Source organism: Biomphalaria glabrata, chromosome 1 (genome assembly GCF_947242115.1).
Source record: "Biomphalaria glabrata chromosome 1, xgBioGlab47.1, whole genome shotgun sequence".
Taxonomy (NCBI): domain Eukaryota; kingdom Metazoa; phylum Mollusca; class Gastropoda; family Planorbidae; genus Biomphalaria; species Biomphalaria glabrata.
In genome coordinates, this window is record NC_074711.1 from 29,587,425 (window position 1) to 29,717,077 (window position 129,653).

The 129,653-nt window shown below is 34.0% G+C and overlaps 7 protein-coding genes and 1 long non-coding RNA gene across 34 annotated transcripts in view; 4 read left to right on the plus strand and 4 right to left on the minus strand.

The window, feature by feature from the left end:
• The window catches only part of LOC106060776 (uncharacterized), a 23,188-nt gene extending 4,150 nt beyond the window's left edge, over window positions 1-19,038 (plus strand). For 2 of the 8 annotated variants that reach the window (XM_056031432.1, XM_056031427.1), the window contains 3 exons: window positions 426-633; window positions 9,702-9,905; window positions 13,831-19,038. In XM_056031432.1, coding sequence (XP_055887407.1) covers window positions 498-633; window positions 9,702-9,905; window positions 13,831-14,393 — 903 coding nt within the window. In that variant the 5' untranslated portion in view covers window positions 426-497 and the 3' untranslated portion in view covers window positions 14,394-19,038. The remainder of the gene's footprint in view (window positions 1-425; window positions 634-9,701; window positions 9,906-13,830) is intronic. The other 6 variants (XR_008778279.1, XR_008778281.1, XR_008778280.1 and 3 more) reach the window with 6 other exon arrangements.
• A 4,504-nt stretch (window positions 19,039-23,542) lies between these two features.
• LOC106060757 (tetraspanin-36-like) lies at window positions 23,543-37,969 on the minus strand. 6 transcript variants are annotated; one of them, XM_056031531.1, is made up of 9 exons: window positions 37,794-37,966; window positions 37,590-37,664; window positions 33,966-34,053; window positions 31,644-31,835; window positions 31,402-31,476; window positions 30,629-30,721; window positions 27,999-28,154; window positions 27,251-27,334; window positions 23,543-27,024 (listed from the first exon to the last, which is right to left on the minus strand). In XM_056031531.1, the coding sequence occupies exons 3-9, from the start codon at window positions 34,035-34,037 to the stop codon at window positions 26,923-26,925; spliced, it is 774 nt and encodes a 257-aa protein (XP_055887506.1). In that variant the 5' UTR covers window positions 34,038-34,053; window positions 37,590-37,664; window positions 37,794-37,966; the 3' UTR covers window positions 23,543-26,922. The 6 variants fall into 6 exon arrangements, with proteins under 6 accessions (XP_055887506.1, XP_055887518.1, XP_055887528.1 ...); XM_056031543.1 differs by having other exon boundaries at window positions 37,573-37,664; XM_056031553.1 differs by having other exon boundaries at window positions 37,809-37,961.
• On the plus strand, window positions 36,854-62,847 carry LOC106062648 (3-keto-steroid reductase/17-beta-hydroxysteroid dehydrogenase 7-like). 8 transcript variants are annotated; one of them, XM_056031481.1, is made up of 11 exons: window positions 36,854-36,878; window positions 49,568-49,658; window positions 51,562-51,765; window positions 52,061-52,153; window positions 55,126-55,240; window positions 56,800-56,930; window positions 57,962-58,037; window positions 58,206-58,310; window positions 58,551-58,607; window positions 59,559-59,657; window positions 61,708-62,847. In XM_056031481.1, exons 1-11 carry the CDS (start codon window positions 36,875-36,877, stop codon window positions 61,804-61,806), a joined length of 1,074 nt encoding a protein of 357 aa, XP_055887456.1. In that variant the 5' UTR covers window positions 36,854-36,874; the 3' UTR covers window positions 61,807-62,847. The 8 variants fall into 8 exon arrangements, with proteins under 8 accessions (XP_055887456.1, XP_055887448.1, XP_055887478.1 ...); XM_056031473.1 differs by lacking the exon at window positions 36,854-36,878 and adding an exon at window positions 36,945-37,115; XM_056031503.1 differs by lacking the exon at window positions 36,854-36,878 and adding an exon at window positions 38,028-38,062.
• Window positions 62,728-87,491, minus strand: LOC106062645 (E3 ubiquitin-protein ligase HACE1-like). Of its 4 annotated transcripts, none has more exons than XM_013220944.2 (4): window positions 87,344-87,491; window positions 66,209-66,524; window positions 65,213-65,415; window positions 62,728-64,582 (listed from the first exon to the last, which is right to left on the minus strand). In XM_013220944.2, the coding sequence occupies exons 2-4, from the start codon at window positions 66,478-66,480 to the stop codon at window positions 63,657-63,659; spliced, it is 1,401 nt and encodes a 466-aa protein (XP_013076398.2). In that variant the 5' UTR covers window positions 66,481-66,524; window positions 87,344-87,491; the 3' UTR covers window positions 62,728-63,656. The 4 variants fall into 4 exon arrangements, with proteins under 4 accessions (XP_013076398.2, XP_013076397.2, XP_013076400.2 ...); XM_013220943.2 differs by lacking the exon at window positions 87,344-87,491 and adding an exon at window positions 76,297-76,345; XM_013220946.2 differs by lacking the exon at window positions 87,344-87,491 and adding an exon at window positions 75,268-75,387.
• On the plus strand, window positions 80,193-87,349 carry LOC129926608 (uncharacterized). Its single transcript, XR_008778313.1, has 3 exons — window positions 80,193-80,944; window positions 84,328-84,451; window positions 87,024-87,349. It is a non-coding gene; the product is annotated as an uncharacterized LOC129926608 (long non-coding RNA).
• A 4,566-nt stretch (window positions 87,492-92,057) lies between the features above and the next one.
• Window positions 92,058-111,161, plus strand: LOC106062646 (beta-galactosidase-like). The gene is made up of 17 exons (XM_056031580.1): window positions 92,058-92,193; window positions 95,452-95,621; window positions 96,808-96,958; window positions 97,095-97,158; window positions 98,288-98,382; window positions 98,893-99,076; window positions 99,768-99,823; window positions 100,821-100,942; window positions 101,697-101,737; window positions 101,873-101,988; window positions 102,115-102,189; window positions 102,396-102,485; window positions 102,668-102,775; window positions 104,566-104,700; window positions 105,005-105,114; window positions 108,790-108,916; window positions 109,024-111,161. Exons 1-17 carry the CDS (start codon window positions 92,131-92,133, stop codon window positions 109,303-109,305), a joined length of 1,989 nt encoding a protein of 662 aa, XP_055887555.1. The 5' UTR covers window positions 92,058-92,130; the 3' UTR covers window positions 109,306-111,161.
• Window positions 111,162-111,605: 444 nt separating this feature from the next.
• LOC106062644 (neugrin-like) lies at window positions 111,606-114,669 on the minus strand. Of its 2 annotated transcripts, XM_013220942.2 has the most exons (3): window positions 114,561-114,669; window positions 113,899-114,045; window positions 111,606-112,445 (listed from the first exon to the last, which is right to left on the minus strand). In XM_013220942.2, the coding sequence occupies exons 2-3, from the start codon at window positions 113,982-113,984 to the stop codon at window positions 111,626-111,628; spliced, it is 906 nt and encodes a 301-aa protein (XP_013076396.2). In that variant the 5' UTR covers window positions 113,985-114,045; window positions 114,561-114,669; the 3' UTR covers window positions 111,606-111,625. The 2 variants fall into 2 exon arrangements, with proteins under 2 accessions (XP_013076396.2, XP_013076393.2); XM_013220939.2 differs by lacking the exon at window positions 114,561-114,669 and having other exon boundaries at window positions 113,899-114,513.
• Window positions 114,670-119,062: 4,393 nt separating this feature from the next.
• Window positions 119,063-127,630, minus strand: LOC106062643 (DNA cross-link repair 1A protein-like). 4 transcript variants are annotated; one of them, XM_013220937.2, is made up of 10 exons: window positions 127,587-127,630; window positions 124,844-125,020; window positions 123,341-124,597; window positions 122,653-122,786; window positions 122,372-122,490; window positions 121,958-122,101; window positions 121,729-121,874; window positions 121,492-121,646; window positions 121,214-121,355; window positions 119,063-120,253 (listed from the first exon to the last, which is right to left on the minus strand). In XM_013220937.2, exons 2-10 carry the CDS (start codon window positions 125,007-125,009, stop codon window positions 120,102-120,104), a joined length of 2,415 nt encoding a protein of 804 aa, XP_013076391.2. In that variant the 5' UTR covers window positions 125,010-125,020; window positions 127,587-127,630; the 3' UTR covers window positions 119,063-120,101. The 4 variants fall into 4 exon arrangements, with proteins under 4 accessions (XP_013076391.2, XP_055887603.1, XP_055887598.1 ...); XM_056031628.1 differs by lacking the exon at window positions 127,587-127,630 and adding an exon at window positions 127,303-127,323; XM_056031623.1 differs by lacking the exon at window positions 127,587-127,630 and adding an exon at window positions 126,861-127,074.
• Window positions 127,631-129,653: the final 2,023 nt, after the last annotated feature.

Genomic DNA, 129,653 nt, shown 5'->3' on the forward strand with positions numbered 1-129,653 from the left:
AACTGTCGTTTCGATGATCCCTGGTTCAAACCTTGTCTGCCAGTTTGGGCTGGGATGTCATTATTTTTAATTCTGAATGGACATCCGAAAACAAAAAAACAATTATGTAATTCTAGCCTCAATGTTAGTAGAAAAATAAAACGACCAGCTAGCGGGGAAGGTGATCAGAGGGCGTTTGTGCGTCGACGAAAATGAGTGTGTTTTTTTTTATCCTACTAGACTCTTCAGGGTCTGGTGGACAACACAGAATGTCTAAATACAGTTGTGGGTGGTTTGGGTGGGGGGAGGGCTAAATGAGAGAGAGAGAGAGAGAGAGAAAATGGATGTTATGAGTCTAACTAAACTGTTATTATACTGCCATGTTGATATACAGGACAGTTTGATCAATGCCTACATGGTGGATGTTTTATTTCTGTGACCGACAGGCCATCAACATGCCGGAATAATGTGACCACTCAGGTGGTGCAGCCTGCAGCAATGACCACATCAGTTAGAGCATGTATATCTTGAGGCTGGTCGTGCTGTCCTTACTTATAATTCTGGAGGGCAGAGGAAACAGTTCAAACCCTTGTGTGTGTATCAACTCAAAAGAAAAACAATCTTTTCTCAAACGTATCCGACGATTGGAAGAAGGTAAGAATAGACGTTTTTCATTTACAAAAACATTCTGTTTGCGAGATTTGCGACATACATTAAATAGTCTGTAATTACGTTACGTCAATAATTGTATTTGGCCAGTATATTATCTCCTCAATAATTGTATGCGGTCATTAATATCTTCTTGCCTATAATTTTATGTGGCCAGTATATCATCTCGTCAATAATTATATGTGGCCAGTATATCATCTCGTCAATAGGCCTAATTGTATGCGATCATTAATATCTTCTTGCCTATAATTGTATGTGGTCATTTTTATCGTCTTGTCTGTGCAGTTCTGTGATTATTAATATTCTATTTTGCATATTGTCTTATGGAAAATAATATCATCACTAAAATAATGCCTTTAAGTTTTTACTATAGTTAATAGTGCCATGTTAAAAGTAATAATATGTCTCTGTCTTGTGAAAGGATCAAAATTTTAGTTTTTAATTCCATATAAATGAGCACATCACTACACTTTAGTTCTTGTCACCGTGCAAGTGTTTCTCATCAAAATAAAACATCAAACAAATCTAGTCAAGAAAAAAGTCAACATTACTGTGGCTCACAATTTTCGATGCTTAATTCAGACCGCAAGTCTCAATCTAGATAAGTCCTTGACTAGTCGTGGCTTAGGCAAAAAGTTCGGAAAACCAATAAAAAGATTCTACGCGATAGATGTCTGGGAAAAGCTTAGCATAACAAAAGATTGCAATGTGTGTTATCAAAAGCACTCCCTTGAGTCTCGGAATATCAAACTTATTTTTTTTTTAATTGGCCTGTTCGAATTATTTTCTGAAGTTAAAATATAGACTTTCAACTTCAACAAGGATTCAATTTTTTTGTATTCCTGCGTTTGCCAAGTGTTCTCGACCAATTCTTTGTCTTGCTCAGCAATGTGAATCCAACGAATTAGACACACTAGGGTGTGATCTATCGTCTGCAACCTTCACCCACGGTTGATTAAATAGAACAACTGACCTTGAAAAGAAATGTATAGATAGATGACCTTAAAAACTAGAATGGATTTATGTGAAACGAAATATAGATGCAAGTCAAAACTGTTTCCAACTGCCAGTGGTACAGATCTAATTGTTGGGGATGTAATCAAATGTCTACCAGTTAAAGAAACGTGCCTGGTTGAAATCAATGAAAGAAACTGCTGGTTAAAAACGCGTCACATCTCGTAGTTTGCAGAAAATCACATCTCGTGGTTTGCAGAAAATCACATCTCTTGGTTTACTGGGCATCACATCTCGTGGTTGGCTGGACACCACATCTCGTGGTTGGCTGGACACCAGATCTCTTGGTTTGCTGAATATCACATCTCGTGGTTTGTTGAAAGATAATTATAAATGAAATGTATTCAAGAAATTTGTCTACAGTCTTCAGAGTTACAAAACGTTACTTAATTCGCGACCAGTGCTGTCAAAATAAATAGCATACATCAGGGCCGGACTCAGGAGTGCACAAAGTATGCACAATGCTGCGAGGCTGAAGGGAGTCTAGCTTTTTGTTTTCATTTTAGACAAGAGTTACATCCTTGCGGCTATACCCAAACGCGGGAAAGGCTTCGGGAGACAACCCTGAGTTAAAATCAGGAGCTGGTGACTCTTAGGCAGATTATGGCACACCGTGCTACAGCCTGGCAGAGCCTGGGCGCTACTGATCCCAAACTGTATCGGATATTCCGTTCCTTTGGTCACATCAGCTTCGCAGAGAGGGGGGAACTGCTGTGTGGGCGACATCGTTCCGACTATAAACAATGCCTAGGCTTTCAAATCGCTTTTTCAAAGCCCTAACCCCAAAAACTGGAAACGACACTCCAGCTTTGGCGTCGGCCAAACACGGGAAGTGGCAGTCACCGGTTATAAGCTCAAATGCTCAATTGACGTAGAGCAGGGCGCCAGGGGCCACTTTCGTCGGTGGGAGGGATCCTAGGATTCCAATGGACAGCTACCGCCCGCCTCAAGCTGTCCCGTCATGTCTGTCTTCCTCGTTTGGGTACACGAGGATAGGACAAAATCTGAAAAGCAGGCACAAAGCCAATGTACCAGTCGACATGTATTTGTGGACGGGAGTGTCTCTTCAAAATAGGGCTCCACAGCCACACGAGGAAGTGTGCGAGATAGTCGTTCTACGGCTGAAGGAGGTCAACCAACATCCTTGAACTACTAAAACAATGCAAGTTTGAAGAGTAGAGGCCAGTAGAGCTCAGTTTGCAGAAATCGGAAATAAACAACCTCATTCATAATTAATGTTTACAACAAATTTGTCTAATTCAATGTTGGTAAACATTGTTACTTCTCTTTAGAGCTTTCTTTTCTTTTCGGAAATATAGAGATAGCTTATTGTGTTTGCATTACTGCGCATGTTGACTGTCTGTTTAGAATATTAGGGGATGTCTATTAGAAGCAGAGATTATAAAAATAAATATATACTTAATTTTGTATTTACATTACAATTTTTTAAAAAAAAGGCATTAGTTTATTATGTAGTACATTGTACGTGTCTTGTTGATTCAGTTTTCAGTTACACCTATAACATTTCCAATGTCGTCTTATTGACTTCACGAGTTAAGTCTAGATGTTTTTTTACGGATCCATCTACACTGCATTTAAAACACAGACATTGGATTAGCTACCAATCAATATATATGTGTGCGTGTGTGGGTGAATGTGTGGGTGAATGTGTGGGTGTAGGTCTGTGTACATTCTTGGCACCGCCACTATCATGTCCCCCTCACACCGCACACACACAAACACACACACCAACAGACTGTCCTTTAGATGAACGAGACCAGGTATATAAGATCTGGTTCTAGGTGCGGCATAACACATGTAACAGTTACCACACTTCAGGTGTTTATAGGAGGGAGAGGGGAAAGGGACTGTATGTCTAGACTTGCGTACAATGTTTGGTAGCTTATGTGTCAGTTATCTATCTAGAACTATGTGCAGTCAGGTCTAGATGTCAGTTGGCATTCTATCAAGTCCTTCTATTTAAAGTGACTTTTTATGAAGTGCATCAAAATGTGACTGCTTTAAAATATGAGAGTCCTTTAAGTCCATGTTATAACTAAGTTCTGTCTTAGCAGCAGTTAAATCCTGTGTTTGGGTATCTGACCCTTGTCTGAAGTGAGCACAACAACTGCAAGTTGTGATCACATAAGTGCTTGCACCTGATTCGTCAAATGTCTGCACCATTTCGTGTTCTCTTGCCGCCACTAGTAGGAAGACAGTTCAACTCATCATCGCTAGCAACACGAAAGCTAGGCCAATAGAGTCATGCACATCTTGAAGGAAAGTAAAGCATTGCCTAAGTATAGAATACACAGTTACCATTCATGTACAACTACAAAAAAAGGTAATAAAAAATAACTAAATAAAGTACTCGGAAAGACACAAAAGGACATTTCCATATGCTAGGAAAAAAAATTGTGTACACCATCAGAGCATGAAACGGGTTGCCTGTATCAGCCAGGATCAGATTCTTATGTACGACTAAGGAGCACGACACGAAGAGCGCCTCACAGTCTTCTTCTTTGAAGGACCTTCTGTAATAGATCATTAAGATGTTAGTTTACTAAAGTTTGTATTTGAATAATTTATAACTTACTATACAACAAAAATAATTAAGGAACATTTCCTTAACGAGAAGTCCTTACTAAAGAAATATTAATAGAGATTTATTCAGGGACTTTTGTTGATTAGCCATCTTCGATTAGGTCTCATCCACAGATATAATAAAATATATATGTAGGTCTGGGGTCTCATCAGAAACATTGATTCACATTCTTGAGCATTGGTATTTTCATCTCGTCTTTTTTTTTTTACTATAAACTTTTTTTTTTAAAGTTTCATTTCTTAGCCAAATAGTTTCCAATGAAGGCAATAGCTTGAGATTCTTTATGAAAGTTATATTCACACACATTTACACACGACTCGTTGTAAAGCTTCTGTACATACCAAGTAACTAGTGAAAGAGCTGAAGGGGCCCATAAACTACAGGCAGTAATTCAACACATATACATTTTCGAAGTCATTATTGTAAACTTTAATGCAGGCATGTCAAACACAGCGCGCCACTACTTTGCAAGTGGCACGCTTGGCCACCTCTAGAAATATCAAAATAATGTTAACTTATTAAGCGTTTAACAGTCACCACTAATTTTCAGGTAAAATATTTACTGCAAAAAAAACAAAACAAAACTATAAAAAAAAAACTAAACCGTAACAATCAACTTCATTGAAGTTATTAAGCATCCTATAATGATTAGATGTTCGGAAACAAAAATTTTGGAGAATTTATTTTAATCAAATCATAAATAAGCCATTATGTTAGAGTTAGAATTACAGAAAAAATATCAGTGATTAATATTGTAATTTTATTTTATTTTAGTGACTACTAGGCCCCCTGTATATTCAGTCTATTCAGTACTGTCTGCGGTCACAAGACAATGTTACACTAGTTTACTGACAATTTCATTTCCCAGAATAATGGATTTAAATACTGATAAAGAATCAGTACCTACAGCAACAACTGCTACTAAAAGAAAAATTAAGAACGAAATTAGATCGTTTCAAGAAAGATGGGCGTTCAATTATTTTTTGCACATCGGTATTCACTGTCAAATATGTAATTACTGCATTAGAGTGCCCAAAAAGTACAATGTCAAACGCCATTACGGTAATCACAACAAGGCGTTTGATGCTTACACTTGACAAATGATGGATGACAAGGTACATGAATTGAAAAATATTTAAAAAATCAACAAATAGTATTTGTTAAACTGAAAAACGAGAGTGAGTCTGCAGCGAAAGGCAGCTACATTTGGTGAAACTCAATAGCAAGCCATAGTAAATCATTTAGTGAAGGGTATTTTATTAAGGAGTGTGTCGTTAAAGTTGAGGAAGTAATTTATCCAGATAAGGTGAAAACATTAAAAGAATTTAAGAAATAACATTAACTAAGAACACTGTGGCAGATAGAATAAATAAATGTCGGCCAGCTTGAGTTAACTATTAAAGAACAAATTAGCTGATTTTAAATTATTTTCATTGGCTCTCGATGAGTCCACTGATATAACGGGTGTAAACACAGTTGGCTATATTCATAAGGGCCTGTGACAGAAATTTTAAGATACATGAGGAATTACTTGAGCTCTGTTCTATGCATAACACCACAACAAGCGAGGACGTTGTTGAGAAAGTATAGTAGGTATTATTGCAGTACAATTTACCTTTGCTAAAGCTAGCTAGTCTAGCAACGGAAGGCGCAACAACCATACATTAATAAACTTGTATCCCAGAAAAGATGTCAAGCATGAGGACAAAGAAAATAATGCGTAATCATAGTAATCTATATTATAAAGTAGAATGTGTGGTGTATGTATGTATGTATGTTACTTATAGACATCAAAACCGCTTGACCAATCTTGATAAAACTAGGCAGGAATGTTCCTTGGGTACCAACTTAGACCGTAGTGTATGTATTGTAGCCCTAAAACAAACTTAAGACCCTAAAAAAAAATAAAGTTGTCCGACTCTATTACAGCTATAGTATTTTATGGATCTAGGCCATGTCTACAATGTTGACATGAGAAAAGATAGAAAGGATTTAGACCTAGATCTAATTTTAAGAAATACACTTTGCGCAGATAGTTTTTTAATTTGACACATGAAAATACAAAAGAAGATCCATTGATTTCATTATATACTAAAATTAACCTTCAATTTTGTGTTTCAAAAGCATTTTTTACATAAATTAGTTCCTTATATCTGTGACTACAGATTTCCTGACGAACATTCTTTCATTAGACAATAACGTAATGAATCGCGTACTAAATATTAATTCGTTTAATTGTTTACTTTATAATCCCATCCCTAGATCTAAAACTCTAATTCAACTCTAAGATGATAAAACTTCTCTTCGCACGGATAGTTTTATACTTTAACACATAAACATATTAATTAAAGTCCATTCATTTCATATTTTGATCAAATAAACATTCAAATTTGGTTTTCTAAAGCTACATTCGCGTACTAAAAATTATTTCGTTTAATTGTTACTTTATAATCCCATCCCTAGATCTAAAACTCTAATTCAACACTAAGATGATAAAACTTCTCTTCGCACAGATAGTTTTATACTTTAGCACATAAACATATTAATTAAAGTTCATTCACTTTTTATTTTGATCAAATAAACATTCAAATTTGGTTTTCTAAAGCTACATACATTTACGAAAGCCACGAAGCCGAGTTGAGATAGGCCTAGATCTATATTCATTCATGAATCACGTACTAAAAATTATTTCGTTTAATTGTTCACTTTATAATCCCATTCATTTAACAAAGCTATCGCTCTTTTCGTTTTTAATAGATAAGAATGTATCGACCTCGGGTAAACCCATTTTCGCAAAACTAATTTTATTTTCGTAACGAAAGAGAAATTACGTGAAAGGATTATTAGCTAAGTTTAACATACATCTAAATCCAATCCACTAGATTATTCAAAAGCATTTTTTACATAAATTAGTTCCTGATATCTGTGACTACAGATTTCCTGACGAACATTATTTCATTAGACATTACCAATGGTTACACATTAACACATCTCTCTACTGAGTCTATTCCTAGGCCTAGGTCTAAAACTCTTATTGAACTCTAAGATGATAAAACTTCTTTTCGCAAAGATAGTTTTATGCTTTAACACATAAACATACTAATTATTGTCCATTCATTTCATATTTTAATAAAATTAACATTCATATTTGTTTTTCTAAAGCATTTTTAATACATTCGTTCGCTGTTCGCTAAAGCTGCGTAGCCGTGTTGAGATAGGCCTATATTCATTCATGAAAAAAAGTTCACACATGCGCAGCACAGAATGAACTCTATAAAAGCCAATTTTTAACTCTAGATTAGTCTAGATTTAGATCTATGTCTACCTCAAGATCTACTTTATACTTTATACACATGAACATACAAAATTTAGTCCATTCATCTCAAATTTTAATCAAATATATGTAGGCCTACAAGCAAATGTTTTAATTTGAAAAAAAAATGGATTTAAGCCTATTAGCTATTTTGATTTGATAGCTTCATTCACACTATTTTTACATTGACACATTCGCTTTACTTATTGCATTATTATTTCGTTTAATTGTTTACAAAACACTCGCAGTGACTATATCGACAGTAATGCGCAAATAAAGACCCGCGGGTCGCAGGTAACATATGTCTATCTTCTTCTATACTATAAAGTAGAATGTGAGGTGTATGTATGTATGTTACTTATAGACATCAAAACCGCTTGACCAATCTTGATAAAACTTGGCAGGAATGTTTCTTAGGTACCAACTTAGACCTTAGTGTATGTATTGTAGCCCTAAAACAAGCCTGACATTACCCGCGGCCTGCGGGTCTAAGTTTGTGTTTACTAATGTAGTAATTCAACTCTAAGATGATAAAACTTCTCTTAGCACAGATAGTTTTATACTATACTACTAATTATAGTCCATTCATTTCATATTTTGATCAAATAAACATTCAAATTTGGTTTTCTAAAGCATTTTTAATAGACTGCATTCGTTTACGAAAGCTGCGAAGCCGGGTTGAGATAGGCCTTAGATCTATATTCATTCATGAATCGCGTACTAAAAATTATTTCGTTTAATTGTTCACTGTATAATCCCAATCCCAATCATTTAACAAAGCTATCGCTCTTTTCGTTTTTAATAGATATGAATGTATCGGCTTCGGGTAAACCCATTTTCGCAAAACTAATTTTATTTTCGTAGCGAAAGAGAAATAACGTGAAATGATCGTTAGCTAAGTTTAACATACATCTAAATCCAATCCACTACATTAGTAAACACAAACTTAGACCCGCAGGCCGCGGGTAATGTCAGGCTAGTTTTTAATAAATGAAATAGTACTACAAATTTAACTAACTAAGGGACAGGTATTCCATTCATTATTGTATTATATTGTATTGTTTCTAATTTACATAAAACTAGAAGCCAATTTTTTTCAAACTGATTTTTGGCTACGGCCCTTCAGGTCATAGTAAGGTTTTATGTGGCTCATACACCTTCATGAGTTTGACATGCCTGCTTTAATGAGTCACATGACTCACCTTACATTCAGACGCTTTTTTATAAACGAACGTATTTATTATCAAAATGAACCTTCAATATTAAACAAGCGCTAATTCATTGCGTTACACATTGTCTTTGAAGCACGAGATTGTTCTAGACTAGTCTAGCAAGACCTAACTTTATGTTTTAGACTAGTCTAGCAAGACCTAACTTTATGTTCTAGACTAGTCTAGCAAGACCTAACTTTATGTTCTAGACTAGTCTAGCAAGACCAAATTTTATGTTTTAGACTAGTCTAGCAAGACCTAACTTTATGTTCTAGACTAGTCTAGCAAGACCAAATTTTATGTTTTAGACTAGTCTAGCAAGACCTAACTTTATGTTCTAGACTAGTCTAGCAAGACCTAACTTTATGTTTTAGACTAGTCTAGCAAGACCTAACTTTATGTTTTAGACTAGTCTAGCAAGACCTAACTTTATGTTTTAGACTAGTCTAGCAAGACCAAATTTTATGTTTTAGACTAGTCTAGCAAGACATAAATTTATGTTCTAGACGAGTCTAGAAAGACCTAACTTTATGTTCTAGATTATAGTCTAGCAAGACCTAACTTTATGTTCTAGACTAGTCTAGCAAGACCTAACTTTATGTTCTATACTTTAGTCTAGCAAGACCTAACTTTATGTTCTAGACTAGTCTAGCAAGACCTAACTTTATGTTCTAGACTAGTCTAGCAAGACCTAACTTTATGTTCTATACTTTAGTCTAGCAAGACATAACTTTATGTTCTAGACGAGTCTAGAAAGACCTAACTTTATGTTCTAGACTAGTCTAGCAAGACCTAACTTTATGTTCTAGACTAGTCTAGCAAGACCTAACTTTATGTTCTATACTTTAGTCTAGCAAGACCTAACTTTATGTTCTAGACTAGTCTAGCAAGACCTAACTTTATGTTTCAGCTGCAAGAAGAGGGAACTGCCCATCTGGTTTCATACGCTATAGTCGCTACTGTTACCTGTTTGTGATGGCAGAGAGATCCAGGTCACACTGGGGAGGTGCCAAGGAGTACTGCCGGGAGAAAGGTGCCAACTTAGTCACTCTTGATGGATCCAATCAAGAGCGTTTCATCACCAACTATTTTAAGACCAATTTTAAAAACAAAGGCAAGTCTTGTTCAATAATGTTCTATTATGTCTTAAGTCGACCCCTAAGTTTTAGTTGTCGGTTGTTTCTTTAAGGTAATAATGCTGCAAACATAAAAAAAATTATCCACAAATAAAATATAGTAACATAACAAGCAAAGTACAAAAAAAATATACTCAGACGAAATTCTATAAAGGGGATTAATTCAGCTTATACCACCACTTCAATCAAGTACTATTTCTTTCCCTTGTTTGAGATACCAAACAAAGTAATTACTTACCAATAGTCAACTAAATAATTGTTTGTTTTGTTTATATATATATATATATATATATATATATATATATATATATATATATATATATCATGGGCGTAGCCAGGGGGGGTTCTTGGGGTTCAACCCCCCCCCCCGAAATGAAATCCTCCCCCCCCCAGCAGGGGGGGGGGAATCAGAATCTAGTGACTGATTTTTTGCTTTGATTTAGTTTATTTTAGGTGAGATTTTAATACTAAACCATCACTTGCCCCAGCACAGCCAAGGGAGATTTCAGTTTAAAACTACTAGGGGGTTTTGAGTTTAAAACCCCCTACCAGGGGGGGGTGAGTTTAAAAACCCCTACCAGGGGGGTTCGTGTTAAAAAAAACCTACCAGCGGGGGTTTGAGTTTAAAACCCCCTACCAGGGGTTATTGCAGTTAAATCAGCATCTTCTATAAGACAAAACAAAAAAATGCAAACGACAATCCCCAAATTCCAAGAGCACAGTTAAGAAAGATTTGGATTTTAAAACCCCCTCCAAAATTACGATAAACCCCCTCTGCAGTATAAAAAAAAGCAAATTACACACTCGAAATTCTATGAGCGTAGCCAAAGAGGTTTTGAGTTTACCCCTCCCTCCTTTTAAGTAGGGTTTAAAGCTAAAAAATACCTCTTCAATACGCGGTATAAAAAAAAGCTAATTACGCACTCAAAATGTTATGAGTGTAGCTAAATGGGTTTTGACTCAGTTTTGAGTTTAAACACCAATTCAGCGGGGTTTGAAGGTAAAAAATACCTCTTTAATATTAAAAACAAAGCAAATTAAACACTCAAAATGTTGTGAGTGTAGTCAAAGGGGTTTTGAGTTTAAACTCCCCGCAAGCGGGGTTTGAAGCTAAAAAATTCATCTTCAATGTAAGAAAAATGCAAATTACACACTCAAAATGCTATGAGCGTTGTCAAAAAGGTTTTGAGTTTAAACTCCCCTTCAGATGGGTTTGATGCTAAAAAATACTTCTTCAATATAAAAAAAAAGCAAATTACACACTATAATTATTTGAGCGTAGCCAAGCCAATTGGGGGTTTTGAGTTTAAATCCCTCTCCTACTGATGGCTTTTTTTTTTAAGTTTAAAACCCCTCCAGATGGTTTTGAGTTTAAAATCCCCCTACAGAGCGTTTTGAGGTGGAAAACCTCTATCTTCAATATTATTCTAAAGCAAACTACAGTTACTAAATTCTATGACCGTAGCTAAATGGGGTTTTGAATTGAAAAATAAAACTCCTGAAATTTTTTAGTTTAAAACCCCCAACAGATGATTTTAACGATAAAACTTCCACTTTCGATATAAATATCTAAAGCAAACTACAGTCACTTGAATCCCAGACCGTATTCAAGAGAGGTTACACATTTCATCAGTGGCGGGGCTCCATTAATAAAGTGCAGTGAATAGTCATCTGCCAAAATTGAAAAACACTAAATGTGGCTCAACAAAGATGGCTAAGACAGCTCTTAGGAGTCATTTATAGAGATCGGGTCTAAATGAAGGAAATCCTATGCCGAACTGAAAGTTGACACCTTAGTAAGATTGTGACAGAGCGTCGCATGAGGTTTGCGGGACATGTTCTCCGACAAAATGAATTACGCATAAGAAGAGTTGCGATGATATCCTAGTACAACTTGACGCCACACATTCATGGAGGTCCTCATGGCAGGTGGGAAGAGGCTTCAGAAATTACCAGTGACAGATTTTTGTGTAAACAGCTTGACGGCAAATGTTCCGAACGGCGCGGGAGGGTCTAAGTCAGTAAGAATAGCAGATTAGGTTTTTGAAATAAAACTTTTTAATAGCAGGAAAATGCACTGTAGATACCTCAGAATATGCATTGTCCATTTATGTATTTTAATAATCCGATTGTGATTACATTTCCTCTTAGCTACATCATGAAGTCCGAATATTTATAAGTGGAAGAATTAATTCAAATAGCTTGTAATTTTGTTAATGAATCATGTTACATGAAATTGAAAACCTCATTCGAGGCAAGACATCAACTCACAAACTTGGTGACATCAGTCAAAATTGAACGATGCACTCAAAGGTCCTGAGACACATTATTTTACAAAAGGGCAGATGATTGTAATCTTAATTTATTTTGAAATGCCCTCTACTTGTGTGTGTGTGTGTGTGTGTGTGTGTGTGTATTGACGTCTGGTATGTGACTGCCATCAGATACCATCGCCCTTATGGTTGGACATTAAAAATGTGTATCAGGACAGTATCAAACGAGACATCGGCGCTATTTAGGTGTCTCATAACTTGTAGGTGTCTCACGACTTGTTGGTGTCTTAAGTGTGTGTGTCTGTCATATGTGTATATGTGCCTTGTTTCTAGGTGTGTCAACCTGTGTTGGGGATGTATGTGCGTCTGTATGCGTAGCATCGAGGTCCTATTGGAGATACATGGCGGAAAAACTCTAAATAGCCAGCTTGTTGGTGTCTCCAGTGTAGAGAAGAAAGCCAGTGTTGTTAAGCTAGGTCATTTAACAGATAGACTTTTTAGCAATGCAGAAAGTTTCTAAGCTCTCCTGTTTATAGAACTAAATACTTTCAATAGGAAGGATATATCAGACTTTCATTTAGTGACTTGCAACTTGTTGAAAACAACAACAAATGGTCTATTAACTAATGAAGGAGATCTGATACGAAGATTAACTGCCATGCATTGGGATAGTGTTAAAGCTTTAGCCCAATTCTTTTGATTTAGTTGACAATTGTGAAGTTCAATTCAGGATCCTTGACAATCATAAGCTGATCGTAAAAAAACTCCACTAAAGTCCAAATGATTTAACTGACACTGTCACTTGAAAAGAAACAAATTTACCGAGATGTTTTTAAAATTCTTAATTATTACGTGTACAATGCTTCACTAATGGAGATTCATTAAAGGGTGATAATTATGTTGCCCTAAAAATAAATAGAAAATCAAGAGTAATCCATTAAACGTACATAGTTGTAGGTGAAATCAGATTTTCAAATGCACTTTGATTTTTGCACAGACTGACAAACAGTATTAAAAATTAAGACAAACATTATTTTATTAAGTTAAAAATGTGGAAAGATACTTTGTAAAGCAGCATTTTGTTTTTTGTATTTAAAAAAATGTACTTGCCTAAGGCTAAAAAATTCCTAGATCGTAGTTATATATTTTTGTCTGATAACCATCGTTTGATTCATTACAATTGATCTTTATTGAACATTAATAACACCGCCATACGTGAATGTAAAAGTAAGGGAGGGGGGGGCTAGATAAAAGGAAAGTACTCATTGTTTTCTTAGACCAAGGGATGCCCTTCCATTCACCGCAGTTTCATCACAAGAAGCTTTTTTTCATTCCTAAGATTCTCTTGACGTCAAACAGCAGTTCCAAGTTGTTACCTCATCCACACCTCACCTACCCCTTTAGTCTGTTGGAATGTTGGGGAACCACACAAGATCTGTTGACCGCCTTCTCCATTCCTCTCTTTTGCATTCTTTATGTTGATCGATTTCTCTGTCTGCCTCTTCTTTTTATCCTTGGTACTGTTCCCTGAAGGAAGGTCCTTTAACTAACATTTACCTGAGTCTGATAATTGTTTTATGATTTCAAAAGTTGAGTTCAGAGTTCACTATTATATTTGTTTCCTTTTCAGAAGAAGAATACAAACTGTTCACTGGACTTATCTTCACTGACCAGAAAGCTTTGTTTCCCTTTGATCCATTGCAAGGACACCAAGACAATCGTGGTACAAGTTTAGAAGGAGACTCGCTAAGATGGTCGTCTACTCAAGCAGCTGTTAACAATACTAATGTCCACAGCGTGTCATTGACTAAAGGCCCAGTGGCCAAATGGTCCCCGCCAAAGATTCAAGGCCACATCATTATTGGTCCTGAATATTTGTCTTGTGTCGTTCTCAAATGGAACGTGGATCATTTTGATTGGCGGTTCAACAGCTGTTGGGAGGAAAAACTTCAGTTCATCTGTGAAGCGAGACTTGGAAAACACAAGAAACGGAAGTCTAAGAAGCGACCAAAGAGAGACGCAGACGACAAGTCGTCGCCATTTGGAAACACGGATGACGACATTAGTGAACATTTACTTGATTCTGACACGTACGAAGCTGATGAAGATTTTGTTTGGATGGATGATATCGATGATATCCTCGATGAAGACGCAGACATGGAAATAAGTGACTTGGAAGACGATACTGACTGACGTCTGTTGGACGAGTTTATTTTCTTGACCAATCCTATTGGTTCCACACATTCTTCTATCGAGTTTTTTGTCCATGAAGTGTCTTGCTTGAAAGTACAACACTCTAAACGCAATAACTGCACGTTAATGTTTTGACCAGTTTAAGTTACATAATAATGACAATCATTATGAAGATAAAAATTTCTTTCAACTGTAACATCAAATCAGATATATTTTTTTTTCTTTTTTTGGAATCTGATTCAATGAACCCTCAGCTACAACAAAATAAACTTCACACGCGAGACGATACATAGATATACTAACTACAGAAGTGCAGAGACAACTACCAATGTTTATGTCGAAGCGATCAGATAGTATGCGGTTGCAACTATTCTTCGTATTTTAAAATGTGTATGCACTCTTTGACTTACATAGGCTAATGTGCCTATACAGTACACACACACAAAAAAAAAGAATAAACTAAAAAAAGCATATATACATAAAAGTACTACATATTTATCCATGTCCAGTGGGCCATTAAATGGTCTTTATGGAATTATCCGTCCATGGAAAGAAGAAGAAAAAATAGTGGCGTCACGTGCCGTGATGACTTGGGAGTGCAAGGGTCAAAACCATAAAGACTTCTATTCTAAAGGAGAAAAGTTGCAAAATATTTTGTGTTGCTAATTACAATTTCAGTGAGAGAGAGAATTTTGCTTTAACAGCATAGGAGGAAGCGATTGTAGCTCTAGTAGACCTAGACCAAAGAATATTTTGCTTAGATCTGGATCTAGCGGGCCTAGACAAAAATACTTAAGTGCTAGCTCTAGTAGACCTAGACCAAAGAATATTTTGCTTAGATCTGGATCTAGCGGGCCTAGACAAAAATACTTAAGTGCTAGTTCTAGTGGACCTAGACCAAAGAATATTTTGCTTAGATCTGGATCTAGCGGGCCTAGACAAAAATACTTAAGTGCTAGTTCTAGTGGACCTAGATAGGTTCTAGTTCTAGTGGATGTTCGTGTAAGATTATTTTGTTGAAAGAGAGTGAAACATTTGCAGAACTAAATCGTGAAACTAGAACAATGTGTTGTGGTGGATTATAATCTCATTGAATTATTGAATTCGTTTTCTTAGTCTTGTTTCTATTCTTAGGGCCTATTCTTTATCTTATTCTTTGCTTTATTATTATTGTTGTTGTTTTTGGTTAAAGCCATTGAACTGGTACTGTTTTTGTAGATCAAGATGTGAATAAATGTCCCTTATAAGTCTAATATGTTAGATATCAATGATTTGAGTGCCACAGATCTGACAGGCAATGACATTATTGGCTCTAAACTAAATTGTCCAAAAACAAACATTTCAACTAGTTACTTTTATCATACCTATCAAAATAGTTTTGTTTTGCTCTGTCAGTATGTGTGCGTTAATCGATGTAGATGAGTCAGATTTCAAACAAAAATAACTATAAATATTTATTGCAATTGATAGAGTAATGCAATGCCAGCTTTGTACAAAATTTATTTCGGATTGGGTGAAACAATAAAAACTATCCTAAAATGATGAAAGCAATTACAAACATCGTGTAACTACCGAATAGTAATGTTTTTAATATGCAGAAGGGGAAGACTGGTGTAAAAATGTTATGTCATTGCAAAGTAAACTTGAAACATTGCATCTGAGTAGCCCATACAAATAATGATAAATCCCAAACGCAAATAAGATTTTGGACCAACATTAACAAGGTGCCTTAGTCTTCTTGGTTGTCTCAAGAGTGAAGTCTAAGACTCTTGGAACTCTAGGCCCACAGAAGCTCGCTCCATCTACGTGTCTGAACAAACACCCCAATTTCTCTGTATCACATCAGCCGTGTAGGTCTCCGCCATAAAAACACCCCAATTTCTCTGTATCACATCAGCCGTGTAGGTCTCCGCCATAAAAATGTCCCCCAGTGTAACAGTGTGTGGATGGTGACGTTTTTTTGGGGTCTTTCTTCTATTCCCCCCCCCCCCAGTGCAATGAACTCGGTCCTTAGACACCCCAACGGCAAACAGGGTTCTGTTTGACTATCCTATTGGTCTAATCGTCTCCTTAAACGACCGTTCCCATCCGAGCGCCACGTTGCTCAAGAGTTGCCTTATTCACCGTTTTGCACAACATTCGTTATGTACAGCATGGTCCGATAACTCAATGTGTTTTGTCAGAGAGTTGGCTTTCCTTGAAACCTTTCATTATCTGCAACATGGTCCAAATACTGTCTTGTCAAAGAGTTTGTTCCCCTTGCAACATTTTGTATTGTACAACAGGTCCAAATACTGGGTATTGTGTTAGACTCTCACGCAAGGAAATATATATTAAACATATCCAAACATTTTATGATGGCCTACATAAATTTTCAAGGCCTTATTGTATATTTTGTAAATTTTTTTTTTTGATATTGCTGTAACAAAAAAGTTTTTTATATATAATGTTTTTAGGTCCATAATATAGATATTGATGTTAAAGCAAAGGAAAAAAATATTCTGGAATTTTAGGCTAGTTATAATTATTATTATTATTAATTATTCAATATAAGATTTTTGTTTCGGTTTGTTCCATGTTATAATATAAAATTGTCATTATTTCGCCGTAAGTCTTAAGAGGACATTAAACTGTTTTGTTTCTTTCCTCACACTTACTTCATAATCTCATTGATAGATAGTAAAACTGTACTAACTACAGAACTTACAGATACACGTGGAATGTTTGAGACATTTTTTTTGGTTATGTAGATAAGAGGTGGTAATAAACGTATTATTATCTCAGTTATTCTAGGCCTTGTTGTATCTTTGTTTTGTTTGAATAGGCCTTTTGTTATGTGATTTCTTTATGGTGATATTTGTTTTTATTTGCCATCGTTATTTTTATAACAATGAGTTCTGTTTTAAGGTTTGTGTTATAGTAAGGTTTGTGTTATAGTAAGGTTTGTGTTATAGTAAGGTTTATGTTAAAGTAAGGTTTATGTTAAAGTAAGGTTTATGTTATAGTAAGGTTTGTGTTATAGTAAGGTTTATGTTAAAGTAAGGTTTGTGTTATAGTAAGGTTTATGTTAAAGTAAGGTTTATGTTATAGTAAGGTTTATGTTAAAGTAAGGTTTGTGTTATAGTAAGGTTTATGTTATAGTAAGGTTTATGTTATAGTAAGGTTTATGTTAAAGTAAGGTTTATGTTAAAGTAAGGTTTATGTTATAGTAAGGTTTGTGTTATAGTAAGGTTTATGTTATAGTAAGGTTTGTGTTAGAGTAAGGTTTATGTTATAGTAAGGTTTGTGTTATAGTAAGGTTTATGTTAAAGTAAGGTTTATGTTATAGTAAGGTTTGTGTTATAGTAAGGTTTATGTTAAAGTAAGGTTTGTGTTATAGTAAGGTTTATGTTATTGTAAGGTTTATGTTATAGTAAGGTTTATGTTATAGTAAGGTTTGTGTTAGAGTAAGGTTTATGTTATAGTAAGGTTTGTGTTATAGTAAGGTTTATGTTATAGTAAGGTTTGTGTTATAGTAAGGTTTGTGTTATAGTAAGGTTTGTGTTATAGTAAGGTTTGTGTTATAGTAAGGTTTGTGTTATAGTAAGGTTTATGTTATAGTAAGGTTTGTGTTATAGTAAGGTTTGTGTTATAGTAAGGTTTATTTTATAGTAAGGTTTGTGTTAGAGACTTGCAACTGTGTTGTGATATTGACATTTATATAGATAGGCCTACACATAAGTCTTGTGAATAAGTCTTTTTCTAGTTTTTAGGCCAAGAATAAACTCGAAAGAACATTCATTTCAGCTCTTTATTGATCTTATTAGAAGCATGTTTTAACGCATGCAGAAGATAAACATAGCTAAATAGTAGATCTTATCTAAATGACTATCAGTTTCAATTTGTCTATTTATGCAAATAGTTCAACATTAAGTTAGTGACTTAGAGAGTACATTTTAAAAATCGCTGGCCTAATGGTTCGTAAGCTCTATAATCAGATGAACTCTTCCAATATAAAGATTTAAATCCTGAAATACACAGTTGCCGTTCTCTTAAATTTCAACTATTTTATTGTTGAAAAGTTATAAACGAAACAATCTTCTGTAATAAAGAATCAGGCGTAGAAAATCAGAGTGGTCAATTCAACTGCCACACTCGCGAAGCAGTTTGTTGTCATACATTCTCCAAGAAGTATTCCTTATGAAACATTGTATTGAAAGAACACTGACGAACAAGCAGACGAGATGACAGGATGAAATGATGAAACTAGGCAGATGTGTTTAGAACACAGTAGAAGTGTCCTATATTCAAACAACTAGAACAGTCTACAACCACAGGTGCCAAGACTTGGAGGGAAAGAGGACGACAAAGGAAAGAGTGCATTAACGTAGTGAAACAACTCAACGTCAGGTACTTCCCATTACGCCTGCTACATTTCCTTGCCAGTAGCAGAAAGTTGAATCAAACTAAGTAGTCTTTTGTTACATATAATTATCTTGAAATATTTAAATTAAAAGTATTGATATTAACACTAAAATATGTAATGTATATTTGTGAACGTATGTTCCATTCTTCATTAATGTATATGTATAGAATATATATCTGTATAATTTGTATAATTCGTTTGGTTATATGAATTTGACTAATTATAAATCTACTTCGTGTTCATTACGTGTTCTTAGTTCATTTTAAATGTTTGACAGTTCTGTTTTAGTTAGTGTTTTGTTTTTTCATTCATTTCTTTCTATGCTGAGTCAAACAATGTCTTGGAGTCATTTTTTAGCGGCCCCCGAAAGGGGAAAAGACGCTATTTGTGCGAAATATCTGTCCGTCTGACCGTCTGTCGTCCGTCCCGTTTAGATCTCGTAAACTAGAAAAGATATTGAAAATCCGACATCACAATATTTTAGACCATTCAAAGTTCTGATGCAACAGCTACTTTTTTTTCTGAAAGCGAAAAATCTAATTTTTAAAATTAGTTATGCAAGCAGTTTTTTAAAGAGAAAAAGCTAATTAGTATACATTATAAGTTAGACCTAAATTAAAACGAATAGTAATCTTGTAAACTTCATTTTCGTAGACTTTTTCTTTATTGCGAAATTGTACCTTTTCAAAACAATTACACCAATTATAAGACTTCAGTTAGGCCAGGAGAGGCGCGGTAGCTGAGCGGTAAAGCGCTTGGCTTCTGAACCGGGGTCCCCGGGTTCGAATCCTGGTGAAGACTGGGATTTTCAACTTCGGAATCCTTAGGCGCATCTGAGTCCACCCAGCTCCAATGGGTACCTGATATTAGTTGGGGAAAAGTAAAGGCGGTTGGTGGTTGTGCTGGCTACATGACACCCTCGTTAGACCACAAAAACAGATTAACTTTACTTCATCTGCCCTATAGACCACAAGGTCTGAAAGGGGAACTAGTTATGCCAGGTTCACGTCTAACTTTGCATTCACTTGCACCTATCCTTTGATCTGCTGTACCGTTGGGGCACTACACAAGATCTGTCAACCTTCTTTCTCCATTCTTATCTCTCATTTGTCTATGATATAATTTCATTTGGATGTTCTTTCTGAAAATATTGAAGCCTGCCTGGGTGGATCACTTCGGGTGCCGATTTTGAGTTTGTGTTTCCACACAAACTGTCTTTGTAATCTTGTTTTATCTTGACACTGATATGTGAAGGTGCTATTTTATTTTCTTACAAATATACATGGAATCATTCTATGAGAACACAGATATTCAAATTGTATGCTTTTTAGAGTGTCAGCAATGCTAAAGATCTTTCCAAACAAACTCTAATTGCACCTCGTATTTAAAAAAGATTTCATTGCCATAAACCTCTAATACATTTTAACATAGAAGTGAAAGACATGCCCGTTATATATGATCTCACCCCCCAGCTCTTCCGCATTGTTTATTTACTTCTTCGGATAAGTCACATTAGATTGAAATCATATTTCAACAATCATATCACTAGATCTAAACCTCCATTTCAAAACAAAGAATATATATATATATTGTATCAGTTTCTACTTTATGAAGCTGATGGTGGTCTTTCATTTCTCATTCTAGTTAGTTGTTGTAATACTTCATTAGTGCAAGAAGTCTTTCCAGTTACCCGACAAAATAGCGCTGACAAAATAGATGTTATAAGTCCTTCATGTCTACATGTGCACAAAATGTTCAGTGCCATCTATTTAACTCTTTCTTTCCGTAATTATTTTCTACGTTCGTTGGAATTATTCATTTTTGCTCGTTTGTGTTTCACTACTTTGTAATGATTAAACTTACTTTTTTGTATGTAATCGAGAAATGTTAGATTAGGTATATAATTATAGAAGAATGTATGCTCTTTTTATATAACACAATTTAAAGTTTATAAAAATCAATAATTAATTTAATTTAAAGGGTTAAATCAACGTTGGTATCGTCAGTTAGGAGAGAAAAAGTTAACTCTTTACTGAATACAAAGAAACATTTGAGACGTGTGCGGTAATTCCCGCTGAAGCCGTATTTAAAAAAAGATCTTAGCCAAGTTTATTTTTAAGATGATTATATCATTTGAAAAATGGTCAAACCAGAGTTTTCACCGTGTAACCAATCGGGTAGTTTTTTTGTTTCTTTTTTTTTTCTTAAACTGCCCAATTTCTAGGAAAATCGAGTTGTTTTCGAAATACCCATCCACCCAGTTTTCAATTTATTATTTTGAACCTATGAAAAGAATGCAAGCTATTAGCCGATTAGGAATCGTAAAACGCTAAAATATGTTTATTTATTGGAATTTTGTTTCTATATAAAAATTCTTTACACTTCCTTTAGCTACCAATTCATATTTAATGCAATTACTGTTTTCTTTTAAAGATGACGATAAGTAGTACTTATCAGGTTAAGTTGACTTATTTCAAGCAACAAGAAGTGAAAAGTTCACAATTTTTAAGTAAAGTAAAGTTCCTCTTTCAGACCTAGTGACCTATAGGCAAATGATGAAAAGGTCATCTGTTTTTGTGGCCTACGGTCAACGAGGGTGTCATGTGGACAGCACAACGACCAACTGCCTTTACTTTTTTCCCAACCAATGTCAGGTACCCATTAGAGCTGGGTGGACTCAGAATCGCCCAAAGATCCCAAAATTAATCTTTAAGTGCTATTTAATATTTACTTAAAACTCTGTCGGTAAAATAATAATACAAAAAATACGTAGATCCCATTTTCATGTGAGAAGCATAAAATACCGTATAGAAATGTTTGGAAGAAAAACATGCTTGGTACAAGTCTAATGATGAAACAGACCGGAACCGGACGTAGTGGCGTAAAGCCAAACCAACCTCGACTTCCACCTTACTCTTCTTGATTGACAGAGTAGAGGAAGTTCAGAATGATGGTTTACTAGAAATGCACACACACTTTTGTTTTGTTTAGAAAGAAATAGTTTACCTCGTTTTAAATGCGGGGCCGCTCAGCACAGTACAAATCAAACTATAATGACTGCTTGGTTAAAAAAACGTATTTATAATTTGCAAATTAATTAATTGTTCACAAATCAATTTATATCTACATAGACGTCTATATCTAATTGCGTAAGGTTTTCGACCAAAAATACACCCTGCCTTCTCAGCCTGGTTTTTCTGTTTGATGTGGGCACATCGCCATTTTGATCACGCGTTGAGACGTTTACTCAAAATACCCCCCCTTTCCCCCCCCCCCCCCAAAAAAAAAAAGAACAAACTATATTGAGTTGTATACTCTAATTTGTAACGCTGAGGACCCCAACATGTTGTTGGCCCACTTAGTCTAGCAGCCTGTCAGTTTGGTTGAAATGGCACCAATGTTTATCTCCTAGTTGCCCTTTAAAACCCCGACAGCGTGCCATGATTTTTTTTTTCCATTTTAATGTTTTACTTTGCTTCAGATAGGTTTAAATAACACGTCAGCAGCACGTGGGGCTAATCAAAAACAAAACCATCCCATTCATTAGTTCAAAAGGTCAGTAGGTGACATAACGTTAAGTCTAACATGCTGTTCACTTCTGCTGCAGACCTTTACTGTCTAGGTCAAAACTTTGGAAGCTAGACTTTACCACCTCAATGCGGCATCTGCTTTTTTTTTTTAATCTTGAGTTTGCAATAATTGTAACAAAAATAGGTTAAAATTAGATTAATGTAAGTGTAATCTATAATATGTTAATTGTAAGGAAATGAGGATATCGGAGATTGCCAATACTATTATATACCAAAGCATATTAATCAGTGATTTTAACTATGCTAATCGTGGGTTTACCTGGCTGATTCATGCAACCCATTCCATAATCTGATGACAATAGAGAAGAAAAACTAGTTACTAGAGGAAGTATTGATCATAGACATATGTATATGTTTTTTTTTCTCTATTGCCATCAGATTATGGAATGGGTTGCATGAATCAGCCAGGAAAACCAACGATTAGCATAGTTAAAGTCACTGATTAATATGCAAGACTGGATTTATAGACAGTACTAGGGGTGACTGACTCAACGTTTTCTTTATAGACAGTACTAGGGGTGACTGACTCAACGTTTTCTTTATAGACAGTACTAGAGGTGATTGACTCAACATTTTCTTTATAGACAGTACTAGGGGTGACTGACTCAACATTTTCTTTATAGACAGTACTAGAGGTGATTGACTCAACATTTTCTTTATAGACAGTACTAGAGGTGATTGACTCAACATTTTCTTTATAGACAGTACTAGGCGTGACTGACTCAACATTTTCTTCAGGGACATTACTAGCTAGAGGTGACTGTCAACATTTCAGTCATAAGCAGCTCTCTAACCAAGTTTACAACATTAAAAATATTTTTTTAAAGGATTAAGTGTCTGAGAATACCATGTCTCACTAATGAAGTGTCTGAGAATACCATGTCTCACTGATGAAGTGTCTGAGAATACCATGTCTCACTGATGAAGTGTCTGAGAATACCATGTCTCACTGATGAAGTGTCTGAGAATACCATGTCTCACTGATGAAGTGTCTGAGAATACCATGTCTCACTGATGAAGTGTCTGAGAATACCATGTCTCACTGATGAAGTGTCTGAGAATACCATGTCTCACTGACGAAGTGTCTGGGAATATTTTGTTTTCAAGATTAACTGTCTGTTGAAAACATGATTTGTTACAACAAAATAACTTGATTCAAGTCTAGTAACACTTTATTGACTCACTGTCAAGTGACAGACACAAAGTAATATTACAAGGAGAAATAAATGGTCTAACAAAATCAAAAACTTTATTTCTGAATGTCATTAAAGTACCTTTTGTTTCATTAAAAAATAAATATATTCAACCCTAAAGTATCAACTAAACTTCCTTTTTAGTAAAATTGAGAAAAAAACAACAAGTTTCTGTGCTTTTACCAGGGAAGTGCTTGTTCAATTCATAAGTGTGCAATACAATTCCAACACAATAGTAAAAAAAAATCACCATCACTAAAAAGGAAACAATTATTTGCTAGAAAACTATGAAATACTTGTTAATGTAGCTAGATAGAGTCAACATACTGACCTCTATATGCTCAATGTTTTGTTTTTATGCCCTATTCATCCTAATCGTCAGTAATTGCAATTAGGTTTGAAATGATGCAATTTTGTCACAAAAATTTTTTAAACTCTCACATTAATTATTAAAAGTTATGTTCATTAGTCAATATTTGTCACTGAACTATTCTCAGTGTAATTCCAAAGTCTTTACACAGCAGAACACAATTTATTAAACCGTATCAATGTTTACACATTATGACCTCTAACAAAAATCACACAATGTCGAACTTGTCATATAAACATCCCTTGCTATTTTTTTAAATAAATGTAACAGAAACAAATGAATTGCTTCATCAATGCTATTACGCCAGAAAGACAAAATTCAATGTTCACTTACAATTTTTTTCTTATAAGCTTTTTGGTAACTTACACAAACAAAACAACAGCTCACAACTTAAGTACTCTGCCCTTCACTTAGACTTATGTATGTCAAACACATCATCTATGACTTAGACTTATGACTATGTCTAACACATCATCTAAAACTTAGACTTATAAATTAGCATATAACTTTAAAGTCAAAGATATGCTTCTAAAAATGCTTCTAAACATGTTAATGCCCTAAGCTCCAAAAAAAGAGCAAGGCCACACCAAACAGTGCAAATCTGCCTAACACAAGCCAGAAGTAAAACAGTCTACAGTGAATTTACCATTTCCTATTATTAAAATCTATTACAAGATAAAGGATGGAGAATTAACTCCCTGGAATGAACATCCTGTGATCTGATTTCACTGAGATAAGGTTGAAAATGTATTCAGAAAGATATTTAAAAAAAAAATTGTAGTTAGTACGTTGTCCTATAGGAGGCGTGGTGGCTGAGTGGTAAAGCACTTGGCTTTTGAACTGGGGTTCGAATCTTGGTGAAGACTAGAATTTTTAATTTCGGGATCTTCGGGCACCTCTGAGTACACCCAGCTCTAATAGGTACCTGACATTAGTTTGGGAAAAGTAAAGGGGGTTGGTCGTTGTGCTGGCCACATGACACCCTTATTAACTGTAGGCCACGAAATAGATGACCTTTACATCATCTGCCCTATAGACTACAAGGTCTGAAAGGGGAACTTTACTTTTACTTTTTTTTACATTGTCCTATAACCAGCAACAATCATAATTGAATTGTCCACTTAAAGCTACCCTTAACAACTAATCACAGGAGTATTTGTTAGCCTTGCTCATTACTAATTTGAAAAGGTGTATAATGTTCAGTTTGGGGTACTGTGAGATGACTATTCTATGAAGTGAAACTTTTAAAAACTGTTCCATCAATAGATCAGTGAATGGAACATTTCTTACAGAACAAAATTTAGTAAATTTACTCTAAATACAATTCTTAACATTAATAGCTACTCAATATGTACACAGTATTTCCATAAATGTAGATGCAAAAAATATGCATAGAAATCCATATATATATATATATATATATATGAATTGTGTCAGTCAGTGATATATATATATATATACTGATACAATTTATTCCCAAATCCAAGTAAAGGATTTCATATGTTTTTTCAATCCCTATGTGCTAGACAGTGAGACAATGCATTCAAATATTTCAACACTAGAACAAAACAAGTAATAATTAGAATTCACATATATTGCAACTAAATAAATGTACAGACAAAGTAGTACAATAAAAAAAAAAAGTGAATAGAACAAAGTGACCAAAACTGATTTCAGTTCTAAATGTTTTCCAAACTAAAAAAACATTTGTATTAATCTCAATGAAATGTCTGTCAGACAAAGCACAATAAGGATCCTGTTCTCAAATTATAAAATTTCTTGCTGAACAATTGCATTTCAAACATCAAACATAACATGAATACATTATGTTAATATCATCAGAATAAATTAGTAATATGACAAGAATTGTACAAAATTACAAACTTTTTTCTTCTATTCTACTGATTTTAATGTCAAAGAAAGAAAACTCTGCATGATTCCAAAAGAATTAAAAAAACAATTGTATGTGTAATTTTAAAACACAAAACTTCAAAATATCATTGTAACAAATGTGGAGAAAAATAGAGTACAATGAACAGTTGTATACGACTAGGACACATCCTACTTTCAGCACAAACAAATTTATGTAAGAAATTTATAAACCTTTTTTTTTTTAATTGGGGAGAAAATATATTTTATTAACTGATAAAAATTGCTGGATGAGTTGCAATCAGTGTTTATAACTATACATAATAATCATTACAGTTTATAACTATACACAATAAAGATTACAGACATTTAAGAAAGAATATTTGTGTTTTACTTTTGTGTATAGCCTTTCCTTTGCTAATTTAAAGAGCAACACTTGCTTGAAAAGAAAGCATTAATCTGATTATTCATTTAGTTAAAAAAAAATGTAATGATAAGAGCCAAAGTGATAAAAAAACAGTATCGAATACTACAATTTATTTTATTTCAATATTAAACTAGTTACTAATTTATATAATGCATATGTATTAATATGTATTATTATTTGCAAACATATAATCTTTAAATTAAAAATTGTAACACTTCATCTGTCGTATATATATATATACATACATTTCAACCTTTCAATAAAACAAAATAACAACCTAAAGCAGAAAGAACAATTTTAAAGCAAAATATTTGTCACTAAGACTTTTAATATTGAAAAAAAAAAAAAAAAAAAAACATCACAAATTTTTCTGTATAAAATGTTTGTATAATCATTTAAAAAAAACAACTCTATATTTATATTTTTAAAATGTTTATCTAAAAATGATGTAAAAAAAAAATGTTGGAAAAATTGAAAAAGATTTTAATTTCATTTATTACCATTCCCTTAATTTCTGTGACATCCTCATTTATGTTAAGTAAAAAACAATTTTATAGTGCTTACATGACAAACAAATTACAGGATAGTGACAGAAGACCAATGACATTACATTACAGTAACACAAGACCATGGACAAAGAAGAATGTTTTAAAAGTACATCACACTGGTATCTCACTAAACCCTGAGGCCACCACCAATAACTTCAGTCAGTGTTTGGTATTCTTGTTCATCCCTTGTTCTGCACACCAAAATGCAAGCACTGATCAGGGCTAAAAACTTGAAGAGAGAAATACCAATTTGTTTTGATGAAATAAATTGTATTTTCTTAAACAAACTCCCCCCCCCCCCCTTTTACCATCCAAAGTATAAATAAAAATTATATCAAAGCAAAATAGAAGAAAGAAATAGATTTAATACAAACATTTGTGTCTATTAAATCATACTAAACTAGAACATAGCATTTCTTATGAAATAAGTTTTATTGTTGTTGTTGAAAGCTTACTTGTATAACGGCAAGAAACACGGCAGTGGTGGCAATATAAACCAAGTTGTTATTAAACTCACTGTTCAATTCAGTTAGACAACCCTGTTCAACAAAACATTTTATTGGGTTAGATGATAGAGTTATTTTGATATAATTTAAAAAATAAAACTAAGATAATTTAAACATGAACTATCGATGTAAATAATTGTTATCTGAAAACCCTGACAACAGAACTTAACAGAAGTTCTAGTTGTGCATATTTTTAAAAATCTTAGTCAATTAAAAACAATTTTCTTAGGAATGAATCACATTATAAAATAAAAATCAAATTTAAAGTAAACATGGTTTTGACATTCATAATTTTAACACAATAACCATTTCAAATTTTAAAAACTCATGTCGAAACTCCCAAGCAAAGAAAAGTAACTCTAAAACAGTTTCTCTTCTTGAACTGATAGTAACTGGCATTAATTTAAAACAAAAAACTGAAGGTAACTTCCTATCCCATCCTACATTAGTAGTTAACCATACAAAAAATTGTATTCTATCTTAATAGAAGTCATTAAATTAAACTTAATAAAGAAAAAAAATTATCAAATGTTTTAACTTCAAATGGATTTTTTTTTCCTTTCTGTTAATATGTTGTTGTTTTTTTAATATGGGGTATTTTAAATATTTTTTTTTTTACTGAATTATTATCAAAACTTTTGAAACTACAAACTAATACAAAGGTAAATATTTTGATTCTACTCTAATAGTTTTTTACCTGGTTAAAAATTGTATCTGATCCCAAAGTTGGATTGCAAGTCAAGTTACCATGCAATAGTTTACAGCAGGAGGTAGGAACAGTATTGGTATGGTTGATTTTCCAAAATGTAGATGCTTCCCAATCAGAAGCATTACGCACTCCACAGCACTCAAACTATTTTTTTTTAAAAATTGAAATAGTTAATAGTGATCTTCTGAAAAGTGAACTCTTTTTAGTTTTTAAAATTGTATTTGCAAACATTTTTTTTATTTTTTTTTTAGTAAGGGAGATGACTATTTGTCATTTTTTAAGACATTTATGCAAAAGGTTTTAGAATTTTGATCAAAAAATATTTTTTTTTTACAATTGTATTGCTAAGTTATGTAAGTTCTGTCATACTAAATACTACATTTACAAAAAAAAATTTAACTTTTTTTTTCAAGAGAAAAGATCTATTTACTATGCAAATAAGTAGGATATAATTTAAAACAACAATTAATAAGTAGTTTTTTCATATTATTGCGTGAACTGTAGTAGACTACTCCACACACACATAACTAAAAGAATTTTTTTTTAATTTTTTTTTTACAGAAATGTTTTTTTCTTGAGGCTTTAAATAAGAGATTGACCCTTTACAAAACAATTAGGTCAATTAGATACTCATTATACGACAAGAGTTAGGCAAGGTTCACATCTAACTGACCAACTTCAAATTCACTTTCACCTATCCCTTGGTCTGCTGGACTTTGGGGCACCAAACAGGATCTGTCAACCTTCTTTCTCCATTCTTCTCTGTCATTTGCCTTTGATAGAATTTCATTATGATATTCTTTCTGAAAATATTGAAATCCTGCCTTTTTGCCTACCTGGGTGGACCACTTCTGATAGAATTTAATACTGATATTCTTCTGAAAATATTGAAACCTGCCTTTTTCCTGCCAGGGTGGACCACTTCAGGGGCCGATTTTGAGTTTGTGTTTCCACACAAACTGTCTTTTTAACCTTGTTTTCATATAGAAACATTATTTTAAAAACAAAATTTATAAGTCTAGTAAATATACTAATTATAGAGTTTCAAGGTTATATTTGAAAACCTGTGACATAACCCTTCCGCAAAAGTTGGACCCATGAAAGTCAAGTGACCTCTGTAGCCACATGTGTTGTGTTGGCTGTCTACAAAAGCTAACAATCAAGTTGTCTTTACTAAACATGCAGTGAATGAAGCTAATGCTCATACTATACTGTAGCATAACAATGACTGAAACAATGCTACTTAACTTCAGGTTATCCAGAAGAAATGAAGAAACTAATAGTGAATAAAATAAATGAGAAATGGACAAGCTCTCATCCCAATCACAAGAAAGATGACACCTATTATAAGCTATTCCGACAAGATCAACCTCTAATCTTTCAATTCAGAACCGGACACAACAGAATGATGCAACATATGTTCCAGAAGCTCAAAATTGGAACCAGTGAAATCTGTCCATCTGGAGTGTCACCAGAGAATGCTGACCATGTCCTTCAAAACTGCATTCTTTACCAAGAGGCCCGAACAAGACACTGGCTCCAAAACACCCCAATAGAAAGAAAACTATATGGAGAGTTCCCTGATTTGGAAACCACTGCGCAGTTCATCTCATATATTGGTCTAGTTATCTGAATGCTCCAACATAAAAATGAGAATGAGGAAGTTGAACTTCAGGTTGATTGCTTATAGCATTAATGAACAAGAAAAACAACAAATAATTTAAAAAAAACAAAGCTAATATTAAGTGTAATTGTATCAATTAGTTTGGATCAGTCATGTAACTATATTTATATGTATTATTGAGCTAGACATATAAATCTGTGTGATTGAAATATTTTTACCGATTGATTTTGTATACTATTTAGCTTTCTCAATGCACTATGATCCTATCACTTGACTATCCTATCACTTGACTGGACCAGTTGTGAAAGGGAGAGGGAAGAAGGGGGTATCTTGGTGAATGTTTACAAGATCATTTTTTAAATGCATAAAAAAAAATGTTCGCTCATGGCTCCAGATTCCTCAAGGGGACTAATTCAACTCAATTAATTTTTAAAATTGATTCTTGTGTTGTCATGTAAAAGAAATAAATGTGCAAAATTTCAGCTTAATCTGAGATTGAGTGTGGGAGAAATAACTTCTACAAACTTTTACCAGACAGAGTGAGTTGATAAAAGCTTTGTAAAAGGATTACTACTGCTGTGGTGGAAACCTTGTTTTAGATCTTATAAAACTCTCCACAAGGAATTTTGACTTTTGTGCAAGCAGATTTTCAAGAAAGGCACTATCCATTAAACAAGATCAGCAAAGTCAATACCAAATGTTTTCATGGAAAATTGTGTGCAAGATATTGACAGATCAAAGTCTTCTAAGGAGATACAATAATGATTCAGAAAAAGCATTGGTTAATAGAATGGAATAATTTGTTTTAAATCTTTAGATCCTAAACAACAAAAACATAACCCTAAACAACAGACACACAAAAACATAAGTCATTCATTTTAGGGCCATTTTTCAATGTTAATGTTATCCAAATAAAATTTTGTAGCACCAAAACGATTCATACATCCAAAATTCAGATCTTTTTTTTTTTTTAAAGTGTTTTATTAAAACTAACCTCATGCTGCATATAATCTATTTGTTCTCTATACACAGTCACATTATAATTGTTGACTGCATCCAGAAGGTCATCTTCCAAGACACTCTCAACCTAAACAAACAAATAGTTCATTTTAGATCAAACACAAAATAAAAAAATATCAAGTATAATATAATATAAGAAAGGAGTTTTCTTTTTAAAAAATTCATAGAATTTTGGCTTCCTAAACATAATTTACAGTTGAAACATGGACCACTTTTCCTGACTTTAAATAGATATTTAGTAATTAATTAACATTTTAGACATTGTCTCCTAATTAAAATTTAATACAAACTGTAATATTAGAAAAGTAATACTTCATAAGAACATTATCAAAAAGTATTGTTCTCTATTTAATTAAGTTTTTTTTTCAAAGCAATAGTATTTGTTTCATCATGTAGCCAGCTGATTTAAAAACAAAAACAGGCTCAAGAGGTTCCTGAGCAATGTTATTGACTCAGAACATAAGAGAATACAGTAACATAACAGACATGGTTCAATGGTTTTAAGGTTGTGAAGATAAGTCTGTAATTTAGAATTCCTCTAATAGATGAAACATAGCATAAACAAATTAATATCTAAAGATTTTTTATACTATTTTTTTTTAATAAACTTGCATTGATTATGACAAATGTAACCAACTATTCCTTAAAGCTTTCAGATCAAAATAAAATTGTGTACAGAAAAAATATGTTGGTCAAATTTATATTTGTATTTATAAACATTTATACAGATAAAAATGAATAACATACTTTCTTTCTATAGACATAGCCCAAGGTAGCTGCCAGTATTTCTCCAACAAACACAATCAATATCAAGCAAAAAAACTGAAAATACAAATTATTTTTGTTTTAGTTCAATTTCCTTTTTTTTTTTAAACAGCTCATATTACTATATTTAACAATGTGCAGTTATGTATATAATACAAAACACTGCAGTGACATATTCATAATTATCAATTTATTATTAGGTATTAGCATTTCCTGATACTAACCACAGAAAGTAAGATCTTATTGTTCTTAAAAGCAGCAATACAAGCCAGTATTCCAATAACACACATAAAGACACTGATGCCTAAAATGATGCTTGCTGGAAGAAGAGTAAGTGAAGCATCCGCTATCTCATCAAAATGGTCATATGTGCTGAAAACCCAGATGCCAATATACGTCAGGCCGCCAGCAGAAATCTAAGAAATGGATTTTTGTTTGTTAAATTTACTAAAAAAAAAAATAACTATTAATATCATTTATATATTTAGCAACAAGCAAAATATAAAAATAATTAAAAAAAAACAAAAAAACAAGCTTGTATTGAGTGAAGGGAGACCACCGTTTCATTGTTACTATATCTTTCAATATTGCAAAATTTATCTCCTAGTTTTCTATATAAACCAATATAATTTAATTACCAGTAATTGATTAAAATTGGTAAAAAAAAAATTTATTGATTCACATGTTGTCATTGACAATGATTTACTGCTAAATTTCAGCTAAATCCAAGAATGAGAAGTGGGTGAAAAAAAAGTAAAAGAAACCACATAGGTAGACAGAAGGCGCAGTGGTTGAGTGGTAAAGTGCTAGGCTTCTGAACTGGGGGTCCCAGGTTTGAATCCTGGTGAAGACTGGAAATTTTATTTTAATTAGGATATCTTTGCATGCCTCTAAGTCCAGCCAGCTGTAATGGGTACCTGACATTAGTTAGGGAAAAGTAAAGGAGGTTGGTAATTGTGCTGGCCACATGACATCCTCGTTAACTGTGGGCCACAGAAACAGATGACCTTTAATCATCTGCACAATAGATTACAAGGTCTGAAAGGGGAACTTTTTTTTTACTTTAAATAGACAGACTGACAGAGTGAATTAATATTTAAGCTTTGTAATAAAAAACACTTCTATTGCAAATTAACAAAAAGTTTTCAGTTGAACAATGAGGAATTAATAGAACTTGTTCTTCTTCTTCTTTTTGCTGCTGAGCTGTCAGCGCTCTTTTGCAGACTATGCCAAGGAAAAAAGTGTGCAGTTTTCTTCAGTTGTTCAGCACTGCCATACAGGGTGTTGGTTATGTTGGGCTGGAGTGGTAGTAGGGTCTGCCTAAGGTGGATTAGGAAGGGGCATTCAAAAAGGATATGGTTTACAGTTTCATAAGGGTGGGCACAGTGTCTACAAAGGGGGAGTTTTGTGGGATTTATTTTATTGAGATGGTAATTTAACAGAGGTGTGTGTCCTGTCCTTAGTTGGAAGAGTGTAGCGGGGGAGGAAGTTAATACTGTCCAGTTTGTTAGGCATGTTCATTTCTTTGTACATGGCTGTGCCAGTGTTTCCTGTTGCCCATTGGTTAAGCCACTCCTCTTTGTGGTGGTTGATTAACATTGACCTTAGGGTGAGGAAGTTAACCGGTCTATCTGGTTGTTCCATAGATGATCCTGCCTTTGAAAGCTTATCTGCCCTTTCATTTCCCATGACGCCAATCTGTCCAGGGATCCACTGTAATGTAATGTTGATGTCTAATTTTGTCATCATCTGGTGTATTTTCACTATTAGTGTTGTCAACTCTCTTGGGCTTTTTGAGGCGCTGCTGTTAAGTGCTTGAAGAGTGGATTGGGAGTCTGTATAGACAATATCTGATGGTAGTTGTATCCCTTCATATAATTTGTTTTTGACTGCCTGCAAAGCTATGGTAATTGCCTCAATTTCGGCTTGGAAGTTTGAGCAGTAGTCACCACAGGGTGCACTTATTTCAAAGTGTTTATTTTTGGGAAAGACCCAAGACCAGCATTGATGGTGGCTTTGAAGGCTGATCCATCGGTGTATACATGGATGGCTGTTTTTGGATAGCTTTCAACTGTTTCAAGAGTATTATTAGAACTGTGAACATGATCATAATTGTAACCCAAAAACATTATTTAACTCTCTCTCTAACCCTAAAACAAATATGGAAAAGCTCCAGACCTTTGTTAACAGATGCCTACACCGGATATTAGGAATTTGGTGGTCAGAAAAGATAACTACTGTCAATTTGTGGGAGAGAACTAGACAAAAGCCCATAGCCCAAGGCATCACAAAGCAAAAGTGGAGCTGGATAGAACACACCCTGCGAAAACCAGCTACTAATGTTGCAAGGCAGGCACTTGATTGGAATCCGCAAGGAAAGAGGAAAGTGGGCAGAACCAAGCAAACATGGAAGAGGTCAGTCATCAATGAAGATGAGGGTACTGGAATAACATACCATTTCTAGCTAAATATTCAAACCCCCCCCCTCCCAACCAAGGTTATTTAAAATTAGGGATTTGATTAAAATAAATTATCATGTTACTTACCAAATAACATAAACCAGTAAACATCAACATTCCTTTTGCCATATTCTGGCAAGTAGAGCCTTCTCTAGACATTGTAGGTACCTTTGTTCTTAGATCAGGACAGGTTAATAAGATAGTAATAAAAAATACAAACAAAAAATATATATATGTTTTTAAAAAACAAAGCTTAATTAATGTGTATCAATTAGCTGGGATCAGTCAGATAATTAAATTTGTAATAGATCTAGACTAATAATAATAAATCTGTGCTATTAAAAATATTTTTACACTATTGTTTTTGTTTAGAGCAAATTTCATGCTTTTCACATTCTCAATACGCTATGATCCTATCACTTGTCTGGACCAGTTTGAAAGAGGGAGAAAGAACGGGGTATCTGGATGATCCCTTTTTAAATGTATTTTTTTTTTAAAAAGGCACTACCTTAATTCGAACATATGGGCTAAAGCCTTCTCAGGCTTCTCAAGCCAACGCAGTAACCACTCTTCCAGCAAAGAGTCTATTAGCATGGAAGATTGTATAGTTATCTATTGTTTCTATTTCATAGTTTATGTTCACTAAGCCTTAGACGGCAGCCCTATATAAAGTGGATTAATTCAGCTTATACCACCACTTCAGTCAAGAATTATTTCTTTCCCATGTTTGGAATACCAAACAAAGTAATTTATTATCAATAGTTAATTAACTAATTGGTTAAATTTTTTAATTGATTTTTTGTTGTTGTCAGGTAATAGAAATAATTGTGCTTCTTGAGCTGAAGTAGGTGAAGTGTTGTTTTTTTTTTGGAAAACGTTTAGAGATTATTTATTTAATAGTAATAAAGTTTGTCAAGTTTGTAAATCTGTAGAGGTCATAATTTATAGAAGTTGTTGGTTTTCAATCATACCCATAGAAGAGCCAGAAGAAGAACCTGACAGCGAACTGTCATAGCATCCCTACAATGAAAGTCAAGGGACAGATGAGATGAGAGAGAGAAGAGTTACTAAGACATCTAAGAGTAAGAGTATAGTATAGATCGTCGCGTAGTTTAGACAAGTATCTTTTGCTTTGTCCCAACTCTATTTTTTTTTTTCCTCTACTCGTATTACTTGTACGGGGCAAGAGTGCCTTGTATTTTTGTTTTGAATTGTTTTTGCTACGTCACAAAGTCTGGTGACATTTATTGGTCAATCGTTGTCCTGAGGCAGTTCACCCTCTGAATTTGGTTGAAACGGACGATGTGTTAGTCCGTAAAAGATTATTAGTCTGTACTAGTTTCTTGGACTTATATATATTATTCATTAGGATTTTTGGACACCTGTTTTAGGGTGAGTTACTTCGTTGTGATATCTCTTATTGTATGTTATATAAGGTTATCGCTCTTTCTAGTTTCGGAATAGAGGTTGAATTTTATGTTATTTCATTTATAGGGTGCCATTGTTGGAGTTGTATAAACTGAGCTTGATTCTTTGCCAGTGTGGGCGTCGCTTGTTGTCTCAGAAATATATTGTACAGTCTTGAGTGTCATTGTCAGATGGGCGATCGTCAACGGCGTTGAGTGTCAGGGCCGTTACACATCAGTTGGTATCAGCTGAGGTCTAACTTTATTATTGCCGATTTTGGCAATATTGTGACGTCAGTGGGTCAGCATATGGTTGAGTACGAAATCATGGTGACAAGTGGTAGCAGTAGCAAGGTGCTTATGTGAATAATATCTATCTATATATGTTATATATATATTATTTATTCATCATTCTCATTGTAAATATACATACATCAGTATCACACAATTAAATTCATTTTTGTTTTTGTTATTTAAACCATCCACATAGTTGGTTACTGTATGACTGTGTGTGAATGATGTTCTTATCAGGTTTAACCTTGGGACCTTTATTGTGTACAGCTATTGAACAACACAAATAATTCCTAAACCTGACATAGACTACTAAATTAATCATCTATTTAAAGTATTGTATTAAAGACTATAAAGTCTATAAATACAGTTAACAGAGAATTTATTCTATATATATATCTATATAATTATATTTTATATAGTCAGTCTAGATAGATTCTAGATCTAATCTAGAACTAGTTAAATCTAGTGTAGAAGTAGTAGACTAGTTACTAGTAGAGTACTAGACTAGAGTCTAGTAGTTGCCTAACTAACTAACGAAAAGTAGGACGCCCGTATATAAACTAGGGTACTCAGTCTAGAGTGTTTAGATCTAAATCTAGATTATTAGAGTCAGAAGGAGTGTAAACTTCAATAGACTGAGTAGAGTTGAGTCTTGAGAACAGCCTCTTAAAAGTCTCTTCTTATTAAATCCTAGTCTATATAAACTTAAATTAAGTTGGTCTTAAAACCAGTATAACTTACACACTTTACCCAGTATCAGTATGACTAGTATGAGTATAAGTCGAAGATCTATACTATAGTATAAGACTAGATCTAATATTTCTATATTAGAAGTCACATAGACATAGAAATGATAGAATTCATAATAATATCAATCTTTGAATCTAAATCTATCTAATACTTAGTAATAGATTCTAATTTAGATATTAGAGAGTTGGTATAGTCAATCTAGTTCACCAGTTGAGTCTACTCTATACATATCAATTTTATTAAATAATAATATATAAATATTAAAAATCTACATCTAGATTAACTATATATAATATAGAGTAAAGTGCGAAGTTTGATCAGCCCCGATTTGTCGAAAGGTTCGAACAGTTCACTTTTTCTTGCTAAAACTTATTTATTTGAATGTTTACTAAGTTACTACTATATAGATATTGCTACTGCGCATGCACCTTTTTTCTTCACTTCCGACACATACTATTTCCTTTTCCTTGTAAAGGCTAAGTTCATGGTGAAGTCAAACTCAGGAGGTGTGGAATCATTCTTTTTTACTACCCAGTAGTGAAGGAAATGGGTAATGAGCTTAAGGCTATTTTTAAGTCTGATGGCTCATCAGCTTAAAGAGACTATTTGAAGTTTTGGAGGGTGGGAAATGGTGCAATGGATGGTGTTCTTGCGCTGGAGTAAAAAGAAAATGACTTTTTAGTGAAAATTAAATATTAAAACATGTTTTTAGATATATTTTCTTTGATCTGTTCGAACCTTCCATCAACCCATTCGAGCTTACTAACTGGGGAAAAATCAGATCGTGGTAAAGTACGCTTAGCGCTACCTACCCTACACCTCTTTGACCTCATATTTAATTTTAACTAAGCCTAGTGATACATTAAATCCAATCTATTTAATAGAAAAAAAGGATGGCGAATTCAGAGATACCATCAGTTTTTTCATAGGTCAGACCATTACGGTGCTATAAAAATCCAAACTTGAAAATTGCTGCCAGCAGGCTTAATACTTTCGAACTTCGCACTTTACTGTATATATTTAATATATATTATAGATCTAGATTAAATCTATGATCTATGATCTATCAGTGTATCACTTCTAGATAGTAGCTCTAGATCTATTACTCACAATAAATTAATTTTTTTTATAATTATAAATAATAATATTAATAATAATAGTATTATTATTATTATAATTAAAATTACGACACCGTCATTCAACAGTCACTTGAGTCACATCTTAGTTAAAACTTAAAGTCTTACTTTAGTTTTTAACTTACTCAGTGAGTAATTACTCAGTACAGGCACAGGGAAATATACTATATTAGTATATATAGTCAGTGTGTCAGTGTTACCTATAAGTATTATAATAGACTATAGATATATAGAATAGACTGTAGTCTTTCTTAGACTTTCTAACTCTAGATTCTAGATAGTAACAATATATTATAATTTTATATAGATCTATTAATTAATCTAGTCACCTAGTCTATTTATACTTTTATAGCCAATAGAGGTCTAAATAAAGATTAAGAGACCAGCAGATTAGTTTTTTGAGACTAGTGTAGGTGACTAAGTCTCTAGTGCTAGACTAGACGATGACTCTTTGGTCCAGGGGAAAAATTCACTTCCGTAGAAACAGAGAACTGCTGGTGGTACAAAACAAAACATGAAAAACACATATCACATGATCGTATAGCACTGACCTGTATCAAGCTTGAAACTAATGCTTAGATTATCTTGATTAGTCTGGGTACATATTAAATAATAAATCTTGTTCTAGTCTAGATCTATCAGCAACATTCATAAAGATCATTTGGATATCTGACAATGGTGATAGAGTAAAAAAAAAAACCTTTATAATCTAGATTTATCTCTAAAGATTAAATTCCAGGGCTAGGGAGTCCAGATTAACTCATAGACAAAAGTTGGTAATCATGTAGATTTAGAGACTAGATTGTCACTAGATCTAGATCTACCAAATTTTGTTGAAATTTCAAATACTGTGATATACTTGATTTTGATTATTGGTACATAGTAGTTTTTTTTTAGTAGTTTATTTATTTCGGACATTACATGAATTCGGACATTCGCTGTTTTTTGTGGTCATTAAATAATTATTTTAATATGTATTATAAAACAAGCGCGCTGTATAATCATCATCATGTGCTCGTCCATTTTCCAATGATTCTAACCCAATTTCCTTCCATTTAGCTGTCTTTTTATGTAAGAAAATCGAATTTCAAATATTTGTTAGTCAGGTTGTTGTTTTTTCCTATGTTACCCGGATGACTTTACCTCTTCCTAGATTTAAGACTATATTTTTTGATTGGCTAAGTCTATACGAATGAGCCCGGCAATATTTATTCTGTTTTTGGAGCTAATTTATTTGATTCATAAGCCAAGTTTTCTAATTCCATACCAAAAAAAATTAATACAGTGTCCGAATTAAATTACGATTTTCTTACCAAAATTTATTTCGGACAGCCAGTTTTGGACATCAATAAAAATGATCTTATATTATAATTGTTCGTTTGTTGTTGTTTTTTTAAATAGAGAATAAATGGGCAAATGTTTGGAGTGAGCTTGGTACATTGAATGAAGTTAAATGCTTAGATCTAGACCTACTAGATAGATCTAGATTTATATAGAGAGAATATAGAGGATTCAGTTAGGCAAGAATGGCTATCGTAACCTGTAGGGGCCTACTATACTACAAAAGATCATCTGTATTAGAAATTTATTAAATTAATAAACAAAAAAAAACACAGACATTCAACACACATCTAATCATGCAAACCCCAAACATTCAACACACATAAAATAAACATAAAATAAGTCTAAAAGTCGGTGCAGAAATCACTATTCCAGTGACCTAATTTTGGTAGAATAAGTGTGTTCATATTTTTATTTTTTGTGTTCGTATTTATGCATAGTTTGAAAACATCCTAATGATTTCATGTGAGGGGCTATGCCTGGGGATCTTAAAATTTAATGTTAATATAGAATTAAAATCTGAGTTTATTGATGCCTAAATATAGAGACTGTCTGAAATAAATTATAGTGTCCGGAATCAAATAATGTGGGTCAAATGTGTCCGAATTAAATGAAAACACACCGCCTCTTTGACCTTAAATAAAATAACAAATATACGTTTGGGGAACAAATATAAGTAGTCATCCTTATTCTCCTTTCACTATAGAAGATTTTGATACGTCATTTTCTTTTCTATGTCAAACCATTGTCAAATAATGCGCTTTCAAAGTCAAACTTTCAAATTTGGGCCTATAGGTGTCCGAATAGCATAAACTACTCTATATAGATCTAGTATATAGATTCTAGAGTAGTTTATGCTATTCGGACACCTATAAGTTACTATAACTATAAGGCTAGATCTATATAACTATATAGTATATAGGCCCAAATTTGAAAGTTTGACTTTGACAGCGCATTATTTGACAATGGTTTGACATAGAAAAGAAAATGATGTATCAAAATCTTCTTTAGTTTAAGGAGAATAAGGATGACTACTTATATTTGTTCCCCTAACCTATATTTGTTATTATATATATATGGCTCCTTTTGTCTCGAAAGGCAATGGATGCGCCCAAATGAGTCACTGGTTTTGGCTTAATCTTGAGACGGGGCAGAATCTGGTGTGGCTAATCAAGCCAATTCTAGAACGGCAGACTTTGCCACAATTCGTACATGTGTATGCCTCTGATTTAGGGCTAGCAGACAGGGCAGCTTTCTTTTTATCCCTCTTGATTAAAGCCGCTTCAATTCTTTTGTTCTCAGCAAGGGTTGTCCCAGCACGCGCGGTCTGTCTCCATGCACTTCGGTCTTTGGCTATGTTTTCCCACATACTTTCGCTGATGCCTGAGGCTCTCATGTCTCGCTTGCAGACATCTCTATATGTTAGTCTTGGGCAGCCCTTGGGTCTGACTCCTTCCACAAGCTCAGCATATAAGATATCTTTCGGGATTCTACCATCTGGCATGCGGGTGACATGTCCGAGCCAGCGTAATCTTCTTTGTGTCAGGAGAGCATACATGCTGTTCATATTGGCCAATCTTAAAACTTCCTAATTGGAGACATGGTCCCTCCAAGAGATGCCCATTATGCGTCTCAGGCAGCGCAAGTGGAAACTATTCAAACTGAGCTCTTGGTACATGTATGTTGACCAGCTTTGACTGCCATAAAGGAGAGTGCTCACAACACAGGCGTTGTAGACTAGGATTTTGGTCGCTGTGGTCAATTTACCATTTTCCCAGACGCGCTTGGAGAGTTTTGCCAATGCTGTGGTAGCTTTTCCTATCCTTTTTGTCAGCTCGATGTCTAAGTCTAGGTTACTGACAATTGTTGAACCCAAGTAGGTAAATTCCTGCACCACTGAAAGGGTGTGGTTCCCAATTTGTATTATAGGTATTTCTGCGACGTCTTGTGCCAGGATTTCGGTCTTGGAGAGACTTATAGTAAGGCTAAACTCTTGACAAGCAGCTGCTAAGGCGTTCACTAGCTTCTGTAGGCCTCCTTGTGAGTGAGATACGAGTGCCGCATCATCGGCAAACAGCAGCTCCCTTATCAAGATACGACGCCTTTTCGGTTTGGCTTTAAGACGTGCCAGGTTAAAGAGCCTTCCATCTGATCTGCTATGGATGTATATTCCGTCTTCCAGGGATTTAAAAGCACTGGATAGTACGACTGAGAAGAAGATGCCAAATAGTGTAGGGGCCAGTACACATCCTTGTTTTACACCGCTCTTAATGGAGAATGGCCTGGAGGAAGAACTTTCAAACTGAACGGTGCCCTGCATATTTTCGTGAAAAGCTGACACTAGTTTTCTTAACTGTTTGCTGTACTAGAGAGAATCGGCTGCCCAAATAAGTTAAGAAATTTGTTATTATATTTAAGGTCAAAGAGGCCGTGTGTTTTCATTTAATTCGGACACATTTGACCCACATTATTTGATTCCGGACACCATAATTTATTTCAGACAGTCTCTATATTTAGGCATCAATAAACTCAGATTTTAATTCTATATTAACATTAACTAAATTTTAAGATCCCCAGGCCAGGCATAACCCCTCACATGAAATCATTACGATGTTTTCAAACTATGCATAAATACGAACACAAAAAATAAAAATATGAACACACTTATTCTTCCAAAATTAGGTCACTGGAATAGTGATTTCTGCACCGACTTTTAGACTTATTTTATGTTTGTTTATTTTATGTGTGTTGAATGTTTGGGGTTTGCATGATTAGATGTGTGTTGAAAGTTTGTGTTTTTTTTGTGTTTATTAATTTAATAAATTTCTAATACAGATGATCTTTTGTAGTATAGTAGGCCCCTACAGGTTACGATAGCCATTCTTGCCTAACTGAATCCTCTATATTCTCTCTATATAAATCTAGATCTATCTAGTAGGTCTAGATCTAAGCATTTAACTTCATTCAATGTACCAAGCTCACTCCAAACATTTGCCCATTTATTCTCTATTTTAAAAAAAAAACAACAACAAACGAACAATTATAATATAAGATCATTTTTATTGATGTCCAAAACTGGCTGTCCGAAATAAATTTTTGTAAGAAAATCGTAATTTAATTCGGACACCGTATTAAATTTTTTTTGGTATGGAATTAGAAAACTTGGCTTATGAATCAAATAAATTAGCTCCAAAAACAGAATAAATATTGCCGGGCTCATTAGTATAGACTTAGCCAGCCAAAATATATAGTCTTAACTCTAGGAAGAGGTAAAGTCATCCGGGTAACATAGGAAAAAAAAAAACCTGACTAACAAATATTTGAAATTCGATTTTCTTACATAAAAAGACAGCTAAATGGAAGGAAATTGGGTCAGAATCATTGGAAAATGTACAAGCACATTATACAGCGCGCTTGTTTTATAATACATATTAAAATAATTATTTAATGACCACAAAAAACAGCGAATGTCCGAATTCATGTAATGTCTGAAATAAATAAACTACTATCGGCTACATCGATCGCTATTCTTTCGAATGGATTACCGACGTTGTATTGCTGCATACGTCCCCTCGTTCTCCTGTGCGGGCCCTTCGCTGCTGCACACGTGTCGCACCTTCGGCACCATTCTTCTACATCATCCCGGTAGCCGAACCAGTAAAACCGCTGGCGCACTTTTTCAAAGGTCTTGTTGACACCTAAATGTGACCCACTAGAATTATTATGGATTTCTTGCAACACCTCGGCAACTCTTACTTTAGGCAGCAACAGCTGCAAGCGATTGCTTTCTCCATCTGCGGTCTCCCAGACCCTCTTGAGAACTCTGTTGTCAATTGTCAGTGAGTCCCCTTGTGCCCAATATGCCTTGGTAGCAGCTCCTTTATCAGAAAGGTGATGCCATTCCGGTCTTTGTCCGTCTTCCTTCATAAGCAGAATGGGAGCCAGATCTTCATCTTTTAACTGGTCTTCTCGGATTCTTTCGTCGGACCATGATCCACAAGCTTGTACTCCAAGACGTTGGCAATCAATGATACCACCCTTTTCTTCAACCTTGCTGCAGTGTTTACATTCCATTCTGCAAGGCCGTCGAGACAGCGCGTCAGCATTCTTGTGAGTTTGGCCTTTTCGGTGCTGTGTCTCGAAGTCATAGGTTTGCAAACGTTCAATCCACCTGGCGACTTGTCCTTCAGGATTTTTAAATGACAACAGCCATTGAAGAGCAGCGTGATCTGTCCTAAGGATGAATTTTTGCCCATATAAGTATTTGTGGAAATGTTGTATGGCATCCACGACTGCCAGTAGCTCACGTCTTGTGACACAGTAGTTTCTCTCGGCTTTGGACAATCTCCGACTAAAGTAAGCTATGACTCTCTCAGTTCCATCTATCTTTTGGGATAAGACAGCGCCTATTCCAGTATTGCTCGCATCGGTGTCAAGTATGAACGTCTCGCCTGGTATCGGGTAGGCCAGAATGGGTGATGAAACAAGAGCCTTTTTAAGTCGCTCAAAGGCCTCCTGGCATTCCGTTGTCCAAATAAACGGCCGCTTCGGTTCTGTCAATTGATGAAGGGCGCTACAGAGGCTAGAGAAGTTTGGTACGAAACGTCTGTAGTACGTGCAGAGTCCAAGAAAGCTTCTTAACTCCTGGATATTAGCGGGGATCGGCCATTCATTTACGGCTTCAACTTTATCAGGGTCTGTGCTGACTCCTTCCTTCGACACGATATGCCCAAGGTACTTGACGCTCCTTCTGAACAAGGAGCACTTCTTTGGATTCAATTTCATGCCAGCGTTTCTGATTCGTTCGAATACTTCCTTCAGGTTTGCGATATGTTCCTCGAAGGTTCTGCCTATGACGATAATGTCATCTAAGTAGACAAGACACGTGGTCCAGTTGAGTCCTCTTAACACATGCTCCATTAGTCTTTCAAAGGTGGCTGGGGCGTTGCAGAGTCCAAAAGGCATCACGGTAAATTGCCAGAGACCATTACCAGCAGAGAAGGCCGTTTTATCTCTGTCCTCGGGGTGTAGTCCTACTTGCCAGTAACCGCTCTTCAGGTCAAGGGTGGAAAAGATCTGTGACCCAGCAAGTGTGTCCAATGTGTCGTCAATCCTAGGAAGCGGGTAGCTGTCCTTGTGTGTGGCGTCATTTAATAATCTATAGTCGACACAAAATCTCGTGGATCCATCTTTCTTCTTTACCAAGACGATGGGTGAACACCATGGACTGTTGGATGGTTCAACAACCCCTTGCTGCCTCATCCGTTCTATGATGTCCATAGCTTCTTGGTGTTTTGCTAGCGGCAGGCGACGTGGTTGCTGTCGTATAGGCCTAGTGCTTCCTGTGTCTATTCGATGCTGGATTAGATTTGTCCGCCCAAAGTCCATTTCATCAGATGGCAATATGTCAGAAAACTCTCTGAGGAATTGTTCTGCTTTGGTGTACTGTTCTTTCGACAATATCGTTTTGACTTCTGTCAGAAATTTAGTAACCTGCGGTTCACTGGACTCGAGTCTTTCGACCGGGTTTTCACTGCTACAGTTTCTTATCATCTCAAGAGCATGGCAACCAGCGATGGTGCTACCTTTCCGAAAGTGTTTCTCTACTGTACCGAGGTTCATAATTCTTACGGGTACCATTAGGTCTTTCCCAATCGTGACTAGTGCCTTTCCTACTGCTATTCCGTTGTGGTTGGTGTCCAAGCTTTCTACCAGCGCTGTTCCTGTCGTGGGATAGCCGTCCTCAATTTTCCCCCAAATGATCATTTCAGACTTCGCAGGCAAGGTTGTATTTTCCACCAACTCAATCCTTCTGACTCGGCCATCTTCTTCATTCTCGTCGCCAAGCAAGGGTACTTCGAGGTCTCCACATTGTAAAGTGCCTCCGCCGATATTTAAGGAAAAGCCATATTTCAGCATAAAGTCGAGCCCTATTATGCAGTCATCTGTGACGTCAGCAATCAGGAATTCGTGTTCGAATGACTGATTCCCGATCTCGACTGTTATGTCGATCAGGCCTTTTATGGGCATCAGTTCTCCACTGGCTGTTTTCAACGAGTAGGCTCTAACTGGCGTTTTCTTGCTACTGTCCACTTTATCCGTCCGGATGACTGATCGTGAGGCACCAGTATCTAGGAGGAAGTGATAATTTTGACATCCAATTTTTCCGATGATTTTCAGACTCTTACTCTGTCCTAGCACGGCGACCGGGATGATGGTTGTAGGGGCTCTCATTCTCTGTGTCGCCGGGTTCTGCCCCTTGAAGCCGGCGCGTGCTAGTTTCCCTGGTAGCCCCGAGAATTTGGTCGTGCATACCTTTCTGATCTGTAATGGGTTCCAGTTTGTGCAAATCTTCTAGTGCAGCTTCTTTGTATATGACCGAGTTCACCACAATTCCAGCATCGTACAGGAGCCCTAGGTTGATTTTCTGGTATCTGGTTTGTTCGTCGTTCGTCTAGTGCCTCTGTCACCCTTCTCACAAGTTGTTCAAATTCTTCCTCTTTGACTTCCAGCTTTCGGCCTTGATGAGTGCTCCCTGATGCGTCTTTGGCGGCTTCATATGAGAGAGCGTATACGAGGGCTTCACTGGCCTTACGTCTACCACTAACTCTGGTGGCTTTCTTTAACTCGGGGTCTCGAAGCGCATCAATGAAGGCGTCTGTGATAATGACCTCCAGAAAATCTTGTGCGGCTGTTGGGTAGGCCAGATGTGTGAGGCGTTCGATGTCTGTCTCTAGCTCCTGTAGTGTTTCATCGGGGCGCTGTTGTCTGGTCTTTAGTTGCACACGATATACTTCTTGCAGATGTTCATCCCCGTATCGGAGTTCCATAGCCTGGACAAGGGCGGCGAAGTCTTGCTGGTTCGGTAGAGACTGTAGCAATTCGGAGGCTTTTCCTCTTAGGGATAACACAAGGGCTGTTGCTTTCTCCTCCTCACTGTTCCATTTGTTAACTTTGGCTGCTGCGTCAAATTGTTTCTTGTATACTGACCAGGACACGGAACCATCAAATACGGGGTGCTTCATTTTCCCGGAGACTTCAGGTACAAATGACGTCATATCTGCTTCTGGTACATTTGTGTGCTTGCGTTGGACTTGTATCTTCATTTCGTCGATGGCCTTCTCTACTGCGTCGACCCTCTGATTCATCTGCTCGTCAATGTTGGTGATTCTCTCCTCCACAGCATGTATGCGTTGGTTCATTGCCAATAACTCCGTTTTGATTCCAGAGTCCATGGCGTCTATCTTGTAATTGGTGTTTCTTAGCTCCTCACGAACCGCTGCCATCTGCTCCTGTTTGCTACTGGCGATCTGTCCCTGCATAGCTGCCATCTGTCCCTGCATAGCTGCCATCTGTTCTAGCAAGTCCGGTTCAACTTCAAAAAGATACGTGTCCGGATCTTCTTTTTCGTTCACCAGTTCTTCCCGAAGGCGTGCTTGTAAGGTTTCTTTGTTTCCGCTCGTCTTCAGATCTCGATTATGGAGTTCTTGCCTCAGTTCCTTCACAAGGAGTTGGTCTAGCGTTTTCGTAGTAGCCATTGCAGATCCCACTTCTGACACCAGTTGTTACGAATCTCACTATTCAGGCTCTCTGCAAATTGCACCAAACGTCACCACCAACTTAAAGAACTTGACAACTCTGGGCTTGAAAATAACGTAATAGTTTAATGTCAATAAATAACAGCCAATACTGTACAATTGGCAGCACGTAACACAAGACTGTACAAATATCTCTCCGCCGTATCAACTCTTGCACTGGTCTCTCTGTCTCGTCTTGGACTTGTACTGAGCCGTTGTAACGAACTGTAGATCGGGAAGTTGTGACTCCTGGTCTCTGATACCTTCGCTCTTTATATAGGGTCCCTGCTGGCCTTCTCGAACCGGACAGAACGCCGCTCGACGTTTCTGGGTGGTCAGATGACTACAACTCTCGTGACGCTCCTGAGCTCTGTTCACGTCGGCGATCCTTCCCGAACTGTCCTGTTGACACTCGACTCGGCTGACAGTCGTAACTCGTCACGGTTGACCGCTCATCTAGCGCTGGCCTGGGGCGATTTGCGTCGGCTGACTACACACACACCACTACCCCCATCTGTGCCACCACCAGGTTTATAACAATATAATATATAATTATAATATTATTGATTAATATAGATTTAAGATTATAGAGTATAGAGTAGTTTATGCTATTCGGACACCTATCCCTATTTATAGTACTAGTAGTATATAGTATAGACTAGTATAGCCCCATAGTGGCCATAGGCTATACTGCCTATACTCTATACTATAGCCCAAATTTGAAAGTTTGACTTTGACAGCGCATTATTTTACAATCATTGGTTCAACATAGAAAAGAAAATGAAGTATCAAAATCTTCTTTAGTTAAAGGAGAATAAGGATGACTACTTATATTTGTACCCCTAACCTATATTTGTTATATATGAGGCTGTGTGTGTTTTCATTTAATTCGGACAAATTATTAATTATTGTCCATTAGTTGAAGAATAAGAATCTGCTTTCAGTTTTTTTGTAAGTTAAACCTTCACCAAATAAAAAAATAAAATAAAAATTTGACCTAGTTCCTGAAAGTCAGTGTTCAGATATAAAAATCTTACTGTATATATAATAGAATATATATATATAGAATAATAGATAGATCTAGGTCTAGATCTATATTTAATTATTTATTTACTTAGACTAACTTAGAGTCTTAGTCTTTAGTCTTAGAATAAGTTAGAATTAATAGCATCTAGACATATAATAATCTAGTATCAGGTGACCAAGCCTCGCTCGGTTGAATAATTTGTTAAGGAAGGATGTATACCCAACAAAGTCATTTTGGGAATATTTTTGTAATTACGAAAAGTCCTCCTCCTGCAGTCTAGACAAACCACAACTCACGTTGTGTCGTTTTACAATGCATCTTTTGTGTAAAACTATTGGGCTATTATTGGCTTGGAAGAAAGTCTTTGCAGTCTTAACTTCTAAAATGATTATGTTCTGACATTTAATGTTGCAATTAGTATATTCATTATGGGTTTAGTTGGAAGCATCAAGTGATGCAAAATCTCTACGTTATAGGGTAAAACGTGCACCTTGTTACAAAGTAAAATAGCACATTTTTTCCTTAGAGACTTAAAAACATTGCGTTAGTATTCCAAAGAAGCATTATTGTGGGGCATCTCTGTTGTGCCGTCCACCTTTCAGCTCACTAAAAAAAAGTGCCCTGCCCAGCGCAAACTGTTAGACCATAAGACGTTCATACCATTTCGCAAGAATATCGCTGTTTGTAGTGCACCGTATGTCCATGATTGTGTGCAAAATCTTTGGTAAAAGTGTTCAAGAAGTGTTCTAAAGTTGCTTTCTATAAAATACTCATGTCTCAGATCCACAAAGAGGGGTTGAGAGAACCACTGCTTGGTAGACACTAATTTTTGTAGAGAGGCGGAGCGATTTATTTCACCACACTCTTGCTTGGAGGCTTCCAAAAGCACGACTATCCCTGATCACATATCAACCTCCCTTAAAAGCAGTGCGTCATTTGAATCCTCAATAACACTTAACAATACTTGTTTAATTACTCAAATAAGAACAGTTACCACTAGATAGCCTACACAACTCCAACTCCAAATCTCCAAGAATATATCAATATTTTAATATCCAATATTGCTCAAGTAAATATTAATAAACACAACACCAGTCCATCAACTTATAAATATATAAATGCATAAATACCAGTCCAGGAAGTAAACGTCCAACCTTCCTGGACCGGGAGCAAGACCTTACTGACTTAACACATACTCTCGCACATTCAACGAAGACTTAATCACTCAGTTCACAACACGTGCAACACTTCGCATTCATAACAAGGGGATATAACAATCATACCAAAATATCAAACTAACATTCATTCTTGCCATACCTCTCCCTGACACTATGCTTCCCAGATATGTCAAGTTATCTACCACGTTAAGGGATGTCTATGCGCAATGATGCATGGAATACCAAAGGCAGTCTGGTTCATTGCTCTTCTCATTATGTAGTTGATGGCTAGGAGGAAAAGGAAGGGAGATAAGATGCACCCCTGTCTCACATCTGTCACGATGGTAAAAACTGTTGTTCCCTCTTCTGTTTTAATGCAGCAACTAGACTGGCTGTAAATGTGTCATAGGATCTGGACGAATTTTTCTGGGATGCAGTATTCTCTAACTATTTTCCATAGTGATTCTTGGTTAACACTATCAAATGTTTTTTTGAAGTCCACGAAACTGATCATTAGCCGTTGTTGGTACTCAAGACTTTGTTCTATAGATGATATTTCGTAGAACGAAAATGTGCTCTGTACATGATCTGCCTCTTCGGAAACCTGCTTGTTCTTCTCTGAGCCTTTCATCTCATTTACATGTTTTAGTGTACACTAATTTTATTTTACTAATGTAAAAAAAACAGCCTTTATTGATAAAAAGTCATCTTGACCTTAGTGAAACTTTAATACATGAAAAAAGTGTGCTAAGTTTTTAACGGTCGTTGACTGTTTGATCATAATAAATTTGGTATCGTTGGAAAGCTGAATGAATTTTCTAAGTGTATCCCATGGTTGAAAAATGTATATATATGTATGAAGACCTATTTTTTTTCCTTGTTAGAAAATTTCTAATTTTTCTGATTAAGATATTTTGGAAATAGTAAGAGACAAAAATTTAGAGGAACCTCTTTTCTTTAGTAAACTCAAGAAAATGTCATAAAAACTGTTTCTTTTTCAGATTTAAAATCTAGTTCTGTTAATGAGATGGAATCAATTCAATCATCAATTTTACAAAAATCTAAAGTAGCTGTGATAACAGGAGCAAATGCGTAAGTTAAAAGTTTCAAATTGTCACAAACATTCATCATTCAAGTCTGTTATTGATATAGATCTACTTAAAAAATTTAAGGTCTAGATTTAGATTAGCTCTAGATTTAGATCTCTATTTATATTATTTATCAAAACATGTAATTCTTTTCTAGTAGATTATATTCTACTTCTAGAGACATTTGCTAAATTATGGCAATTTTATATATATATTAGTTCTAATATTGATCTAATAGTCTGGTAGATTTGTCTAGAATCTTTTGAGCAGAACAGTGTTCTGTATGGCCTTAATGAACTTTGAACTTATGTAGCTGCTTGCTTCCCACTTGGTGAAACATAGGCTGGCAGATCAAGAATACACTCAAAATTGAGCTAACATTTTGATTACATTGTGGTTCTGTAAAAAAAAAATGAAAACAAAATTAAATGTTGGAGTGTACCCAATGTGTAACTATTAGATTAAAGTAGTGCTTGTAAGATAACAATACCCAGCATTTTTAACTGTATTAATATCAAATAGATCAATATGAAAGATTAGTTTGAATAGTACACTTTAAAGTTAACATACAATTTTCAATTAATGGACTCCTTAACTATTAGCTCACTAGTGACATTTTTCATGACTTAAAATAATTCCAAGGTTAAGTTGTTTTGTTTCCATTTTCTACAATCTGTTTGTGAAGTGGAACTTTGTGATAATGTTTAACTGCTGATAGAGTCTCAGCGCCATACCGAATTCAATGTAACTATACTCTTCCTCATATTAAGAGTGTTGTTTAAAGAAACAAAATCATCACAGATATTAAATCTTTTTTTTTTTTTTCATATTTTTATACTTGAAAATAATTGCTAAACAAAAAATGTATTTTTAATTTTCATTTAAAATGTGTAAATTATTAATCACAGAACCTAAAAATAATAAAGCAGGTGTCACAAAAATTTTCTTTAAGTGTTCCATTGTAGATAGAGTAAATGAAAACATTGGTCTAGAGGAATCTAGGACTTATAATTTATTCTTAGTAATCTACACAATAACAATACCCTGAAAATGCATGGAATTTGATTTTAGCCAAAAATAATGCTGGAAAACCTTGGAAGAACAGCATTTTTCTTTGGAAAAAAATTAAAACTTGGAATTTTTCTATTATGACTTTAAAAAAAAAAAACAACAACCAAAATAATTGAAAAAAAAAGGCAATTTTCCCCGCACATATTATTTCATTGGATAATCTCTGCTTAGTGCCATTAAATGACTTGTAGTTGACAGCAGTAAAATGCTCTTATCAAATGTTAATTTATATTTTTTTAATGTTCAAGATTTTCTTAAATATTAGGATCAGCTATTGGTAATGTCTAAAACTTTAATTTCAGAAAAAAAACATCTATTTCAAATATTCCTTTCTTAAGGAGTATTCTGACTACAATTTTATTCCTAGTTTGTTTTTAGTGAGATTAATTTTGAATTAATATTTCAGTAAACTTCCCCTTTCAGACCTTGCGATCCAGAGGGCAGATAATGTAAAGATTATCTGTTTCTGTGGCTTATGGCTAACAAGGGTGTCATGTGACAGCACATTGACCTGCTGCCTTAACTTTTCCCCAACTAATGTCAGGTACCTATTAGAACTGGGTCCCGATATTAAAAATCTCAGTCTTGAACCTGGGACTCCCAGTTTGGAAGCCAAGCGCTTTACTGCTCGACCACTGCACCTCTTAATATTTCAGTAAATTTGATTAAAGATCTTTGTTATTTGAGATGTATAGTATGAAAGAGTAAAGCTAGAAAACATCTCTGACAATTGGTCTTCTTTTTTTTTTTCCTTTGCTTTTATAATTATTAAAAAATAGAAAATTTAAGAGTTTTTTTTTTGTTTCTGATGACTGACACTATATTGATATTTTCAGAGGTCTTGGCTTCACCTTGGCAGACCGTCTTCTATCCTTCTATCCAGATATTCAAATTTGCTTAGCCTGTAGGAATAAAGAGAGAGGGCTAACAGCAGCTGCGGCTTTGACTGAAAAACATCCAAAAGCCAATGTTCATGTAGAGATTCTAGACACATCAAGTGTAGCTTCAGTTTTAAGTGGCACTGAAGCCATTAGAAAAAGGTAAGTCCAAGTCTTTGCTTTAGCTAGAATATACCAGGGACTTCATATCTTACAACCATTACTCTATAGAATTTTTGAAAAAAAATAAATTAAAATCATTATGCCAATTAAAATAAAATTAGACCTTCAGCTGCTATCATGTTTTGTACAAAACTGTCAGTGTACTTCATTTTGTATCTCTATATGCATTTAGTATAGTAATAATATTAAGTTCATTCATTACACTTGGGGAACAAAATTATATTGTTTACATTTGATAATGAGTTGTTACCAACTTTGAGCTTACTCTCTGCAGGTATGATCACATTGATTATCTCTATTTAAATGCTGGCATTATGAAAGTGACTGGTGTTGACTGGAATTATTTCTGGAAAGGATTGTTATCAAGGTAATAAGTCACAATTTATCTTTGTTGGTAGGTGTTTAAGTTGAAGCTACTGTCAGTTCATGACCAATATGGGTTGTTGTTTTTCTGTTAAGCCACACATGACATAATGATATAGTTAGATGCATTTTGTGATAGCTCAGCTTATGTCTCTTTTGACTTAAAAGTTTATAATTTTCATTTCCCACTCCAATGTGAAAGTGATTGTGCTGATGTTGAACACAAGCATTTGTGCAACCAAAGTCCCACTACCTTTATGACATTCTTTAGTTGACACATTATCATGGGAGTAGCTGGGGGGGTTCAAACACACCCACCCTTCGAAATGAAAATCCCCCCCCCCCCCCCCCAGGTGGCGGGGTCAGAATTTAGTGACTGATTTTTGCTTTGATTTTGTTTATTTTAGGTGAGATTTTAATACTAAACCATCACTTGCCCCAGCACAACCAATGTGGTTTTGAGTTTAAAATGCCCTACCCTGGGGGTTTTGAGTTTAAACCCCCCTACCAGGGGTGGTCGAGTTTAAAACCCCCTACCAGGGGGGTTCAAGTTTAAAAACCCCTACCAGGCGGGTTCAAGTTTAAAAACCCCTACCAGGGTTTTTTGCAGTTAAATCCCCCTCTTAAAAATAATTTTTTTTTAAATTCCAAGATCACCGTTAAGGAAGATTTTGATTTTAAACACCCCCTCCAAAATTTATGATAAACCCCCTCTTCAAAATAAAAAAAAAAAAATTACACACTCAAAATTCTATGAGCTTAGCCAAAGGGGTTTTGAGTTTAAACCCCCCGCCAGCGGGGTTTGAAGCTAACAAACACATCTTCAGTGTAAGAAAAAAAGCAAATTACGCACTCAAAATGCTATGAGCATTGTAAAAAGGGGTTTTGAGTTTATACCCCCCTTCAGAGGGGTTTGATGTTAAAAAATACCTCTTCAATATAAAAAATACCTCTTCAACATAAAAAAGCAAATTACACACTAAAATTATTTGAGCGTAGCCAATCCTATTGGGGTTTTTAGGTTTAAACCCCTTTCCTACAGATGGCTTTTTTTTTAAAGTTTAAAACCCCTCCAGATGGTTTTGAGTTTAAAATTCCCCTACAGAGTGTTTTGAGGTGGAAAACGTCTATCTTCAATATTATTCTAATGCAAACTACAGTTACTAAATTTTATTACTGTAACTAAATGGGGTTTTGAATTTAAAAAAAAAAGCTCCAGAGATTTTTTAGTTTAAAACCCCCAACAGATGATTTTGACAATAAAACTTCCTTTTTCGATATAAAATCTAAAGCAAACTACAGTCACTTAATTCCAAAAGCGTATTCAAGATAGGTTACACATTTCTACCAGTGGCGGGTCTCCATTAATAAAGTGCAATGAAATTGAAAAACACTAAATGTGGATCAACAAAGATGGCTAAGACATACTTTAGGAGTCAGTTATAGAGATCGGGTCTAAATCATGGAAATCCTATGCCGAAGTGGGAGTCGACCCCTGAGTAAGATTGTGATAGAGCGTCGCATGAGGTTTGCGGGGAATGTTCTCCGACAAAATGAATTACGCATAAGAAGAGTTGCGATGACATCCTAGTACAACTTGGCGCCACACATTCATGGAGGTCCTCAGAGCAGGTGGGAAGAGGCTTCAGACATTACCAGTGACAGATTTTTATGGAAACAGCTTGACGGCAAATGCGTCGAACGGCGCGGGAGGGTCTAAGTCAGTAAGAATAGCAGATTAGGTTTTTGAAATACATTTTTTTAAAAGCAGGAAAATGCACTGTAGATACCTCAAAATATACATTTTGTTGGCTTTCAATTGGCGGCGGGGCTACGCCCCACGATGGGGGAGCTCCTAGCACTCCCCCAGACCCCCTTGCCGGCAATGGCAGGGAATCTACAATTTTTCCACTAACTTCAGGAAGAACCTATTCTAGGGCACAATAAACGTCTTCCGAAAGAATGGTCAGAATCTAGTAAAGATTATGTACACACACACATAAATAAAAAAAATTTCGCCGGGGTGGGGGGGGATTCAAAACCACCACACACACACATGCGCGCGCGAAAAAAAATCATGGCTACGCCCATGCACATTATATTGATCATATTTTATAAGTGTTTCTTTAATATTAAATGACTTTTTCAAGTATTAAAACTTTTTTTTAATAAATATTATCAAAAGAATTACTTGATGAATTAAAAAATACATTGAAAAAAATATAAATTTGTGATTGAACGAACTGAATTCAAATAATATTTTTTAAAATACTTGCACTGTGATCAGTTGCTAGAATTTGTGTTCTTAAAAGATTTTTGTCCCCAATAACAAAACCTGCTATAGTGTTTGTGTTTTAATTTGTTCAGATCTAAAAAATAAAGCCTTCATGTTCAAAAATAAGTTTTCAGATTGTTTTTAAAATATGTATGCCTATATATGACACATATGTAAAAAGGTGAAAAGCAAACTGCCCTATTTCTATAATTTTAATGATCTTTATCATGCTGAAAATAGGTGTAAGAGTTACCCATTATGAAATGGTGTCAAGAGAAAAGATTCACAGATAACTAGTTGAATCATCAATTGTTCCCAACTAATAGTTTACTATATCAAATGTTTCATAAACGCTTGATTCATGAAAAATGGTTCATTGGGTTGCAGAAGAGCTTTTTTATTGCATTGATCTCTTATTAAAGTCAGCTGCAGTGAAAGTAACATATATTGTTCATCACTTAGTCACTTGTTAAATTTGCACAGAACATAATTATGGAACAAATTTTTGTTAAACTATTAGTCATTGAACTTTATAAAACAAGGTGAAATTATAAATAATAATAAAAAAATAATAATTAAATGTGTCTGGGTCTTGCCTGTAACTAAAAAAGATAATTTAAGATACATCATACATTATAGCATTTATTTTCTAACCAAATTTTAAAATAAATTTAATAGTATTTTCTATAATACTTTTCCAGTCGAGTATTTTATATGTTTGCTACTGGTGAGGGGCTTTTGTGTCAAGAGGATGGTGTGACAGAGGATGGGCTCCAGTGTGTCTTTCAGACTAATGTATTTGGTCATTATGTCATGGTAAGAATAAATAAAGGATTATAATGTACATAAAAAGAAAAATGAATTAAAATTAATGTTCTAATATTTTTTGGCACATTTCATTATACCAACCAATGTTGTTTGCGTATTGGATATGAGTTGACTAGGGGACATCCTAAAATCTCAAAAATATGAGTATTTATTTGGTATTGAACATGAAACTTTAATTTTTAAAACCACTGACATTTTAAATTGTGCCATTCAATCTCATTTAGAACTAATGCTAAAATATATAAATATCTCTGCAAAGAGTTTATTTATAGTTGTGGTGTTAACGCATGGAGAAGGACCTTGCTTTTTTATACAATTTCTCTTTCATGTCACTCAAAATAAAGGAACAATATTCTCGTTTAACAAAAAAAAAAAGACAATTTAGTACAATTTAATACAATTTATATTCATTAATATACTTAAAAAAAAATTTTCTGAGTAAATGATACAACATTTATCAGATAAGTAATTTTTGTTACCATTTATGTTACTCTTAACAGTTGGCACTTTTTTTGTGGATAGGCATGCTCTTGTTGGATTTCCATTGTTTATATGCCTTTAAAATAAGGTTGCAAGATAAGATAACCAATGAGGAAGTGTTACAAAGAGCAGGGTGCCAGGACATCCGCTCTGTTATCAGCAAGAACGCCTTGGCTGGCTTGGCCACGTTCGTAGAATGCCAGTAGGTCGGCTTCCACAGGACATCCTGTATGGCAATCTAATAGAAGGCAGGAGAGCTGCTGGTCGCCCACTTTTACGTTATACATATGTATGCAAAAGTAATATTTCAGTATACTGTATAGCCATCTGTCAATTGATGCAATTAGACTGGTCCTTTAGGAACAAAACTTTTCACTGAAAGACACAAGTTTACAGTTATTTGTCTTGATTTAGAATAGTTTAAAATTACAGTTGATAACATTTTCTGACACTTCATAGAATGGTATCTTGAGCTCATTATTATCTCAGCTTTTCGAAAATTCATTGTATAAAGTCATGTTATGAATTAGAGAATGATGTTTATTTAGCTGATTTATCTATGTTGCTACACTTTACATCTATTCTAGTGATGCTAGTGCATAAAATTACAGTTTCATAAATTCTGATTTTTTTTTTTCAAGAATGTATAATGTTTGCTCCCTTCCTGTCAGTCCTTGGTTAATCTTATTTTATTATGTTCAGCTTGAACAAGTTTTTCCCATACTGGTGATAGTTCTTTATTTAATTCTTTTTGTAATACAGCTCTTTAAACTCTTTTAGTAATACAGTTGAGATGCCATCTAAGGCAAATGTTTGTTTTTTCTTTTGGTTTTGCCTGTCAACAATTCACTAAATATTAGACTTACAAAGATATAGGCACCCTTGTTTAAACTAACTGGTCTCTACAACTAATCTACATAGCATGTAAAATACAATTAACCAGCCCAATGTTACTTAAGTGAAATGCCTTTCAAGAAAGCTGGGCTCAATTTTGTTTTTATACTTCTGGTCAAGAAGCTTTTTATAAAAATAAAAAAATTGATTGCAGTTTAACTTTTTATTTCAAGGTAAAAGAACTAGAAGACAGACTTGGTAATGTTTCAAGTACTGAGCAAAAACCTTCACAGATTATTTGGACATCTTCATCAGCTTCTCAAGCAAAGAACTTCAAGATAGAAGATTTTCAACATAAAAATGGGTTGATTATTTTATAAATATTCAAAATGTGATAATAGAAAAAGATACAGAAATTTTTTTGTGACAGTATGCACCAGTACAGTGTACCAGTACCTTTTCAATGTGTGGAAAAATTATTACTTTTCTTGTATTTTAATGATTATTATTAATTTATTAGTAGCCCTACTTAAAAGTTTAGCAATCCATCACTGAGTACTGGCACCTACTTTTTGTTACAAAAAAAGCTCAGGAACGATATATTAACAAAATAAAAAGTATAAAGTTGATATAAAATGAAAGAATGTAAGAACTTGTGCAGAAATTTAATCAAGTGTACGAGTCTCATCCAAATTGCCAATTCAGGCTTTAGAATACCTTTATTTTTAAATATAATCTAAATGTCACTCTCATGATTATATGTCATGCAAGTTCGGCTGTTATATGTTAAATAAGACATTTATTTATCCTTTGCCCCAGCATTAAATACAAACTCCAGTTATGTTTAATTAGTTAAATCACTTTTCAGTCATTTAGGGAAAAAAATCCCTGATGCTTATTGATGATGTCTAAATAAATTGTATCACTAGAAAGGTTGTTTTTTTTCTTTAAACTAAACAGAAACTTTGCTTTTTTTAAAATCAACTTTGTATCATGTATTTCAAAATAGTGTAGAGTTTTTCCTTTGCAAATCAAGCATTTTGAAAACAAGAAAAAGCATTTAACTCAAAAGAAGCAGTTTTAAATGCACAAATGGCCACTCACTGTATTGATGAGTAAGCTATCTAGTAATTAACTAATAGACTTTAAAAGTGAACAACTCACAAATAACTGTCTACATGGAACTAACATTCAGATAAATGTTTTGTATTCACAATGAAATAATTTTGAATTATAGTGTCAATAAAACAAGTTTATTTTGAAGCTTTTTATTAGTCTCAATGTACTCAAAAGTTTTGGGTGTCATCAATGTTTAATATCAAATGAGACAATTATTATGTTAACATTCACATTTTTTTGTTTTTTAAAATATCTCAAAACATTTATTTTTTTCAGGAAAGATCCTTACAGTTCTTCCAAATTTGCAATTGATATTCTTAGTGTAGCTTTAAATGAAAAAATGAATAAACAGGTACAAGAATAAGTATTAAAACAATTTGTAGATGTAAATTGGAGAATAATTGATTTTGTTTTATAGAAATATAAAGAATCTATTTAATATTCAATTTGGTTAGAAACCTTTGATGCTTTATTAAATAATTGATAACATTTAGCCTGTTAATATCATTTTTTTTTTCAGAATGTATTTTCACATTCTGTTTGTCCAGGATTAGTTATGACCAACATGACCTATGGTATACTACCTCAGTGGTTTTGGACATTGATGATACCTCTTTTGTGGTTGGTAAGTTCTTCTCTACACGAATAATCTGATTTTCATGTCATTGGTTACTTTAATAAAACTTCTTCAAACTAATGTAGTCTTAGTCTTTGTGTTTACTACAAAATGACTGAAAAATTAAATTATAAAAATAAGGTTATTTGTTCCACATTATTTGGTCATCATTATTTTGTTGGGTCATTGATAAAGATATATGTCAATACTAATTCTATTGTTCATGTATTGCTACCATTTCTATTTTAGCTACATTTTTTTGTTCCAAGTATGACAAATAATACTGAAAATGGTACAGAGGCTTTGGTAAGTTTCTATATTAATAATTCTATTGGATGATTGATTTAAGCATATTCACTATTTGGTTTCTATGAGAATGGTTGAATGTTCACTTAATATTCAGATTTTGTATTTTAACAACAGTATTTTGATTTTATAAAGAACTAAATTAGTGTTCTCAATTACCCTTTTGACATTGTCAGAAATTGCCAGACAAAAATGTATTTATTATAGTTTTATTTTGGATCTATATAATATAATATAATATTTCTTCTACAACCATGTCTATACTAGGATGTACCAAGTATACTTTATCACCATTTCATTGTGAATTCAGTCATGTGTTCCAAATAACTTCCTTGTTGAGGCTAGATTGTAAGCCATGTGGAAAATAAGGAAGTCTCCTATTTCTTACACTCAAACCCTCTGACTGATAGTGGGAACTGTTTTGTTTAGATAACAAAAGCATTTTTTTAATTGAACACAAAATGTATTAGTATTTATTGTTTTATTTTTAAGGTTCAAACAAAAATTGTTTCAAGGATTTTTTTTTCATGGTCCCAAAAATGTCTTTCTTTTTGTTGTTGGGTTTTTTTTTTAATAAAAATAATTCTTAGGTAGTTCTTAGTTGATCAGAATTTATTTTGTCCACAAATTGCACTATACCAGAGGCAGGAAAAAATTATTCTACTTGAAAACTAATCCTTCCGTTCTTTTTTTTTGACTGAATATAATTGTAGTAAATTATAATAAAAATGTATGTTAAAAAAGTTGTGGTTGAGGCTATTTATTTAAATTAAGATCTAAAAAAATTACTATTTCTTGATTATAGAGAGTAACCTAAATTATAAAGCAGGAAAAAAAAACATATTGTAAGAAATAAATTCTTTCCATTTTAATTTTATTTATGTTTGAGAGAGACGTTGAATAATCTTTTAAAGTAATAACAAAAAAATCTTTTGTTTTCTATTTTCAAAGATCTGGTTATCTGCTCAAGATCCAATGACACTGGATCCTCAAACCAAATATATGAGCCATGTTAATGTATTTAATAAATCTTATGTGGCCAAATCAAAAGTAGGTATTTCAGATTTTCATTTCAAGTTGTTTTGTTATTGTTATGTTATTGTTTCCATATTCTTGTTGCTCTACTTGTGGGACTTCATTTTCATTGGTTTTTATCTCTTCATGGTCTTTGTACTGCTTGAGGCAGACTTCAGAGTTTGGTTTCTCCATTTTAGGGTATTATAGTGTTTTGATGAATAATATTCTTTTGTAATACCAAGGCTTAAAAAACAAGCCTAACAATTTTCATTACTTTTCTGTCTTCAATGTCTTCATCTTTAGTCCAGTTCAAGAATCACTGAACTTGTCATCTCATAGTGTAATTCTCCTTGTGCAAACAAATTTGTGAGAGAAGGAAGTTAAACTTTATCAAGTTGAACAACTTCTTTTCATCCTATGTCACCTACCCCCAAAAATACAATTCTTTCTGGCCCAATTTAAAACTGCTAAGATGAAAATGATTTATGTCTCTTCTTGGTTGTATTATTCTTTTCAAATGATGTAACCCTATCCTTCTAGACAAGAATTGGCTCTTATTACTATGTTGAACTTTTTTTTTTAAAGGCGTCATCATTTACAAGTCTGAAGCAGTTTAAAACTTTAATTATTCAGTACAGTATAAGATATCTCAGTGGCTCTCAAACTGTGGTCCGTGGACCCCTAGGGGTCCATCAGATGACCTTAGGGGGTCCGCAGAAAGAGGAAAATTACATACAATTAAAATAACTTCTTTGCTAAAAGCCAGTTTATCTAATCTTATAATTCTAATAATAATAATCAACTCTTCTCTCCCTACTGTTTAATGTCTGTTATATTACATACTGTTTAATGTTAACCTAAACCAAAGACATTATTTACTTCGATCTTCCTGTTTGATTGTTGAGCTCTTTGTGTGTGGGCAAAAATGTTAAACACAGATGAATCCATGCTAATTCAAAAGTGAGCAGCTTATTGATATCCTGAATTGAGTAACAAAAACCAATGTTCATACAAGGATAATATAAATGCTGGTTTAAAAAATACAGAGGCCAATTTTATTTCTGCATTGTGGGTCATATTACAAAAATTGTTGATGGCTTTCTTGTCTTCTTATTTTGTACAACAGGGATTCAGTGCTATTACCAGACTCAAAACAAATAAAAGACTGACTAGAAATTTGTACTCGTTTAGATTTGCTTTTTCTTCTTACAAACATCAAGCTAGACATAAATACACTCATAAAATCTCATCAACCAAGTCATTAATTCTTTTTAATAAAATTTTAAATAAAAGTAATAATTATAATAAACACTACTTCAACAGTGTTTTTGTTTTTTTTTACATTTGTAATTTATATGTATGTGGGCAACAATTGACTATACAAACGGTCCCCGGGTTCAAAAGTTTGAGAACCTCTGAGATATCTGACTTGTTGGAACTATGTCAGTGTTGCAGGCCAAACATTATGTTCCTTTTATTATATATATAAATTATGTTCTGCTAAGAATCTGTTCATTCAAGAAGTATATTTTGAAACACTACCTGAACACTGGAGGCTGGTTTGAAAAAATCTTTATTTGTAATGAATATTTATATTGCTTCCTATTGTCAATCCATGGCTTTTAAATTAACAATAGCAATTTATATACATTTTATTATAGTTGAATTTTTGATTAAAATTAACCTTATATTGTACCATTGGAATCCCTATTTCTTGAAGTTAATTTACTCCAATGTAAGTCTAGAGAAATATTGTAGTCACATATTTTAACGAAATGTAAGTCGTACACATTCCTTATGAAAAAATGTCTCAGTTTAAAAAATAATTCATTTAATGATCCCCTTTTACACTAAAAGGTGTACTGGTTTTGCTGTAATAGTATAAGTGACTTCATCTAATTTTATTTTCATATATATATATATGTGTGTGTGTATATTGTGTTGCATTCAGGTGGTTGAATATTACATTGTGTTAAATTGAATTGTTCTATGCATCTTTGTTTTATGTTTCAAAGAAAAATATGTTAGAATTATTTTGGATAAACAAGTTAATTATTATCTGATCAATATTTTGTTTCCTCAGATGAATATAAATCCTGAGTTGGCAGAAAAGTTTATACAAGAATTAGATCAATTGAATAACAGCTTTCAATTGAAATTGAAAAGTAAAGTAAAGAATTAGAGAAAATGTTTTTATAGGAGCTATACATTGTAAAGTATAATTTTAAGTGACTTACATAAAAGATAGATATGTAATAAGTGCTAAATACATTTGACATGTTAGGTTTATTTTACTTTGGGACTAGCTTCATTGTCATTTTTTGCCATAGAAAATTATTGTTGCTTTTTTAACTATCAATATTTTGTATAGTTTTTTTAAGCACTCAGAATATGTGAAAAGATATTAGTAGCATTTTAGTACATATTATTTTTTTGTCTTATCATTCATCAGTCACTTGTCTATTGAATTAGTTGAACATTTTCTAGTGTTAGAAATAATGAATTTGTTGTATTTTATTTTTTTACAAATAAATTTCTTACCTGTAATTTGCTTTGTCCTTGTTATAAAAAAGTGGTCTATATAAACATTTACTTTTGTAAGTGTATTGTATGTTATAAACTTTTCTCTATTTGATTTCTACCATTCTCTTTATAGATGTAGATGTCTAATAATTTTGGGTTATTTTTTTCTTCTCAAATCAATGCTGAATACATTGTGTCTTATCATTTGTACCTTTAGAAAGAAAATATTTTGTTTTACAATTTAGATTAAAGCTGATGAAGGGTGAGTTTCATGTTCAAATCCATGTTCATTTGTAGTAGATGTCTTTCAAGTCCACCCAGCTCAGTATTTGTTAGTGAACGAAAAGGCAGTAGGTCATTGTGCTGGCCACAAGAAGACTACTGAAAAAAGTTTTTAACTTACCTGCAATATAAACCAACAGGTCTTTAATATCATAATTTTAGACAAGTTTATATTTTATTTATCTCTATGTATTATTGTATGGTATTTGAATTGCAAGATAAGAAAAAATTTGTAATTAAATAGACTCGTGTGCTATTGCAATATATTAACTACCAGTATTTCATTTTTAAAAATATATTCACATACTTTTATCTTTTATTCTCTTAAAAAGGGAATACTTATTTTTTTACATTCTCATAAAATTCAGCTAAAACTGGAGCAATAATTCCTGCAATAAATCCAACAATTTATCTTCAATTTTTGTTTCTTTTTTTGGAAATAAGGTTAAATTGTATTATAACCAAATAGCTTTGAATATGTTGATGATCTAGTCATTTGTTAATTAGAGTGTAGTAGTCACAGCATTTTTGTAGCCCTAAAACATTGCACACAATATAGGATGAAAAACAAAATATAGGATGAACCACTGAAAAGAAAAAGTATATATGTATGTATGAAACTTGAAAAGTGAGCTCAGTAAATTTGTATTGCAAGTAATTAACATTACTATAATTTATTTTACAATGGCAACACACAATAAATTCTTTTAGAAAGTCACAATTAATGCTTAATTGAATGATGATGTATACAATCTAATCACAGGTATAGTATGGAATAGATTTCAAGGATGACAGTCACACAATATTACCCGTAATGTAGTAAAATGTGCAAGAATAATTCTAAACCAGAAGAACTCTATTGTATACATGAACTAAATAATACTGAGAAACTCTACTCAAGGTTTTCTTATATAAACAAAGATTGCACTAGAAGCACATGGTGTTTCTATTTATGAAATTGTTTTTGTTTTTTTTTCTGTCAGCACTGTGATAGGAATTGTAACATTCCTTTTACTTATAAATAATTGTGTTTTTTTCTTTTTGTATATTTAACTAATAAATAACAAAACTAGTTCTTAACCATAAATCATTCATACTCTTGTTGCATTGAGCATTCACTCTAGCAGAAGTATACCATGTAAATGCTGAGTATTTTCTTGTTTTCAACACTATTTCTTTGTTAAAGAACATTAAGTAAGTGCAGCAGAACAAATTAGTAGTGGTTAACTAAGCTAATTCATTGCTCTCTACTGGCTCACGACTTCCTAGACTACCATATATTGAGTTGTATTCTATAGAATTTAAACGATTGAGTTTATCATGAGTTTGAGTCATCCAATAGGATCCAGAGTGCATCCCTTCATCAATGTCTGAAAAACATTGGTAGTGAGGATTGCATTGGGTTGGCTGTGCCATGAACTGCTGCCTTTTGAGTTGTTCGTTCTCAGTTTTAAGCGATTTGTTCTCTTCTGTTAAGTGTTCCACTTGAGTTCTAAGATGATTATTGCTGGTTTCATATCTGGCAAGTTGTTCTTGCATGGCCAGCATTCTCTCTTGCAACTGTTCAATGAACTGATGCACCTCCAGTCCTACCAATGTCTTAGTGTTGTTCTCTCTGCCAGTAGTGTAAGACAGCACATTCCTACATGATGATATCCTGGGTACAAGTTCAGGCTTGCAAAGCCAGGATGGCCTTGGGGGCAGTTCAGGAGGGACTGCACTTTCTGGCAATGTATGTCCCAATCTCTCTGAATGTCTTTCAACCATAGAGCTTCTGACAGGGCTTCCAACCTGAGAGGCTACTACTACAGCTTTGTTGAGCAGGGAGTCAAAAGTAGAGATGTAACCAACTGATGGCATAGTCATCTCGTTGAAAGGTGTCACATCTCTATCAGATGTATAGGATGAATAATCAGAATCTATAGACAATACACTGCTAGGACAAGAAGGTAGGTCATGTTTGCTAAGTTTTTCACTTAAATATCCAGAACTATTGGTGACATTTTTTTTGTTTAATGGAGAATTGTCTATCACATTGTTTACTGGTTTATAATAAGTACTTTCTGGTTGAATATTGAAACTTGATGTTTGTTCTTCATTTTGTCTGTTCTTGTATTTTTGGCTTTCTTTTTCTTCTGAAGACAATAAATTATCTATTTCAAAGAAGGAAAAAAAATGTGTGTTTAATAGCAGTAATGGTAATACATCACAAATAAAAGAGAATTTTTTAAATGTTAATTTGTTGAAATAATAAGGCTACTTGCATTTTTTTAAGATAGGCTAGACCTTCCACTTGTAGAAAATTGTGTAGCACATTATAATCATACATAATATTAACACATCTATTTTATCAATTTCTTTAAAACATTTAGGATTTTGAAAATGTATATAATTATTCATGCATGTTCTCTTAGCAAAAAAAAACTTTTTAATACTTTCAAATGAATCACTTTAATTCTAAATTAATGTACCCTTCTTCATATTTACTAACATTATCAAATACTAGAACTGGCCTACATAATTTCCCATAAACCACCATAGTAAAGACCAAGACCCTTATCTCAAAGAGTTATCACTGCCATTATAAATAAAACTTGAATTGTCAAACATGGCAGAAATTATTAAAGTTATACTGTACTGCTAAATCACTTTGTTTTTATCGAGATTTTGTATAAATTATTGTGATTACTTTTCCTTTAAAGTTAATCTGGTTTGACAATGCTACTCTAGGTCTAACACCCCACCAGGCCAATAACTATCAATCTATTTTAGTCTCAGCTTACTTGTATAAGGTAGAAGAAACTGTACACAAGTGTCAAAACTTTTAGCAGAAGCCTCTGCCAGAGGGGTCATTCCATGTTTGTTTGAGACCATAGGATTGGCCCCTGCTTGAACCAGCAACTTAATAATGTCTAGATGCCCTCTGTGCGCCGCTGCATGTAGAGGTGTATCACATCGGTCATTGGGGGTGTCCAGCTCTGCACCTCTGAGTTAAAAGGAAGACATTGCTGTCATTATTATTAACTAAATAGACTTTCAAGTGTATCAGTGTATTAGAAAAAGGATTTTTTAAATATATATTGTAGAATTGGTAAATGGAATTGGGAGAAAATGTTTCATTTGCTCCAACGGAATATGGAAGCTATTTATAGAGGCCTAGTACCAATGTGTACTAATATTAGTTTCAGAATTTTGGCCACTTTAAATTTTTTTTTATTCATAAACTAAAAAACTATGGTACCTAGAAATTAAACCAACAGAAGTACCACTAATTTTGATTTTTATAGATTTAGATTATTAAATAAAAAAATAGAAGTGTTCAAAAAACAGTTTTCTGTGGAAAAAGTTAGACTTAGATCTATTCTATATAGAATAATATAGATCGAGATATCTAGACGACAATATTAAAACTAGATGGAATGGGTTGCCTGAATTAGCCAGGAAAATCAGTGACTTGGCGGAGTTGAGGTCATTGGTTAATATGCATGACGCGTAGGACGTAATCATCTTCTTTTTTGAAGTAACGTCTGTATCATATAAGATAAGATAGATATAGGCTACTGTGCGGTGACAAATACTTAACACACACAACGCAAATATTAAATTACAACCCATGACTATTACGAACTAGATCCTTGATCTACTAGGAAGTGTATTTTTTTAGCTTTACGTCTATCAAGAAAAGTTACTCCAACATTGCCTTGAAACAAAACAAACTTTTAAGCCAAATAATAATTAAGCAGTTAAGTTTTAGTTTGCTTTTTCAGTTGTATGCCTACCTTTTGATCAAGACCCTGGCACATCCAATACAGCCATGATCGGCTGCAACATGCAGTGCCGTGCTTCCATTTTGTATTTTTGCCTTCACATTGCATCCAACTTCCAAAAGATAGTCACAGAGTCTCTCATCGTCTTTACTGCAGGACCAGTGCAGAGCTGTGGCCCCTTTCTCGTCTGTTACGTTCACTGAATGACCTTGAGCTATCAAGGACTTCACCTTTGGCAGATCACCCTTGATCACTGCATAAATTATTGGGGGTGGTTGACACATCCCCTTAGTCTTTAGTCCCTGCTCAGTCTGATCTTCGTAACATCCTAAGAGTAGAGTTTGCATCATCGCAATAAAGTATTGAATGCTTATATTTGTATGAAATATGGGTTTATATAGGGCCTACTGTTTGAGTAAGCAACATTTGCTTGAACAAATGTAGGACCCACGTAATTATACGTAATTCTACCAGTTATTGTATAGCATTAGTTTATAGGCTACTCTTGCATGGATATGTAGCCAAGTAGGCCTCTAGTCTGTAACCAATGATTACATTATTTCTACTAGCCAATAAACAAGTTACAAAAAAAAAACTGTTTGAAAAGAGAGTAAACTATAAAACACTTTCCTGTTTGTTAGTTGTTGGGTTTGTTTTGTTTTTTTTTTAAATTACCGGTATCATTAATAGGCCTATATAGCCTACACTCTAAATTTAATGAAGTTTTTTTGTTTTTTTTTTTGTCGGTATTTTTTTTTTCGATAATACATTTTCTGAAGTGTCTACAACGCAATATTCTGCTTTGTTCTAATAGAGTGCGTCAAATCTGATCATCAATGCACTTTATTCCTGGACTCCCAGCCACTGGCAGGAGAACAGATCAATGTGGGAATTTGTTTGGGAGGTGGGGGGATTAGGGATTAACTCCAAAACCTACGCCCATAGAATTAGGGGACAGGTATTCGTTTTTCATGGGAATTTTCGAATTCTCAAGGATTTCATTTATTAATGGATCCTACCAGTACATTTTTTTTTTCAAGTAATGTCTGTATTATATAAGATAACGATAAGAAGAAAACAGGTCAATGTGTGGAGTATTTTATTGGGGGGGGGGGGGCAGGGCTGTTAAACCCCATGACAGTATAAATCTAAACCTAATTATGCTTATAAATTACATTGTGATCATAATAGGCCTACATGTAAATGTAGAATCTGGAAATTAGAACTAATGATTATAATTGATTAGATTTTTCAGGGCGCAAATAATTATTTTAAATCAAATGGAAAAAAAAAGATGTAAACAATTTACAAACATTCCATTTCACTCCTGATATATATAGGTCTAATATACACTCATAAGTAGATTGGTGACTTTCATGCTAATTAAAAATCTAATTCGTTACGGAGATTACATTTCATTCAGATGAGTCTATTTGACTGGGAAGCAGAGATTGGTTTCGACAGCCCTGCAGTTTTCATGGGAGTGCAGAGACGTTATGTAACACTGCCAAGAATCGGAATAGTAATTAGAGTTGTATTCTTTGTTTTACATGGTTCAAATATTCCTTCAGAATTGAAGATTATTACATCCTAGCCCAAACCTCAAGTAGGAAGATGGGGGATGGCGGCGGCGCAGGGCCCGCGACCATTGAGACAACAATCCAGAGTGCATACTACACGACCAAGGTAGCCACTGATGTAATAAGTTATGGGCATTGAAAAGTCATTACATTTCACTTTGAATTTTAAAATAATTATTTACTTTTTGAAATAGCTTAGCTTTTACTTGTATTTAAAATTTACACAAAAATATCTTAATTAATTTGAAGGCAGTTCAAAAGTATTGTTTTAAATAGTATACAAACCATTCTCTTTAATTCCACATAAAACAGAACTAATCACGAGAAATCACATCAATATATTTCTCACACATTAAGTCTTTAAGATTTAGAATTCCTTAAAGAAAAAAAAAGCACGAGTGCTTGACTAACAAACGGAACCTCTTTGGTCAAGCGAAGTCTGCTTATCAGTACCAAGTTGAGCCAACTCCCTTTCGTCTCATTATATAGATTTCTTTTTCCAATAATCCTCTAACACGCAGGTATCATTGAAAATCTCTCTACTATATTTGTTCATTGAAACATCGCCCAACAGGATGTGATCCACCAAGTAAGGGAGGGGCAGAATAGGGGGAGGCAACTTTTATTTTAAAATCGAAGCAGCAGTTCAAGGAAGAAGAATTTTAAAATAAATACCACGTAAAGTCTACTATTGGTGATCCTAGACACGCAGTCAACGCTTTGTTGGCTACAAAGAAATATCCTTGGCGGGTGTCGCTTCAGAGAAAAAAAAAACACAGCTGTAGCCAATTGAAGATTTCGTCCAATCAGATGTTCTGGCTAAAAACCAACTTCTGAATTTCTTTTACCACTTTTTTCCCCCCAGATCTAAAGTAGAAAGAAATTGTTCCCAATTTATCTCGAGAGGACATACAAATTTAGATACACTTTTCTTTCTGTGACATCTCTCGCCCTTTTGGAAAATAAATATTTAAATTAAGACATTTTTGTCGTAATTGTATACAAATTTGATTGTTTTTTTATACGCATCAAATACTCTCTCCAACAAATACAAACACACCAGCACCAACAAACAAATATACCTATGAAATGTATTTAAACATATGGATCAATCTCCTTGTATGAAATCTCCGGTAGACAAAAATAATCAGGCCTAATAAACAAACATATTATATAACCACATTTACAGCCTGCTAACAACATCTACACATCAAACTGAACAAAAAGAAAACACTCTAATGTAAGGAGTGGGGGTGAACACTTTCTTCAGATGCTGAAACCTGAAAAAAAGTTTTGTCAAATGTTTAACCTCATTGCGATTTTACTATCTTGTAATTGAACGATGGAAGGCTATAGATCTATGTTCTTTCGTCAAATGAGTTTGTAGCCTACTTTTACAAGTCAAAACTTTGACTGGCACACAAAAAAGGAGGAACTTCTCAATAGTGTGAAGAGACGAAATCTGAGCTGGTTTAGTCCTATTGTAAGACATGACTTACTGTCAAAAGTCCTCCTTCAAGTTACAGTGGAAGGAGCGCGAAGATAGGGTCGTCCCAAGAAATACTGGCTGGACACTGTAAAAGAATGGACCGGCCTCTCTCTTGATGTCCTGTTAAGAACAGCTGCTGACCGGGAAGAGTGAAGGGATCTTGTTACGCTGTCAATGCGCCCGTACGACGAAAGGCATGGGACACGATCTATTGTTAGCGATTCCAACAGATTGATTTTCTGATTCACTGATTGCACTTTTTAAAATTGTATTTCGTCAGTTGTTTGGAGTCAACAGCGTCGCATGGTCTGGCCGAGTAAGGCTTCTGATTTTTTTCCTTCCGGGTTGACTCCCGAAGCTACAACGATACAACCAGATCTATTGTTAGCGATTCCAACAGTTCGCGATTCTGATTCACTGAATGGACTTTTTGAAATTGTATTTCGTCAGTTTTTTCATGGACATTCAGCTTTAAATAATCAATTTGAAATGTTAACACTTAAAGTTCATCTCAGTAATCTGCTCTTTGTTTACGCTTCGATTTGTAAGATCCCTTTAATAAAGTTTATAAGAAATAAAATTCACTATGAGACAAAAAAGAGAGAGCGATCTGAAGAAATGTTTTGACGATATAATTTGAATCTAAAGAAAACGCAGGAAAATGAAAAGATTGGGAGAAGCTTGGAAATAAACAGACAAAATTAATATGTCATACGAAATAATACAAAGTAGTTAGTGCTGGAAGAATTCGATCTTAGAAAATAGATTTTAAAAGTGCTGATGGTTGATTTAGATTCTCATTTCGCCACCTACGTCTGTCTTTGACAGTAAAGTTCCCCTTTCAGACCTTGCGATCTATAGGGCAGATGATGTAAAGGTCATCTGTTTCTGTGGCCCACGGTTAAAGAGGGTGTCACATGTGGCCAGCACAAAGTCCAACCGCCTTTAATTTCCCTAACTAATGTCAGGTACCCATTAGAGCTGAGTGCACCCAGAAGCGCCCAAAATCCCGAAATTAAGAATCCCAGTCTTCACCAGGATTTGAATCCGGGACCCGGTTCGGAAGCCAAACGCTCAGTCACCGAGATGAAAAGTGCAAACAAAAAAAATGTCTGATTAAAATAGCCTACTTCCGTATTCTAAACACCGGATACACCAAGAATCTATTTATGGATTTACCTCCATGTATGAAATGTCCAGCAGACAGAAAATAATCAATATCTATATATATATAATTCTCTTCTTCCCTCAACAGTTTGAACGAGAAGAAGAAGTAAAGGAAAGATCACTCTCTTATTTCTGCGGATAGGTAAAGAGAAAACAAGAAGGGGGGGGGGGGGAGAACACGTGGGCATTCACACGTCGCTACGGTTGGCTGCGCGCTCGACTGTCAAAACCTGCCCGCTCCCATTCCCCTTCGTCTTGGTTTGGACTAAAAAGTAAATCTTAAACTCTAAAGGAACATCCGATACATGTAAAACATTTTACAAACAAACATTATACAAACACTAAATAGCAGGGTCGGACTTAAGCATTGTGGGGCTCTATTCGAAACGGATTTCGCGGGGCCAACTTTGGGTAGTGAAGCGGACAATAAGTGAAATTTAAGAGTTTGTATAAGAAAATAAATTCGTCTATGCATTTTATTCATTCTCTACTACGTACAGAATTACTTTACGAGCCTTGCGTGTAGCAAAGTCATACAGTATATCATAATAATTCTGTTTCCTACATAGATCCCGCTCAATAGCAAGAATTACCAAATGTTTCAATCTTCATTAGTTTGAGGCGCGAGAAGCTTCTTTCACCTGATTACACAATTTCGGCTAATGCATAATGCCGTTTTTATTTATCGCGTGTAGGATTGGCGTTTTCCATATTGAACGACACCCCAAAATGACAATTTTTTTTCTATATATTTCCGTATATTTTAAGGACTTTTTCATATGCTTTGCAATTTCGGGAGATTTCCAGGAGCTCCTGGTAAATCGACAGCAGGGTGCGGGAAATCTGTTTGAAGTAATAAAATGATTTAATTTAATAATGTATACACCTTGAATTAGCGCGGGTCATATGAAATTGCGGATCCTTTGAAAGTGGGGCCTACTGCGTCGCATAGGTTGCAGTGGCCTACGACCGGCCCTGCAAAATAGCTGCGTATGCTACGCCGCCGGTCGACTAGTAATCAATATTTAAAAAAAAAAAACGTGGCATCAAAGAGAAGAAATGTTGTGGTTGTTGTTTCATCTCATTAAAAGGCTCGTCTGTAATTTATATCATTATTAGAATAACAACAACAAAAAAGGCAAAAAATTAACACCAACTCTGGCGTTAATTAGCCTAATTATACATTTGCACGGTTGCCCCGTCCTAAAGTTTATCGGTTATAACCATGGTTCTAACTTTCCTTTCTAAACGAATTGAACTTGAGAACTTGAACTCCTAGTCTAATAAATGTGTACTAAAACTGAAAGGCAATTAGCATGTGACAGTATTGACAATTGTTTAGATTGTACATTTTCAAAGGGACTTCATATATAGGATTTAATGCGTGACATTATGATCAAGGACGACATGTTTTTATGTCACTTTAATGTTCGCTATCTTAAAAACAGTACATCCGGTGTACTTTGTATGGCCATAGTATTAGTTTGATACCCAATGGATTACATTTAATATTAGAAAAAAGAACAAGTAATAGGCCTATGTATTAAAGATCAGTTCCCACTTTATATATTAAAGATCAGTTCCCGCTGTATATATTAAAGATCAGTTCCCGCTGTATATATTAAAGATCAGTTCCCACTTTATATATTAAAGATCAGTTCCCGCTGTATATATTAAAGATCAGTTCCCACTTTATATATTAAAGATCAGTTCCCGCTGTTTATAATAAAGATCAGTTCCCACTTTATATATTAAAGATCAGTTCCCACTTTATATATTAAAAGAATATGTACTAGTTAACCAAACATTCATACTTTATATTACTATAGTTTCCTTTCAGACCTTGTCATCTATGGGTATATGTCAGGTACCCATTAGAGCTGAGTGCACACTGAAGTGCCCAAAAATTCCGAAATTAAGAATCCCAGTGTTCACCAAGATTCGAACCAAGGATCCTAGATTCGGAAGCCGAGCGCTTAACCACTCAGCCACCGCGCCCTCCTTATAAAACCATACCATATGACAATTCTAATTAATTTAGATATAGGTCTATGATGAATGTCACAAAATATAGGTAGCTATATAGAAAACGATTCTTTTCCTAGCATTTTCAATTCTCCTTTTCATATTTCGTATGTCTCCAGTCGCCGTGTATTAGTTCTGCGTGATTATACAGGGTATGTAAGTACAGCAAGCCTTTAACGGACGAAATACAGATACTTTCAAATGAAAGGACTCGATGTGGATACAAGTTTGTGATTATACAGGGTATGTAAGTACAGCAAGCCTTTAACGGACGAAATACAGATACTTTCAAATGAAACGACTCGATGTGGATACAAGTTTGTGATTATACAGGGTATGTAAGTACAGCAAGCCTTTAACGGACGAAATACAGATACTTTTAAATGAAAGGACTCGATGTGGATACAAGTTTGTGATTATACAGGGTATGTAAGTACAGCAAGCCTTTAACGGACGAAATACAGATACTTTCAAATGAAACGACTCGATGTGGATACAAGTTTGTGATTATGCAGGGTATGTAAGTACAGCAAGCCTTTAACGGACGAAATACAGATACTTTCAAATGAAACGACTCGATGTGGATACAAGTTTGTGGGGCGCACAGAAATTCGAAGGGAACAAAATTGGCGCGTGTGGAACAAAAGGTGGGCCAGCACTGCACTAGATCTTTTTTTTTTCTACCAAAAGCTTAATGGGTCAACATTGACCTAGTGATTTTAAAGTGTATTTTATCTTATCTTATAAAATACAGACGTTACTTCAAAGAAGAAGATGATTACGTCCTACGCATCATGCATCTAGTCATGCATGTTAGCCAAAGTGTAATTAAGACTAAATGGGCTGTATATATATAGAACTTCATATTAAATGCTATACACATTCATAAAATACATACTTTGGATACATATTCATTAAATACATACTTTGGATACACATTCATTAAATACATACTTTGGATACACATTCATTAAATACATACATTGGATACACATTCATAAAATACATACTTTGGATACACATTCATTAAATACATACATTGGATACACATTAATTAAATACATACTTTGGATACACATTCATTAAATACATACATTGGATACACATTCATTAAATACATACTTTGGATACACATTCATTAAATACATACATTGGATACACATTCATAAAATACATACATTGGATACACATTCATAAAATACATACATTGGATACACATTCATTAAATACATACTTTGGATACACATTCATTAAATACATACATTGGATACATATTCATTAAATACATACTTTGGATACACATTCATTAAATACATACTTTGGATACACATTCATTAAATACATACTTTGGATACACATTCATTAAATACATACATTGGATACACATTCATTAAATACATACATTGGATACATATTCATTAAATACATACATTGGATACACATTCATAAAATACATACATTGGATACAAATTCATAAAATACATACATTGGATACACATTCATAAAATACATACTTTGGATACACATTCATAAAATACATACTTTGGATACATATTCATTAAATACATACTTTGGATACACATTCATAAAATACATACTTTGGATACATATTCATTAAATACATACTTTGGATACACATTCATTAAATACATACATTGGATACACATTCATTAAATACATACATTGGATACACATTCATAAAATACATACATTGGATACACATTCATTAAATACATACATTGGATACACATTCATAAAATACATACTTTGGATACACATTCATTAAATACATACATTGGATACACATTCATAAAATACATACATTGGATACACATTCATTAAATACATACATTGGATACACATTCATTAAATACATACATTGGATACACATTCATTAATGACATACATTGGATACACATTCATTAAATACATACTTTGGATACACATTCATTAAATACATACTTTGGATACACATTCATAAAATACATACTTTGGATACACATTCATTAAATACATACTTTGGATACACATTCATTAAATACATACATTGGATACACATTCATTAAATACATACATTGGATACACATTCATAAAATAAAAGACCAAAATTGTGATTTACTAGTAGGGATAAAAACAAACGACGGTGTAATAGCTCTTCAGTACAATATTCATTGCTGTGTGTTCCAAGAAAAAAAAGTAGGTCGGTTATTGAGTGCCGTCAATGGAAACAAAGTGGAATCTCAAAAATCGACTTGGAGGAACCGTGAACATAGGTAGGGCCCTATTTTAATTGCAAATAGATGACGTCATAGTATCATTGCATTGAACTTATATGGTAGTTCTAGGAACTCAAAACATTTCTAAGAAACACGTTGAAGATATCCTCCAGTATGTCATTGCTGCTGTGTTTAAATCAAAGTTACGTAAAAAAAAAAATAATTGAAGATTTGAATGGAAAACTCGTGCCTATAGAACCACACTATTTTAGATTTTATTGTCAAGTAGCCCTACCAACAAAAAAAAAATTTTAATTCCACTGATGCTTTGTTTTTGTATGAAGTTAAGGTAAAAGTCAATAGTTCCATTAAACTAAGGCGTGAGTCATGAAAACAGTCCCCAAGCTGACGGCGACACAAACTCACCAAGATATCATCACATCAAAATTTCCAAGCCAGATATGGACTGTAGACACAGTGCTTTAAAAAAAAATGGTGCCGGTACTCAGTGATGGATTGCCTAACTTTTAACTACTAATAAATTAATAATAAACGTTAAAATAAAAGAAAAGTAAAAAAAAAAAAATTTCCTACATTGAAAAAGGTGCCGGTTGGCGTACTGGTGCGTTTCGTCACAAAAAAAGCACTGCTGTAGACCCATATAGATTCTATAGGGCAGTAATCCTTTTAACCACTAAGTTTTTTTTTTTTTAATCATGTTGTTGTTTTTTTCAGTTTAGAAAAAATAATCTACTTCCTCTTTGATATTCGAGCAGGGCATATATAGATTGGTGCAAGTTGGCGTTTTCATTGCCACACAAGAGATTTCGTTCGTTGCATTGTAAGCCTGCGCATGTGTTGTGGCTGTTTCGAACACTAGCTTCGACATAAACGCTTTGTACAGTAAGAGATGTCTTTTCCAGTAGCCGCTGTCTAATAGTGTTGGATGTCAGACCAGTTATAAAGGCGCTAAATACAAATGTCTCTGTCCTGTTCTGCAGTTACCTCTTTAAAGTCACAGTTCCGAGCCAGGCTTGTTAACTTTAGCATAAAGGACTCTACCGTTTGGCCCAGCATCTGTTTACATGAAGCAACCAATGACTTTGGCTTTTTTAATATCGCTAATTAATTTTTCACTCAACAAAATTTTTTTCACATGAATACAAAATACTTTAGAGTGTCAATGTAATTGTCCAAATATTTAGAATAGAACTAATACTTTACGTTCTTATATTCTGTCTGTTTTTTAGTAGGAGAAACAGAGGTAGAGGCCGTATAGTATTTTGTAGAATTGAAGTATATAAAAGTAGTGACTATTCTTAATATAGGCCTAGTAAGGCATATATATATATATATGGCCATAATTTGGGGTGATACATTAAGCTCTTTATTGTTATTTGCATTATATTCTTTTCATTAAGTACATTTTATTTATTATATTACTGAGTTGTTTTTGGAAATGGAAGGGGACACCTAATTACCATGCCAGTTAATTCGCTGCATCTCTGGACCTATTTAGATAGGACAAATGTATTATTAATAATTTCGTATTTGGCCTAAGCATAAGCCCTAAATACGTATTTTAGATATTTTCGCTACTCAAAAAGTAATAAATCAAATTACCAGTTCTATGTTCTTTTACTAAAGTTTTGTACATTTTTTAGACTTGCAATCTCCAATGAATTATAGTGCTACATATCTAGACCAACTGTGATTACATTAGATATCCCAATGCGGATAAAACTTTTATTGACTGTAAAGATTAAGAATGGTAACTAGGAAGTACTCTGACTCTGTTAACCTTCACCTGTTGAAGAGCAATATCGATACGTTACAACAGCTTGCTAGTTACAGCATATCTTTACTTCCGGAATCATTTCTCAAATACATCCCCGTAGAGCAGGGGTCGGCAACAAGCGGAACGCGGGCCACGCAAAAGTTTACATGTAGCCCTCCAAGACTCGTCAAAAACAAAGAAATAGCTCACATATTTATTTTCAAAAAGAATAACTTGCTGGAATTTAATAGATCTATCGAGCGTGGTGGCTAAGAGGGTGTCGGGTTCGAATCTCATTGATGTAGGGATTTCGGTATTTTTAGGATGCTCCAACCAACTTTAATGGGTACTTGCCTTTAGTTGGCCACAGTAAAGGCGATTGGTCGTTGTACTGGCCTCATAACACTCTCGTTAACCATCAGCCAGATAGCCTTATCTCATTGCAGGGTCTGAAAGGGATACTTTACTTTTTTTTTTTTTACTTTTTTTTTAAACTTAATTGTAATACAACTATTTGAAAACGTAAATACTTTCATATTCCTTCTATTCTTAACAGAAAACAAACGCACACACTGCTATCAAATACCCAAGTAATGCTTAATGTTAGTTACCAGATTCCCCCTCCCCCTTTTTTGTATTCCCCCATTTCCTTTTTCACTTGACTATTAATTAGAAATTTAGCACGAAAGGAGAATTAATTTTTTTTTACCAGTCCTACCAAAGCTTCATGAAAATATTTGTTCAGCATTACTTCAGAATGTGGCTAATATTTGTGGCTACTCACCAGTTGTTTGTTTTCCCGGGAACTCAATATTTTAGTAGATCATTTGAAGTGTCAATCCAAGCCATCTTTAGATTATGTCTTTAGCTTAAGACAGGGTTATGAACTCGTCTTTTAAAATGTTATTTATTGCAAATACTGTAGTCTTATCATTTAGTTATGGTTAGAATAACTTACTTATTACTTGTATTCAATACTGTTACATTATATGAACGTCATATTTTGTTGTTGTTGTTGTTGTTTTTGTGCATAAAAAAGTTATCCAATAAAAAAAAATAATCTTATACTCTTGAGCGAGAAATTCTTGTATGTATGTAAGTATGTATGTACTTTGTATATATTATATATATATATGTATATAATTTCGAAAACGGCTCTAACGATTTTTTTTAAAATGTAAAGGTATATGTATATAAATGAGAAAAAATCTCAACTCATTGGCCACAAGGGGAAAATCTGAGATCGACCGTTACATCGTTTTGATAATGTTTCATTATCGAAAAATTAATTTTGACTGGAATGTTTTTATGAATGATAATTTTCCATGATGTCAAAGGGAAAATACCGCATACGTCACTAGGCTTACAGCAGTAAATAAAAATATTTCTTTGCAAACATGAACAACTTTTAATGAATCAATAGACCTAGTTAAACATTTGCGCACTATCTTATTGTAGGCTCTATTAGCTTAGTCAACAAAGCAAAATTCACCTACACGGCTCTCCGCAATTAAAGTATTAAAAATTAATAAACCTCGCAAAACACAATAACCAAACATACCTCTGCACATTTTTTTTCATAGTTCCGTATTAAATTGATCTACTAAGTGTTTGTAAGAGTCTGTGCATTATTAAAATACTTATGAATATTTATGAATAACATTTTTTATAGTGCAACTTTTATGTTATAGCATTAAAAGAGCGCTACGGACCAATCTCTTTGTTGGGTGGAGGGGGCTATCTGGAAGCAGTTTTCCTTGATACCCTAATACAAGCCTTGTCTTCGAGTCCGATGATTAAGGATGAGTGCAGTATTTTACGTGGCTAGGCAGCACGACCCACATCCAACGAAAACATAACCATTATATGCCGGTGGTTGGTTTAGATTCTCTTTTCGCCGTCTACATGTCTTTGGCAGTAAAGTTTCCCTTTCAGACCTTGTGATCTATAGGGCAGATGATGTAATGGCCATCTGTTTCTGTGGCCTACAGTTAACGAGGGTGTCATGTGGCCAGCACAATGACCAAACGCCTTTACTTTTGCCCAACTAATGTCAGGTACCCATTAGAACTGGGTGGACTCAGAGGTGCCCAAGATTCCGAAATTAAAAATCCCAGTCTTCACCAGGATTCGGACCCCTGGTTTAGAAGCCATGCGTTTTACCGCTAAGCGACAGCGCCTCCAAGATGGTGCCTAAGCTGGTCTTTAAAGCTTTTCTGAGGAACATCTCTGTTACGTCTACCACCGGTCAGCTCACAAAAAAAGACTGCATTTTGCAAACGTTCGTCCCCCCATACGGGATAGTGCTTTCACCAGCGTAACGGTCGGACCTTAAGAAGTCTCTCTATAGTAACCGGCGTGTTCTGTATGGGAACTTAAGAGACTTTCTTTTCTAATCGCCATGTACATTGACATTTAGAACTAAAAGAACACGAAAGCAACTTTTCGAATTGGGAGACTTTACCCGATCCAAAATAAGTAACCCTATTTCCTCAACAACTTATTCAAACGTGCGAGGCTCGGTCACCTGGTACTGTATTATGAAGGGGGAAGATATAAAGAAATAAAAGAGGCCTAGGAAGATTTGGTGAAATAAAAGATACCACTCTATTCAATCACTCAGCGCTGTATAGCTATAGTAGACCAGGAAGGTGAACGGACTTTTATGTGTCTACAGTAGGCGATGTTGCAAGTTGCCCTTATAGAAGCGTATCGGGTCTTCTAGGTCATGACCACATTACCTTATATAAATGGAAAAAATAAAAAAAAAAGTTGATTCTTTGTTATAGTTTCGCGGTTATTATTTTTTATTTTTACTCAATATTTTCATTGTTTATGTATCAGATAAAAACCAAATCAATGAGCCAACTAACTGATATTTAAAAGAGTAATCTAGATCGAAATCAGTAATTAACGGTTGTATAATTTTTCGTGCGGAAATGATGTGGCTATGTTTGTATGTGATGTTTTTGAATTAATGCCCTCGTTAACCTTTGACAACCTGAGCTGAATAAACAAGTGTAGGCCTACATGCCTATAAATCAGGGCCGGTCCTACAGATTGCGGTGCCCTATGCGAAACGGTTAGCGCGGGGCCTAGTCTGGGTAGCTGTGTAGGGATAAGGATATATTATAATAAGTGAAAATTAAGAATTTTTGTAATAAAATAAATTCGTCATTGCATTTTATTCATATTTTACTAAGTGTAAAATCACGGTCAAATTAAATTACGAGCCATCTAGATTTTTCCTACAATAGAAGGTAGTTTTCCAACAAAAAAGCAAATAAACATTCAGATCTGCCTTTTAGATTTACTTTTTTAAGAGATCAACACAGATTACGATCTAGAATCTATATTTACGTGCCCTTGACTATTACATTAAATTAACTATTGGAACTTCCTATTTTCGTTTTAAATTATTTTTATTAAATGAAAGTTGACAATGCCGTTTTTTTTAACACGATTAGGATTGGCATTTTCCATATATAATGACACCCTAAAATGACAATTTTGTCTATTTTTAAGGACATTTTTTATGAGTTTTCAGGATAATGTAATAATTCCAGGAGATTTTTATGACTTTTTTTTCGTATACTTTGAAATTTCTTCTTCTTCTTATATAATAGGACGTTACTTCAAAAAAGAAGATGGTTACGTCCTACGCGTCATGCCAAGTCGCTGGTTTTCCTGGCTAGTGAGGAAGGAGCATTTGTACAAATTTGTCTTAGCATATGGAACGAGGGGGGTCTTGGAAACACTGTTATAAATAATAATGGTTTAATTTAATAATTTACAACTAGTGTTAGCGCGGGGCCTATGAAAGTACGAGGCCCACTGCGGCCGCATAGGTTGCAGTGCCCTAACACCGGCCCTGCTATAAATAAACTCTTTAAACTCTTACATATACATAAAAATTAAACTTCTTTTTATTCCGGATCAAAATATGTTTACATCCGAGACTTGCGAAGCAGAAATGATTCCACTTTGCTTTGTCTACGTAATCTATTTCTGTGCGTATGCAAAGAGGATATTAAAAAAGTACTAGCGGCAAAAGTGCTGACATAAAAAAGGCCTTTAAAACGTTATAACGAAACATAAGACGCATATACTTGATCCGTTGTAATCAGGATATAGTTGTTTTTTTTTCTTTTTAGGACTGCCGACTTAAATTAACCCATGCTTCCCTGATTTGGCATGTATTGCGCAAGGAGCATACTATGAAACGAAGTGTGCTTTTTGTCAGTGACCTCATTACTTTGGAATTACAGCAGTTTGAAATGGGCTCATTCGTTGTTTTCTTGAATGACCCTATCTTCATTAACATCTAGAGAGCAGATAACATTAGCAATGTATAGAAAACAGCATTTAGATTATGAGTCGCCTCTTCAAGTAGGTTTAGTTTTAATAGCCTACTAAGTTAATAGACGCTAAATATATAGACATCGCTTCAAGAAATTATGAATTAGACTCTAAATAAATCATGGAACTCTACTAGTAGGTATTCATAATTAGACATGGTCTTAAATAAAAGCTAACCATATTTATATAAATATTTTATTAAAGTAGCCTAACTCTTTCAGAATTTGTGATCTCTAGGGCAGGTAATGTAGAAGTTGATATATGGCCGACGGTTAACGAGGTTGTCATGTTAAAGTATCAATCCATAGCCATATATCATTTAGAGGAGTAATTAATTGTTTAAAACTTACACAAATTGTTTAATCTCTTCATCAAATCCGCCATCCCCCAAAGGGGTTGGGGTTAGTTGTGTTCACCGCCCCTCTCTCATCGGACCTGAATGGGTTAACATATTAACAAATAGAACAATTTATTAATAAAACTAACTAATGTAACTAATTTTATTACACATTTCTCGTAAGAGGGGGCGTCCTTACTCCCCCCCCCCTCAGGATACGCCGGTGGACGTATAGGTCTAATAATAACATAATAAAGCAAGCACCGTTAGGGAACGTAAAAGAATTGTGGCGTCATTTTACCAACCATGCCCGAAAGAAAATAAAAAAGTTAAATTGTTAAACAACCTTTAATTATGTCTTTCTGAGAGAGAATACAACGCGTTGTTCAATTGATTCTGAAGTGTGGGTGTGTCCTCCCTGATATGCTTGATGGCATCTATTTCTTATAAAAGTGGGCGTTGCACACACAATCGGGTATTGTCGCATGACTTTGTATTGTCGTAAAGTGTGCCTCGTCCGTAAGATAAGGGTGCTAAAAATGAAGTATGGCAGGCCTACGCCCTCACTCGATATTAAGATCTTTGACTACGAGGGAGAGGTGAATATTGATATTTTCCACACTTTTGACATATATTTTTTAAAACCACTTATTAGGGTTATCATGAAGGAGTAGATAAATGCAGGTCCCCAGTGGCGTAGCTAGGGTGGAGGAGGAGAGAGGGGAGCATTTGAAAATCCTAAAACGAGTGTTTTTTTTACATTAAGAATTAAATATTACGCAAAATGCAGGGGCCCCCCAAAGAGGTAAAGCCCCCCGGGCCCCCAAATGATGAAAAACTCCTAGCTACCCTCCTGCAGGTCCCTCCGATCAGTTAAATCGTAATTACTGAGCCTCTGCAAATGTGTTTGCGTGTGTGTTTTATAACTTAAAGTAATATTTTAATTTACTCAGAAAAAAAAAATATCTAAAACTTCCTTGAGTGTTTGAAAACGAAATAATAATAAGACGAACGCATCCTGTTGTGCTCACACATAACAATAGACAGTCTGCTGGATTGTCCGCGACATCATTTATTAAACACTTATAGTGAAAGAACAAGACAGGATGGCTGCCTGGTCGAGTGGTATGGTATGTCGTTCGGTTGTCTCGATGGTCCCGGGTTGATACCCTATCTGCTGCCATCCCTCGTCGTCCATCGGGAGTTTTGGACAAGGAAGCAGATTATCTTCAACTCTGAACGAACAGCCGAAAGTAATTATCTTCAGATGTTAGCCTTCGACCTCACTTTTGATCTTAAGCGATTAAAAAAACAGATTTCACTATTTCTCAGTACGAATGTCAGAAGCTATAAAGTACAAACTACCTTTAACTACCTGACTCCATACAACAGACTGTGAGGGACAAACTACCTGACTCCATACAACAGACTGAGGAACAAACTACCTGACTCCATACAACAGACTGAGGAACAAACTACCTGACTCCATACAACAGACTGTGAGGGACAAACTACCTGACTCCATACAACAGACTGGCTGCCTGGTCGTGAGGTTTGCGCACTGGACTGTTGTTCGGATTTATCGATGGTCGAGGGTTCAAATCCTGCCCGCTCCCATCCCCCGTCGTCCTGCGGGAGGTTTGGACTAGGAAGTAAACTATCTTCAACTCTGAAGGAACATCCGAAACATGTAAAACATTTTACAATTTTACGAAACAGACTGAGGAACAAACTACCTGACTCCATACAACAGACTGTGAGGGACAAACTACCTGACTCCATACAACAGACTGAGGAACAAACTACCTGACTCCATACAACAGACTGAGGAACAAACTACCTGACTCCATACAACAGACTGTGAGGAACAAACTACCTGACTCCATACAACAGACTGAGGAACAAACTACCTGACTCCATACAACAGACTGTGAGGAACAAACTACCTGACTCCATACAACAGACTGTGAGGAACAAACTACCTGACTCCATACAACAGACTGTGAGGAACAAACTACCTTACTCCATACAACAGACTGAGGAACAAACTACCTGACTCCATACAACAGACTGAGGAACAAACTACCTGACTCCATACAACAGACTGAGGAACAAACTACCTGACTCCATACAACAGACTGAGGAACAAACTACCTGACTCCATACAACAGACTGTGAGGAACAAACTACCTGACTCCATACAACAGACTGTGAGGAACAAACTACCTGACTCCATACAACAGACTGTGAGGAACAAACTACCTGACTCCATACAACAGACTGTGAGGAACAAACTACCTGACTCCATACAACAGACTGTGAGGAACAAACTACCTGACTCCATACAACAGACTGTGAGGAACAAACTACCTGACTCCATACAACAGACTGTGAGGAACAAACTACCTGACTCCATACAACAGACTGAGGAACAAACTACCTGACTCCATACAACAGACTGTGAGGAACAAACTACCTGACTCCATACAACAGACTGAGGAACAAACTACCTGACTCCATACAACAGACTGTGAGGAACAAACTACCTGACTCCATACAACAGACTGTGAGGAACAAACTACCTGACTCCATACAACAGACTGTGAGGAACAAACTACCTGACTCCATACAACAGACTGTGAGGGACAAACTACCTGACTCCATACAACAGACTGAGGAACAAACTACCTGACTCCATACAACAGACTGAGGGACAAACTACCTGACTCCATACAACAGACTGAGGAACAATCTACCTGACTCCATACAACAGACTGTGAGGAACAAACTACCTGACTCCATACAACAGACTGTGAGGGACAAACGTGATGTTTATGTGGTTGTATTGTTGAGCCGAATTACGTTATTTTTTAGTGTTTTTTTTAAAGCTTTTATATAGCGCTACTTTCATGCTTCTAGCATGCTCAGAACGCTATAGTCCAATCTCATGTGTGGACCAGTGGGGGGAGGGGGTATCTGGGAGAAGGTTTTCCGTGCTGCCTTTAGACGTTCAGTAAACACAGCTCTTCTCTAGTCGGATGTCGAGCCCCCTTCATAGGTTGCCAAGCCAAGTTTAAGCGTACTTAACCTCTCAATCACGATGCAAGCATTGATGAACAAAGACGTATTGTTTATATTCATAAGTATTAATTGAAATAATTGTTAGGAAGATATGTTTCAGTGTTCGACTGACCTAACAAATGTGATTGAATGATCATCTAATTTTACTGATTGTTGATGTACGAATAAGAGGGTTGGTAAAAAGCCAATATTTCTTATAATCATTGAAGACGCCTGTTCTTTAGGTAAGTATTAATTAATATGTATTATGTATATGTAACGTAAAGTAAAGTTCCCCTTTCAGACTTTTTGGTCTATAGGGCAGATGATGTAAAGGTCATCTGTTTCTGTGGCCTACGGTTAACAAGGGTGTTATGTGGCCAGCACAACGACCAACCGCCTTTACTTTTCCCAAACTAATGTCAGATACCCATTAGAGCTGGGTGGACTCAGAGGCGCCCGAAAATCCCGAAATTAAAAACTCCAGTCTTCACCAGGATTCGAACTACGGTCCCCGGTTCGGAAGCCATGCACTTTACCGCTCAGCCACCGCGCCTCCACATTATGTATATGACTTGTGTATAATTCTGGGAACACCTGGATTAATGACACTAAACACTGCTTATTGACTCTTGTTACAAAGCTTATATCAACTCACTCTGTTTATCTGTCTGGTAAAAATCTTGTACAAGTTATTTCCCCCACATCCATTCTCAGATCTAGTTTCAATTTCGCACAATCATTCATTGGCGTAGAAAATATATGAATCAATAAAATAAATACCAATTAGCCAAGTAATTACTGGTAATTAATTATTTGTTTGTTTCCAGGTTTTGCCCACCGCGAGTATGCGACTTGAATAAAGGTATTTAAAAAAAAACAACATTTTTTACAGTGATTATATTACAAGTCTTATAAAAGAAATGTATAAGGTCACAAATAATTTTTCTTATTTAAAAATGATGGTCTCCTTCAGTCGCGAAGCGACTATGGATCATCTCATGGAAATGAGATGAATGCCTGAGCATTAACTGTGGTCGGAACGATGTCGCACACATATCATTTCCCCTTTTCTCCACGCAGCTGATGTATCCAAAGAGCCGATACAGTTTGGGGTCAGCGGCGTCGCAGCTTCTGCCAGGTGTAGCACTGGGTCTTAGGGTTGCCAGCTTCTGATTTTTCCCCAGGGTTGACTCCCGAAGCCTTTCCCATGATTGGGTATAGCTGCAAGACAACAGAGGTTTGAATTCAGAGTTTTCCTTCTCCTAGGTGGTTTAGCCAGCCATGGCTAACGAGCCCCTCCTGCCCGAAGCTTACTGGTTAAGGCGCCAGTTACTCGCCTATGCCCCTTTTCCTGTTAGTGAGAACAGTTCCTCAGGACTCAATATCTGAGCCACACGTGAAGGCCAGGAGTTGGACGGTTGTCAGAGGCTATTTGGAAGCATTTTAAATGTAGTGGAGTGTTATCAGCCCTGCCAGGGAATTCCACAAAATGACGGACTTGTGTTCAAAAGAAAAAGACGCAAGCCAAATTTAATTTTGAAATTGTATTTTGAAAAATAATAACAGTCAAAGTGTTTTCCCTGCGTAGCCATTAAGTTAGTAATTATTTTCCCAAAGATAGACATAAACCGTCAAATTTCTAAGAAAATTGTTAGAGCGGTTTTCGAGATCCGTGTTCATCCAGAGTTTTGAATCCATGAGTTTGCAAGCTAATAAGAGGAACTGTAACAAGGTAACGTGAAGCTAGAACATAGCTATTTATAAGAGTGGTCCACTTTACATTCGAGGATATTTATGGGGGGCTGGACATTTTTACGTCTGATATTTTTGGTTTCCCTTACAAAAAATAATTTATTCTATTCTATCAATAGAACTGCAAAAGAAAAATATATCAGCATAGGTCTTTCCCCCTAAGTCCAACTCCATAACCAAACAACTTACCTTTGAATTAAACTGCCCTGATAGTAGGCCTTATATAAGTTCTCTCTGTCTCTCTACCTCTCAATTAGACTGCCCTGATAGTAGGCCTTATATAAGTTCTCTCTGTCTCTCTACCTCTCAATTAGACTGCCCTGATAGTAGGCCTTATATAAGTTCTCTCTGTCTCTCTCTTTCTTCCTTTTACTCTCTCGTTCTTACTTTCCCACGTTCTCACTCTTCCACTCTCTATCACACACACTCACCTACAGTCGTACTAGCCAGCTACTTTCACCATCTATACCTCACACTCACTCTCTCTATCTATCTCTCTCTCTCTCTTCCATTCTTTCTTTCTTTTTTTCTTTCAGTCTCTCACATTCCCTCTCAGTTCCTCCCCAGCAGAACCCCAGTTTGTTTGTTTGTTTTAGACTCTTTTGTTAAAATGACAGAAAAGAAAAAAAAATTAAACCAATATATATAACTATATATAACTACTAATAAATTAATAGTATACGTTAAAATGCAAGAAAAGTAATCCCTTTCACCCACATTCAAAAAGGTTCAATTTTAAAACATTCTGCGCATGTTTATATTTCCCTCTGAACTCTTATCGTCTTATGACCTGTGTCATATAGGTCTACAACTTAAACTAGTTTATAGACCTATGTAAAATCTGCCTGAACAAATTGCACAATGTGTCCTACAGCGACACTAAAACGTTTCACATTATAGATTTTAAAAAAGAAACTGTTAATATTGTACAATGAAAATGTGAAAGTATTTTAGATTTTTTAAAAATAAATAATAAATCTTATTCTTTTCTAGCGATAAGATTTGTTGTCAATTATTTTGTTTTCATTGTGTTATTCAATGTTACTCTCGATGTCACTTTAGATGTCACTTTGGACATTTTGAAGTCAAAACCAGTAATTACAGTCCTACAAACAGACCTGCATTTGTTTACAAGTAAAAAAAAAGAGAGTGAGAGAGTAAAAGACAGCAAGGACGGAAAAAAAGAGGGGTATGGAAAGAAAGACTTTCTAAACGCTAAAGAAAAAAAAATGATGTTTAAATGTGCACAACTTTTAGTGTTTGTTTACATCGTGAAGTCTGTGGCCATGTATTGGACAGTCTATATATATATATAATTTATTTACAAGATGTGAAGAGAAACCGAGAAACTGTGCCTACGATTAAATCTAACGTTTACTTACATATAAGTGTATCTAAAATCTAAGCATTGATCTTCAAAGTCCACTTCTATAACTATAGACTATAGAAGAAAAGCCACTGAACCAGGAAAATGTCACACATACCCACATCTGTACTGGGTCTGCTACTTTGTAGTTCTTTCTATTTTAACCGAGAAATAAAATCCCCCAAAATCTAAAAATGACTCTTCCTACCCTACTTTTTAGAACTGTTCAATGTTGTTGTTGTATATATATATATATATATATATATATATATATATATATATATATATATATATATATATATATATATATATATATATAATTTTATTTTATCTCCAAGAGGAAGAAGATATATATTTATAGGCCGAAAAATATGGTGTATGTGTATACATTCGTATGTGTGATCTAGTTACAACCTCTTTTCTTTGACCATGTAGTTATTTTGTATAAACGTATGTTTGGTATATAAGTTATAGACTGAAATATACTATGGGCCTATTTTACAACAGTATAATACACTTGTGCTATAATCGATACATCGCCATAAGTTTCAAGCAAATATATGTGTTATATTAAATTAATTATTCATACATTTGATCAAATAAATATAAATAGGCAGCAACTTTCTTCAAATGCACACAATTCTTTTGATGAAATGTATGCAATGGACTTTGATTAATTAAATACGTGTAATGAACTTTGGCCTAGTTTAAATTATTCGTCTGATTTAAAAAAAAAATATAATAAAAATGCTCTACTAAAGGGGAGGTAAGTGTAGACCATAAAAGTGTACAGGAAGTTACACAAAAAAAGGTTTCGTTGTGTCAAACCAGGTTAGCTAACTTCTATGTATTTAAAGTCGTTGACCTTGAAGACATAATATGACTTGGTCTTTGTTCCTGGACAACCAAATATTATCAGTTGTCACACCAGACTTTGATAGACAGTTTCAACTTTCAGGGGAGTAGCTGATTCATCAACAAAATAATGGGGGAATACAAATGATCTTCACATACGATTACATTACATTGTATCATTGCAAACCTTTCCACTACTTCGCGACATCTTTCTTGGTCCTGCGTTTCTGAGTCTGCTATTGATAATAAATGCCAAGAAGCCATCTTTATATTTGCCCAAGACATCTATTCCGGTGTAAGAAATGCATCAAAGCCATATGGCATCAAGGGTGGATCCAGAACTGGACAGTGCGATCGCCCTTACGGTCTCCATGACATAGATCTTCCAAGGCGCCAATCATCATCATCATCATCCAAAATCCACGTGCTTAAGGGTTTGAGGGGCTCGAGTTCCTCTGTTGCAAAAGCCCTAGTCGAAATTCTTTGCAGCTCTGCGCATTGCATGTCATCATACAGATCAAGAGCATATTAGGTTTCCCAGACCTGCCTGGGACAGTGGAAAAGAATATCAGACACGCAGCAGGAACACTATGAATCGAAGTTTGTCCTGAATCGTGCATACGCCTGTACATACCATAAAACCTACAGACGAAATAATTCTGTTTCTATTCACATAAAGCATCAGTAAAGCTCATAGTCTATGTTCGGGGCTAAAAGAGTGGCGTTACTAGGTAAATATGATGCCCGGTGAGACAGATTCTCATGATGCCCTCGAAACCCCCCCCCCTCCCAAATAACGTGTTAGGGTATTGTTATTACGCAAAAAAAAAAAAAAGCAATTCGACACAAAGAGAGTACAAATGAATCTTATGTGCAAAAGGAACATTCATTTTTACCGAAATCTCTTTTTTTTTCTCCATCAGCTTTTTTTCAACGGACAAAATGACCAAACTAGTTGAGTCTTAAATTTGTCATCGTTGATCGCCAGTAATTCTTGATCATCATTTAGTCTAAAGAAACTTCGCTCACATGTAGCTTCACTTTCATTCCTTGAAAGAAATTTGCTAAACAAGATGACGGATATTTGGGACTGAATGATTTAACCGATTTTTATTTTTATAAAACACAATAGCTCAGCAGGTTCTCTTTTCGGAAGCTCGGGGGCTTCTGAAGAAAATGTGTCAAATCAATTGAAAGCACCTCTCGCTCCTGGCGAAATTTGTTTTTATCCATATCGAGATTGACTTCAATGTTATTTATTGTTAAATCGACAAAAAAATAGTATTTGTCTAGGACATCATAAAGTGTTGTTTTTTTATAGGGGGATTATTTCTTGCAGATTCAGGTGTACTACAAGGTAGTGCAGAGGAAGCCTTAGCAGTGCGCGGGGCCCTGGACGAGCGTCATGTGCGGGGCCCTTAGCCGTAAGGGTAGACTTTTATATATACCGTTAACTCATTACGCTAACGGGCTCATCCCTCTCCAACGCTTTAACAATAACACTACAGTATGTCCGCCTCTAAGCTGTTGGCCTTTTTTTTTTTTGCTACAAAACATAGAACATTACGTAGGTACATAACGAAAGTACATTATAGACTAGTGTAATTGTTCTGCATTAACAGCAGCAAATAAAAAGGAAAACACTCGCACACTACTAATAGTATCTCTCCGCTCTCACTCTGCCAATTGAAGCCAATTAAACGTTCTATAAGAACAAAGTGTGCTATAAGCTGATTGGCCGAAATAACTGTACAAGCACATCAACTGGTTCAATACACTTCAATATAGGTTAGGTTATAGTACCAAATAAGTAATCCTTCTCATACACCCATAACCTTTTTTTTTTCATTGCAAACTAAATTAACAGTATATTTAACGTATACATACGAATTCTTTTTATACTGTGATGCGACATAACAGTGCTGTATGACACTTTTAAAAATTTCTAAACATTTAATGAGCCTTTAATAGGAACAGCAGGTAAAAATTATAAATGAAATGGGAAATGGTTATCTAGAGGTTTTAAATGTTTGGGGATGTCCGTGTGATACTGTTCATATCCGAAAATAAGTGTAAGTATATGAAATTAAATACCGCAAAAATCTTACCTTCGCGTGCGGTCTTAGAACGTATCACCAGCGACAGGGGAAAAAAACACTGTATGTTTGTTTATTAATTTTCATTTTAAAAAATCAATTTTTCAAAAGCTGCATTTATGTTACTAATTTTCATATACAATTTTCATAATTCAAAGAGTAGTACAAACTCTATCACCACGTATTTTTCTAATATAATCGTTTGGACGTTGATGTATAAATACGAAATATACGATTTAGATTGGTTGCTTCCACCTACGTGTTTTTATTGTGAACTGTAAAACTATGGTAGTCTCTTAGAATCAGCAGGTCATTAGATGCAGTTTTTACCGAAACTGAACGGTATTTCGAAACCAAAAATGTATGTTAAGAGCTTAAATGGTAATTGGTATCATAAAGATACTGGGAAAATATTGAAACTGAACGGTAGTCCTAGTTTATGAGAACTGATGTGGTTATCAAAGTTGGTGACAATAAAATCTCCGATCGCTGGGCCCGCCTCAGGCCCGGGTCTGGGGCGATTGCCCCACTTGCCACCCCGTAAGGCCGCTAATGGGTAGTGGACGTTGAAAAATCAATGTGGATACGAAGCAATCCTTGTGGGTTATATAAAATCTTCATCACATCGCCTGACATCTAGTTTCCACTAATTCTCAGATCTGACCTCACGGTTTCGACAAATGTAATACTGGCTCCAGCGTTGTCAAAAATGTCTTTTAAATATTAATTCTTTCACTTCAAATGCGCAGTCTTGAATTGACAATCCTTTTTTTTTTTAACAAAAATCTGTCTGGTAAAAAGTTTGAACATGTTATTTCTGCCACACCGATTCTCAAACAAGTATGAACTTTGCACAAATATTTCTTGGCGAAGACAATGCATGAATCAATAACAAAAATAACAATTAGTCAATTATTTACTGGTAATTAATTATTTTTGATACGTCAAAGGAAATTAATTCTTCAGGATTCAGAGATATTGCTAAATATTTTGGGGTTTTGTCCCCTTCGATATTTGTACACTTTATTTTTCCCACACCCATTTTCGGATCAAGTTGAAACAAAAAACAATATTTTTTGTGTACCAAACAAAACATGAATGATGATGAATTAATTACAAAATTAGAACGAATCAAAGTAGAAGATTTTATAATGTTCGAAATTCATCCCCAAATTATATTATTAGACCATGATTAGACTAACCTTTTTCTAAAAGCCTGGTTAAGGGTGGAGAGACTGTGCGCTTATAATTATCTGGTGAATTTTAAATTAATTTTAAGAAAGGTAGGGGCGAACCGGTCAACAATTGTTTGCCATATGATGTGCACGCATCTATTGGTAGGCTACATGCTTTAATAATACAGTTTGATAATGCATTGAAAACTGAACGCAATCCAAAGTGTATTTGGGTAGCTTATTGTATTTTTCAACGTAGATAGTCTGAGAGGCTATATGTAATCTTAATTTCTACACACACACACACAAAATCTACAGAACAATTGCAACTTTAATTAGTTTAATAGAATACTTTATTAACATGTTTTTGGAACTATTTCATTTTAATAAGAGAGTAAAGCATAACGGTTCATGACAATAACACTTGCAATGTTTCATTTAGATGGCTGGCAAAGACTTTCTTTGAGAAATTGGTTTGGAATCAATCACTAACGACTTGCATGAAGGAACATCTGAAACATACAAACTCGGTCAAAAATGATTTTTTTTTCTTTTTTGTTTTGTTTTTTTCATCAACGATTTAGACTCTACTTTCTATCGATAGGTTCAGAAACGCTGGCCAACTTTAGTTAGTATCACGTGCTCATTGTTTATTCCAGATCACATGATTAAACAAAATGTCGTCCTTTGTAAACTTTATATTGTGTATTGCTATTATTTTGTGTTTTAATGTGGCAAAAGTAAGTTAAGAGCGCGTTATTTGTGGTAAATATTTCTCATCCATATAGATCTAGAATCTAATGCACGCTTTAACTATCCATATTGAATAATAATATAATATGCATCGTGACCGTCTCAGTGTTCGTGTCACAACAATTATTCATCAATTCATCATTAGATTACAATTCACAATTGTCTTGAATTGTCAATCAATAACTTGAATAACAATAGCATTAATTAACAATGACGTCAGTCACAATGTGTTTGTGACCCCTCTCCTCTTTCTCTTACTCTAGACTTTACTGTCTCTACACTCTACTCAAGAAAACTTCTGAAAACATTCAAACAGAGCAGACTGAGACTCAGTCACACTCAGTGTAGAGTGTTCAGTGTCTGAGTTGAGTGAGATTCATAACAAATTCTTAACAATGAATATTCAGTGACACATTTGACTTAGTCATTAGTCAAGAGCTGTGGCATAGCTACACGGGGCATCAAGTGGTGGGGGGCATCAAACTGAGAAAATATTTTCTCAGTAAAACTACATTTCATAATTACATTAAAACAAATGCACTGGTTATAGACAAGTTTATAATGGCAATGGTGTCTTTTTAATTACTAATTAGTAATGTTCCAATCTCTTAAGTGGGGGGAGGGGCTATCTGGGAAAAGGTTTTTCAACTGCTCAGCAAACACAACCCTGCTAGATTCGGGATTTAAACTCAAGACCCATTGTATGGTGTCCAAGCTGTAACCAAGCGGTTTTAGCCTCTCAGCCAGACATCACTTGCTTGGTGGGAACTGGAACTTTGTCTGTGACTAGGCAACAATAATGACAGATAGGCTCTAGATTTAAATAAGCAAGAAAGAGGGAAAAATGTGGAGATACTATCTGTAGAAAATCTTGAACATCATGCTTTTTCTCTTAAAGCAGAATCTGGCACTCCTTAGGCATCGTGAATGATTTGAAGGAGAATTGGCAATACAAAATCAAAGAAATATCCTGGAGAGAAATTACCTGAGAAACCGAATACGTATATGTCCCAACAAAATAAAAACAAATTTATTATAATATAAATGATCACGAAAACAAATTTAAAAAAAACATATAGAAAGTATAAAAAGCAAATATATCTCAATTATTTTCCACCGTACAACTAACATCTAAAATCTGGATCTAAATTTTATGGTACATTGTCATGCAGAGCCTCAAAGATTTATTGGCCACAAGAAAAAATTGCCAGGCGAAAAAATGATGAAGATAGATTTTCTATCAACACACAAGAAAGAACACCCTGATGGAAATACCTACCTTGGACCAAAATGTTCATGAAATAATAACCCCATAAGAACAACATCATGATAAATATGAATTTTAGTCGCCTTTATTAAATCCTCAGATGGAATTTTGTCTGGGTGCTTCAGGTAATTGTCGCAAGTTCTCTAGAAGTCGCCGAACTTCCAAAACAGAATTCGAATCTGTTGAGCTTCAGAGTTTTATATAAAAAAATGTCATTCCCCGAATATTGCCATCTTGATTTACATATTTTTTTTTACTATTGAGTTAAATGATGCTACGTGCAAGCAAAGGTTTTCCAAACTTACTTTGATGAAGAAATACTTACAGTCAACGATGACAAATTTACGACTCACTAATTTGGCAATTTCGTCTATTGAACAAGACCTAGTGGGAAAAAAAAACTGATTTCGATAAAATTATCGATAGTTTGCCAGTAAGAAAGCATGTGAGATTCACTTGTATTATATTCACTTTTTGGAAAATGGATTCTTTGTGAAATATCAATGCTTAAATAATGACAACACTTTATTTCGAATTGGAAACTTTCCGCTGTTTTAAAACCTTTTTTTTTTTTTGGAGGGCATCATGAGTTACTGCCGCACAGGGCATCAAATACCCTAGCTACGCCACTAGTCTAGAGTAACACCTGTTTTAGTAAAATCACTAAATTTAGAAAGCCATCAGTATCAGGCATGATCAGGGCAGGCTATGAACCCAGGACCATTGAGACATCAAATATTTTAACTATGCACATTCCATTCTGCACGACCAGGTAGCAATGGATAATGATATAGATTAGATCTATCATCTATGTTATTATTATTATATCTATGACAATCTGCCCAGTGTGCAGCCAAACAGTCTTTATAGTCATATGACTATGAGTAGGCACTGTAAAGCTCTATTGCAAAGCCTTCAGCCCCATGGATGTCAAAAGTGGTCATCATCGAACCATGTTGGACCAACTATATATATGACAATCTATGATTCTATCTACATATATTGCCTATAATTATATTTTTACAATAATTAGACTTAATTTGTGATTTAATTGCTACAATTTTATAGTGTCTGTACTCTAAAATATTAGTCTATATAGATCTATATCATTTATAATTATAACATATATAAACTTCTACCCATTGCCATGATGGTTACCGAGATCATTCATGATGTTAATTTCAATAAAAAAAATAAAATCTGAGAAATATTAAATCTTTTAAAGTAATAAAAGTCTAATGACTGCACAAGTTCATATGTTATGTACTAGATCTATTGTATCTAGTAATCTAGTAGCTGTCTTTAGAATGACTTTTTAAATTGGTTTTGTGTGTGTGAGTTCTAAATATCACAGTGCTAAGTTTTATTTGTAGTTTGCATACAAAAGTGTGAGTGTCAATCAGGGTAATGTTATGTACAAGATACTAAATATTAAAATTTTCTAGGTACTTCTTTGAGGCATAATATGGTTTTCTTTAAAGGAATCTGTCTGAATATGCTAGCTAGATTTTTAAAAATCTACAAATTAAAAAATTATAACTCTAACTATCTCTAACATTTAAAATTAAATTTGGAATAGTATTTTAGTTTATAAAATATAACAAATTTTACTTTGTAACTTCAAATTAAAAAGTATGTCTATTAAACTTTTGTTAAATCAAACAAAGATGGCACAAACCAGAGCTCTATATTAGTGCTATATTATATGTACATATGTGGCGATTCATTAGCCTTAAATCTTATGAGCTGTAACAAGGACACACATGGTGATGTCTAGACACAATTTTATTTCTCACTTCACAGCACTCCCAATTACAGTAGGTTTACTTTACTTATCAGATCAGCAGATTTTCATTCATCTGCCTGTCATGGTCTTCTGTCATGCTGAACTCACAAAAGCTACAACATATGTCTGAACCATATTATGGTTAAACCACTGAATAATTAAAAAAAATATATTTTTAAAAAATATTTTCAGATCTGTGGAGAGAGAAGTTTTCAGATAGATTACTTGAACAATACTTTTCTAAAAGATGGTGTTCCATATCGTTATGTATCAGGCAGCATGCACTACTCTCGAGTGCACCCTAGCTATTGGAAAGATCGTTTAATCAAAATGAAATTTGCTGGATTAAATGCAGTGCAGGGGTATTTAATTGGTCTCTTATTATTTTAATTTTATTTTTTTAATGTATGTAGGTAACTATTATTGAGATCCTATTATTGATAAATGTACTCCATGTTTCAGTAGTGACTTGATTTTTGCTGGCTTATATTCCATTGTATGAAAACATTTTAGTTGAAAACCACATTTTTTTTGTTTTAATCAGAATCAAAAAGAATCACATGTATTTGAAACTTAACAGAAGAGTATCATGCAAGAATGTACTGCCATTAAAAATCTAAATGACCATCATGACAACCAAGCCAATTATATTTCTCTCCCCCCTTTCTCCATTAAAGGAAATATATATTCTTACATTTGCAGTTCTGTAACAATATCCTTTACATCTTTATTTCAATTTCTTTCAATGACATAAAGATAGCACACCATCATAACAATTTAAATTTAGATTTTTTTTTTAATATGGGTAATTTTTTTTTTTAAATTGCAGGAAAAATTTTTATTTAATATTTATCTTTTATTTTTCATTCATTAGCATATATGCAAATATATGCTACAGAATTTATAGGCCAAAATTAATTTTGGAATAAGCTTTAAAAAAAAAAAAGAATTTATCTTGGATGTTTTGATTTTTAAATTGTTAAATATTTTTACAATTGGCAATAATCTTTTACAAACATGCTAAATGCTCCATAAATCTTTCATTCTAGTAAAAATGAGTTTATGGTAATAGTAAAAATGCATTTTCATAATTGTCTTATTAGATTTTGAACACCATTGGGCTCTAAACATCTTTAAACTTTGCTAACCAATCTAAAAGGAAATGTTAGCTAAATGATAGTTAACATTCTAAAAATTTCATCTTTAATTACATTACAGCACCTTAATAACCAGCTTGTCAGATTAACCAGATTCAACTGTATAATTTGAAAAGTTTTGGTACTTTAGGATACTGTCTACTAAGTGTTGAAATAATTATTATTAATTTTTACTTTATTTTTCTTATTTGATTACCTTGTCAATAATTCATAAGCATTCATTCATAGTATGTAATTATCTTCTCTTTTGATGATAATTAAGTGGCTGGTCCAATTAACTATATTTGTTTACAAATATTTATTTTGAACATTTTATTACAAAATCCATTTATGCATTTAGCAATCATTATATTTTATTTTCATAAGTTTTTATGCTTCAACTCCAATTTAGATATGTACCATGGAATGTTCATGAGTTGACACCAGGTAACTTCACTTGGGAAGGATCCTCAAATCTTACCCAGTTTCTGGAGATAGCTCAAGAAGTGGGAATAGATGTTCTACTTAGACTTGGACCTTATATTTGTGGTGAATGGGAGTTTGTAAGACCTTCTTTAGTTTATAGTTTTGAAGTATTATCTTAGGTAAATACTATTGTAGGTATATATGTAATATTCACATTGTTCATGCTAGTAATACATATTGTGAAAAAAAAGAATTCTTTAATTTATTTTTCAGGGTGGATTTCCTGCTTGGTTGTTAACAAAAGATGCCAACATGGTGCTACGAACTAGTGATCCTTGTAAGAAGCTTTTAAGATTCCATACTTTATGTTGCTACTAAGAATGTTTAAAAATATTATATCATCACCAATATAGTGTTAGAGCAGCTATTGTTTATGTGAAGAGTCAATATAGTTTGTCCATCATGGTTCCATAATTACCACTTTTGTCATCCAGGGGACTTAGGCTTTGCAGTGGGATTTTTGTGCCTCCTCATGTGGCTGGTGAGAGCTATGAGCCCGGAATGTTTGGCTACACACTGGGCAGGTTTTTCCAGCTGGAGCTATTGTCATTGGCCTTGCTTTTTTCTCTGACACTTTTCTTCTGCTAGCTCGGTTCTATTGTCTTCTGCAATTTGTGCGCTAATTTTGACAGTGTGACGCCATGATGCTCCATCATGTGCTTCTGTCTTCTAGGTGGCTGGGTCAATACTGAAGGCTTTCAGAGAAGTTTTGAGGGTATCCCTAAAGCTATTGTCTATGTGAACAAATAAAAACTTAATCACTAACAATAAAAATCACAATCCCTGTTTTGTTATAATCTGACAGCCAGTGAATCATACAAATCTGAGCTATTAATTTTTTAAAATGAATATCAGGTCTTTCATTTTTCACCAACTAAATAATTGAAAAGAAACTAATGCAGAAATAATATTTACATAAAGTAACTCTTTTTTAGTGGCTCCCGTAAGGGGAAAAACCGCTATTAGGTTTGTGCAAAATGTCTGTCTGTCACACTCAGATCTCAAAAACTAGAAGAGAAATGAGTTTCTTAAAAGCAGGAAATGAAAAAGTAGTCATTGGTGAATTGAATTTTTATATTTTTATGTCATTTATGTAGCCATACATTTAGTGACACCCATTTGAAGGATATACAAAAAATTTCAAAATCATATATCAATTTTTTTTTTAGCAATCTCAATTCCAAAAATTATTATTCCTTTTTACTTTATTTTTCTTATTGGAGACCTCTTCAATAATTCTTCAGCATTTAACCTGCTAAAGACAATATCTTCCAGTTTATTATAATAAATCTACTAAAGATAATATCTTCCAGTTTATTATAATAAATCTACTAAAGACAATATCTTCCAGTTTATTATAATTAATAAATATATTCACTCTCTTTCATTTTGTACTGAAATGTTAGCTTACATCAGATGGGTTGACAGATGGTACACTGAATTGTTAACTAAAATCAAACCATATTTGTACAACAATGGTGGTCCTGTGCTTATGGTGCAAGTAAGTCAACTTTATAACCAATAGCTTTTGACTGCTAAAGAAACAAACATAGACTATTTATACAAACATGTATTATTTTAAGAGCTTGTACTTTGGAGTGTGCCAAGGAAGAATAAAATGTTGAAATACACAAGCATTATAAGTATATAAAACCATTTTCAAGAAATAATTTCAAATTTACAAAAATTCTAGTTAAAATCTGATTGTCATACCTTTACAAAAGTCTTGTAAAAATTGTTTAAATTTTTCTTTTTTTTTTTTTTTGTTTGTTGTGCTTTTATATCAATCAAATCTAAAAATAGCCTGCATTTATGTATGTAGGCTACATAATTTTTAAATATACATGTATATTTCTCTTCTAACAATTTTTTTCTAAAAAAAAAATAATTTTTGTTTCCATGAAATAACAAATTTGAATTCACATGTGTGACCACTTCATTAAAATTTTATGTTGAATATATAAAAGAACATTTTTGAAGTTTTATGAATGAAATCTCTTCAATGTTTCAGATAGAGAATGAATATGGCAGCTATTTTGCTTGTGACTATGACTATCTACACTATCTCCGTGACAAAGTTAAGTCCATTTTGGGACCTAATGTTGTGATTTACTCTACGGATGGTGGAGCAGACTATTATTTAAAGTGTGGCAAAATCGATGGTGTATATGCTACTATAGACTTTGGAGCTACAAGTAATATAAAATTATTTTATTTTTTTATATTTTTTTAAATAAAAGTTATTATGGGTGTTCTTTATAAGTAATTGATTTCCTCACAAACAGTGTGCTCATTAAGGTTAGTCCTAGAGTCTGAATAGGTTTAAGACTAGTATTAGTATTCAAGGACAAGGGGTCAGAAATAGTTTTAGCATTCCCCTAAAGTGGGTGTTAGGAAACAAAGATTAGCTCCCCTGTTTTTTTGGCTTAACCTGTAAATTAGGTTTTGCAATTCCATTTACTTTTTTAAACTAATTTAGGTGAACTTTGAAATAGAGGACAATTTGTACTTTCCATAAGTAAAATCCCTGTGGCATTTCACCGATTGGTCGCAACCCTATAGGTTTAGTATAAAGGATGAGTTTAGTTTAGTTTATTGTTAGTTATAGAGCTTATAGAGAAAGAAAGTAAAGTCTAGGGATTGTTGGCTTAGGTTGAGGGTGCCATATTATTGCCTGAAAGATAGCATTGATATTTTTTAAACTTTCTGGTGATTTAATGTTTTTTTTTTAATTTCTGTCTTCTGCCTTTTTCTTTTTACTATACCCAGTACTTAACTTGTTAAAAAAGCTGCATTAGTCTCCACTTTTGTTAACTAGTATCAACATAGGATACTAATATATTTGTAAACATTTCTGTATGGAATATTTATATTATTTAATTACAGATGATCCAGTAGGAGCTTTTCAATCTCAAAGAGATTATGAACCTTATGGTCCTCTTGTAAGTAGCATAAACTTTATGGTTTTCTTGGAGTATGAACCTTATGGTCCTGTATAAGTAGTAGGCCTATAAACCTTATACCCAGTATTCCTTTTGAAATATGAGGCCTATAATTTTTTCAAGTAGAACACAAGCATAGGCCAACACTAAATGAGTTGACCAAGACTGGATGCTTTTTTATCAACTAACTTTTATTTAAAACTTTTTCCTAGTCCTTTTTTTTTTAATTACATCATCACTATGTGGCAAATCTAATCTAATCTAACACTGTAGAACTGCAGTGTCAAAAACAATGTTTGTAGAGTTTAATATCTTCTAACTTAATCCATTGAAATAAATACTCTAGCAATGAACATAAATTTGTATTAAACAAGTGATGAATACGTCTTACAAGTATTAAGGTAACCTGGCTGACAAAGAGTTATCAATAGGCCTATTCCACAATGAACTTCTATGAACAATGACAGATATCCACTGACCAATGACTACTAATCAAATGGCTTATGACCCTGATATCCTCCCTTGTTTTCCTTTTACAGTCTCACTAAAAGACTTTTCTAGATTTTTATTTTATCCTTGACCTTTTCTACAAACTTTCTTTGGAAAATTTTTTTAGTCACCACCTTATTTGTTTACAAAAATATTTTTTTCAATGACTTCCAGATGTTTTGACCTACCCAACGCATAAAAAAAATTGACCCCAACATAACCTAGTCCTACACACTTAGTAGCCATTAGTGCATTTGAGCATGACAGTATGTAGCATGAATCTTACGAGTTATATTTTTCTTGAGTTTTAAGAACTGAACCTTATGGCCCTTCATAAACTTAGCCATACAAAAATTACAGAAACATTTTATCCTGAAGTCAATAAGATTTTTCTCATTGTAAGTTATTGTAAATATCAACTTGAAATGTTTAAAATTATGTCAACAAATAGTTCTTGTATCTTGCAAAGCATAGTATTTATTCATTAACTTTTCAATCTTTTCTGCAGGTAAATTCAGAATTTTATGTAGGTTGGCTAGATCATTGGGGCACACCCCATGAGATGGTAGACTCCACTCCACTTGCCAAAAGTCTAGATAAATTATTGGCGTATGGGGCCAATATTAACATGTAACTAATTATTTAGTGGTTTAGATCTACCAGTAGAGTGAGTGTAAAGTATAGAAACATTAAATAAGTTTTCTATTTTTTTAAATTATTTTTTTAAAGTTTTGCTGTATGTTTTAAAAACTATGATATATCTTACACCTTCTATGCACTTATAGTCCATATTTTTAGATAAATCAATTTATGATAGAATTAAAGTTTTAAGGCACAGCCAATTTACTATCTTCTTGGTTTACTTCTTCTTAATAATTGTCCTAAGAGTTGAGTCTAAGATGCTTCAAACTCCAGGCCCATGAAAGCTTGCCTCCAGCTGCCTATTTGAAAAACTTCTGTCAGGGAATGATTTTTACATCCCTGTCATTGATGGCTCATATCCCAAGATGCTCAGATTAGAAGTGAGGCCAAAGGCCAAGCACTCTGAGGAAACTCCTTCATATTAATTTCTCTTTACCACATCAGATGTCTATCATAAAAGCAGCCCCTTTTGTATAGTAACAGGTGTGTTGGGGTTTTCTTCCATTTCGGATAGTGAAATGGACTCATTCTTTAGGGATTCTGTTTTGCTTCCCTATTGGCCTAATCATCTGCTTCTCTAATGACCGTTTCCATCCTAGTGCCATGGTTAGGCTGAGAAGCATTGCCCAAGCTTTGGTTTAGTACTACCAATTTTCAAATTTGAAGCTCAATTGAAGTTACAATTTTAGTTTGCAGTGTTTAGCTAAATAAACCAATAATAAAATATATTTATATATTTAAGGTACATGTTTGTCGGAGGCACTAACTTTGGTTTTTATAATGGTTAGTATTTAACTGAATAATGTGTTAAGAATTTTGATTTTTAAAAGAGTTAGCCATCAATTTTTTTATCCTTTTCACTTTCCATGAAATATTAGGCAACAGTCTACAGTTATTTCTACTTTTTTGTGTATACAGGAGCTAATAGTCCACCCTATCAACCTGTACCTACTAGCTATGATTATGATTCCCCAATAAGTGAAGGAGGTGAAATGACTGATAAGTTTTTAGCATTGAGAGATATTATATCAAAGGTAATTGTTGTTTTTTTAAAGTGTTTTACATCTTTATTTCAAATGAGCTACCAAGTGAAGAAAAAACCTGTACTAAATACTTTATATCAACAAAAGGTGTATGTTTTTTTTTGTTTTTTTTTTCAGTATTTGCCCTTACCATCAGAGCCAATACCAGCAAACCCAAACATCACAAATCTGGGAGAAATTCCAATAGAATTTGTATGTTTTTAAAAACATTTTTTTGTTTATTTTTAACTTGATCTGAATGAAAATTTAAGAAAGTTTCGGTATGACTAAATATTTTAAAAAAATATTGATATTTTATCACATTACAGCCTTCATTTCTTTAGATTTACATACTGGTATACTTGAGAGATTAATTTAGTGCTTATGTTTTTTAATCAATGTCTCACTTTGTGATCTAGTTATGTACCATACAAGATGCTCTGCCATATTTAACTCCTGAAGGACCATATAGAACCGTCTTTCCAGTAACAATGGAAGAAATTAATTTCGTATGTATGCTGTATTACTGTGTGCAATACCTATCTTTTTAAGTCAAACAATTATATCCAAATATAAATTTAAATTAGTAATGCCTTTATATTACTGTAGTTAATAAAATTGTTTTATTTTTTTTTAATTTAACAAGTTTTTGTTTTAGAATTTTATTCTAAGTGCTTTTATTTGTTCACAGTATGAAGGTTTCATTTTGTACAGATTTACTTTGATCAAAAACTATTACACGCCAACACCATTAGTTGTACCTGGCATCAGGGATAGAGGTGTTGTTATGGTCAATGCTGTAAGTGAATTATACTTTTACAAATGGAATGTGTCATGAATGTATTCTTTTATAACCTGCATTCATTAACCAGGGAGCTATGTGGCATCCTGCCAGCACAAAGCCATAGCATACTTTATTCTATTTCAAATTTTTGATTGACCCTGTGTGTCATGTGGAGAGGGTGAACTGTGAAAAATTGAAACATTTATTTCTTATGAATTATTGCTTGTCAAATGCTTTGTTTCTGCTCTACTTATGGCTGGTTGAGAATGATTTAGTTGATATTGTTCTTTTTTTTTCTCTTATGTACTTGTAAACTATCAGTATATTGTCTTCTAGTGCTGCTATTATATCTCTATGTTAGATAGAATGTTTTCAAATATCTGTAAGCTCAATAAAAAATAAGAACTTTCCTTCCCTGAATGTGCGACACAGTGCATCAGATTAAGCTTAATTTGTGCATTTATTTTGGTTCATAACCATTTTTGATAACAAAAGGAAATTAGTTGTTAGTAGACAATTGGAACTTGTTCATGAAGTTCAACTTCTATTTAGAGAGTTCTTACTTAGTACTTAGGTACTTAGGTCCTCCCGCGCCGTTCGGCGCATTGGGCGGCAAGCTGTCTCCATAATGATCTGTCACTGGCAATGTCTGAAGCCTCCTCCCATCTGGTGTCCATCTGGTGTTAGAGAGTTCACAGAGTATTAAATCTTGGTAGAAAGTGGACAGAAAGTGAGAATTTAATGTAGATATAGTTCAATGCTTATTGACTTTAACAATATTTCAGACATCATTTTAAAATTGAGTTACCATTAGTTTTGGTTTTATAGTTTTAATTGGACAATCAAAGAAAATAAAATCATCTTCACCCATCCTTATTGTTCCTCATGGAACATAGGGTCGCAGTAAAAACACATTCTTCAGGGTCTCTTGTTGCTAGTCTTTTAATGGCTTCCCAGCTCTCTCCTGTCCGCTCAGCTTCATCTAGTACACTGCGTTGCAATGTTCTTTTTGGTCCTCCTATGCGTTGTAATGACACAAGATGCGTAGAAGTTGAGGTTAATCGGGTTTTTCCATAGTGACGTGATGAGTAATTAAAAAGTAGGAGAACGGAACAAGAGGAGTAATGGACAAGACGCCTGAGAGGACGACGCTAGGCTAGCGACGACAGAGGACTGTGCCCTTTTTATTTGTTCATTAAATTGTTGAAGTTATCAGCCTGCGTTATCAAGTATATTCTTTATTCATTCTGTTGTTGTGTCATATGGACTCGCATGCACCATTAACATATATAATCATCAACAAAATAGACCATCAACAGCGTCTTGTGCCCTGGGGGTTACAATGTAAGGCCTGTCTAGCTCTGGCATCTTTTCTTAAGGTGTACCAATCTATCTTCCCAATCTTAGGCCTGTCTAGCTCTGGCATCTTTTCTTAGGGTGTGACCAATCCATCTCTTCATTCTAAGGGATGTCTAGCTCTGTTGTTATCATCTTTTCTAAGGGTGTAACCAATCCATCTCCACTTTCTAAGATCTGTACCTCTATAATATATTTCTCTGTCCACCCATCTCCCACAGTTTGGTGTTTACTTTGAAAGAAAACAAAAGAAGTGTATGAAATATTGTTGATGCCCCTTTAAATCCTAGATGTAAAATGCTTGGGATAATGTCATTAAAAAGCTTCAAGCTGCTATATCTGAGGAAATCAACAATAATTATACTTACTTGAAAAGGCTGTAATATATGCATATCAAAAATTAATCTACACTTTTTCTTTAATTAACTATTGATTTACACATATATTAGGTACCATTTGGTATACTGGATAGAGTTGGCACAACACAAGTATCTATAACTGGTACCATAGGGCAACAGGTAGACATCTTAGTGGAGAATCAGGGCAGGGTAGGCTACTCAACTGCAATGAACTTCAACACCAAGGTAATTGTCAATCTGTATAATTAAACTTAAGATTTTAAAATCCCTCTTACTAAACTAACCCACATTATTGCAATCTTGCACTGTTCAAGAAAGTTATTTTCTGCTCTCATATTCATTTCCTGACTAATATTTATATCAAAACATCCATTTTGTTATTCTTTTTCATGTACCGGTTACAATGTTAATCATACATTTCTATCTACTCTTGTGTGTAACTGTATAGTACTGGTTACTAGCATTCTTTAGGTGTTACTGGCTTAATGCTTTCATCTGTTCCCTCTCTATTTTGGCTTTTTTTTTTCAGGGCATCATTGAAAATGTCACTTTAGGAAATGATTTAGTCATGAGCTGGGAAATCTATCCAATACATGCAGAAAATATTAATGTTGCTTTAATAGCAGCAATGAAGAAAAGGTTAGAATAAATACAATGTCTTTAAATTTTAGTCAACGTAATGTTTAGTTTAAGAACATCATGGTAACAGTGTTTTTTTTTATTTACACTTTCTGATCCTTTAAAAAAAAAATAATAGAGTTTCCTTTGTGTAAATTTGTTATTGAATCTAACTTTCCTGCACACAGAATAAAAGGCTATACAACCAACTTTTTTAAAAAAATAGACAGCTTAGACATTCTCAGCTCGTAAAAATTGGGTGGCTGCCTGGTCGTGCGGTTTGCGCGCTGGACTGTCGTTCAGATTTATCGATGGTCGAGGGTTCAAATCCTGGCCGCTCCCATCCCCCGTCGTCCTGCAGGAGGTTTGGACTAAGAAGTAAACTATCTTCAACTCTGAAGGAACATCCGAAACATTTTACAAAACCACAAACTTAAATTGAAAAATAAACAAGATTACAAAGAGAGTTTGTGTTACACAAACTCAGAGGCGGCCCCCGTCGAAGTCGGATCCCTGTCGGATCTGCATATTCGCAAATAATATTCAAGAGGTGATTTAATTTTGATGTAAAATGTTTTACACGTTTCGGATGTTCCTTCAGAGTTGAAGATAATTACTTCCTAGTCCAAACCTCCCGCAGGACGACGGGGGATGGGAGCGGGCAGGGTTTGAACCCTGGGCCATCCATAAATCTGAACGACAGTCCAGCGCACAAACCGCACGACCAGGCAGCCATCCGATGGTCAAAAGTAATAATGTTTCAAAGATTCATTTGCAGTAAATTTAAAATTAAATTTAATAAAAAAATAGTAGATTAGTTTTAGTATATTTAAACATTACAATATTGATCAAAACGTTTGGAAATGAAAATCTACACTTTTTTTTTACACTTTAAGTTTAGAAATTGAAATTCTACATCTTAATCTAGTCTATTTTAGTCTAAACTAGATCTAGAAATACTAGATCTAGACTCTAAAATAATTTTAATTAGAATATAAATCCAGATCTAGATATACTGTAATAAAAATCTAGATCTAGTTTAAAAAATCTAGATTAGATCTAAATCAAGATATCATTCCTTTTTTAAACGCGAGTCACATAACGAGGCTTAATAAACATTACTATACCGAGTTCTTTTTTCATTTCATTTGAAGAATTAATTCCATATAACGTCAGAGGGAAAAAAAAACACTACGTCACACGGCCTAGCTAGACTAAAAATCGCCTTCATCTATAAGAGCCATTTATCGAGTGTTCATAGACTTTGGTGCACCGAGTGCGTTCTTTAAGCATTTCATTTAAAGAATTCATTCCATATGACGTCAGAGGGAAAAAAAAAAACACTACGTCACACGGCCTAGCTAGAATAAAAATCGCCTTCATCATTACGAGCGTTTTATCGAGTGTTCATAGACATTGGTGCACCGAGTGCGTTCTTTTAGCATTTCATTTAAAGAATTCATTCCATATGACGTCAAAGGAAAAAAAACACTACGTCACAAGGCCTAGCTAGACTAAAAATCACCTTTATCAACACGAGCCATTTCTCGAGTGTTCATAGACATTGGTGCACCGAGTGCGTTCTTTTAGCATTTCATTTAAAGAATTCATTCCATGTGACGTCAAAGGAAAAAAAAACACTACGTCACACTGCTTAGTTAGACTAAAATATGTTTTCATTAATACAAGCAATTTTTTCGAGGGTTAATAGACATTGGTGCACCGAGTGCGTTCTTTTAACATTACATTTAAAGAGTCCATTCATATGACGTCAAAGAAAAAAAATTCCATTACCTCACAATAGGCTAGTACCGGTACCATAAAAAAAAATGTCTTTATTTACACGAGATATTTAACGAGGGTTCATAGACATTGGTGCACTGAGTTCTAATAGATATTATTTAAAAAGGATCAAAGCCACATTGTTTTTGCGTTTTGTCTGTCAGTCGGTCTGTCCGTTATCTTGATATAAAAAAAACAACTAAAAGTTATTAAAAATTGATTAACCTTTATTTTACGTTTCAAAACATCGCAATAATTTTTAGGTATGAACACAATTGAAAAGTTTATATAATAGATTGTTCCGGATGTTTGTATAAATAGTAAAAGAAAAAGAGAATTTCAGATAAATGTAATACCGTTAATTAAATTTTTTGGATGGTCTCGTATAAAAATTAGATGTACTACAGCCACGTGGAGAGATTTTCATACCTTACTTTGGTGTTTGGATTCTGTTTTCCTTAAAAATCGGAGCATAATATTAACGATAATTAGATTTTTTAATGTTTTAGGTAGAAAGTTAAATGTACTGTAAGAGAGTAGTGAGTTAAAATATTTTTCATAAAAATCCGTAAAAACATTATTTCGTAAATGAGAAGATTATTTGTTTATTAATTAGAAGAGGGAGTTCAAACAATTATTTGGCGTTAGTAGATTTTTAAATAAATTCGGAAATTTCTGGCGACGATTTGTAAGAAACAAAATCCGGAACTTTCTTTATCGATTACAAAACTTCTATGTTATGTTTTACAAGAAAATTAAATGTCTAAAAAAGTAATTTTCAGTAATCAATTCTAGTAAATTACTTTTTTTAAAAGCCTTATGCGATTTCAAACAATCATTAGGCATAATTCATGTTTTATAAAACAATATCCGGAACATTTTTACACTTAATGAAATATAAGTCAGTATAGAGATTATGATTTAGCATTAATATGCTATTTACATAAAAAACGGAACAACATATTATTGATAATGTGTTTTTGCAACGTTTAAGCATGGAAATGGAATGTAATATAAGTTAGAAGAGCAAACAAACATTTGTTGGCGTTGATTAGTTTTGCACAAAAAAATCCGGAACAATCAATTTTAGATACTTAAAACTATTGAGATGTTATGGGAGGAACATTAAAGGGTAAATCAGATTTTCAATAGCTTTTAGAGTTCTAGTTTTTTAAATCTAATCGTGACGGACAGACCGACCAACAGACAAAACGCACAAAAATAAGCTTCTTTTATTCGGATGGGGGCACTAAACAAAAAATAAATAAAATCTGATTTTTAAAAAAAGTTTAAGGAATTGGTTTAGCACCTGATCATGTTGCGACGTTACGCTACTGCATGAAAATCGCTGCATAAAAAGTCCATTTAAAAAAATGTGCGTGATATTTACATACAAAGTGCATTATTAGCCTTTATAAACAAACAGAAATGTTTTCTTTTAATTTTAGCAGCTAGTTGACCAGAAAAAACGTCTTTAACTATTATTTGTATTTGTTGTAAACATTTCCTGTACATTTTAAAAATATATTTGACTTAGTGATACTGAAAATACACAAAAATTGTCCATCTTTGTTAGCATATTGTAACATTGCCTCCCTTACATTTACGTAATTGTTTTAGAATTGGTGTATTTTTATGAAAAAATCGCTTGCATAATTAATTTTATAAATTAAACGGTTTGCTTTTAGAAAACCAAAAGTAGCCCTTGCACCTAAACTTTTCAAGCCGGATTTAATGATGAAATAATATTTTTCATATCTCTTCTAGTTTTCGAGATCTGAGTGTGACAGACGGACAGACGGACATTTTGCACAAACCTAATAGCGGCTTTTTCCCCTTACGGGGGCCGCTAAACAATTGTGCAGGTAATTAAAGTACTTTTAAAAAATACAATTTCTGATTTTCTCTCTCTAGAACCACTGTAAATAAACCATCAAAGTCTGTTAACTCTAACTTGATGACGCCATCTATCTACACTGGTAGTTTAACATTCCCAGACTCCCCAACTGATGCATTCCTTGATCCTCGACCATGGATTAAGGTTGGTATTAAAATTCCTTTTATTTTCAAAAACATAAGTACCAGTAGAACAATTGGATTGGGATAGTACATTTCACAACTTTTTTAATTGTATCATTTTAATTTCAGGGCCAAGCCTTTTTAAACAGTTTCAACTTAGGACGCTACTGGCCTTACAGAGGTCCACAAGTTACTCTCTACATTCCAAAATATGTTTTTAACAGCCCTCCAGCATTAAACCATATCTTACTTTTAGAACTAGAAAGCTCCCCATGTTTCATGTCTCAGTCTCAAGCTAATTGTTATGTGACTCTTACTGACACAGCTTATTTAAATGGGCCCAATGGACCAGGACACACACTCAAGTTACCACAAGGTTATAATGATCCTAACTCTCATTTAGTTCATTAATATAACAAAGTAAAGATTATATTCTACTGATTTTATCTTAAACTTAGTGCAGCTGTAAAAAAATAACATGGGTAAGAGATGCCACTTTTATGCAATTTACCAGAATTAATAGATTTCACTTTTAAAAATCCATATAAGGGGATTATTTCTTGATTAAAGTTTTAACTACTAAGAAGAATAGAACAAATGATTTTAATAGCATATTGCATCAGTGTGATAATCCTAATTATTTATATTGTATGCCTTTTCTCAGGCAATAAAATCTTGTGTACTGTTAGGGTTTGGCTTACTACTTTATGATTGAGATACACATAGATGTGTGTTTTCTGTGACACAGTTCATACTCAGATAGGACACTTGATGAAAATTTTTATAATTTTTTATTTTTTTTTGCTTTATTTCTTATATTGCAAATTTTGTGACAATTATCTAATGTATCACAATGACTTAAGCTGTGTAATTAATGACATTGAAGGTTTTCATTATTATTTTTATTAGTAATTCACTGATTGACTTTTTTTTTAAAGGTCTTTTTAATCAAATTTTAATAATTTGTAAAAATTATAGTTTGATTTTTTGACATTAATAAAAATCTCATTTCATGTGTAGGCTTCTATTAATGCTCAACATCCATTATTTCCTAAAGACATCTAAGGGAGCTTCATTCGTAAGCTGCATGAATTATTTAAACAAATCAAAATTTTTACTAATTAAATTTAAATTTCCAGAAACATCTATATAGTATATGAACTAAAAAAATTATGCCCTTAATATATATTTATATATACATTAAATGTACATGTGTAATATAAAATGTGATTTGATTTACACACTATAGTATTATTTTTCTTAGAGTTTACCTAACATGTATAATAAGTATGTGAATTTTCATTATGAATTATTTTTTTTTACAAAGCTTATATCAACTCAATCTGTCTGTCTGGTAAAAAGTTTGTACACATTATTTCTGACTCCCAATTTCAGAGCAAGCTGAAATCTTTGCACAATTATTTCTTTTACCCAACAACACAAGAATCATCTTTAAAAAAATAAACAATTTGTTAATTAACTATTGGTAATTTATTATTTTGTTTGGTATCTTGAACAAGGGAAAGAAATTGTACTTTTTTGAAATGGTGCTAAAAGCTGAATTAGTCTCTTTAAACTAAGTTTGAAATAAACAATACATAACCATACAATATTCTTCAATTATACGTAGCTCACTAGCAGAGTGGCTAGAGCGTCTGCTAGAAAAGGTGAGAGATATTAGTTCGGATTTTTTTTTTTTAATTTTAAAAAAGTAATAATGATAAAATTCACTCTGATATCCCTTTCTTCCTTCCCCTTTTGGTGACCGGTCATTTCATCCCCAATTAAATATTTTTCTTTTTTCATTGTTTAATTGTGCTGTTAAGACTTTGACTTTAAGCCCTCATTTCATCTAATATATAAATATAATTCTGTAGAATGATTTTTAATATTTTTTTACATGTTGCTAATAACTTTATTGTGTTTCCTCTTCCACTTTGCATTTTTGATGAGAAATCTTATAATATATTGTAAATCTGGGTGTAGCTATAGCCCTTCTACTGGATGTGGGGGATGTAATATTATAATATTATCCTGTCATGCGCATGACGTAATGATCAAAGGCCAAGGTTTGGTGTAAGTAGTGAAAATCATTTGAGATATAGAACTGCAATTACAATCATTATGACTATGCTGCTGATAACTTATCAAAGGCCAAGGTGTGGTGGAAGTACGACCATGTTTTACTTTATTTTATTTTTCAATCGATCTTTCTTAAAATTCGGCGTGTCACATTTAGCCTTGAAATAAAGTGTTGTTGTTTTTTTTTAATAAAGGCTGACTTCACCCATATCAGGATAAAACTTTTTTACATTGCCTCTATATTTATACATGTTAAATTTTTTTAGTTTATAATGGCATTAAATTTTAATTTTATTCTTATCTAAATTGTTACACTTTTTGTCATTTAAGTAAAAAATGAATATATTAAATATTGCTCATTTCATGATTTTTACAATTACTATTTGTTAGATAAAATGATCAGATGATGAAAATAACAGGGGATGAAATGACCGGGAACTGTAATTTCCATGAAAACAGGCAGACTTTTGAATTTCTTATCATAACACCTCTAAAATATTATGGTATTTGGTTGTTATGTTTTTACATATTATATATTAACCAACAATGTGCCACAAATAAAAAAGTTCAGAAGTAATATTGTAATAATGAAATCTAATATCTACACACTCAGAAGAACATTAATGAAATGCTTTAATAAAATAATTTATTAAGGTTTTTTGTACAAAAACTCTCCATTTTTATCATAAACTGAATTGCCAGAAACCAAATATTTGGCTTTTTTATTAGATAACTTTAAAATGTTATTTTTTGGAGCTGATGGGTTTCCTTCATCTTCTCTAATGGTAAAAGGTTGATTCCCCAAACTGTCGGTTTCACTGTTTTGTTTATATTTTGAAAATCTTTTATAGTCAAATGTCTGAGTTTCATTGTGCACATCTTTGGATTGGTTTGAATCCAACTTTGTTTCAAGGCTTTTGTTATATACTTTAGAGACATCAGCTAAAACATTGGAGAGACGAGTGAGTTTGTCTTGCAAGCTCATTGCATCCTTTGAAGTAGAATCTTTCTTTTCAAGGCAGTCTTTTACAATGGAAGAAAATGGACCGATCTTTAACTGCTTCTTTTTAATTGGTGGCAATGGACAGTAGCTAATGCCTGAAGCATTGGAAATTAAAGTTTCATTGTTTATGTTTTTGAGATTTGAGTAAATGTCATTGTCCTGTTGGCCACTTTCAATGGCTACTTTCAAATCAGTCCAATTCTTCTGAACCTCTAAGTCATGTTGAGCGATATCTTCTTCTCTATGTAATCTCAGCCTTGAAGTTAGAACCTTTTTGATACAAGCTTTATCAACAGGAAAACTGTCTGCAAGTTTCTCTACAGTCCATTCCTCAGGGTACTGTTCATGAAGGAATCGAATCTGTTCTTTTGCAGACCAAGTCAATAAGTTAGGTGGATCAGGTTTTTTGAAAAATTTGCGTTCAATAGTTTTGGCTCTTGCATAATACAATTTTTTTATTGATTCTCTGAAAGAAAACAAATAAGATTGAAACAATTATGTACATTTAAAAACTCTGTACTTTGTAAAACTACTAAATAATAAGGCTTGTCTTCGAGTGATTCTACATATACATTTGACTCTTCCTGCACATTTCTAGTCATTTATTCTGACTAACTTGGAAGTTGTATAAATATGGGTTTTAAATTTAAGATGGTCCAGTGGCAGATTGGCATGGAAGACATATTTTATCTGTAGCAGTTCAGTAGGAACTCGTAATGTAGAGAGGTCCCATCAGATAGGTTCTAAGGTATATCACAATCAATGCAGAGATAAAAACCCATCTCTTTGATTTCATGACCTTAGCAAGTTGTTCTTCTAACTAAAAGCTATGCCATTTATTTCAAGCTGAGAATATTGCCAGTAAAATACTTCCTAACATTTCTTCTGTATTCTAGTCTTCCAATAAATCCTTGTTTTACTGATGTGTGTCAAGTAATTATGTTCTGTTGTACAAAGAATTACAGTAACCAATGAGATAATAACCAAATATTAAATGAATAGCAATGATTCAAATTTTGACAAGTAGTTTTCACAGAGATATTCACAAATTTATATATATATATATGACAAGGTACATTTATAAAATACAAACATTCCACTTGTTTATTAAATCTTTTTTATTTAATTGAAGTGATAGGAGGTGGGTGAGTTGAAAGAAGGAACATTACAACCAATTTAAAATAAATATATATAAGTGGCAAAAAGTGTATTGTAGGAGGATGCATTCAAAATAGTGTGTGTTTGGGGGTATTATAATGCTGGTAGATAAAAAGGCTACAACTGATGGGCCTAAGAAATGTTGGTGCATACTCCATTTATATAACAAGGGTTTGCGGGCCGTTCCATTGAAGGATGAAAGAGATAAAAATAAAGGGAACATATAGAATTTCAGGGCTAGAAAAGTGTGTTAGCTGTGGGGTAGCATTGTAATGTGGGCTGTTTTATTGATGGATTTAAAAGTGTTTAACTATTTTAACAGTAGTGTGTGCCACAGGTGTCAGGTATATAGTATACTTTTTAGAATTCAATGACAGCCATTTCATTAAATTAGATATATTGGCCAAACTGATGGGCCTTAAAAGTGTGTGATTGTGCATACTCTATAATAAGGGGTTGCAGGACTTTTGTTTGTAGGATGAAAGAGAAAAAAGGACATCGAATTTGATGGTTAGAAAATTATGTTGGGGTGGGGATGCATTGTAATGCAGGACGTTTTATTGAGGGGTTTAAAAGTTATCTGGGCAATATAAACATGACATAGATCTCTATAAACCAAGTATTTAAACCATAGCATCTAGCATAGGTATCACTATCATCAGCTAGAAGATATAAATTATATATAATATATATATATATATTATTACTTTTAAGAGACTATTCTATAGGCAGACTGCTAGACTGTAGATTTATGGGCCCACCTTTTAAAATTTTCCTCTGCTAAACGAAAATTCAATTTGCTATTATATTTGCTGATAGAATGTGCTTGTTGTTCCAAGTAGTCCATTTCATCTTCATCAATCTCCCTCGATGCTTTTGCAGGATTTCCAAATATTCGTTTTTGAGACCTGTTGTTATTGTTAGGAAATGATGAAGATTTGTTGATCCTAGTGTTTTCATGTTTCTTCGAAAGTGATTTTACTCTTAATGGTTTTATTGTAGCACTAACCAAAGAGTCACTTCTGCAAGAGGTAGAACTGGAAACCTTGGAATTGGATACGTTTAATCTTTCAACAATTTCAAAAGTTACTTTAGTTAATAATTTTGAAGATTGAGTCTGAGTTGACCTTATTAAGAAAGAATTGATGTTCAACATTTTAACTGTCACTAAAAAAATAAAAAGTCTAAACTAGACACTAGACAGTCTATGTAATCTATAATCAATAGACTAGATCTGGTATACCCTAGACGGCCTAGATCTATATTAGATAGCCTAGACTATAACAATCTAGATCTAGACAATGTCACAATCTATATCTACTAATCCAGAAATAGAATCAAGTTATCAGATCAAGATCGATCATCTAGATCTAAGTCTTATAATTTAAAACAGTTTATTGACTACTTTTTTTTTCTCACTTACTTTGTTCTGAACTAGACTAGTTGTCAAGCTAGATATTTTGACACTGAATAGCTTCGATCACAGCACCTACACTGTAACCTGCAAGGAAGGGTCACAGCTTGAAGGGAAGCAGGAAAGAATACTTAAATAATGAGAACGTCTTCGATCTGAAGATTAAGGATGAGTGCAGTGTTTAAATGACTACACAAACCCAGTTGCGACCTGCATATTTTCCCGTATCTTGTGTAGACAGAACCGTCGTCCGCCTGTGGTCTATTTAATTTATTTAACCTTGGTTAGGTCAATAATAGAATATGCATCCTCTGTTTGGGACCCCCTGAACTCAAGAAAACAAAAAGAAACTGGAATAGACACAAAATAGAGCAGTGAGATTCATAACAAACGAATATTCACATTTGACTAGAGTAACACCTTTAGTAAAATCACTAAATTTAGAAAGCCTTCAGGATAGAAAGTAAAAAGTAGAGTAGCAATTATAATATATAGGCTATTCATAAAACACTGAACCATAATATATAATCTTCAAATACAAAACCAAAATCTAATAAAATACTCAGAAAGACACAAAAAATAAAGGCACATTCCTCATTCCATATCCGCATATACTAGGACATATTTGTACAAATGCTTTTTCTTCTCTAGCGCTATCAGAGCATGGAATGGGTTGCCTGAGCTAGCCAGGAAAACCAGTGACTTGGCAGAATTTAGGTCATTGGTTTAAATGCATGACGCATAGGACGTAATCATCTTCTTTTTGAAGTAACGTCTGTATCATATAAGATAAGAAGGCAAAATGGCACCTGAATTGATCTTTATATAGATAGCGCTAACGGGGGACACCTCTGTTATGCCGTCTCCTGCAGACGATTGCGCCCATCTTGCACACACATAACAGGACCTTCAACTTGCCCTCCATGAATTTGTTGAGGCTGCTGCCTCGTTTTGCCTGTTAACCAAACTAAAAAAAAACGAATGTCATGCTCCAGAAGTCCCGGCCCAGTCGGAATATATTAAGTAACCTAGCTCCACAAATTAATGTGAATGACCTTTTCTTTATTGTTGTTGACCACTTTACCTACCTGGGCAGCACAGTGTCCAACAATGCGACGCTGTCCAGAGAAATAGGCATAAATGTGTTTAAAGCAGTGGTTCTCACCACACATTTGTGTAGCTTCTATATGTGTTCTAATGAAGTCACTTAAGGCTTCTCGAACGCTGCCATCAAAGGTTCCTTAAATTCGCTCCATAATGAGCATAAGCTGGCGAGACTACATTACAAATAACTATATAATATAAAAAAGAAACATAAAAAACAAAAACAAATAAAGCATTTAAAATAAACACGAAACAAAATGGATAAATAGAACTAAATTCGCTGACAACATATATATGTCAGGTGGAACAGAAGAAGACATTAAACGTTGAATAAATCTAGCATGTCGATCAGGCATCTACACACCTAAAACCAAATCTGGAAATCTTCCCACATTTCTAAGAATCCTCAACTCCTACTGCATGGGTCTGAAACTAGGAGAACAACTGAACTACTGAAGCAACAACAAAAAAGTATAGTTCGTCATCGTGGTTCGATGATGACCACTTTGTCATCCAGGGGCCTGTGAGCTTTGCACTGGGGTTTTATGCCTCCTCATGTGGCTGGTGAGACCTATGGAATGTTCGGCTGCACACTGGGCAGATTATTCCAGTTGGAGCTAGTTATTGGCCTTGCTTTTCTTCTCTGGCGTTTTTCTTCTGCCAGCGTTGCTCTCTTTTCCTCAGCAACCTGTGCGCCAGTTTTCACAGCGCGACGCCATGATGCTCTGTCATGTGCCTGTCTCCCAGGTGGCTGGGTCTATGCTGAACGCCTTCAGAGAAAGTTTGAGGGTGTCCTTGAAGCTCTTTCTTTGACCACCTTTCGAGCCCTTTCCTTCGCTTAGTTGGCCATACAAGAGTCGTTTAGTGATGTTTAGGTTATTCCAGCTGGAGCTAGTGTCATTGGCCTTACTTTTCTTCTCTGGCGTTTTTCTTCTGCCAGCGTGGCTCTCTTTTCCTCAGCAACCTGTGCGCCAGTTTTCACAGCGCGACGCCATGATGCTCTGTCGTGTGCCTGTCTCCCAGGTGGCTGGGTCTATGCTGAACGCCTTCAGAGAAGCTTTGAGGGTTTGAGCGCTTTCTTTGACCACCTTGCGAGCCCTTTCCTTTCTTTGCTTAGTTGGCCATACAAGAGTCGTTTAGGGATGCGGCGGTCTTCCATTCTGCAGACGTGTCCTGCCCATTGCAGCTGGGACTGCATCAGGAATGCGTGGATGCTTTGCAGACCCGCTCTTCGAAGGACTTCAGTATCTGGTATTTTGTCTTGCCATTTGACATTCAGTATTTTTCTTAGACATGTCATGTGGTAGTGGTTCAGCTTCTTTGCATGTTTTTTTGTACACTGTCCACGTTTCTGAGGCATAGAGCAGTGTAGGGAGGATGACAGCTCGATAGATTCCTAGCTTTGTGATGATAGCTCGTCTGTTCCAGACGTTTTTAGAAAGTCTACCATAGGATGCACTGGCTTTGGCGATACGCAGGTCGATTTCATTATCGATCTTTCCGTTTCTGGAAAGTGTGCTGCCAAGATATATGAATCTGTCCACTGCATTTATATCATGCCCATTTATCTTGATTGTTGGATCCAATTAGGCTTTTCCTGGAGCAGGCAAATATAAGACTTCAGTTTTTTTTGTGTTGATGGTAAGACCAAAGTCTGAGCATGCTCTTGAGAAGTCACTGACGATGCTCTGCAGATCATTTTCAGAGCAGGCATTTAGGGCACAGTCGTCAGCAAGTAGCAAGTCCCTGATTAGGCCTACTGCTGATTTTATTTTTAACTTTGCTTTGAGCCGCCTCGGGTTGAATAGGCCACCATCAAATCTGTATGTTATATTTATTGATGCAGTCACAAATAGAGAAAACAGCGGGATAAATATAACAACAAAAAAGTAGGCCATCAATAGATGTTTCTGAAATATCTTGAAAATACAGTGTTAAATGACAACGTACAAAACACCACTGCTGTATGAGATGGTAGGACAGAGAAGTACAGAAGTGGAGACAGACTGGTCACACCCTAAAAAAAAAGAAGATGCAAACAAAAGAGCAAGACAAACTTTAGATTGGAGCCCCCAAGCCATAAGACGCAGCCTAGAGGAACACCTAAAAGAATATGGTGATGCAATTTAACCTACTAGAATGTAACTAAATGAAGCTGAGAGGACAGGAAAGAGCTGGGAAACCATTAAAAGACTAGCAATTTAAGAGACCGCGGAGATTCGAGTGGCATGTTTTTACTGAGGCCCTATATTCCATAAGGAGCACAAAGGCCATGCAGATGATGATGAGCCTATATATGTTTAATATTACTCGGATCTAAAGTTGTAAGTTGCGTAGGCCAGTGCTTTTCAAGACTGTGGTACTCGTGTGGTCTCTTCAATACATGGATGTTTCGATCTTTCCGTTTTGTTTATAGTTTTTAACAATTTATTTCTAAAGGATTTATCTATGCGAATAAACTTTTTAAAATGGGAGTAAAATTAAACCTTAGTGTTTGTCTTATTACATCCCAGATCTCTATAAAGATTTAGATGTCGACATACGTATTACATTAGCATAGAAGAGCATGAATGATGAGTGAATCTTGACCATGGCAGACATGCTTTCAAATTATTAAATTTAATCTGGAACACGCGGTTATTGCGTTTTTTGTGCCAAGAAAAAGAGTTCTGACCATTTAACGTTGCTTTTTAAAAGGCCTACTAAAAATTAAAATCATGAGAGATTTTTTTTTTAGTTCGTGTTGAAGTGTAAAGGTCTCCATCTCTTCTTGCAAGATTCGTCATCTCTCACAGAGAAGCTTGAGATTTGTTATGACAAAAGCGCTTAATTAGCTTCCAAACCGATCGAGGGGTCTCGATTCCTGGTAGATCTTGGATTTGATTCATGAATTTTAAGATTCTCTTGAATCCATCCAACTCTACTGGGTACCTGACTTAAGTTTGGGAAGTCAAGGCGGTTGGTCGTTGTGCTGGCCACATGATAGGCCTACCCTTGTCACTTGTCAGCCCATATTGTTAATTTTCAGAAGGGTACCTTATTATGATTCTTATGAATTTGCAGTCTTATGGATAATTTGCATACATGTTAACAAATTTAATGAACTGAGATGCGAACACAATATTTTCAAAATGGAAGAAAAAGTTTTAGCTTTTCATAAGAAAATCTCTTTCATGATAATCTGATTCATGATAGTCTTGATTATTTGATCTACTGAAATCTGTACACAACTGTTTGACTGAAAGTCTTAATTTTTTGTTCTACTATAATCTTTCTATACAAATACCTTATTAAAACATTTGAACTAAAAATTCATGTAACATTCAAATGAATGACACTGACAAAAAAAAAAAAAAAATTCTGAATTCTTATGATGCTTTAAAATTTTTTTTTTTTTCAAAAAAAAAAAAAGTGTTCAGTGTAATGCCTTTTGAAAGAATATATGACAAATATAAATGCAATCATTCAAGTTGTGTAGCCTAAATACAAGTGCTTATGACAGTAAAGCCTGAAAAATGCCAATAATTGGTAACCTTTATGCACAAAAATATTATGTAAATTTTGTAAATTTATATGAAACTTTTATATTTATTTTTTTTTTTACAAAAAAATGGTACTTTCTAACGAATATGTAAATTTTCATAAGAAAAAAAAAATCATTTTTGGCCTACTCAACTAGGAGCATGGGCCTACAGGCAACAAATTTAAAGTATTTACAACTTGAAATAAAAAATCTTTAAAGTAAATACGTGTATTCCACTGATTGGATGAAAGGTCCAAAGTAATACTCGTCAAGACTAATAAAGAAAAACCAAAGAACATCACAGAGATTATACATTAACTCATAAATAGACCCGCTAAAATAGTCTGGGTAGAAGATGTGTATTATTTCAATTAAAATTCCCAATTTTAATTAATTTGTAAAGCCTAAATATAATGATGAACAAATTATTTTGTAATGTTTTGGTAAAATAAAAAAAAAAGAACAATTATTCCCAATTAAAATAAGTAGCACCTAATTGTCAACCCAAAAAAAATAAATATAATGCAGTAATGGTGTAGATGTAATTTATACCAAAGTTTATAGTATTCATGTTTTAATTTTTAACCTTGTATTTTAGTGATCAAAACATTCTATTGATTAGCTAATAATAATTTAGCTGCATTTATCACCAATCCATACATAAATTTATATTAATCATGAAACTGACATTGCTTATAAAACCTTATGCTTGCCTAGTTAATTAATCTAATATAAACGATTTCATGCAACAAAGAGAACACATCATAAAAATATCAAAATAATATACAACAATTAAATAAATTAATCCCATATTTTTTTACAGTGATCATAATTTTGTGTAAAAAATATAATAATATTTTATCACTTTTAGTTAGACCTATTTTCACACAAAAATGCAAATGCTAAGCACTGGAAAAAAAAAATCAATCTTGCCGCCATTGCTTAAAAATATCTTCCATTTTCTGTCTAGCTGATGGATTTCCATTGTTGACAGTTGGCAAAATCTTCTTAGGCTTCAGAAACTGTACAAAACGTTTTAACTCTAAGTAACTACTGTGCTCACTGTATGGGACTCCTGGAGAGGTAGATAAAAAACAACATAGTTGAACTTCATAAAAGGTATATATCTTTCTTACATCATTGTAGATAGCTTTGAAATTAAGATCACTTTAGATACATAGTGTATATTTATAGATTCTATATACAAGAATTTGTGTTAGTTATTTAGGGTATACATGGAATACAGCTTTTTTTGTTTTTACATACAGAGAAAAAATAGGACTTTTCACATTTATCTAATTACAGTATTTATGAAACAAAAAGTTGAAGATAACAAGGTACAGATATAGATAAATGTCAACTTTAATGGCATGAAATGAGATTCAGGGTACAAAGAGTGTATTTGTAAGATTGAATAGCTGGCTCCATCAGCTGTGACAAATTCATACACATACAAAACACAACCTAATAGAAAACATGTGCTCCTTCTTCCTTTGAATCATTAGAGCATGGAACATGTTGCCTGAATCAGTCAGAAAAATCAAAGACTTAGCAGAGTTTGAGCCTCTAATTAACACGACTAGATTAACACATGGATACGCATAGAACATACATCTGTATTTTTATAAGATAAGCTTGTGGGAAAAGTTGTCGAGAGGCTAAGTATGCTTGAACTTGGCTACATATGAAGGGGGCTCGAGGTTCGACAACCGAATCGAGCAGAGTTGTGTGTTTACTGAGCGTCTAAAGGCAGCACCGATAAACCTTCTCTCAGATACTCCCCTCCCAACTGGTCCACAAATGAGATAGGACCAAAGCGCTCTGTGCATGCTATAAGCATGAAAGTAGCACTATATAAAAGCTATAGTTAAGCTAAGAATGCTTTTTAAAGACTGTATGTGTAAGGTGATGGGGGGGGGGGGGAGTGAACATGAAAAGCTTTGAGAATACATTCGTTTTCCTTTCTAATTATTGATGCAATGGATATTATATATTTCTTATCTATTAGCTGGTGTTGGTAATTGTTTCTTCTTACCATAAAGTGTCACATTGTTTTTACTCCACTTAGGTTTTAAATTTTGTAATGACTCTAGCTTGTCCTGATAAGTCCATCCAGTAGGCTCTAGTGCTAGAACAGAAGTGAACTGTGGATATTTGCTGTGATGTTCAAACAACCCCTACAGAAAAATATTTCACATCCATTAGCTTTTTTTTTTTTTCAAAACAGAAAAAGTTTTAAAGTTAAATTTAAAGTATTTGGTATAGAGAAAAATATTGGGTGTAAAAAAACTACTTCTAAGCTACATTATAAACCTTTTGATTCAGTTTTCCCATAGGCAACACGTGCACTTGTCCTTTTAGCCAGTCTAATGTTGTTCTTGACTTGAGATCATCATCTTCCAGACAATCCAGAACTTTTTTCTTATCACTCATTACACATATGCTGGTGTCCAAAATTTTAGCTATGGCTTAGGATTAAATGCAATGAGATAATAAACTGAAGAATTCAAACAAAACAGACAAGAAGAAACAAAAACATTTGATACTTACAATGAAAAATTCTCTCTTTCCCAATAGTGTAAGCCCCACACACAATTAAAGTTTTGGGAGTTTCTGCCACAAAGTTAAGAACAAGACTGACTACAAAGTCAATAACTTCAGGTTGTGCTGGGAATGCATAACATGGGTTGCAGTATCTGAAATAGGATAGTAAAGTAATAGTTATGTATATACATTTTTAGACATCTGAAGCAACAAAATGTATATGATAATCACTTACGTGGTGTCTAGGTAAAGTTCAGATATGGTTACATTTTGCAACATTGTATACTGCTCCATCTCAACACTAGCTCTGAAATCACCAGTATGTAAAATTTTTCTGCCGTCTTGTAACTCAAATAAAATAATTACAGCTCCAGGACAACTGAAAAAAATAGACATTGAAATCTTATTGGTCTAATTATCAAAGCTCAATAGTGTCTGGCACATAGGTTAACAAAAATGTGAAATGTTCATTTCATTTCTATAATAACAATAATAATTATATTTTTGTCATATTATTTTTTCTTCCAGTGAAAACAATTTAACAAGAAATTATAATGTGGATAAATTAAAAATGTCTAACATTCATTGTCATATAATGAGAATATGAATATTATAGTATATATATATATAATATCACTTCTCATCTTACTGATTAGCTTCCATAAATGTCAAAGTGACACCAGCTACTTGACATGGTTGCCAGAGTGGTAATCTGTTAATCCATTTTTCATCAACTCCAAGTCTTTTCTGCACAAGATTTCCTGTCACCTAGGGGTAGTAAATACATTATTTTTATTAAAAAGCCTAGGCAGATCCAGTTTATCCTAGTGATAACCTGAAGCAAAAGTTATACAGTATTTTTAAAAGTTATAATTTACTTCATTTTGGAAACACAAACTAGTTTGAGATGTAAATACTATTTTAACTAACCTTGCTACAGTATATTGGCTGTGAAAATTTTTTGGTCAGCCCTCCATAGTGATCATAATGAAAATGTGTAAGAATGTAGGCCAGGCATCCAGGGATCACTCCAAAACGAAAGGCATCAACAGTAATAGCAGTCCCTAGAATTTTTTTTTTAAAGATTTATTTTTTTTATTACTAATGTATTTTCAAATTTAATAGATATATAATATGTGAAAGAACAAAGTTGAAAGTAATGTTTCAAAACAATATTAAATATAAAAATGTTGATTTATAGACATAGAAGCCTGAAATTAATAAATGTCAGGTCTTTTATAATTAAATTATAAACAATATGCTTATATTTCAAAAGAAACAACAGTAAGCTTACAATTTAACTAAGAATAGCCAATGGAGTTAAAAAAATAAATTTCAAATTTCATGTTGTTAAATCTACTTTTTGTGAATCTATTACTTAAATTATATTGTGTGAAATAATAGTGTCTAATCTTTTCATGATGTCAGCTTGAAGGATTTAGTTGTTTTATTTCATAAAGAGTTATTCTAAACAAGGATGTCCAGCATACAATTGAATATTGGATCATCAGTTTAAGCTTCTGAAACTACTAAGACATATCAACCATGGAACTCTATTGTAACACCAACATACAATGACTCGTGATGTTTTAAAATGTTTAAGTATTTTTAAAATTACCTGGAATCTTCTTATAGAACGGACACACTTTTTTGGCATCCCTCTTTGTTTTTGGCTCAACCACTGTTGTAGGTGTATCTAATAATAATCCTGTTGAAATACTAGATGCTGATTTACTTGTATTAGATACAATGTTTTTTTTCCCTGAATGTAAATCTGGACGAGAGGTGACAGGCACTAGTACACTTTTGTTTTTCCTATTTGACTCAGCACAAACAGTTTTTTCTTGCACTCCAAATTTAGGTTTAAAAAATGAATATAAAGATGTCTGTTTTGTCAATGATGGATTGTTTAATTTTGATAACAAAACAGAATCAATCAAACTCTTGCCAAGTGGCAAGCAAGGATTAGATGTTTGTTTGTTGAAATTTTCTGGTTTTGTATAGCCACCCTGAAACTTATTGTCTTCACAAGAGCTGTGATTGACTAATGAACTCTTGACATCTTTATCATCATCTGCAATATTTGTTTCAGCCAGTAGATCTGAACCAGTAAAAAATCCCCCCATGTTTTCATTGTATAGAATAGGATCAGACATGACGTCAACTTCTGATGAGCTAGTGGAAGTGATTTTTTCTACCAGATTAAAGTCATCATTATCAAAAAGAATGTCAACATCAACAAAAGAATGTAGAATGTCTTGCTTCTTAAGTTCAGTATCAGTACTTTGAGTTCTACAGTTTGACAACTCTGTTTCTTTATCATTTATAATGTTTTTACCAACTGTTGTAGTATCTGATTCTTCTTCTTTCTGACACTTTGTTTTTTTATTGGCCCCTTCCACCAAAATGTTTGATACTTCTTCAAATACAAGTTTAGAACTTTTCCTTTTCAAAGTTTGGCTTGATTGAACAAAATAGTCATCAATACACTTTCTATTCAGAATATCTGAATAAGAACAGTTTGAGCCCTGGGATGATGATGGGCTTTTTGTTAGGGAGGAAGTTTTTACCTTCCTTTTCAGAGGAGAGTTTTTTCTCTTACAAGTGGACTTGCTCTTCGAAGAGCTTTGTAATTGTTTTACAGGTTTACTAGAAGGGCTTGATTTTATATTTGCCTGATTCCTTCTTTGCTCAGGTTTGCATATATTGGCATTGTTACTTTTTATCAAATGATTCAAATCTTTGGTAATGCAGGAACTTTTTATGTTCACCTTATTAGGAATGGAAGCCTCTTCACTGTTCAGCAGATCAACATCTATAACCTCCAATGTACTGAACAGTTTATCTGGCTGGACAATTTCATGCAAACATCCATCTGGCATTAAAAAAAAACAGAATGAAAATACTTTTTTAATCAGTTGGATAACTTTTGAAACACCAAATAAATTTTTTTTCTTCAATAATTATTAAATGAAAACAATTTTTTAAAGAGTTATAAATTAAATATTATAAAGTACATTTTAACACAAAACAAGATATAAATGCATTTAACAATAACAATATATATGCTATTTAAGTAAAAGGTAGCAAGAAATATTACTAACAAAATTACAAAGATTACCTTGTTTAAGGTCACTTGTTTTTTCAACTTGAACAACGTTATTGATCACTGAAGTGCATTTGTTTTGAACTTCACAACTAAGAACAGCTGGATTTGTTTCTTTATTTTTTCTTCCAGATTTATAGTTCCATATTTCATCCTCATTAGATTCAGAACCTCCAGCCATTTAGCATTTAGCTATAATTTTATGAAAAAGTATTGCTATCAACTAATACAAACTTGAGTTATTAATTATTAAAACTTACATCTAGAATAATCTATAAACATTTAAAAAATATATATCTAGGTTTAGTTTGCAATTCAAATACTGACAATATCAATGCAGTTAATTATTGTACATAATTCCTGTGAAAGTGTAACAATGCCTGGTGATTATGTATGCCAAACCTTTGACTGAAGCTGTGTTTCAATGATAGTCACATGAGAAGTTGCATAGGGAAAAGATCTCAAGACATAAAATGCCACAGAGAACAAAGAGTATGTATACATACAATATTATTCATGATGAACAGTTATAACTGTATTGTATAAATACAATTTTCTTGGATTCATTTACTACAAATATGGAGAAGCCGAAGAAAAATCCGAGATAGTATGAAGAATTTAAAGCTTTTTTGTTGTGGGCGGGAGATAGCTGTGTGTGGGTAGGGATCAGATACCTAAAAGTGATACTAGAATTCAAAGGCCAAAGAAATTAACAAAAATGTTGGTTCCAGAAAGCTAAAGAGAGGGAAGGAGAGAGAGCGGGCTGTTAAATTTCAGTGTAACTGATACTACACTAATTAAAGAAGATATATACACTAATTCACGGGCTAAAAAGTATATTAGGGGGATCTATATTATTGAAATTACAATAAAAGAAAGGGAGGGGTTGTTAAGGTCATAATAAACAATAAGATTCTAGAATTTTCTCTAGATCTATATAAAGCCTGGGAATAAATCAAGGGGTGTCCGGTGTAGCCATGTGCAAAATTATATATTATATTTTTAATAATGCTAGTAGTAAAGTATAGATTTAGAACCAGACTCCAGATTGATAATTACTTATAATAAATTATAAATGTTGGTGTTTCATAGATTTTCTAGATCATCTACACAATAATCTTAGAAGATCTCTGGAGAATTTAAATCTAAATAATCTAGAACTAGACTCTCAATAGTCTTTTAAATGATGATATGTTGACTTGTACATATAAAATGATATAATGATGATTTATGATCTCTTAGTCTTAATGACAGTAGTGACTAGATTTAGTCACATTCAAATAAATGATTCATTATTCACAGTAATTAATCTGAGTAATCATTAATTATAATATTAATTAGATCTACATATATATATTATATATAATATATATATATTTATATTATTTTTATTAATTGTCTAAGTCTATGTCACATGTCTAAGTCTAATTTTATTATGGATCTAAATCTAGTCAATATCTAGGTTAGCCTTTATCATATAAATCTAGCTAGATTAATGTAAATATATTTCTAGAACCAGAAGAGTAGATCTACAATAATGATAATCTACATACTACATGATGTAGACTCTATTAGTGTCTCTCTAAACGACTGACTATATTTATTACTTATTACTATAGTATTAAAGTGTAACTATAATCTCTATATTATATATAATATTATATAACTCTATCAGTAGTATCATTATCATATGCCTGTATTAGTCACTTATAAGTGTACCACTGTATAATTATAATGTATATTGTATGCCTATAGACACTTCTATAGTAATAAAGTATGTTTAGTAGTATAGTATTGATTGTAATTGACAATTGAAGTAGACCTAAATAACTTAGACTCTAAGTTAAAGACTAAGTTAGAGTTAGAGTACTTAGAGTAGTTAGAGTGACTAGGTTAGACTTAACTTTAACTAAATCATGATTTAATTTGATTATCATGATGATGTTGATGTAGTGAACAGTAGTGGTGTAGTCTAAATCAAATAGTTCAAATACAATTAAATACATAACTAATTATTCTAATAATACATTACATTTTTTACATGTCTCTGTCTAGTCACTGGACACTAGGACGACTAGATTAGATCTAGTCTATCATCTAGTTAATCTAGTAGTGTAAGTGATATATTAATAATATTATAAGACTAACGTCACTAGATCTAAGTGTCTACTACTGGCAGTACTACTACTACAGTGACAGTGTCAGTAACACTAACAGTCTACTCTCAGTCTTGTGTCTCTAGAGTCTAGATCTAGTCTAGATAAGTTAAATTTAACTTAAATAAGATTATATAATTATAATAACTTAATAAGTAGATTTAGATCTCTAGTCTAGTACTATAGTAACACTATAGTATAGTATTAAGTATAGTAATAGTAAATAGTCGTATAGTGTATAGATAAGAATAATAATTTAAGATAGTTAGTAAGTTAGTGTTAGTTACACATTCATAAGTTCATAAGATCTAGACATACTCATAGTGTCATAGTCATCTCATAGTATTATTACTAATAATAATATTAGATCTAGTAAGAAGTACTAGAACTTGATCTACTATGACTGATCTAGTAACTAGATCTAGCTAGATCTAGATCTAGTGTAGTAGTAGTACTTCTAGATTATAGGTCTACGACTAGATTCTAGATGGGTCTTAAGAGGCCCCTAGATCTAGATAGATTCTAAATCTAGAAGGCTATAACACAAGTATAAGTGTAAGTTTAGAGTCTAATTATATAAATGTCTAAGACTATTTGTTTACAGGATTTCAGGCCGGCGCCGACCGATTCACATTTTTTGACAAACCGGAACAAGAAAAAGAAAAGTAAAGACAGCACTAGACCAGTGTTTCTCAAATTTTTACCGATGGCGGCTTATCCATCGTTCTAAAGCGATTGGTATCGCTCTCCTCCCTCGCATCTATGTTCATAGATCTAGTCGTAAAAATAAATAAATAAAGTCGCATTTCAAATTAAGTCTAACAAAGCATCAGGCAGCGCAGTGCTGGCTTATACTATTAATAATAACTATTATGTGATAGAAATTCCAGGTACATCTATGATATTGGGCATTTTTTGTACAACTAGTCCTAGGTCAGGATGAGAAAGGACTATTTCGACCATTCTAAGACAATAAAGTTGAGAAGAATCATGTTTGTGGAGACGTTTTGAAATGTCTTCATCAAAGCGTTTTGACTCAATTGCTCACTCCGCTAATGAAAATGATAGCTCCTTGTAATAAAAGAAGTCGTCTCCCTTTCAAACCTTTTGCGATCTATAGGGTAGAATCGGGTAGATCAGTGATGCCCAACATAATTCGAACTGCGGGCCATTTTAATTTCCTAACTGGTGTCGCGGGCCACATAAACGAAACTGTACAAAAACGAAATGAAATTGACCTGAAACTATTTGATTCGAAACCTGTGGATCTAGTACTTACATTCATTAATGGGATATATTGTACTTCTTTTAAGCGCCAGAAAACGGCTTCATTTCTCTATTAAATATATGAGCAACAATGTAGCTAGCAATACCAACGACTCATTTTCTTGTCTCTTTTTTTGGTAAATATTCTCATCGATCCTCCAATCTCTAGACGTAGTTTAACACTATTTATATCCACGTCTCAAATCAAGGAATGCCTTCAAATTTGTTTTATAATGCTGTTAATGTGTTGTTCTTTAAAAAAAAAAAACACCTACAATTTCTTTACAATTGAAATATGTTGGCTTATTATTATATTCCACAAAAAAAGTAAAAGTCCTATCACTTTTTCTGGTAGATTCTACATTAAGAATCGCATTTCATAGACGCACAAATGTTAAAGGTCATGGTACCAATCAATCGAATAAACATTGATGGCCCTAACGTAGTAGAGAGACATTTTTAAACCTTTTTTTTTGGGGGGGGGGAGGGGGGACTTGCAGATTTTTTACTCTTTGTGCCGACATTTCGTCGGGCCGGATGGAACCGATGGCGGCTTTTTTGGGCATCACTGGGGTAGATGATGTAAATGTCATCTGTTTCTGTGGCCCACGGTTAACGAGGGTGTCATGTGACCAGAAAAAGACCAACCATCTTTACTTTTCCCCAACTAATGTCAGATACCCTTTAGAGCTTGCTGGCGCCATAAAGATCCCGAAATCCAAGATCTTTACCAAGATTCGAACCCAGGAACCCAGACTCGGAAGCCAAACGCTTTACCACTCAGCCACCGCGCCTCGAATCCACTCCTTATAAGATGAACTTAAAATATTTTAGTTTTTAAAACAGTGGTACCTAATAATGTTATTTTACTTATTAATATTCAAACATTGATAGATAAGTAGGCTACAAAGAACATGCACTTTTTTCTCTTTCATAAATTAAGAAATACCATTTCTCCTTTTTTTTTAAAATCATGACATCGAGAAGACACTTGATAGGACATTGTGGGATATGCGCCTCATAGTTTGAGAAACCCTACATTATACTAATAAAAAAATGTTTAGAAGGGTCTTACAATAAATAGTAAATAGACAGTAAATAGTTAACGAGAATACAAGGTGGAAAACCTATAAATAGCCAGCTTTTGGGTGTATCTGGTGTCTAAAATAGAGGAAGTGTTGATAAGTTATGTTTCTAACGTTACATAATAATTTGTGTGCACATTATAGCAATGTAGAAATATTGTTTTTAAGCTCTTCTGTTTGTACCTCTAAGTTGGCAACTTTGAGGTTCAATTTAGCGTGCTTGACATTGTTTAGTTTGTTGCAGGATGGCTGCCTGGTCGTGCGGTTAGCGCGCTGTAGGCCCTACTGTCGTTCGGACTTATGGATGGTCCCGGGTTC

Excerpts from the sequence above, each read along its gene's own strand:
- LOC106062646 (XM_056031580.1), top strand. The coding sequence starts at position 92,131 with ATGTCGTCCTTTGTAAACTTTATATTGTGTATTGCTATTATTTTGTGT. Across the intron at positions 99,077-99,767 it reads TATAGACTTTGGAGCTACAA|ATGATCCAGTAGGAGCTTTT; the intron begins GTAATATAAAAT and ends ATTTAATTACAG. Across the intron at positions 108,917-109,023 it reads ATCCTCGACCATGGATTAAG|GGCCAAGCCTTTTTAAACAG; the intron begins GTTGGTATTAAA and ends TTTTAATTTCAG.
- LOC106062645 (XM_013220943.2), bottom strand. The coding sequence starts at position 76,330 with ATGTACAAAACTTTAGTAAAAGAACATAGAACTG. Across the intron at positions 66,525-76,296 it reads AGTAAAAGAACATAGAACTG|GATGTTACGAAGATCAGACT; the intron begins GTAATTTGATTT and ends CTCTACTCTTAG. Across the intron at positions 64,583-65,212 it reads GTTTCTTCTACCTTATACAA|ATAATTTATTGTCTTCAGAA; the intron begins GTAAGCTGAGAC and ends TCTTTGAAATAG.
- LOC106060757 (XM_056031560.1), bottom strand. The coding sequence starts at position 34,037 with ATGTCTAGAGAAGGCTCTACTTGCCAGAATATGGCAAAAGGAATGTTG. Across the intron at positions 30,722-31,401 it reads GCTATGTCTATAGAAAGAAA|GTTGAGAGTGTCTTGGAAGA; the intron begins GTATGTTATTCA and ends TTGTTTGTTTAG. Across the intron at positions 27,025-27,250 it reads TGTTTCTTGCCGTTATACAA|TTTTTAGCCCTGATCAGTGC; the intron begins GTAAGCTTTCAA and ends TCTCTCTTCAAG.
- LOC106062644 (XM_013220939.2), bottom strand. The coding sequence starts at position 114,293 with ATGTTGAACATCAATTCTTTCTTAATAAGGTCAACTCAGACTCAATCT. Across the intron at positions 112,446-113,898 it reads GCAGAGGAAAATTTTAAAAG|AGAATCAATAAAAAAATTGT; the intron begins GTGGGCCCATAA and ends GTTTTCTTTCAG.
- LOC106062648 (XM_056031473.1), top strand. The coding sequence starts at position 37,031 with ATGTTTTTAGATATATTTTCTTTGATCTGTTCGAACCTTCCATCAACC. Across the intron at positions 51,766-52,060 it reads ACTGAAGCCATTAGAAAAAG|GTATGATCACATTGATTATC; the intron begins GTAAGTCCAAGT and ends TACTCTCTGCAG. Across the intron at positions 58,038-58,205 it reads ATGAAAAAATGAATAAACAG|AATGTATTTTCACATTCTGT; the intron begins GTACAAGAATAA and ends TTTTTTTTTCAG.
- LOC106062643 (XM_013220937.2), bottom strand. The coding sequence starts at position 125,009 with ATGGCTGGAGGTTCTGAATCTAATGAGGATGAAATATGGAACTATAAA. Across the intron at positions 122,491-122,652 it reads AGCCAATATACTGTAGCAAG|GTGACAGGAAATCTTGTGCA; the intron begins GTTAGTTAAAAT and ends TACTACCCCTAG. Across the intron at positions 121,356-121,491 it reads TGGGAAAACTGAATCAAAAG|GGGTTGTTTGAACATCACAG; the intron begins GTTTATAATGTA and ends ATTTTTCTGTAG.